General features: G+C 41.1%; 1 protein-coding gene across 2 annotated transcripts; it reads right to left on the reverse strand.

Annotated features, from left to right (window-relative positions):
- Positions 1-27,743: 27,743 nt before the first annotated feature.
- efna5b (ephrin-A5b) lies at positions 27,744-115,059 on the reverse strand. 2 transcript variants are annotated; one of them, XM_026343281.1, is made up of 5 exons: positions 113,893-115,059; positions 46,603-46,895; positions 32,325-32,390; positions 31,027-31,107; positions 27,744-29,525 (listed from the first exon to the last, which is right to left on the reverse strand). In XM_026343281.1, the coding sequence occupies exons 1-5, from the start codon at positions 114,015-114,017 to the stop codon at positions 29,401-29,403; spliced, it is 690 nt and encodes a 229-aa protein (XP_026199066.1). In that variant the 5' UTR covers positions 114,018-115,059; the 3' UTR covers positions 27,744-29,400. The 2 variants fall into 2 exon arrangements, with proteins under 2 accessions (XP_026199066.1, XP_026199067.1); XM_026343282.1 differs by lacking the exon at positions 31,027-31,107.
- Between the last annotated feature and the right edge of the window lie 29,120 nt (positions 115,060-144,179).

Here is a 144,179-nt window from a genome sequence, read left to right on the forward strand (position 1 = left end):
GAAATCAATAGCAACTCTTAACCCAGCCAAATACAATTAGCAATTTTCATTTATGAGAGCTCTGTGTTTGCTGTTGATGGCAGGAGCGCGTGCAAGCGCTTCAAGGTCTGTGCAGCGATGTTGGCAGCACAAGGTCAACATACATCTTTACTGCCCAGAACTCAGCACAAACAAAATGGTGACATTTCTTCATGTCCTACACAACGAAACAACACAGTGCTTCAACCTGGGATGCACAAACAAATCAGTTGCAGAGCCATCATGCTTTTGATGCTGATTAGCATATAAATGCCCTCAAGTTGTACCAGGACAACTGAACACTCTGAAATGGAAACCTTGTGTTATGCTAAAAGGATGGCAGTGTTGTGTTTCAAACAGAAATGCCTAAATTGTCATAGTCTAACATAATTACAGTCACGCCTGCAGTTGCACCAATTTCAAGCCCACACACTAATCTTACTGTACATTTATTGGAAGTAAGCTAGGTTTCCCTTGGGGAGTAAAAGAAAGAATCCTGTGATGGATTTGTAAACTAACCAGATCAGAACTTTGGGGGGGGGGGGGGGGGGGGGGCCTTCAAGGTGTTTCAGATATTCTCTTCTCTCCATGCACATGACAGGACTTTGGTTGGCTTTTACGAGCAAACATAAAATATAAAAACATAGGGAATATAAATGAGTTCAGTAGGAAAATGAATGGGAAGGAGTAGATGGTCAACATAGCACAGAAGGAGGATGCAAGAGAGAAAGGGAGAGAAGCAGAGAATGAGAAACCAATGACGGCGTAAATCTCTCTGTGAGCATGTAGTCTGCTCCATAATGGAAATGGGAAAATGCATTTTCATGATTCATAGTGGGCATTTCCACTTACGGTCTGCAAATCATTAGAGCACCAGACGTCATATTTCTGGGGCCTAAATGGCAGCTGAAATGCTCAAATGCTGGAGAAGAGAAAAAGTACATGAGGGAGAGGGAGAGAGAGAGAAAAAGTGCCAGACAAAGGGAAATACGTAAGCTGGGGATGGATAAATGACACACAACTGACATGTGGGACTGGACGCAAGGTCTGGATTTGCCTGCTGGCTCCTGTCTGGTAAATAGTGAAAACAGCATATTACCACATAACCTCTGGCAACAACACACTCCGGTGGCTTTCAGACAGAGATAGGTATATTTAAAGCTTAGGGTGTGTTTTGGTCTGGTTTAGTGTATCAGAAACAGGCTTTACAGCAAGGACCCTTGTGAGAGCATGGATTTACTGTAGCTGGAGTAATATTCAACACCAACATAGTTTTTGAGGTCGAATTTCTTTTCAGGTTGTAGACTCATACTCTGTGGTTACCTCCTTTGAGTCTGTCTCTCCAAACTGCCATCTCAGCATTATATTTCATTCAAATGCCTGGCAAAGTCTCAGTAACACTAGGAAATGCACAAGTCATAACCACAAGCGAATGGATGAATACCAAAAAAACAGACAAACACTAACTTAATTCCAACAGATGGTCACACACACAGAGAGGGAGAGGGGGATAAAAAAGAGACGTAGAAAAAGGCAATGTAACATTACAGAGTAGTAGAGTGGGTAACAGGGGATTTGTGTGTGTAAAACCGCAATACAAATCAAATGAGGGTTGCGAAATAGTCTTTTATTTTCTTTGATGAAGAAAATAGCTAGCAGAAAAAGTTCTGTGAAATTTTTAAACATAAAAAAAAAAAAAAAATTAACAGCCTTTTTTTTCTCTAATTATTTCTCAAGCTCATGGAGTCAATAAATCGGCTATTTGCTTTGATCTTAAGGTCTTATGGGTTAAATTCAGGCCTGAGCAACTGTGAAATTGTGGTGATCGAAATCATTTTATTATAATGGACCGTGAACATTTTCTGTTTACTCTGGATTCACATGTCCCAATGGACTCTTTATTTAATTTTTCTTTTCTTTTTCTTTTTTTTTTTTAAACGTATTTGTCTTATTGTGCACAGGGTGTTCACGCACATATTGAACTTTATTGACAACCCTGCGGAAAATGGATTTACATTTACAAGAGCTCTCTGACAGGAACAAGTCAATGATCCTTAAAGGTCTTAACACCACTCACGCATACACTCCTACAAACACACATAGGGACAAAGATGAGGAAGGAGAAAGTTACAACTGCACTTTGTTCTGTAGGCCTCTAAACGTTTTGAAATATCAAGGTTAATGATAGTGCAACATCATCAGGTTTATAATAAGAATTTGCATATTTCATTAAAGCCATTTCGTTGTATACTGCAACTTACATGACACCTTCAAAAAGTTGCCCATTAAACTGACGGCCTCTATTGGTTGCCAGCTATTTGGGACAATTTCTATCTGCATGGCTGGGGTTTAATTGAGCTGTGATTGTTCCCCCAGAGTACAGGCGAGAGCAAGGTCAGAATGCTAATTCGTGCGCTCATTCTAGCATATAAAGGGGAACATAAATCATATTTTCTTTAGGAAAAAAATTTTCAAAAACACAACGATAACTCGAAACTTTGAGTTGACACATCAGGATCTTGTTTTTTTTTTATAGCCTCATTCTCTCTGCTCTTGTCTCCTGGCTCTTTAAACTTGTCTAGATAGGAAAACAAATCTGTCCATTCGGCTCCATTTAACGTATTTCTTCATGACCTGACCCTTTACATTTCCTCAGCTCCCATTGGTTGAAAGCAACGTGCAATTTGACATCACACCCCAATCCCAGCAGAAGACCGTTTCCACTGTCTTGAAGATGACAATTAATTGCTCTGACATCTCCCTGACAGTCAGCCTGAAGATGAAAGGAGAAAAGATGCATGTTGCCACGTAACTGACAGAGAAAAAACACATTCATATACTGAAAGATTATCAAAGACGAACACATTGTGCCTGTACAATCACATCATTTTTCCTTTGTTTGTCTAGTCTTGGTAAAAACAAACAAACACAATTCAAGAGGCTCGTGGTCTTGTGGAGATTTTTTTTTTGCTTGCCTTTGATTGGGTGTGAACTTCGGGGACATGCACTGTTAAGTGATGTTTAAAATCCCACTTGTCTGATTGCCTCATCTCTGCTGTACAGTCTCATATTCCCTCTCAACTCTTCAGTCTAAACTGCTGTGCTAGAGGAAAGTCACACCCCTGACACTCCTCACTGTTATGGTCTGGCTCACAGTTTGTCTGCCGCCACACCTATATATGAAATGCAGGTCTGCTCTTCTCAGCCTCTTGTCTCAAGGGGCCCTAATTTCAACGCCTTGGCTGTCTACTCTCTGTGATTGCGATCTCTGTGCCTTTGTTGATGCCCTCCGTATCCCACGCTCTCTTTTTCTGAGTTTTATAACCCACCACACACACACACACACACACACCGTGTCCCTGGACAAATATTCAGGTGGCTGACTTGTTACGGTTTCCCTCAGGATGGTGTCTGTCAGATAGCAATACACAACACATACACACTTGTGCAGTCAAATTCAGACGACACACACTGTTGCCTCCAGAGGAGGATTTGTGTGTGGTGTGTATGTGTGTGTGTGTGTGTGGTCTGTCACAGTGAAACTGGGTGAGATGCAGACAGCCAAATCTAAACAAGTCAATAACCACAGAGAAGAGCTTGTTTAATTCCCTCTTTAATATCCATCTTAGCTTTCATGAGCACATCACAGAAATATCTACCCCTACACACACTGCTCTGCTGACGGCTGTATGAGAAGGCAGAGAATAGAAGTTACAGTATCCCAAAGCAGTATTATAACTAGATTACGGCTACATTGCACTGTTGCATTCATGGCTTTTAAATTCTTTTTGGATCAAACTCCGCAAATAAGTGGACTGTTGAATGCAATTGAAAAACATCACAATAATCAATGGCCAGCGATGGAGAACAGTGGTGATCTGTTTTATTGGAATGCCTACAGTATAGTTAAATTCAAATATGTTCACTAATGCAGCTCCACACTGTAACCACCAACTGACCATTATACTCATTCTCACTGCAGTGACTTCCTTTCAGCTTCCATGATAACATACATTTGCTGGTTTTATTACAGTGTGAAACATTGTAGAGGGCTGGAAACTAATGAATCTGCCCCAAGTATTGCAGAGTTCAGCTGCTTAATAATCAAATCTTGCCATTATCATGATATATCAACAGCCCATTTCAAATCAGCAGTTGAAGCTGCAAATCATTCACTTAGGCTTCATCATAAAGCGGTGTCTTATTTTTTGTGTTTTTAACTCAAATTAGTTAAGGGATTCTGGGATTTTAGCAACAACACGAGGAGTGTATGTACTGTATCTATGCATGTATGGCTGCAACAGAAATGAGAAGCCTGTGCATCTGTGATACAGAGAAAAAGAGCTGATTGATTCTTTGTATATGTTAGCATTTGTGTGTTTGTATATATATATATATATATTTCTGATTGTGTGTGTTTGGAGAGTGTGCGATTGATCCATAACCACACAGCTCTCTCCATCACAGATGGTGCAAATACGGATGCCAGCGTGATGATTCTTCCAACCCCAGTGGGGGCCAGAATGATTGTCTGAGATCTTGGAAGAGCTGGAAAACAGAATGAGGCACAAATTAGACTTGTTAACGAAGGACAATGAGTCTGACATGCAGCTGTCTAATCTCATATCTTTGAAGCACGCAAAGAGCATTCAGAGAGGAGCTGGCTCTCAGATAGAGGCCAAGAACACGTTCTGTCTATAGCAAAAGGCACTTGCCGAGCCATATTCCATCTGAAGATCTGGCATGAGATGTCAGATATTACACAATGGGGAAAAGTACTTTATTCATTCACTCATTTCCTTGTGTTCAGACCATAAATCAGCCACTATGTTACTGCATCTGGTCTCAAACTTATTTGGCTGTGGTAGGAAGCACATTCCTCTAAGAAGCATTGATCCTCTTGGAAATGTCATTGGATTAAGAGATACCACATTTTATGCTGTTACCGAGGAAGAACAAAATGTAAGGTCATGTGCTAAATCAGACTGTCTGTGCTGGTAAAGAGTATCTAACAACTGTGTGTGTGTGTGTGTGTGTGTGTGTGTGTGTGTGTTATCTGGTCCATCAACTCATTCACATGTAGTTATTGCTGCTGTTGGGTGACTTGGCCAATCTATGATAGCTGCCTGCCAAGAACCGGCCACTATCACTTAGCATTTATAGGTAGAATACAAACGCTGTGAGATTCAGCCATATCTCATAGCAAATCAACAATGAAAAGGAACAACAACAGGCAATCATTTTCCACAGGTCTCTTTACCTCTTTTTCTTTTCCTGACACATTCCCACACTGTCCATCATCCACTGAGTAATTCTCATGCAGCTCTATGTATCCTTAATGGACAAATTATATATTGTATGTTATTGTAAGATATTTTACACAAAAATGCAACATTTATCATTTACGTTACATTAAAGCATCTCATAAAGTCAGCAAAACCACAAGGTTGAGTGTGGGGTTTGGATTTCACCACACATTTCTTGGCCCGATGTTTACTTTCTTTGGCATGAGTAGAAGTTGATCTTTAAACCCAGCATTGTCCTAAAAGTTTTTCTGCATTCACAGAACAATCACAGGAGGTGTGGATGTAAGATGGTAAGATGTTAAAATCTCACCACTGTGTGTGTAGCCAAAAGCACTTCAGGTTATTTCTTCGCTTCTGTTGCAGATTACAAGGAGACAAGTTTAAGAAATATAATGTTCTCTTACATGACCTTACAAGACCGTGCTGAATGATTTTAATGTGGCTGTTCATATGAGTTATATTAATTTTCTCCTCCCTCGCAGGGGAATTCATCCCCTCTACCACATCATAGCTGTTGTGGTTAGGGTTAGTGGTTAGACAGCCTTTGTCAACAACACTGTAGGACCATAACTTTAAAGCCTCCTCATCTAAAACCAGAGCGGAAATCGTCATAAAGTATAAATTAGCTGGACTATAATAATGAATGAGGGGCCTAATGAGATGCTACAAATTGCCTTTCATTGTGTTCTCCCCTTTGGATCATTAGCCGCAGTCCCACATGACACAGCAGATCGGGAAACTACATGTAACTGCTGGAATACCACTCAAGCACATTTTAGGGCTCATTTGCGCAGAATGAGAAGAATGTGGATCTAAGAGCTTGCAAGTCTGGTGATTAACACTGGGCTCTAATTTCTTCATTAGAATATATTACATCAAAATAATCCCATTTATGGGATTATGAATATCTTTACTCTGAATTCATTCATCTTGGAAGCTTCAAGTGTTTGTGGCAGGCAAATGTAGCTATTACACATCTGGCGTTACACATTTGCCAAAGATGTGCGCATGTAGGCACGCGTGCACATACACACCTAAGCCCATCACGTTGCTCGTGCTCAAACAATAGCCATTGTTTTAGCATTTGCATCGGAAACTAGGACAGTGTCTCAGCTAGCCAAGTCTTTTTAAAAAGGTGCAAATGGAAGCAGCAGAGGTGTGCGGCTCTGGCAAAGCGCTCAGCCTCTCTCTAATGAGCCTGGGCTTAAACCCTTCTTTTAGACTGGGCTGGGTATCAGAGATGACCCTACTGTCTAGAGTCACGTTTAATTACCATTATGACTCAGCAAGCTGGACAGCCAATCAGTCAACTCGCCTGGCTGCCTGGTCCAACCCGGAGCCGCAGCAGAACAGAGCAGACTTAGAGACCAAAGCTTTGACATTTTGAGAGATAGCAGCCGCACGGCAGTCTGGGGTTTACACCAACTGTCTTTCTTGGCCATGGATACTGGGGCCCGCAATATTCAGCACATTTCTTACACGGCTAATATCTTCTGGACAGTGTCTGAGCCAGTAAAAATACAGTCATTTCCAGGCCTTGAAGCTGGTTTGCATCCAGATCTTCTTGACAATTTATGGAAAAATATGAGAGAAGGAAGGGGGTAAAGGGGAAGTTTCAGTACTTGCATAGGGGGATGTTATTTGACTGCCACAAAGAAAAACCGTAACATGCAGTATAAAGTGCAATAGATCAAGAAACAGAAAAGGAAGAAGTGACTGCTCTTAGATATTTTCTTACTACAGATGTGCAAAATATGTAGAGTGAAAAGAATTAAATAAACAGTGACCATAGAGATCAAAATAATTTGACTACAAATAGTTTGGACTGCAGTTGATGCAGTTTTTACTGCGTCACTGAACACAATTTTACTGCCACATTGTACAAATGAACAACTGTACTACAGCTCTAAACACAGATATCATATCTAGTCTTCATACTGTACAGTCTGAAATATCACTGCTGTCTCACTGTAGGCCTAGCCAATGGTGTGCAATGTTTGCATATATATTCACACGCACATTGATGGACACATGATCAAGTACACATAATTTAACATCAGTTGGCAATACAGTGTCAATGGTTCTCGTTCAAGGATGTTTGCTTTTCCTAATCTAGTGTATTGAACCAGTGTGAACTCTTCTCAGCCTGTTTCCCAGCTCGTAGCCCAACTTGGCTCTTGTTCACACTGTTGTGGTTTGCATTCTTGTGGAAGATTTTGGACATAATCGTGGACAGTTTGAGTTGTACCAACATGGCTCTGTATATTTCCCCAAATCTACTGGTCATCAGAAAACACTTAAAGCGAATTTGTGCAGTTGTTTTTGGACACACTTGATCATCCCACATAAAAGGGGGAAACGTCGCAATGATCAACATCGCCACGTCTGCCTGTCAGCGTGTGATAATCATTGTCATCTGCTGAAATATCAGTTTATGGATTGAAATATAGTTATTGATGGTGTTCTTGCTACGCGCCTCGTGATGTTTTGACATTAGAGAACAGTTGAAGGAAACCAATCTTTTGCCTGCCTTAGGTCAAGATGGATGTGTTGAGAGCCACAGCCTAGACCAGATTCCCCATGGTCGTTGAGCAACTTGGCCGTTCTGGGCTCAGTTCCCCGCTTCCTGCCTTTTCGTTCTCCTCATCTATTCCCTCCACTTAGCCTCCCAGGAACTATTCCTCCTCAGGCTGCTGGAAATCCCCCTGTCTGTTGAAAGGCATCCTTCACTGGCACTCAGCAGCCATTTCAGACAGACGTGATTCAGCCCAGAATGAACACGACAAGCATCTCAATCTTTCAGGCCCTGAGAAATAACTACTGACTGGTCTAGGGAAAGGAAATAGTTTGACAGGAAAAATGTTTATGCCCTGACGAGTCGCGGTGTGTAAGCATGGATTAGGGACAATATTTCAGAGGTTGTGCAGTCACGCTGAACAGGATCATGTTTGCGTATCTTGATGAACTGGAGAAGGCTTGAGCAGCATGTTTTCTATTCAAAAAAGTATCATTTAAAGTTAGTGAGCAGCTATGTTGTTTTATGGACAGTGAACAATGCACTGCAACATGACGGCCAAGGACAAATTAGACTTTGTGAAATTTGTTTACAAAATAAGTGGCAATGACTGTTTTGCACAATTTCACTAATGATGTTGTAGGGTACATTTTAAGTAATTAAGATAGCTTTGGATTGGAAATATGCCAAAGCGTTTAATTAGTTGTAAAAGCAGTTGGTTATTGTCTACACAATTTTAATGTTTTCGTGTTAATATAGTGTTTTTTAAAATCCAGCCTCTCTCTATTTTACTAGGTTCCCTGTTATATGGCTCTAGATGCCTGTCTCCATCCTCTAGGTTCAGGTTTATGATTTTAGTTGTTGTACCCCTGAGGTGTGTTTTGTCTCAGCACCTATCCCTAGCTCACATTTTAACACTCCTTGTCAGAAAGGGGATATGTCATTTCCCTCTGTAAATCTGAGTGGAACGTTAGCTTCCCCTGGAAACACATGTTTTACCTTTACAAACCTGATGGAGGTTATAGCCTCTCAGTCATCATAATATTGTACTCTGTGACATTCAAGCACGTAGAATGAAATTTCCCATACACAGGCTCTAACATGAGACACACTTTTAAAGCCCATACTAGCCTCTGCCTGGCGAGAGTGATATCATGTGACAGTGCTACAGGTCTTAGATGGGGCCCCATAGTGAAAGTGTGAAATGTTGTTATTTAGTTCTGTGCCAGTGGTCTGTGACGCTATGAAGGGCATCCAGAGGAGGGGTCTTAGGACAAACATCTTGTGATAAACACTGCAAAGCTCCAAATAAATACAGTTGTACTTAGTTCAACTGGTGCCCGGTGTTTTAATAACTGATTTACATGATTTTATTCCTCAACTAACTAACTGCAATAAAGTTCATTACACCCTCAGTCACATCTCATACACATCTGATTCTGTTCAGGAGCAAAAATAATACAATTATTTAACAGTTTTTGTTCTATCCAACTTTCAGTACTTTCCCATTATCATTTTAACAGTGACCTCTGTGATAATTGCTTAAATAATTTCCCATTAGCCACAAGTGTTTGCTTGAGTTCAATGCCCTTGACGGACTATTCAAGGTGGAATTTCAGTTCGAGGACAGACTCTGGATGGATAATGTCCGTGGTAGAGCATACTGACACAATTACTTTAAAAATTAAGGGTGGTGGAGGCTTAAACTAGACCAGTGATTAAATCAATGCTCAGAAGAGGAGGGCCTGATGGCCTAACAGCCAATTACACCAAGCCTGAACCACTGGACCGCATTATCTAATGAGCACTTACCCACAAATTACACAACAAAGGAGGAGGTAAGAGGAAGTCACATACTGTAAAAAAAAAAAAAAAAAAATGAACCCCCCACTGCTACAATTTGTGTGAAAACAAGATTCTGTGCAACTTTTTCACATCCTGGTCATCATTCACATGCATGATTGCTTCCTAAGTGTATGAAACCACTTCCCCTTACCTTTTTACTTGGACACATACACACCACATAGGGGAATGTCTAATTGATAAAATGTGGTATTCATTAAACCTAATGGGTCCTCTTTTAAACTGTGCAAATGATATGGAGAGGTAAAATGGCTTCCACTGTGCCCTGCTCCACACAAGAACACAGCTCAGGGTTCACCATAATGGAAGAAGGGCGCTAGTTACAGGAGACATTTTAAGTGCACAATTTTAAAGGTCTGTAACCAGATACGGTACAAGGAAAACATCAGTGCTATTCCACAGAGACCTGCAGTTTTGAAAACTTTTTATATAAGTAAATTGGCAAAGCCTTTTGTTTCCTCTGTAAATGAATTAGGATCGATTTGTGTGAGGCAGATTAAATTCTCTAAACTAAATTGAAAAAATCAGTGTATAGAAATATGTACTATACATGCTTTAATGTAGTGATTTCGATTTGACATAAAAACCTCTTCAGATTTACTTTTTGGATTGAAGCTGAACAGTGCACGCAGACCACCACGTCTCTTGTTATAGTTGGCAGGACAGACGATAAGTGATCATTGAGCTAATGATGTGCAAACCAGCTTTGCTCTCTGTTAGTCTGCTAGCCTGACCTGGCTCAGGGCAATGCAGCGGTGGAGAGAAGCTGTGCCAGAACACCAGTGTTAAGGTTGATGGATAGAATAAAGAATACGGGTGCTGTAAAAATACTAAGTATTATAGTTCAGACTGTAGTGCTCCTTGTATTTGTTGTAGTTTTTTCTGATAATGCTTCTGTGTATGTCATTGGAATTAGTTGAAACAAAATTTTAACATAGTTACAGGATACTCATCATTACACAGAAAGTATAGAATCATCAAGTAATCAACATTAATGTTCTCATTATCATATTTCGTCATGCCACCAGTGTATTTGTCGCGTGAAGGTCATAAAACAGCAGCAGTAACACATGGTTTTATATAGCTGCTGGATGTGTTAATTTCATGTTTATGCAAGTACGAGGGGTGCAGTTCGACCACAGTAGGGCTAATCCACCACATACAGCTGCTGATTTATTTCACACCGTGTCTCATAGATGTATGATGAATGGAGCTAATTTATTTCTAATCTGTTACAGATCTAGCTCGAGAGCAATAATGAAAAGTGATCATGTATACTAGTCCAGCCAACCACATCAGTTAACACTGAGGTCAACAGACTTTCTACCACTGTAAAATGGTTTAATATCCCATTTTGGTTCAAAAGGTGCAAATGCTGAATTACTGCAGTGTATAAGTAATTCCAAGATTTGGATAAATTGTGTCAAAGAAACACTGATAAGAGAGGGGGGAAAAAAATCAATGATCAATCATGCACAACTGCAATGATGATACCTTCTCTGTGTCATTTGATTAATTTAGACCATTAGAAATCAGGATGTGAAACACCAGATTCACCACGATTGAATTGTGTGTGAGGTTGAATGTGTCGAATAATGAGAGGATTGTTATCTTTTATCCTACAGCACAATTAATGATTTTTCAAGCAAGAGACAGGTGTTATACATCAGAGAGTAGACCACCTTATCTCAAACAGACCATGTAGTAAATATAATGTCATTGTATTATAGTGGGGTTGAGGTTGCTCTGCACACTACAGATTGAAGATGAGGAAAAAGTTACATCTCATAAATGAGGACATGTACTATGTGAAAAAGAAAGTCTTTTCCCCTGTCCTGGTAGTGCTCTCATTTTGTGGTGATGTATTCAGCACAGTGATGCGATTGCAAAATCCCATCTCTTCCAGACCCTATAAAAAAAAGTAAGGGTGATGGCGGCAATACTGATGTGTGACTGTATGGCCCTGAGCACACCACCAGGTGAATGTCCCAGAAAACATAGTTTTGCTCTAAACTGGGGATTTTGTGGCCTCTTTCCGAGAAAGGAAGAGAAACCCTACAATTTCATTCATGTCAGTGGAATTTCACACATATTTCCTTTTTGGTAGCAAAAAGAAGGTTGAATCAGTTGGCATTATGAAGCTGTAAATGAAGAATAATGCATGATATTGACCTGTCTGGATGTTTTTTTGAGAAATGAAAAGCTTTCTTTTTACAGTGTTTGACTCTATACTTCTGTTTAGAATTCATTGGGTTTGCTTTTAAAGCAAATGGATACACACGAGGTGAAGGGAAAGAGACGGGATGACAATACTGGTGTGGATCCACAACAAAAAAAATGCTGTGTGACCTTGAGATGAGCTGCTGGCACTCTGTATAGCATGGCCACAGAGGAATGAGGGGAAGATGATAACAACTAAAGAAAATAAGCGCGACATGTCCAGAAGAGAGCCGGAGCAAGGATTCAAATGTGAATGCGTTCATGTGCTGTGTGTGCATGTGTGGAGTGGGAGTTAGAAGAGTGTTGCTGGGCCTGAGAGAGGAAATAAAAAAAAAAACAAAAAAAAACAAAAAAAAACTCACGCACCTCAATTAGTGGTACTTAGCAGGGCTCTAAGAGAACCAGCCTGAAAGCAGTTGAAGTAGTTCAGGCAAGAAGAGACTAGAGGAAATTCAAAGACATTTTTTAAGCAGAAGGAGGCTGTGTATGCTTTTATAGTCAGGCCTAGGGTTTTAGTTATTGGAAGGGCTGTGTAATGCTTGGAGTAAAGCTTGGTACAGGCTCTGAAAGCTTTTCACAATGACATGGAAAGTAGATTCTATCGTATGAGTGTGTTCTAATAGGACCCACATTACTGCCATGGCAACAGAGACACCAAATATAAAGTCACAAAACAATACGAGAGGAATATAATTGAGATCAGGAAAAGGAAAAAATGTTCCCTGGATGAAGTGTATCATCTGAAGTAAAAGACTAGTTTGTGGTCTACAGTGGGAGAGAGTTCTCCCCCAAAGGAGCTTATTATCCACATATAGACACATCACTTTTTTCTGAATGACATAGAAGATTGGGGCTAGCTACAGTGGATCTCATGCTCTCACACACACACCCACAGGCACACATATGAAGACTGGTTTTAAATGCAGACATACTACAGAGTGAGTTTCCACCATGTTTGTCCACCCTGCTAATCTAAGATGATGAAGTGTCAGTAGCTCTCTGCTGTGGAAAACACAAGTATATATATATATATATATATAGTGTGTGTGTGTATATATGTGTGTGTGTATGTGTGTGTTAATCTGTTTAAATCTCATGTGTTTCCTTGTAAATAATTACTTGCCAAGAGAGCTCGGTTTTGGGTTATTTTTCTTTTTCTTTTTTTTTTTGGATCCACTTTTTTATTGGATCAACGGGAATGGCTGTTTAGACACATGATGTTAAATTAAAAAAATCCCCTGTGTCTGGGGATCAACAGGTACTTTCCCACTGTATCACTGGTTACAGACTATTTCCGTGCACACTAAGATCTGTTCTTGACCCAGCAATTCAAGAAGGGTGGTTTTAAGTTGATGCAGCTCGTTACAACTAAAGATGGCGTGGCTTTTGTCAAACGCTGACTGGGTTAGTGTTGCATGCAAAAAATCTCAGTCATCTCAGTTGTGGTTTTTATATTCGGTTCAAGCTCAGACTCAAACAGGGTTACAGGAAAATTTTATTTTCCACAAAACCATAGCCACTTTCTCATGTATATAGTCATTTGTTGCTCAGCTAAGGTTGTGGTTATACCTTTTTATTCTTCGTTCTCAGTCCTCAGTTTATAGACAGGAATATCCGGTTCAATGGATTTATCCAGGGAAACTGGGATGCTGTGGTGAAAGCATCCTTTACTGCTAGAGAATTAAGCTATGTTGCCCTTTTTACATTGCATAACTTTAAACCATCATGATAATCAAATGTCACAAGCAATAGATACAAAAGCGGCTCATGCACAGTTTGAAACGACTGTGGACTGTGGATACCTGTGCAATGTCGATCTCCTGTACTTTTGCAGCAAGGCGGCTAATTGGTTAGCAACATTAGCAGCACCTCACAGCAAGAATGTCCTGTGTCCAAATCTCAGAGTGCAGTTTGTATGTTATCCTCATCTTCACATGGATTTCTTCCAGGTGCTGGACTGACAATCTGTTCACAATATTTCCCAGCCTTTAGCCCAATGAATGCTGGATCTGTTCCATGCCACCTGTGAACCCGAATAAGCAGGTGCATAAAATAGACGATTGAACAATTAAATTCTCTGCACAGCCCTGATGAATGAGCTCCTAGTAAGCAGAATCTGAATGCATTATTTGCTCTTTACTTTTGTTAAAATGACAGCGGCTGTATCCCTTTTTTCTTTAGATGTCTCTTGTCTCTTTTAGTGTAGTTCAGGACACAAAAGTGTCTTGTTGCATACTTAATGGAAATTATTTGAAGACTCAAGGGTTACATTGTTGTAAGTGGCCAAGATAGAAACAAATGAAGTAAAAACACCATTATCTGGAGAAAGAGATTAAAATGTTTATAGGCTGTTAGGCCCAAGATTAAGGAGGAAAAAGACACTCTGTGTGACTTTATTTCTTTCTGTATATATTTAGTAATAGTGCACATAACGTGATTATTTCAGTGTAATCCTTACAGGATTAGAGCTCTTTTAAGACTTGACTGTTTGTGATTATACCCCACAGAGTCAGCTCTGCTTGGCTCAGCTCAAAACATGTGTTTAAACACTTCATTGAGAGTTTCCATGGTTGCTCTGGATTTCAAGATGAACCATGAATCTGGCCTTTTTTTTAATGCCCCCCAATAAAAATTCACAGTAGTCCATTTATCTGAAATGCTGGTGTGTGATGTGCACCACAGGACTGTTCCAGATCCAGAGAGGCTTTTATTTTTTTCCTTAGATTTTGTCACAATATTCTCAGTTACTTAGAGGTGAGGTAGAACTCAAAATGTCTGCTCACACACAAAAACTCGTGCATCCCAAATGGAAGAAACCACACACACAAACACATGCAGTGCACAGGAAGGCAGTTTTCACTGTCTTGTGCCACACTTCCTGCATCACCGTATTCGTGTTCATTGATTTGGGAATATTAACATGACGTTGTAATAGCAAAATCAAAGCTATCTAATAAAACCAGTCCAGTGATGTAAGTCTGATCGATACTGTCGAGACTATGGGATCACAGACAACCCTAAAGCTAAACAGCTTTAATGGTGTTTTGGGAGAAATAACATCTCAGGGCTCTTTGTCTTTGACATATAGATATTATTCCTGGTTGTTATAATATGACATCAAATAATTTCAAGCACTGACAAAATGTTTAGACACGACCCTTTTAAATGGAGAGTACGGTACCTTTTCTCTTGTTAGATTACACAAGTTTAAATGCTGTGTGATGTATGGTTTCTCATTCACTCTCTCACGCAATTAGATGTAACTTGAAGTTGGAATATATGCTTATGAAATTTATGCAATTAAAGTGACACTAAATAGTATTTTGTTTTTATAATGAGTATCAATGTGCAGGATGGAAATAAAGGAAAATTATTGACGTTTTTGTAATACCGGGAAGGAGTATTACTTAGAGGAAGAAATAAATGGAAGTCATCTGTCCTCAGGGACCAAAAGCAAATGACATAATAGTTCACATCAAGCATCAACAATCACCATTATTAAAGAAGGATAAATTGCATTACCGGTTTACTTTGTATAGAGTGTTCCTGTATATACTGTATGAAGGAGACAGTAAACTTGGCAGCAAACAATTTACTAATAAACATCCTTATAAATGACCTTTTTATCATTTGTTTTCATTACGACACCAGCTGAATTCCTTACAATGTTGAATTATTGCCTGTAATAGCACAGAGCTAACCTCAGCGTGTACTGTAGTGTATTCAAGTTGACCAAAACCTAGCAATGGTAGTGTCTTATATAATTTGCATTAAACAGCCTCCTGTAGAACTTACGGCTCATACGATGTCAATAAGCTTGTTCAGTTTCACAGAACATCGAGAACATAGAGGTACTTTAACTACAAGGCAACGCAGTGTCTATTTAAGAGAACATTAGATTGTTTGTCATCTGGTTTCATCAATAAATGTAGGAGATAAATGATTGTATGAAACAGTCCTTTCATATACAGTAGTACTATTATGACTAAAATGATGTAAAATTTTTTTTTAAATGTTACTGTATGGTTTTGCAGAAATTTTACCTTTGTTAATCTCTTGTAGCATGTTGTACAAATCTATTGTTTCTTAAGTATTTTCCTGAGAAGCAAGATAATTATTAATTGGAATTCCAAGAGTGCATTAAAGAGGCCTTTAGTCCAGTATGTGAATTTTATTAGGCAAGCAAACAATTAAACTGATGCAGAGAAGGAAGATTCCTATAATCAATAATGAACTGGCTTAAATGGACCAGTTATTCATTTGGAAATCAAACCATCCACTGCATCATCCTTACAGATTCAAACCGATCGACCTCAGTTTCCCTCAGATCAAGAGAAATACAATTGCAATAGTACTGTTGCTGTCCACGGACTTATTTTCATGTTCAATGTTCACTGTTATCCTTTTTTCTGTCTGTAAATCTGATAAACACAGTGAACTCTTTATACAAAAATATTAGCATGTTGTCTCTCTGACTCCTACTCTTACTTAAAGTAGGTCAAAACTTCTGATACTGTATTTATTTGATAAAAATCTGTCGGGAGATGCCATGGGACCAAAATCACTCAGCAAAATTTATCTTAAGACAAATGTTTAGTAGGAGAGGAAACAGTAAGAAGCTTTAATGTCACTCCCCCAATTTTAGGCTTGACGCCTACAATGGATCAGCATGGATGAGCTGACTTTTTTGTGCTTTTGGCTCCATAGTGGTGTACATCTTAGAGTCCTGGCATGGAAACCTTCAGTGTTTAGTGTGTGCCTCACTGTGCAAAGTTAAATCTCAGTACCTGTTGGCCCCATCACCAAGCCTTACTGCAGGTCTGCTATCACTCTACCCTCCTTCGGAAGAATGGTTGCAGTGTTTGATAGTTTCTTTTTATTGTCACATCTATATACAGCAATGTAGTCACTGTTCCTTTAACTTTTTTGAACTATGCTTTTAACAATGTCTCTAGGAACATTCAGTACTTTTGCTATCTATCTATATCCTTTTCCTTGTTTGTGAAAGGCAATGGTCTCTTCTTAAAAATGATCTTGATTTAGCCATCTTTCAAACATGAAACTGTAGATAATGGATAGACAGATGCTATCTGTCAGCAGTTTTCTATGTTCTCCACACAGTGGTTATGTAAATAAGGAGAATAAATATTATACTACTAAAATGTTTTACCTGTCAAGTTGCAGGTTTGGGGATTTATCCTTGAAACATCATGTCTCTGATCCTCTCATACAGCACTATCCCCTCAGATCCTGGCATGGGTTTGTGGTTTTAGCTTCACATTACCACAGTTCACAGTGCTTTTATTTGGAATTAGTAGCTAAGCCTACCTAAGAGATGCCCACCTGCCTACTCAAAGCATATCACACGGAACACCTTTGCTCTGTCGCCATCCACCTACCCAACAAACCCACAACTATCCCAACACATTCTCAACCACCCACTCAAAAGCTTAACACACACAGGCGTTGAGTGCACAAAATATAGTATACTTGTACACACATACAGACACGAGAGTGTAGATGCACTTCACTCAACAGCTACATTCCAGGTGGGTTGCCTAATTTAATTTTCTGCATCTAGTAGCTTGGGTCTCCTTTGTCCTTGACCCTGCTGGTGCTGGCCACCACCCCTTGCCAGGGGTCTGCCTGTCTGGTTTATTTATATCTGGGCAGGAGAGGGATAACAGCACTCACACAAAGTGCTAAATAAACACATATAACAAATATGAACATGTGCCAGTTGTTGTTCCATTTTCAATAATTACAACAAATCACCACGCACAGGCAAAGCTAGTCACTCTGTCGACAGGCTAATGGAGGGAGGGTGCAGCAGGTTAAACAGAATAAAATGTGGCTTCGGTAAAAATGAGAGTTTTGTGATGTTGACACATTGAAATGTATGAACTCTTCACATGCTGATTTTGCCCAGGTGAGTCACATCATGCTGAAAGCTTGCAAGTGTCACTCCATAAAGCCCCCATCGCGGAGAACAAATGCATTTATAAAAGTATGGAACATTCAACACAACCTGTCAGTGAGTTTGTACCTGGTAAACTAGGTCAGTCAAAGTTGTTCAGATTTAGGTGCCCTTGTTGACATGATCATGGTACATCAGGATTGTGAAACATAGACATGACTAATCCTCCTACGTCCAACCCCAAACTTCTGTATCTGGCCATAAGGTTATAGTCATGACAGGTACTGAAGTGCACAGCATCAGCTCACACAGCGTATGCAAAATCCCTGTCATATTTGCTGCCCACACACCAAGCTGGACCTAGTGCACCTGTCAGATGACATCTGTTCATCTGTCCTCTGTCTTTCTGTCCTCTCTCACTCTTTTTCTCTCTCTCTCACTCTTATAGTGTACAGTATAACTGGATTTAATTTTCATCAGTATAACTTTACATTTTTATTTATTATTATAAAAAACACCAACCAGGCTATTACAATATTTGTTATACGTACTTGGTTTGCTTTTCCCTGCACACACGCCACTCGGCGTGAGTAGGGCTTTCAGTAAACTAAATAATGCAGCATGATGTGATACGATATCATAATTGCCCTGTTTCAACAACCTGCGTGGAAGCTTGCAAGAGCATCCAGATGTAAAATGCTGATAATTAAATCCCCACAACAGCAGGACAGGATCCTATAAAAGCAGCAGTTGCTTTATAAGATTTTTAGCTAAAATTGATCTATTTCTTGTTTCATGCAGACCCACATTATTTTTACTCATTAGGTACATTGCATATCATGCTGTTGCCAGCATATAGACCACTGGTTAAAGTTGTAAAACCAGTTCAGAAGCAGGTACAAGTGGGTCCTCAGAGGCACTCCAGAACTGTTAACGCCACAGACTGGAACATTTTCATTGGAGTACACAGAGACGGTAAGTGCCTATCACCAGGTGTATTGATGATGTAACAGTCACTAAGACCATGATAGTCCAGGCCAGTCAGAAGCCATGGCTGACAAGGAATGTGCACAGAATCCTCAAAGTGTGAAACGCAAAACGCTGCCTTCAGAGCTGGAGATGAGGTGGGCCTAAGGACAACAAGTGTCAACCTGTCTCGCGGCATCAGACAGGCTAAGAGGCAAGAGTCCAGGAGGACAGTGAGAAGATTCCTCATGAGGATCAATGCACAGAAAGTTTCGGGGCATGGCAACACACCTGGTCGAGTACTGAGAGACTGTGCAGGGGAACTCACACAGGTCTTCACAGACAAATTCAACATGTTGCTGAGTCCCCACATGCTTCAAAGCCACCACCTTCATTCCAGTTCTAAAGAGGCCGTCACTCTCCTGTCTCAGTGACTACCATCCGGTTGCACTTGCTCTGATCGTCATGAAGTGCTTTAAACAGCTAGTCATGCAACACATCAAGCCACATCCAGTTTGCGTATCAGTCTAACCTCTCCACTGATGACGCCACCTACACCGCTCTCCACACAGCCCTCACACATCTGGAAAACAAAGACTTCTCTATGTGAGAATGCTGTCCAATCCAACACAATCATCCCCCAGCAGCTCATCCACAAACAGGGCCAGCTGGGGCTCAACACCTCACTGTGCAACTGGGTGTTGGACTTCCCAGCCGGGAGACCACAGGCAGTACAAGTCGTCAGGAGGAAGAAGGCAGTTCTAGAGATTTCTTTTCTTCTGTATGATGAAAAAAAAATAGGTAAATATCCTGGTCAAAAATAAGAAATTCCTCACAGCATTACATGAGACAAATGCTATGCCATCTAAGGTAACAATATGATTAAACATAATGTCTCTGAGGTTTTTAGGACCAAAGAAAATAACCTCTGTCTTGAAAATTAGTGGACATACAGGCCCTTATGTCTTTTAAGTACAACTGACAGACTTTGATTTGACTTTTGACTTTGATTTGATGCAATATGTTATTAAAGCTGCTCTTAAGGCCAATTTTAGGTACATTTAAATACTGTTAACTTCGTAAAGCCTCTCTGGTAAGAGGGGTGTGAATACTGTAGTCTTGCCATTGGTTTCATCAGCCTTACCTTCCCAGTGAAGAAAAAGATTTTCTACACTTCATGAGAAATTGTCAGCATCACATTTAAATTGCTTAAAATATTGCACCCATGTATGCTTGATCTGTCTTGCTCAACATTCAAACAGCCTTCCTATATATATATATATATATATATATATATATATATATATATATATATATATATATATATATATATATTTATTTATGAGTGCCTACAAAGCTGAAAGAACCAGTTTAATATTTTCTTGTCTTTAGTATGAGTCTGAATGTCCATCTAATTTGTTGTCACACTGATCTGTAACCAGTGCATTCGGTTTGCATGTGTATATTTCATGTAACAAAGTATAATATGGGTATGGCCTCTATTAAAACTTTAAGATTATAAATCATTAAATAGATTTAAAGGCTAATATTAGAAAATGTATCACCAACTATACAAAATGTGTGAAAAAGAATAAATATGCCATATGCTTGTGTGTAAATCTGTGTGTGTGTGTAGGTGTAAAGGAGGACAGAAGGGAAGGACAGATAGAGGCGGAAGTTGGAGAGGTCATTTGCATGATCTCTGGAAATATTGCCATAGCCACAGGCTTTAACTGAGCTAGGAGGAAACAGTTATTCTGCATACTGTGTGTTCACTCTGCCAGTTCAAGATAAATAAATGCACTTCCATGGTGCATTAACACAAGTAGTACTGTCACAGTTGGCTTTGCTTTTTCCCTTAATTAATGTTATTCAGTAGCACTTTGGAATACTGACAATGAAAAAGATCCAGTAGTGAATATGATTCCTAATGCATAATATGGACTATATTACCATAACAGATTCATTTAAATATTCATTATACGCTTACAAAAGAGGGATATAGACTGTCCTTGGTGACTTTGGGAATCTAATTATATCATTTCTACTAATGGTGTATAAAGTGAGTTGATTAAATAATGATTATATAAAAGGTCACATTTAAATTTGTAATATGTTTGTTAGGTTTGTTGGTACATTTACAGTGGTACAAATTAACAAGTCTTTGAATTATTTTTATGAGGCTTTCCATGTGTATATGATTGCATTCAATTATTAATTTTAACAGCTAATCTCCTTACTTATTTAAATGTAACAATTTAAATGGTAGTAGTAATGTACTGTATGTATGCAGCTCAGTTCGGTAGCTAACGTGGCCTATCAGTGTGTGCTTGCCAGGTCTGTAAAGGAATGAATGGTTGAATGTGCCCTTTCACATAAATTCTATTATAACATAATTTTTACTACGTGGACATATCCATTAATAGCACACAACACATTACAATAATTGCCCCCCTCAGTCAAAAAAGGTGTAACTAATAAGTTCAATATTCATTAAAGCTAACTTTAGGCTGAAAATGGCATGATGAATAATATTGTACTTCTTGCAAAAATTGTATTTAACAGAAAAAAAGAAATCAGATAATTTTTTTCCTTTGATGTAGGAGGCTACATGTTCACAGCATGACCAGTTTAGCTTCATCCATGAAATATGAAACTAAGTAAATTAATCACTGAATGGTCATTATCTAAATTGTTATTCATTGTATAAATCTTTATGAAACAACATAGCAAAAAGCCATAATTGTAAGATGACTGAAAAGTTAGCTTTTAGTTAGTACACTAAAATGAGTTTGTATGTTTTTGTATGTCTATTTAACAGTTTGATGGTTATTCAAGCTTAAAACCGTGTTGTTCTGTACATTTATACTGACAATTCTGATGAAGTGTCAGATTTTTTATTGTCTTGTTTGAGCCTGAACCCTCAGCGTATACCTGGATTAATGAAAAGCTGGAACACTAAATCGTGCTGTGTGCCTATCTGATCTCAGACATGCTGCCTTCTCATTTGAAATACAATATAATGCTATCAGCAGGAGTGATGATCCACCTGAAGACACATTTGCAGAGATGGAGGCTTCGAAGAAATTGTGAAAGAGTGACGTGATATATTGTCAGAAGAAAAGTCTTGAATTAAGAATCAGATTAAAGTTATGGCGTGCTTCATGAATAATGCAGCCAGCGTTTATTTCCCAGGAAGTCAACTGTAAAACATAGTACTCTCTTGCCAAGATTCCCTGCTCTCAGTACTCTCTACATTTCATCCACACCAGTAATGATGGATGACATTTTAAAGTAAACTAATTAAACCGGAAAAATAAAATGAATTGTGACAATATTTCATCCCATCAACATCATAATGGTGCAAGTGTCAGACTATTTCTTGCCATCAAAAAATTAAAAGCATAAATCAAAGCTTATGGAAGCAAAAGAAGGAGACTAGGTTTGAAAGTTATTGTTTTAACAGGATGACAAAATCATTAGAATCTAATTTATGACCCCCAGGGCAATGACTTTTCTATGATCTAGTGTTGGCTTGTCAGTGTAATATTCCTGTCATCGCTTTTGCCTCATTCATTCAATCAGCACTGGCAGGAAATACTCTCATTTCAATGGTATACTTGCTCTGAGTGGAACGAGCTGCTCAGGAGGTGACCAAGACTCTCTCCCTTCTGGCAAAGCTGGTAAATTGGTGTGCTCTAATTTCACAGCAGTACCCCACAAATATCACTCATCCATTCTGTGCTGGAGGAATATGGTAGAAATGCAGGATGTAATTCTGACTCTGACATCTGATTTCCTCGTAGGAAGATTGCCATTTCTGCAACTGTAAATAAGCTTGACTCAGTGTTTGTGAGTCTTCACCACTAAGGTGCATTTACCAGCACTTTTAAACACTAGAATAAATGTATATCAGCTCCTGGAAAGGTTTTTAACCATCCGATGCATGATGTCCACAATCATTTTATAGTCGGACTTTTGGAAGGCATTATTTTTCCTCACACACTCCCATGAAATTATCTGTCTTAACTCGAAACGAGGAAATCTTCATTTTTGCATGTGTGAATACTTTAGCGTAACACATCAGAATGGTGTGAAATGCTGTGTGAAAACCTGCTGTTTTCGTAGCTCCTCACAGCATCTAACTGCCCACTCACAACACTGAAAACAATCTATTTGAGTTCGCATTTGACAAATAACTGTTTTTTTTTTTTGTTTGTTTAGTTCAGTTTTAAAAAATGATGCTATGATACTACATGATAAAAACAAGCTTTATAAAACTTACACACACGACTCAGCCGTCACCTTTCGCCACCGCCACTTGTTTGTATCTCTGCCTCGCCTGCCTTGAAGTTGATATTTTGTAGTGTTGTCACATCTTCCCATAATCCTCCTCTGGATTGGCTCTAGTCCCTCTCAGCCCTGAAGGCCAACGTGTGAGCAGTAGCACTAAAAGAAAATGACCTGCGTGAAACACATCGCAGTAGCCTCCAGCTGAGCTGACGGTAGCCTACTATACATGAATAGATCCTGAGATCACAGCTGATTACTGTAATGGAGATAGAACAGAAATACTGTACTGTATGTCTGTTTTGCTTCTTCCCTCTGTTGTCATTTCTATTCTTTTTTTCCCCAACATTATGTCATCATAAATCACAAATTCTGACCTTGAATTCAATTCTAGCTTTCCAAGCCAGTAAGATGGAGTCATTGCACAGTGTGACTGAGACTCTAAAATGTATTCAGCTTATCAGTTACTTACCACCCCCAACTCCCTCTCAATAAATATGGGGTTGACTAAGTTGATATGCCTCAGAGGCGTTTTAAATATTCCCCCAAAAATATCTATTCATAAAGCGGCCCTATGTAATTGGGTGATTTATGACCTTTTCACACCACTGGAGCGATTAACTGAAGACATCATTCAGAGCCGTCAATCAAACTGATTGTTCACATGGAAACGAAACGCCATGCACCCGAAAAGAGAGAGCCAGCTGACTTGAGGATGATGCCTTCAAAAGCCTTTCACTAAAGTGGCCTCTTCAGGACTGTCAGTCACATTGTTATTGTGTTAAGATAACATTTCGCCTATCAGAAAAACTACTCTGACAGAAAGAGAAACAGAGTCAAAAGGCGCAGGCAAATCTGTGCACAGTCGTGTTTTCACCTGAAAGGTGACAAAAGCTCCATCTCATTCCAGTGCCCTCTGCTCAGTCACTACTGGTCACAGATCCTGACTATGTTCATAGCTTAATAGTACATCTGGGACACGTCTTCACATAAAGCTATCATTATCCCAGATTTAATGATCAGGCACAGCGATTTGTCTTTATTGGGCTTCATATCCACACACACCTGCATCTCCAGAGCCCTCCTTTGATAATAACACCAGGAAGTACAACTTGACACTAATTGGCTCATCATGTCAAGTGTGTTCATGCATAAAGCATTTCTTCTTCTGATGCTTAAAAAAAAAAAAAAAAAAAGTAGCAGCTTTGGAAAAGCACGAGATTGGAGAGGATTGCATCCTGGATGAGATTTCATGTCCGTGCGTCAACATGTTTTAGTCCAGCCCACGGAGTGATGTCTACTTAATCTTCTGTTAATGCACAGTGGTGCTGAAAAAAGCCGTTAATACGTATTGGCAGCATAATCATCCTCCAAGTATCCAAGTTTTTTTTGGATCATTTGCCTAAATTGCCTTTTAAATGCAACTATTTATATGTACCTCCCATATGGATATAGTGTTTATATTATGTTAGGTCAGATTTCACTGATCTTCATAATATCGCTGGGGTCCAATTGGCTTATCAGGGGCCTTTCCCTCCTCTGGTCCTCAGGGCTTGCTGGCACTCAATTACCAGAGATAATGGAGGGTGAAGCTAAATGGCACTGATGGGGTCCAGCAGAAGGTTATTAGGTGTCCTCATTAGTGCCCGACTGAAGTGAAAGGTGGTGTAAGGTCTTATTCTGATCCTGATGGATGGTGTTGCTCTCAGTGTGTCTTTAGAGAGAGTCGTTCCACTGTGTAGACACTTAGGCAGAGGCAGGGCTATTGAGGAACATAAAGAGGGAAGACTGCGTTGCGTGTGTGTGTGTGTGTGTGTGTGTGTGTGTGTGTGCATATGGTCATAGCATCCAATTTGGCACATGAGCCATGATTCTGATTGAATGTCAGAGAAGTATGTTCTGAATTAGTTACAGTAGCAGTGTTTAATACAGTGAAGATTCCTAATGCGGTGACAAATTTGACAATGCTTCTGATTAACACTGTGATCACAGAGGTGGTATTTGTAAAACGCGATAGGAGGAAAACAACAGAACAATCATCAAAGCAATGTATTTCTGTTTTATTGTATTACTTATAGTTGCTCAGACACGTGTATATACAAATACAGATCGTTTTTTGTCAAAGTTTTTTGTTGTCGTTTATATACTGTAAAAGAGCAAGTTGGAAATAATCCCCACTGATGGCAAAGTGGGAGCGGGGTTCAAAGGTGAGGGAAGAAGGACAGCAGGTGGTGTGGTGCAGGTTATACGTACAAGCACAAGAAGAATGGGACAGGACAGGTGCACAAAAAAGAACAAGTGGCTCATCAGCAAGAGGGGGAGCTGATGAGCACAGGCTTTGCCCATAAGCGCAGAACCTGGATTAATGATAGGCTTTACCCCTCTAACAATCCAGTTTAGGATTTAGTATAGGGGGTGCACTAATCCTTGAACTGTGCCCAGGACTAACATCTACCACAGGGACAAGTGATTCAGGGTTGTTAAAAAGGGGAGAGGAAGTGAAGGGCCCTGTTGTAGCCTCTTCGACGCCAGCAGCCGATCTGTGTAAAAGCACAATGACAGAAAGCATCTTGTACACAGACGTGGCTGCCAGGGTAGGGGCTGAAGGGCTAAGGCATGGGAAACACTCTTTGTTGCCAAAGAGGGTTGCCGCTTCCCATTCACTGCGGCAACAGCAAATGAGATACATACACACACACAAACTCAAAGGTCTCACACATTGTTTTTTTTTTTTTTGTTTTCTTATGTTTTTTTTCTTCACACTCTAAAACGTCCACACATTGATGTATACACTCCCAAATGCCTTCTCTTGGGAGCACAAAAGGAGGATGAACCGTCAGAAGAGACAAACTGCAGCTACGTGGGATAAATTCAGTAGATGGGTACAGAAAGAGTCATTTTTGGGAAATGAAAACTAAAACTTGCTTCTGTACTACAAATTGACCGTCCCCCCGACTGTTAACTTCACAATGGTTTGTGTTATGTACAATTGTTATCTGTAACTACACATTTTAATGACGTCACTCAAATGGGGATGCAAAAACACACATGAAAGTGATCAGAAAATCGAATATGCCTTAAAGGAAACTAAAATAAGAGCAAAAGAAAAGTCTTCTCAAAACCTTTAGATTTTTTTTTTGTTTTTTGTTTTTTTTAAACATGTCATTAAGTTCATGCGCATGCCACATAATGAGACTGGCAAGATCCTTCCATTTAAAAAGCCAACGGTTCACCCATTGCAGATCTTTGAGCTGACCAACATGCTTTGAAACACTGAAGGCAAAAAAGTACAAATAAGCTGTCCGTTAAGTCCCAAATGTTTCTTTCCAAGGCAGGAGGATCCTTATGTGACGGGATGCGAAGGTCAGTGACTGGTTTGAAACATGTAACAGGTGAGCCACTTGTTGGCTAATGTCCAGCCTCCTGTACACCAGTATGTGCACAGCTCTCACAGATTTCCCCTTTCTATTAGCTCAAAGTTTAGGCATTGAGGATCAAAGCGCACAATGCATTGTTCGAGGACAGTACACACTCCGCGAAACCCAGAGATAATACCGTATTCATTTTTTAGAAAAGACATAAGAACCAAATTAATACTTTAATATCAAACACTATTTACATCAAGAAGTTTTCCTAATAATAGTCATAATCATCATCATAACAATAATAATAATTATACAGTTTTAACAACGGTGTATCTCACTTTTTCTTTTGTCCTCCAGAAAGGTACAAAACAGATACTAACCTAACACTAAATGTTTTATGGTTGACTACCTCAGGATACACAGTATCCAGTTTATAAGTTGATCCTCATTTCCCAGATTAAGATGTGTACAGAATAAACCATGGTAATAATAGCAATAATGACGAATAGTAGTATTGGTAGTTATAAGGGAGTACAATTGAAGCTGGTTTCTGGTCTAGTGTTAATCTGCTGACAAGTGTCCATTTTGAGTGTTATGCAGTGCTTATTCCCTGTGGTGTTCTGCAGAAAATTAGTACCTCATTAAATGGCCTTGTCTCCTATTACCCCCCATGGCTGAGCTGCTATTCCTCTGTAATAGCATTGTTACCATAGAATTAAAAAATGACAAAGACGGCATTCCTTTGGGGGAAAACAAACTTAAAAAAAATAACACCAAAATGAAAACAAAGCAAAACAGTGCAAGGCTTTTTGAGACTAAATGGTACAGAACAATATGTTTGTCAGTGATTCAGGTGTTTTTTTTTTTCCAGTTGTGTTTGTGCATGGATGGATTTTTTTGTTGTTTTATCTTGTTTTGTTTTGTTAGGCACTCTAGTCACACTGTCTTCAGCTACCTCCCATATCTTTTTCTGTATGCTTCTGTATGCCTCTCCCTTTCTTCCCGTCTCCTTCCCTCACCAAGTCTTTTAAACTGCAAGGTCATTGGTGCTTTAAACCCCCCCCCCCCCCCCCCTCGCACGGTGGAAATCTACACCCACCTCCCGAGACCCCCCAAGCCTTCCACCATCTATTTTTAAAAGCAGAAATAACTCCCTTTGCCACAACATGGGGTCCACATGCCTGTCATTTTGAACCTCATTAAAGAGTCACTTAACCAGTAACACCAGCAGCAGAAGGTGGACATGCAGTTGATCCTGCAGTCTTTTTCTTGCTTTTTCTTTCTTTCCAACCCAATTGGTGCTCTATTTATTATTTAAAAACCAAGATCTGATAGGACGTCAGCTTTCACAGGGTTAATTTTTCTATCTGCCCTTAATTCATTGGAAACAAAGAAACAGGAAGCAGAATATCATAACACAGTGATTTCCTCTCAATAATAAGTGCCAACATAAACCTGACTCAACAGAAATGTGCATTACTTTTAGTTTCGTACAGCCTATTTGTTGTATTTGTTGTCTTTTATTTCTCTCAGTAATTAACTACTGCACTAAACTGATCATGAGAACTAGCGATCTCTCATTTTAAAAACACGAGTCAAAGCTTTGGTTATGTTTCATGAAAAAGAATGCAAGATGTGCAGGGCAATGTGAAGTTAGGCGTCTCTTTAAGCACTTGTTCCTTGACCTCTTTTATTGTTCGTGTTTGTGGGGATCTCAGTGCAAAACCAAATGTTTGCAGGTTTACAGCGTGTGCACTGTGAAAGTTTAGAGATCCCAACTAAGCTGTGAAGCTTTTTTTTTTAAACCATAACTTTAACAATCAATAGCAAGGAAAAAAACGGTGGATGCAAATGTTAATGGGTGTGTAAATATTGACTAATACTCAAATGGAACAGACACAACAATTGCTACCCATCGTTGTAACCATTGCATGAAATGACAGCGACTGTTGGCGTGAAATTGTGTGATCAACTTTCAAAATCTATCGATCCTCGATCTTAACAGCAATCCACAAAGTGTGTATTGAGAAAGTTTCAATTCAGCCATTTTGTGAGTCAGGGTGGACCAAAAGCTTTGAAATGTGTTTTATCGAGCAGGGCAAGAAGAAGTTACCCCTTGGTTCCATAGATTTTACACTCACTCAAGCTCTGAGTAGCTTATCCACCTATACACACACACACTTTACATTCAAAAGCAAATTGGGCACTATCTTTAAACCAGCACCATCTGAAGATCAGCAGGCTAAAGTGCATGCCTTGTACGTATTTCTCAGTGTTGTGGTTTGCAGGCTCACCTCAGCTTGAAACCATGTCTGACTTTTTTTTTAATTCAACCTTCTGCTGCACCTCCCAGTGAAAGGGGGAAAACATGCAATTCTTGATCCAAATATTATTTGAAAGGCTTCTTGAGAGGTCTCGGGACAACTGTTTATTTGTATATGTACATTTATTACTAAGACCTAGGACTTTCCTACTGTGTAATGCTGCTACTGTATACAACTTTGCAAAAACTCTACTGCTATTGACTGTTAGTGATCGAGGCATTTCTACTTGACTTCGTAAGCTGTGTGTGTGCATGTGTGTGTGTGCATGCGTGTGTGTGTGTGTGTGTGTAAACATCAGTGCTGCAATGACAAACGTGATGTAAAGGGATGTTAAAAGTCACGGGAAAATAAGAATCACTAAGTGTCAAAAAACAAGATTTGGCATCTTAGGGGGGGAACTGTCTCTCCCACTTCCAACATCAACTTTTTTCACTCACAGACGGAGAAAGACCACTTAAATATTTTTTTTTCTGAAAAAATAGAGGGTTCCTTGAGAAGCCTGTTCTGATGCCCCAATCAAGCAAATGTGCTGCACTCGAATCCCACCCCTTCCTGCAGCGCCAGGCAGATTCAGGCCACTCTAGGTGTAAATGCCCTCCAGGACATAAGGGAGGCGCTATAAAGTGAAGAGTGCTGCTAGGCAGACGAGCAACAAAACCAGGAGTGGACTTGTTTTCTGCAGGTGTGACGCAGCATTTGTTTCACCTCGGGAAGGCTCAGCCGTTTCATGGCTGGTATCATCTAAAGGATAGAAAAAGAAACAAGGTGAATTGCTGTTTATGGTACAGACCACTTTTATGCATCAACGCATCACATGAACACAACCTTATACAGTGAATTAATATCAATAAATTGAAGTTTGTTATAAAGCAGAGTTGATAATGTCCCTCATTTACAACAGGGGATAACTGAGAGTTATTTTTTAAACCAGAACGTTTGGGCTTGTGCTGTAACATGATGGATGCTGTAATAGTCTGAGTTGCCATATGAACTTCAGTTGCTATATAATGTTTCTACTCTCATCCTTAGAAACATTTTGAATTCGTCTCCCAGGTGGGGTGCCTCCTGTGTCTGTCTGCAGTGGCATCAGTATCTGAGAGCAGCCATGTGCCTGGTGCACCACAGGAAAGTAGCTGAACCATGCACAGCAAAGGACAGATCGACAGAATAGAGGACCGAATGGTTACATAACTGTTTGTGTGTGTGTGTGTGTGTGTGGTAGGGGGTGGAGGGACAAGGCAAGAGCAGGTGATAGATGAAAATTTTAATTTCCCTCCTTTGGAGGGTTTACTATGCGAATAAGCCAAAAGAAGCATGCAAGTTGACAGACTGCCATCTAAGATGCAGGCGGGACAGCAAGGCAGAATGAGAGGCAGACGGGCATCACAAATGTCTTAGGTTCTGGCCTTGATATGTCTGGCCTTATGTGAGTGTGTCCCATTTAGATAACAGCTGCTAATCTCATTGTCACAGTGAGAAGAGGACAGCTTTCCATACAGATAATTTACTATTTCTCTGTTTTAACTGTAGCAGGTGTTTGTTTGTTTTTTATATTTAGAAAAAAGTGTTTTCATTTACTAATATCCTCTATTGAATGGTTTTATATAAATATAGCTGTATATATATAGAGAGAGATAGATAGAGAGAGAGAGAGCCAGTGAGGAGGTATTTATGTTGTTTTAGACCATGGGGTGATTTTCTTTTTTTCACTTGAGTGACTGGGTTAGACATAAAGACTAAAAAAAACTCCTGTGTGTTCTGAGCACAGAAAATAATAAACACTTCACTTCGAGAGCTAAGCTGCAACTCAGTGAAGAGTAAAAAGGAAACATTCCAACTGTTGTATCGTTGCTGTGTTTATGCATGCATGTCATTACATTTATTTCTTCTTTTTAAATTAGTCATATCGAGTTAAATACTCGAGTGAATGAGTCTGCTGTACAATAATGAGGCTGTTTTTGGTGAAAATGGAAGTGACGCTCAGCGTTGAAGCTGTGAGGAGGTTTGATAACTGTGTGAAACATGCATTTATGAAAAAAAAAATAAAATGAAATTATATTGCAGTACCAGACCACAGTATAATTACAGAGACAGACATTTATAACATGTAGCAGATGTGACAACACTCTAGATAATCTGGCAAAGAATGGAGGGACAGATCCCCTTACAAACAGCATAAAAGGAAAAAGCCAAGAGACATATGTACAGATGGAGAATCAAAGAAGCAGGAAGCCATACTAACCTCGTGGTTCTAATGTATTGTCTACTTTGTCGTTTACATCAAAAACACGGTCATGTACGCCTATAGTTTTCACACAGCTGTCTATAACAGAAAATAGGGAGAATGAGAGATCATTAGAGGTATACAGTATGCCAAATAGGTTAGTGACATTTGAAGCCCCCTTCCCAGTCCTGAAATTAAACATATCAAGCAACCAAGCTCATGGCAACATTCAGATAAGGTGTAAAGTGCCTAGTGGTTGACCGATTGAATTCAGCCGATTAATCGGGCCAAGCTTTGACATTTCAAATTAATCTGCGCTGGTTGATGTCTGCACTCTTGCTGGCGGAATAATAAAAAAAAGTCTGCAGACACATCTGCAGCCTACACTGTGAGCATTTCATGAGTCAATGCGAGTGAAAATTACAGCATATGAATGTGAAAAATTGTTTGGGTGCACCAGTGCAAGTGACTCACTGGGATGCATTTTACTAGCACTTGAGCGAGTGAGATTAGCAGATAGGAAAATACAGTTATGGTGTTTCTGCTGCAGCCACTCCTCTCTGTGACCGTGGGCAGGGCTCAGCTCGCCCCACACAGAACGGACAGAAGGCAGGAGAACAGAGGGAGCCCAGGTGAGACTTTACTAATTCACTGCAGATAACTGCAGGCTACATCATTACACCTGACCTGTTACTGTATGCATAATAAAAGTGAGGAAAAGGCAAATGAAAATGTTCATCAAAACAAGCACAATCAGTTCTCATCCCACAACGTCACATAACGATGCTTCCCACTTGGGTCTCATACCAACGCTAAAGGTACCATTGGGCGTCACTAATTTACAAAATGTGTGCACTCCTCACAGCAACTGCGCTGATGGGGCGTTCAGGAACGCTATGGAGTGTAGGTCATCCGTGGATCAACATATGCGTCTCATTTGTAATTATTAAGTTGTTGTAATTTATCCGATACAGACAAAAAACAACAATAACCTGTTAGCATTAGAAATCAGCCATTGGCCTCCCAAAAAGATCTGCATCGGCCATTAAAAAACCCTCTTCGGTCAACCACTAGAAGTGACTTGGAATCCATTTCGTGTAATAATCTATCATCCTTTTCATGTTTCAAAAACATTTTCTTAGTAAGTAAAGCAGTTCTGTGATAAATGAAAAAGGCATGTTGGGCAGTGAGCAAAAGGTAATTGAGGAGGCAGTGAAGTAACCAGAGAAGTAGACATAAATTGTTTTGATTTTCAATCCAAATGCGTACTTCAACAATCTCTATTACAAAGCCTTGAGTTGCATGCAAACACTTACTTGATGGTCGGACGAAAACTTTGAGCTTCAGGCATGTTTTCCTCCCATTCTCAGCGATGGTGGAGGCTGAAAAAATGCAATACACATAGGAAAGACAGTGTTAATACAATACAACATGTAGTATTACATGCACTAAACAATCAAAAAAATACTTTCCAATTGTATTTTCCCTTCATGAAAAGGTCAGTGTTTAATTAAGACAAAAGTTAAAACTGTGGTAGTTTATCTGGAAAAAAGACAGATAGTTAATGTTGACTCTTAAATGGATTTTGTAGGGTTAGTCATGGTTCTTCTGGAATTATAGCTAGTAAGTATTTACAGATGTGCTAGGGAAGCCTCTCTGGGGAAAGTAGAGTGTTTTGCTCACAATTTAATTGTAGCATTTTAGCAACTGGCAGCAGAAGTCAAAGGATTAGCATAATTTTGTTTTGTTAAAAAACACTAAAAACTGGATGATATCATGTCGTACCAATAAATTCAAAGCACATATTTATATACCTCAGCAGACACACTTCACAAAACTGAGTATGTGTGTGCTGCATGTGTGGATGGCTTGCGGTCGCCGCCAGGAAATGGATCCCTTCCTGTCAAGACCGTGGGGTGTGAATCTCTAAGCATTACCTACTATAGAGGTTGTATCACATCCCCTAAATATATGTCATGTGGACCGTGCGTGTGTGCGTATGTGTGGTTGACCACTAATGGTGCTGTGGTGAGGTACCAGGTGCTGTCTCCTGTAGACAGCGTTAGAGGTCAAACACATGTCAGCTGAAGCATGGTGAGGGTGTACTGTGTGCATCCATCTTGGCAGGAGAACATTTAACTCCTTTAAAAATATATATTGTCTTTTGTTAGGACCTCATATCAAATACAGACTAGTGTGGGTGTTTCCCACGCAGTTGACGTACAGCATAAATGCTATTTATTGTACAGCTTTCCTTTTTCCTTTCCCCTCCAGCTCCAAAGAAACCATATTGTCTGCTAAGCTGTCTTTGAGGCATCATTTTATGTCTTCTGTGGTTCATTCCACAGCCGATGCAATGAAGCCAAGCATTTCCAATGGCTACCATTTGGGATCTGTCAACTCCTCTCTAGTGAACCTTTACCTAACCCCCCTCCCTGCCCTTCCCTCTCTCCCAGCTGTGTCACCTTCTCTTCTCATCTGTCAGCAGGGCCATATCCATTCATCAAAGCTCAACTGACTTGCCTTCATCATATTTACAGCACACACACACACCAACGCATGCGTGTATATACTCAGACCCGATGCAGGTTTCCATGTGTGTCTGGTTGTGCTGCTCTTGTTCATTTAAAAACATCTCTTTGTCTACAGAATGACCCCCCTTTAAAACTGTCTCTGTACATATTGCTATGTCCCAGCATCTATTTCATGTTGATACAGTGAAAAAAGGAGTGAACTGCCTCCGTAGCCGGGGGATGTGTTCATTAAGAGAATTATCAACTAATAACAATGGAAAACGGGTAAGAAAAGATGGAAATCTTTTCCTTTCTTGCATTTTGCATGCTTTCTGCTCTTGATTTAAATTGTGCTCCAGATGCCAGTTTCTTATCAAACACATCCTGCATACTCTTTTAATCATTTTCATTTTGCAAATCCTTCTCTACAGCTCATCAAGCTCTTGTTCTCTTTTGCCTCTTGACCTCGCTTGTAGCATTTTGATGTTGTTGCTTCATCAGCTGTTACCCACGTCTTAGTCATGTGTCAGCGTGCTAGAGAGGTGATTCCAGATCAGATGCTCTTTTTCACAGGCGAGTTCATATTCAGCAGATGCAGAAAGTAGAAGAAGAAGAGAGAGAGGGGGTCTTATTATTTTGGTGTGGAGGCAGCTGATGACATTATAATGAACCTTGGCCTCCGTCGCTCACCCACTCACTCACATACACACACAATTTATGTCATTCTCCTTATTGCTGCACTTCTCTTTACCACCACTACTTTAAGCCCCATCTTCAATGTGTGTAGACACACACACACACACCATTTTGTAGATGGGTTGTCTTCATTATTGTTGTGGGCAGAGCTGAGTCACAGCCATCGACACCAGCCACTTAGCAAAGGCAGCTGATCGTGAGAGAAGTATGGCCCTGATGATAATCGCAAAGAGCATGTGGGAGTCTCTGTAAGGACGGCAGTTTATGAACCTGTTATGATGTTTATATGGTGTCCACATCCTACACAAGAAAAATCGTGGACAAAAGTCACCAGAGTGAACAGATTGTGCAGTGGTGAAAGTAGTATTATGTAGTAACTTTTGTTTCCCTCAAATGTTCGTAACAAAATTTAATAAAGACTTTCACCTAGTGTTACACTACACATACAGTACATACAGTTTATCACATCAACCAGCCACACTTCTGTGGTGCTCTGCTGACGTGAGAAAAGCCTGGATGTGTCCACTCTGTTGACTTTCCGCAGACGACTGAGATATGTTGTTGTACATTCTTTGCTACAAAGGAAAGATTAGGTTTTGGCTCTACATTCCTTTCTTACTAGCAGCTCTACATTCTCTGTGTTTGATGAGGAACCCTCCACCCTAGCTCATACTGTCCACACCAGTGCCTGTTTATTTTGGATTAACATGCTGCCGAGGGCCAACTTATTGTTAATGGAGGCCGTAACATCAACACCTGCTATTCTGGTTCCCATCAGGCCCACAGCCTCAACCATCAATCCAACCGGCCTGATCAAGCGGTTGGTTTGAAAGATAGACGCCCTGAAAAGATGTCCCAGGGATAGTGGGGGTGGAGTGGGGCAACAGTGGCGGTGAGGTCAGGTTACTCCTCCGAGCCTTGTCCCCTGGCTGGTAATGGCTGGTCCCCTCAGTACACTGCATTATGCATCAGCATTAAGGCAAATGGAATGAAGCAGAATCCAATTACGAAAGAACAAACAGGAGGGCTCAGTGTGGCTTAGGTGCAGTATTGTTTGAATCACAGCCCAAGTCAAGCTTTATTCCAAACTGTAATGCTATAGGGAAAACACATTTCCTTTACCTTTCAGTGGAAGATTTAAGAGCATGTTTGAGATATAAGGACATAAAACCACGTTTCCAGTATGATAGAAAGCTGAAAACGAAGTTTATGTCAGCTGAATACAGTACATAATATCATGGCAGGATATTGATTTCTTAGCCATCATTTAGGAGGCAGAATAGCTCAACTGTAAAAGAATATTGCAGCGTGAGCCAGCTGATACAAAAGGCTTGTTTTTAAACATTGAATTCTGTTTCATCTGGGGTCTTCTCATATTTGCGGAACCTTTGCCAACATTTGGCCATTTGGCAGCATCCACACAACCACACAGCTAAATGCAATATTTCAGATGAACAAGTAGAATGTCACACATTGCTTCATAATTGTTTGCAAAGTCAAAGTTTCAAATTCCTTTTTTTTTTTTTTTTTTTTTTTGACCAACATGTTTAAGATTCTCCTGTGCATAGAGCCCCACTACAACATCTCAAAACAATCTACTGAGATCACTTTCCTGAAATGGTCAAAAGCCAAGCCTCACATGGACTTCATGTGAAAATCGAACATTAACAGCATGCCTCTGGTCTGCATTAAGTTTCCAGCTGTCTTTTATAATGTTGTTCTAATACTTTGATCCCTGTTGTCATTTAATGCTGTGTCCACCACAGAGCATTCTTTGCTAGCTCATTCAGTCAGCTCACTGAAAACCAGCCTGATGGCCCTGTCATTGATTCACAGAGTTTGATCATGTCTTTCGCCATAGAAACAAAGTCATAGTTTAGGTCTACAAGTCCAGGGGCCAATTGCATTAAACTCTGTTTATAGGCAATTTTCTCCAACTGCACCAGAGAAGTTGTTGTCACACATGATCTTTGTTCACGTCTGTAGCCAGCTTAAGTCCCTAAACCTCTGATTTATCAATCCCAAGTAATTTTTGACTTGTAGTTCTCATGTTGAAACAGATTTTACTTAGATCCTCATTCACAGTTCACCATACATAGCTTATTTGAAATGAAACCTCAAAATATTTAAGAAGAATATTGACAGAAACCAAACTGTTTGAATATAATTACAAACAGTTCGGTAATTATACCAATTATAATTATGTCTCTCATTTTCTATCTCCTCCTAATCATTTCATTCGTGCTGCCTCTAGAAAAGTGTGTGTATGCATGGTCTGAGGTATGTGTAATGTGTGTACTTTATTCCCACACATTCACTTACCAATTTATGCGTTGGGAAAAAAAGACACATGATTTTTGTGCATACACACTGTTTACACATATGGCCCTAGGAGTTTATACAAACCACTGTCCAAGAGAGGGGACACACATGGACACACTGAGAAATACACGTATGCAGTCTTACTTTATCGAACCTCTGTGTTCTATGTCCATCTAGTTAGACAGTTTGCAGCCAGAAGACTTTTCTTGCATTTCATATATAGACACCCATGCTGGGATTTGTAAAGTTTTGTTTTAAGGTGTAGAATCAGTTAAAGGAGCACAATGTCGAACTAAACCTATGGAAGAAAAACTTAATTCAAGAGGTTTGAGTGAGTTCCAGAGCGAGAGAGAGAATATTTGCATGACCCCTGCAATGGGTAATATAAACTATTGCACTGTCCAGGATAATCCATTTAATGCCTACAATAACACACACACAGTATGAACCCTGTATGCACTGCATGCGGTGACACTTAAAATTACTAGATGGTAGCAAAATGTCCTTGCTACTTTCTACCACTTACAAAGCACCATAGCGTTCTACTAAGACAACTTTAAAATGTGAAAAATATCACAAATAGATTTGAAATTATAGAGCAATAAATAGAGCGTGTGTGTTCGCCTGCCTACACAAAATGTGCGTGTGTATGTGCGTAAGAAGATGGAAGAGGCTATCCACTGAAGAGGCCCATTAACCAGATGCTACTATAGCGAACACACAATGGGGGGGGAATGAGGGAGCTGGGAGGAGCAGTGAAAGAGTAGGACCTTGGATTCATGCAGCACAGGGAACATAAACTCTTCCCCCTGGTGATAGCTGGCCTTTGGCTCCTTTCTGGTATCTTTCTGCTTCAACCAAAAGTGAACATAAGTCATTCCTCATGCCAATTGTGCCAAGGTGACAAGGTCGCAATCCGCGATGAAAGAAGTGAGAGAAGCAATATGTTAAGAGCAAGTGAGTTAAAAATCAATAATGGCTAATTATATGTTGCACTACTTTTCTCACACTATTGTTTACTGATGCAGTAATTTGGGGATAAAATTATTTCCTTTTGCTATTATGTCAATATGCATCAAGCATCATAATTTTATAAAAGACCACATAATAATGGCCTGACAAATTACCCTAGTCTTCTTGAAAATGAAAAGCAAGTGATTGAAAACCCTTGAATTTCTTCAACTCATTCATTTCTTCATACTCAAGTTACAATAAACTTGGTGATTAACTAATCTAAGCGGGAGTTTAGCAGCCACAGGATAATAAATTACTGTAATGTTTCATTACTTCACTTAGTGTATGACACAGAATCATAATATTATTCTTATGGCTAAAGTATACAACCCTGGAATAAGAGTGTGTGTGTGTAGACTAATGTGTTTCAATGAGTAAGATTTAAAAAGAACAAATAAATGAACAATAGCCAATTAAACATAATGACTAATGCACAGAGTTAATAATATGTGTGTTAATGATTTAATGGCCAAGTATAACAAACCCTCCTCTTTGTTATAGTGAATTATAATCAGTTCCTGAGGACAGCTGTTAGATGTATGAATCATTATAGACTGAGATGAATCCTGTGCCTTTTGAATTACAGATCTCTCCAGCCCTACTTTTCATCTGAGCACTTGGAATTTAACAGCCTTTGTAGACAAAGTGGTGACTATTTTATTGGCGGTCTAACTCAAATAACTTTATTAGAAACTTTTCTATCTTGCCTTCCTTTCTCTGGTCTGTCAACAAGTGTGCCTTGACTTAGATTACGGTCTTTTATTAGCCAAGTCTGGCCAAAGGGCTAGCTCACTGGTTGACTGTTTTCAATTTATTTTTAAAAAGGGGACTATTGAAACTCCAATGAGCTTGTCATGGACAGACCTTTAACAGGTTTTCTTCCTATGTTATTGGATCTTCTCAGAAGCCACTGGACCAAACCCGAATTGAATTTGATTTGTTACCATTTCGCAACACATGTTTGATGAAAATATACAGACGAGAGACAGATTTATGAAATGTCAAAATAAAATGTCTTAGTAATGTGGAAGGCCACCACAGGCTGCCAAAATAGCTTCACTGCACCTTGGCAAGATTTTACAAGTTTTGTGAATGCTACAAGCTGGAATAACATTCCTCCAAAAGATATTCCCTCATTTGGTGTTTTGATGATGGTGGTGAAAAATGGTGTGAAATACATTCATAAAATATTTATCACATAGGTGTTCGACTGGGTTGACATCTTGTGCTATCAAATATGATACATACATTTTCATAATCAATAAACTATTAGGTGACCTCCATCGTGCCCTATCTGTATCTGCATTTGTAATGTTTTTCCATTCATAAATTCAGTTTCTTCATTGCCTGTCATTTAACAATGCATACCTTGCAAGTATCTTGAGAGATATGGAGATGAGGGAAGAGTTTGTTAGGAAGTACTATCATAAAATCCAAAAGAGAGATGAGATGAAAAGGAAAAACAAGAAATGATGTAGTAACCAGCAGAGGTGGAGGTGCTGGAATGTCTATTCATCTATCAGGATTATGATAATGCATTCCAGACAGCGTGCATCTGTGTGACTTTTCTGTATGTCTGCCCATGTATGTGTATGAATAATCTTCACTGGTGCATGTGTATTTGTGTGCTTGTGTGTGTCTTCCTGTCACATTACTCCTTGTTGTCGGATCATTTCTGAATGCTGATGACAGGATGGATTTCTCATATGAATGGATGAAAGGAGTGAGTTATGATGGTGTCCATATATGCAGGTTCCCTCCTTGTACCACAAATGGAACAGCACTGGCTCTTTGTCATTATTAGCAACTCTCCCATAGCTCCAACAAAATACAGACTGCATACACTATCCCCTGCCTCTATTTCATTTGTCCATTAATGCCATTTTCTGCTGCTGCCTGCTCTACTATCTCTACTCCTTTCTACTCTCGAGAGCAGCTTGAAGAGGCATGGTGCATCATAGGATTTATGATCAATCACAAGACAGCTACGGTCCATGTTTGGGAGAATCTGTTTGAGCTTTGTGTTCCTGTAGGAGTCCTGCAGTAAAGCTGAATAAGATCTTGAGATTTCATGAAAAAGACATATGAATATTAAAGGGTTCCTTGCATATTAGCATTGTACCAGCATACTCTACTATAATAATCAATGAAATAATCAATAGCTGCAGCCCTTGAATCACAGTCTATCTTATGGGTTTTGTTGACCATTTAGCAAAGATTTTAATTCAAATTTGAAGCTTGAATTCAGAAATATATACCACTTATGAAGAAAAAAAACAAAAACATCATGTCAGGTAAACTTTGGGTATTGTGAATCAGTTTTACTAGTTTTGGTGAGAATAAATGTGAGAGAGTTGCAGGAGAGGCAAAAGCAAGACAAACCCCAAAAAGAGAGACAGTGCTCTCTGCTTATCCTTATTCGTCTTATATTGTATGTTGTGTGTTTTACTAGTGTACTTGTCCCTACTGGTTGCAGTATCTCTGCCCCAATCAGCTTGTTGCTTGTAGGTTGTCCAGTTACTCCAAGATGGCACATCGATATCTCAAGGGCATAGAAGAGATACCAGAAGACCAGATAGTACACCAGCAGAGCTAGACTGGGACTTAGAAGAGGAGCAACCCAGCAGCAGGACCAATACTTGCTTCTTTGTGCATGGAGGAACAGGAGCACTGTAAGAGCATGCATCCATAAGGGTGGCAAGTTCACACTGTGCACATGTGACAGAGTGAAAGAGTCTAGAGACGCTGTAATGAATCTTGGGCTGCCTGTAACTTCATCAAGCATGACCGATTTGGTGGTGGGTCAGTGATCCTCTGGAGAGGCATATCCTTGGAGGGCAACACAGATCCCCATGTTATAGCTTAAAGCTGTGAAGTACCGGGATGAAATCCTCAGAGCGATTGTCAGACTTGATGTTGGTGCAGTGGGACAGTGTCGGGCCTCATGTGGCAAGATTGTGTAGGCAGTTCCTGGATGACAAAGGCACTGATGCCACTGACTTGTCTTCATGTTCCCTTGACCTAAATCCAGTTGAGCACCTATGGGACATAATGCATCACTGCATCTGGTACCACCAAGTACCACCACAGACTGTCCAGTTTGTCACTGATGCCCTGATCCAGGTCTGGGAGGAGATCTCCCAGGACATGGGCTCATAAGGAATATGCCCAGATGTTGTTGGGGGTTCATACAGTTTTTCTTTGAGGAGCCTTCAGACAGCAAGAAAATTACATCTTTTTGTCACAGAGTTTGCCACTGCATAAATCTTATTTGCCACACATCTTACACACCTAAAACAGCATAACTCTACTTACCCATCTCTGTGAGCTGCCACTGATATTGGATTTCTGCCCTTTTCAGATTAGAATCACTCAAATACAAGACTGTGGATTGTCTCCATATTAGAAACGTGCTCACATCAGCATTCGGTGAGATGGACTGCATTTAAACCATGAATGCACTATGAACTCTGACCTGAGAAGTGCCCCCACTGTAATTTTATCACTTCTGACTTTCATAGAGGCATATACAGCACTGTGCTAAACTGCTTGCATATTTTAGCAGTACTACATTTCTCCCTGAATCTCTTAGAATTTGGTCCATTTGTTTAATGTATTCCCTCTGTTAATTCTTTTTCTCTCAGCCTCCCCCCTGTCAGTCTGTCATTTGTTGACCAGCAAGAAAACATAGCTGGGTGTTGTCTAAAAAAGGATCAGGCTCCTGACTGACTCTACTTTTCTTCTTGTCTTCAATTACCTGCCTCAGAAACACAGAAGAGGCTGACGTTAACAAAAATGAAGAATTATGACCTCCATTTGAGTAAATTCCCTCCATCCTGCTAGCTTTGATTAAACTGTTTCTGTTGTTGAAGCAGATGACAGCAGAACCCTGTCTCCTCTCCCTCTAATTTTATCAGAGATGCAACAAATCAACTTTCAACCCGCATTGAACTCACAGGGCGAAAACACCATTAACAGGCATTTTCTCTACAGGAATATGATTTGACATCTTAATTTTCATCTGCACAGAAGAAAGCTAATCAGTTACGTCACTGAGGGCGGATTTTTCATTATTTATTCCCTCAGGTCATTTAACTACAGGAAGTTATTAGAGATGAGGAAAATATTAATATTCTAAATCAGTATATGGGTTTATGCGTGTGCAGTGTAATGTCTCAGCTGTTTTTTATATTAGCAGGCTTCTACAGCAGGCCTGTAAGGCTAAAGAAATAATGTCTTTCATTCATTTCTCTAGATGATTTGGTGTTGTCGGATGAAACAAGTACATGAACCCAATCTCAGTAACTACTGCTAACCTCTGCCTCATGTGTTTATGGATAGAGACCTATGTCTCAGGATACACTGACATTTCTGTCTAGTGCAGGTGTACAGTATAGACAGCTTTAGTGGTTAATGGTGCACACAGTTTTGTCTTTTAGCTATGCTATACTACGCATTGAAGCAATGAATGCAAATGGGGCACAAGGGCAAAGTCCCACCACTGACTTTGTGCTCAACTGCAGATATTGTCAGGCCTTATATAGTAAAAATGTCCCTAAACCTAATTGTAGTCACTGTTTGTGGTGTATGATGATGTCCACAATGATATGCATATTACTTTAAAAAAAGGACCTATTATAGACAATATCAATGAAATTTTGTAATAAAGATATAAAAAATAAAAACAATAACTTATGAACTATTATTTGCAATTCAGTAGACAGACAAGGCCAGTAAGTATTTTCAGCTCCTTTATATTCAAGAGCCTAAATGACAATTATTACTAAAATATTTCCATTTTAATTAAAGGCAAAAGAAATCCTTTCTTTAATTATCACTTTAGTGGAGGTCCAGGTCTTTGTCAACTTGAAGGATTGTTTGAATTGGTAGATTTCATAAAATTGGAATTACAGTGATCAGCATAGTCTGAAAACTAACAACTATGCTAAATTGGCCTATGCACTATAGTGTTGCTATTTATTGATGCAAGAACTAAATCAACTAAAATGTCTTTAAAACGATACAGCCTGAGTCTAGAGCTTAATCAATGTTTACTCATGACTGCACAGCGGTACACATTGATAACTTCAAATCTGACAACAGAGTCTTCACTCTCATTATTCTTGCAAGAATAATGAGAATAGATATCATCACAAGGTAGCTGGCAAACTGCTGTCATAATGACAGTCTTAAGTTAAATATCAGCAAGACTCTTTCATAGTTCAGTAGGCATCCACATCTCAGAAATCAACCTGGATGCATAACATTATGATTATCATTAAAAAGAGCTAAGCAGTGCCTTCACTTCATTAAGCAAGTGTGGTGTTATTAGACACTGACAAACTGCTGGCACTATACTGCTGAAAAGCAGAAGGTTTTGGATTCATTCATGACAACAAGACTAAGTGGAAAGGACTGCACTCACTAACTAATGCACTGTTAAAAAAGTATTTACCCAAACACAATGGTTGCTGCAGAAATAACATGTGTGCAATCAGTCAGGCTTTCTGTTGCTGGACAAAAAACATTTTTACCTTTGTTATAAGCGCCACTTTGAAATGTTACTTATCTCCACACCGAAATGTTATCTGCACACGGTACTTCATGTAAACATTTGTGGAATCTCACAATTAAAATTGTTAGACATAAAGCGTCTTTCTCAAAACCACAGTGACAACGTTTTGCTGAAGCACAGTGGCAAGAAAAGGTATGTGAACCTTTTGGAATTTCATGATTTTCTGCGTTCATTTGTCATAAAATGTGATCTGATCTTCATCTATTTCAAGAGAATTAACAAATATAATGTGCATGAAGTAATAACACGAAAAATTTCAGATATACAGAACAATCATAACAACCTCAAAGTATGTGTACCCTTTGAATAATAACCTCAAAAGAGCTACTTTGGAGTTTGCTCTACAAAAAAAGAAGAATACGCTTATGTGCGTTATGCCTCACCAAAAGGAGCTTTCAGAGGTGTCTGGTGCAGGGACACCTCGACATGTGGCCAGGAGGAATTGGGAGTCAATCCCGTGACCCTGGAGTTCATAGGTGACTGACCCACTGTCCCCCAAACACCTCCTCACTGCCTTAGAGTATCATACAAACTCCAGCTAACCTATCAGTATACTTGATATGTTAGCTTTTACTTTATATTAGTCAAAAGCTATTAATAAGATGATAATTATTACTTACCTAACTTATGGGAGTAAAATAATAAGAAAAAAAGCTCCATTGCTTCATTATGTTCACCAAAAGAGACAAAATATCTCATAAGAAATATTTTCACTTTTGAGTGGGTGAGAATATCAATAACCATAGATTGGATTTAGTCTAAGTACACAAACTGCATTTATGTGTTTAGAGAGAAGTAGAACTTCAGACTGAAAAGTTTTTTTTAACCCAAGTGACCACTGGTTGTTTACCTGCTCCGACCTGGCTGGTGTACAAACAAGATTAGGGAAGATTTTTCCATTACTGTGTTGCAATCATTCATTGCATTCAGTTTTATTCTCTTAAAAAGATTAGCAGTAGAAGATTAGCGATAATCAAGTCTGAGCCAGTGTTCTTAATTAATTTTTCCACCATCTTATCTCCTGAATATTTATAATAATAGTATGTTAAGCCAAAATGTAATCCCTGAGAAAATGACAACAATTAGGTTATACTCTTTTGAAAAATTCCCTGTTGTGATTTAATTTTGAAGGCTGTATTTATCTCAGAAGTCTTAAGATTGAAGCAGAATAAAAATTAAATTTGAGGCAATGTGAAGAGGTGAATGGTCTTGTGCTGGGGCAAGCAGAAGACTCGTGGCAACGATGATTATGATGATGGTAGCAATAGAAACCGGTGCTGCAGATGAATTGGCAGGTGTAGTAATGCAACTACCTCACTCAGTCCTGACATACTGTCCACTAAGGAGACTGCCCGATTCATCAGCAGCCATCCCTCCTGCTTCTTATGGACATTCAGGTTCGACACAATGGCAGTGGGAAATCACTTATCAGATGACTTCATGGTAGATGACTTTAATACCTAGCAAAGTAGTCATGGAGGCTATACGCTAGACTCATTCAATAGCCAATGAAGCCGCGGGCCACTAAACCAATATGGCGTGCTACAGCAGAATGGATGTGTTCCATGGTAGCCATGTCGGTCGCAGTGTAATTTAATCCAGCCCTTAGGACAGGCATCTCTCAACAGAAGTGGAAAAAAAAAATGTTAGAAATAGAGACTTGAGGGAATGGATGAATAGTATAACCCTTTGCTAACCCCCATCTATACTCCCAACTTCGGAGATTTTCATTTTTCCCTTGTCTCATTTAATATGGCTGTCAATGTAAATTGGCAATAAAAGCAAAGGAAAACTGGTGAATTTCTACCAGACAAATGGCCAAACACCTGGCTGTGAAAACCCTGTAGAAAGGATTCCAGACTATTTATTTTGTGAACAAGCTTTGGAAAGTAAACAGCTATTCACCATAGAAACAATGGCACGCATTTAACACTTTTGTTTTTTTTTTACAGATTTTTCTATTCCACTTTAAAGAGTAACTAACGGAGTAGGGAGAGAGAGCGAAACATGTGAAACGACTAAAGGACAGAAGTCTTGGCTGGCTGTCAGCTTAAGTGCTTCATAAAAAGGTGCCAATTTAGAAAACAGATCTCAGTGAGTTGAAAGAGTTGCATTAACACCATAGGCCAACTTTTACAGATACTCAGATATCCAACTACCCCCCCACTGAAAAGAAAGATTCTACCTGCAGAACATTAGATCACAAAGTGCACTTTTTCTTTAACAACTAAAGCATTTTACTCCATGGTATTACAGTAATGCTGCCCAGATGAGTACATAACTGTGCTTCCTATTTTGTAATATCAGCAAATGGCTGTGACAAATGTGTTTTGAGCGTGTGGCGCTGACTGCGCCTGTTGACAGCGACTCCCCCATCTCCCAAGTGCATGTGGTCTGTAGTGGGAGGACAAACTCAACTCAATTCAACTCTATCACCTTGCTTTGATAAAACCTAATTTCCCAGGGGCTTCAACTTCAGATGAACTCGGTTAGGCTCAGTTCCTATGCCAAGAAGCAGACAGCTTAACATCTAATATGAGTTGAAAAGGAGTACAACATGGAGGGCACTCCTTTTTTGAAGGATACAGTATTGTGCAGCAGGAGAAGAGAGCTACAACTCTCAAACTGTCTCAATTTAACTCCCCCATGAATTCCATTGCCATTTTAGGGAAGGGTTTTTGACGAGTGATGAGAGCTGTGTGAAAAGCTCGGCTGAAAGTAGAGCAAGCGGGCGAGCGTCTACTCGGATCACTGTAATGCTACTCTCAAAGCTCTGTAGTGAAGCTGTGAAAACATGGATGAGGGATCGTGTGTGGCTCTGTTGTATTAAAAGAAACCCATTAGGTCAGAGAAGTCTACGGTTCATGTCAAGTCGGGTTATTTGGCTTCATATTTTTCAGTGAATACATGGGTTTCGGTGCAAAATCTGAAATGTATTACACAACAACACCTCTGCACGTCTAACATATATATACACACACACACACACACATATATATATATATATATATATATATATATATATATATATATATATATATATATATATATAGATATATATATAGATATATATAGATATATATAGATATAGATATATATAGATATAGATATATACATACATATATATATGTATATATCTATATATACATATATATATATATATACATACATACATATATATTTTAAACACTTTTACTTTTCAATTTCAGAACAGTTACTGAATTGGTGAATATAAAACTGAAACAACCTTACAGTATGAGATTTTCGAGGTGAGACGTTTCACAGCGAACTCCACCATCTTTAAAACACCAAATGATGGACTGTCTTTTGTAAAAATGGCTCCAGCAAAGCCCAGAGCAGCGAAGCAGCTTTTCTTTCACCTGCTTATGGTGGCACAACACCTCTATTGCTACCACTTAAAGTTGGTATTTCCTGTCACACATTCATAGATGTCTAGTAACAAGTAGGACTTACAGATGTAGTAATATTCTCTGCCCGGTCTGAATTCAAAGCCCAGGGAGAAAGGAGTGAAGAGCTGGAACTTCTCTGAAAACTTGAGTGGCCCATTTGGGGAGTGCGGCCTGTTGCATTCCCAGCGTTTGAAGCCCTTGGCAGTGTGGTCGCATGTGCTGTAGCCGTCATAGTTGACCATGTAGAGGACGTAGCGTTCTGTCCGCTCCTCAGGCACTGTGTCTTCATAGTGAGGACAGTAGACATCAAGGTAGTCATTTATGCACACATCGATGTGGTAGTCCCCACGGTGGAACCTAGTTGGAAAACAGGAGATAAGGGAGACAGGAAAATGTTAAATTTTGGTATTTACATACTTGAAAAAGCTTCTGGTTTTAATACATGTGTGTGTTGACATTTCGAAATTACTTCAGATGGAATTCAGCACAAATGTAGAGAATGCAGGTTTGATCTCATAGCACACTCTCAGTGCCGCACAGAAATTTACAAGCACCTGCACTCTCTGCCTCTGGGTTCAATAAATTTGTGTGGGCTGGTTTATGTATAAATCTATCATTGCAACAGAAATTTACTCACACATAGACACACACACCTGTCTTCTGAATGAGAGCAAAGTGAAGTATCCAACTCTGAGAAAATACGCTCCCAAAATAAGAAGACTTCAGGTGTATTAAAAAAAACTTTGGGAGATTTAGAGAAAAAACTAAACAAAAACAAAGACAGACAACCTCAGGCTGAGGCAACGAAGAAATGATCGTAGGGATACTGGATGGTCTAGACAGTAAATGTCATGACAGGAAAAATACAGAGCTTGGCTGTCCCTGAGGGCTGTGCAGTGAGACATCTTTACGGCTGCAATGGTCTAGAACAGGCCACACAGGGTCACAGAGGTGCAATCCATACAAACAGATTCAGCAAAGGCCACACACACACTTCCACAATTTCTACTCTGTTGCCCACGAAATAAGTTTCTCACCTGTTGAATGTTCACAGGCACCAAAATTAGAGAACAATTGCTGTGATGATTTTCTGTTTGTGTCCAGGATGGTGTGACCCTGGGGTCACCGGGGGGCTTCACAGAGAAAACATTGAACTCCTGTAAACTTGTTAAGGGTGCCCTCAATTTAACACCTGAAGTTTCACATAAAAATACAGCTGACTCATTTCACCCGGACGCAAGGTGGTGTGAGTGGAAAACTGAGACTCTGTCTTTAATGTTGTAAGAGCACAACCTGACAAGAGTTTTGACAAAACTTTTAATTGAAAACTGCCACTGCTGTGTTTAAGAAGGGCTCCTCAAGCCCCAGAATGCTCAGGGGGCAAAGCGTATAACGGGCTAAAATCATTTTATCCTGAGGAGCCTGGAGCTTCAGGATTAACATAGTGAAACAGTTTGCTGACCTCTTTCTGTCGCCATGTAGCATTTTCTGTGCTCTCATGTACAAAATGTCCATTACATCTCAAAAATATATAACAGATCAACCCTGAATGATGAATAGGAGTTACAGGGAACACTATTTTCTGAAACACTTTTTTCAGTGGGCCTAAAAATACCAGTGTAAATAAAATATGCGATTTTCATTAATTGCCACTAAACGTCTCAGACGTCTTTGGATACTGATAAAAATACCTCGGTGGTTGGTTTAAAAATGTCTAGCTTAGTTTCCTTTTCCCCCATATTTGCTTTCACTTTTCAAAGCAGTTACATTTATTCGGATTGTTTTTTCAATGCAATGTTTGAGTTCTGCGTTTAAAGAATGGATTTTCTACGACCAAGTGAATGTGTCAGTGCAAATGTACTGAAACTGTTTATCCTCTTTGGCCGTGTTTCATTTGTCTAGACAAATTACACACAATTACAATCACGGTGCAAACCCAGACCACTTGTTTTGAAGATCAGATGGCAATTTGTGCAGAATCGGGTTTTGGCGCCCTTCCTTGCCGACTAATTCATATTGGTATAATCAAATGATTCACCATAAGCGACCATCCAGTGACAAATCGAACCGCAGTCATTCCTTGTTGTTGTGATCATGTGTGTCCTCTGGCTCTGCTCGGTCTATGCATGTGTATGTGGGCATGAGCTAGCATTAAATGTTGTTCTCCTGTGTTTACCCGTGTGGGGTAAATACCAATGTGAGGGTGTTTACAATCAAGGCATGGAGTAGCTCGTCTGTAACATCTCATTTAAAACATGTCTGTGGAGATCCAGGAAGAGCCATGCATCTCCCTCACTGCTTTAAAATGTCACTGACTTAATGGTCACATCCCCTCATCCTCTCGCCACAGAATGTGTGTGTGTGTGTGTGTGTGTGTGTGTGTGTGTGTGTGTGTGTGTGTGTAATGTTTCAGCTGCCCTTCTCTCCCTGCCTCAGCAGTCAGAATAGTGGCTTGTGGCCCTGACTGCAAATGAAGCAGAGGATGTTTGGGTGAGTGAGCACAAAAAAAAAAAGAAAAAAGAAACGGGACAGGACAGGCATTTGTAACATGTAACACACTCAGTGAGACAGTGAGACACACACACACACACAGACACACATATATGCAACAAAACGCATCCAGTACACATCTCCATGTGCATACACACCCACGCACATACATTAGGTTTGTGTTATCAGTTCAGTGAGCTCCCTGGCACATTGGCAAAGGAACAGCAGTAAGACAGCCAGAAGCTGCTAATGGCACAGAGTGAGAAAGAGAGTGAGGGTGAGAAACAGACAGGGAGAGAGAAAGGACTCGGTTCCAAAAAGAGGGAGAGGGAATACAAAAAAGAGGCAGCAAAACTGAATACTGCAGATAGGATTTCCAGGCTCCCAGTGGATCCAAGTGTTTGCAGGAGTTATTCAGCCACGCATTTATCATTAAAGGAAATACTATCAAAGCTGCATGTTCAGGTACATTTTCTACTCAGTGCAGGATTGCCAACAAAATATATCCTGGAAAACTTTGTATATTTCGTAGAAAGCAGGGTTTATTGTCCTTATAAAAACTCTGTTATTGAGGGACGCGAGCTGGTGTCTCGTTTATAGCGATGGCAGCTTTAATTGGTTGCTTCTGTTCTATAAACAGTCCCCAGTTTTCCGCTGAACGAGGAAAGCATTCTCCACCGCAAAGTGGACATGTGCTGTTCAAACATACATCAGCCTCTGTGTAGGATACACAGAGGATACACAGAGGCAGCACCCTTGCACCAAGAGGTTGCACCAATGGAATGTAAATCAAGGCTGCGCTCTGTGAGAATCCCAACGACTGAAATATAGGCTGGCGAGGCGGTACAGTAACACTGGAGTCAATAGAAGAAAGTAATTGCAAAGAAACTGCAGGGTCAACTAATCCTTGATGCACAAAAGGAAATGTAAATGAAAGCTGCATCAAAATGGGTTGTTTTGTGCATGTGTCTGTCAACGATATAGCGTCTGGAATATGCAACCAGAATAATTATAGATTTTCTTCAGAGTCAATTAATTTATTAATTGTATAAACTTATATAACGATCCATTACATTTCTTTTAAATGCATTAAATGAATAATAATACTGTCCAACTATGTCCTTCACTCTGTCTATATATGTCACTACTGATATTACATTTATGAAATTACCAGCGTCTAAGCTCTGATGTAACAACTCCCACCACCTGTTACTATGGAAAAGAAGGTGGCAGAAATGTGCACCAACCCCTCTGAGGAGTTATTGCTGAGCTATGGACATCATTTTACTTTTCTAGCAACTAGCTTTTTCTGATAATATATGTAAGTAGTGTCCTTTCTCTAAATGTCAAAGCAGGAGGCAGGTTGTTTGTGAGATGACAGACAGTCAAATACATGAATTTAATGGGTTTAAGCTATTATATGATGTAATTAAAACACTAGAAAGTTAAAGTATCCGAGTGGCACAATCCAGAATCTATACTGAGATCGCTCACATAGGGAAAAGATGGTTTCCAGATAGAGTTGGCACAGAGTACCTCTTGTTCCTCCAATGCCACACACATGCACACACTCCACCCAACTGCCTCAATTACCTCCCTGTATTTTACAACATACTTCTGGCAACATCGTGAGCAATCTTTTCCACACTTGTGAGAACAGAGTAGCAGCAGTAGAGAGTGGCAGCGGAGACCTTCGAGCAGTAAAATAGGTAATTAAGGAGCAAAGTTGGATGGTGGGGTAATTGTCAAATGGTGATAATTACATGTCTTTGTTATACCACAGCTGTCCCAGTGAGCTCTGGTTCACAACACAAAGCCAGAGGAATCAGCTGGACACTGAGTGCGTGCATATGTGTGTGTGAGAGTGCGTGTGTGTGTGTGTGTGTGTATATGTGTGTTCGAATGAGTAAGTGAGTGAGAGAGAGGGAGATAATCTTTATTACCAACTGATTACATTTTCACACTGCCTCCTCAGGCCCTCGGGGCTGAAACTGAAGGGCCAAGTATCGTCGGCACAAACACACAGACATATACACACACACAGACACTTGTGCACACACAGACACAGTCAGTCACGAATGGCGAGAGTGAGTTTGGAAGAGCTGCAACAGTGAAGTGAATGCGGGGTAAGGTGGCACACCACTGCAGTTGCTGATTGGCTCATTTCCATTTCAATTACACAGCCCAATGACATTGCTGTGCATATAGTTGGAGCACACATGCGCTTACAGAGAAGCAAACACACACAAAATCCATGCACAGGCCTTGTGCACATGCACACACTGTACGCAATGAACTCCCATCAGCCACTTCTCTGAGCCCTGCACTGTTGGCTGCAGACACAAAGCAAGGAGGACAGGGACAGATAGCTAACCTGAGTGAAAGAGAAAGACAGAAAAAAGGAGGCGAGTAGGAGCTCAGTGGCAGGTAGAAGCAGAGAGCAATCCGAGTCATCTAACCAGCTGAATAAGTAAGATTCAATAGAAAGAGGAACTTTTCAATGTGCTGCCGTAGCACGTTGCACTGCTCTAAATACCACTGCTCAAAGGTGTGACCCAGAAGGAGGGGCAGAGAGTGATTACTAACACGGGATATCAGGGGATTAAATATGTTGTATGAAGTGTTTTTCCTGCTTGGTATAGAAACAGATGCTCTAGAAATGTGTTATTCTTTGGTGATTATCTTGTCCTTTGTGTTGTTGTTTTTCCCCCCAAGACATAAAGGGCAACAAGAATATGAAATCACAACAATACAATGCAAGACAACATGCAGCTCCCAAGGCTAACCCTTAGGTCACCTCAGGATAAAAAAGAAACATACTGGTAGATTGTTTCTTGGTGTCACCAGAATGACACTTTGACTTTGTGTAGACAGACAAATGAATTCACAGTCAAGAATGCAAATCTGATGGACCTTTTTTTTATTTAAGAAAAAGATGCCTGAAACAATTTTGCTTCATGTTTTTTAGTTGCAGAGACTCTGACAAGAACTGTCAACACCGTACCATATGCAAGAAAGTCAAAGCCCCGTCTACCTGAGCATAACAGATTGCTTTTGTTTCTGCCGCTCTCAGTTCTGTTTGTATTTTCTTGCTTCCAACCCCTCGTGTTTCTTGATTTTTCCACATGCCTGAGTTTCTCACTCGGCCCAGTCCTGTACGTGACCCCCAAATCAGATCTATTTACATTATTTCACCTCTCCCTGTTGAAATTCATACATCTGATATATTTTCAATTCAATATCCCCAGGCAATGTTCCGTTGCCTGATAAATCAAATCACAGTAACATAGAAACTAGAAATGCACTAGGACCTTAAAAGGCAAATCTGTGATTGTTTTCTTCTCAACCTTTTTTTTCTGTATCTCAGTGAGTGTGTGTATGTTTATGCAGATGTGTGTGTGTGTGTGTGTGTGTGTGTGTGTGTGTGTGTGTGTGTGTGTGTGTGTGTGTACTGTATAAGTGTGCATGTTCCTAGAGTGAAAGATCATTTGTTGATTTTGGTCCGGAGGGAAAATTTGTTTAGCCAAGAGGAGATGAACTCTGAGTGAACTCTGACTAGAGTACACATGCAAAAGACCTTTGGACACATGCGCCTCAAAGTTCTTGATATAGTTGTGCAGTTGTCTAATTATAGATAATTGGCTTGGGGTCGGAAGATGAAACAGGCCGAGGGTAGAAAGAGGGAACTGAAAGACAGGAGAAGGCAAAAGGAAAGAAGAGGGACTGTTGCAATTGATCGTTCTAGTTCTTAACGAGAGTCAGAAAAGGACTTGGCCTTCTCTCCAGAGAGGTATTCACCTTGTGATTACTGATGGCAAAGGGAGAGTGGGGAGAGGGGTGAGAAACAGATAACTGCATCCAATATTTCCACTCCACAACTGTAAAATTAAATTCCTCACCAGCCCACCATTTCGGCAATTCTCTTTTCTTTGGGACCCGGAGAGGGAAAACATTCTTCTTTTTGTACGACCGACTGGCAAGAAATGACAACACCACCTTCTGGGATACTCATATTGCAGCTCATAATACACATCAGACTATTTCTCTACCAGTATAACAATCACACGAACCACACGGCATCCACCTTGGCTCGAGCGCAACTCAAATAGATTAAATGTCAAATCCAATGGGGTCGAGCAACACAAGTTTTCAGGCAGATCGTGAGCAAACCAGTGGTTTAGTCAGATTATCAAACCCAACTGAAATGTTGGTAATAATCTCACACTGTAGTTAGACTGTGTGTCTGCACAATACAAGAAAACAGCACTGTAGGTAGTAGATGAATCAGAAAGGAGGCCTGTGTGGGCAGTGGGGCAGTGATTTAACAGTTCACCAGCTGTTTTCTTCCGAAACAGCTGACCAGGGGATTTGCACTACAGTGCCCTTACTGATATCTTGTGATTTTTTTCCCATCTATCTGTTGGTTGTAGTGTAGTTGTCATGTTCTTATAGTAGATTTCAACAATTTCCCTTCTCGTCTAGATATCGCCGATATCAATGATGACCAAAATTAAGCACCATGTTTTAATAAGCTGTAGCTATCCTCTAAGGTCTTGTTTCATGTTCTTGCTCGACGCTGATTCTGTTGTAGCACCTTCTGAGATGTTTTACAAATGAAAAGAACATGACACTGGGTAGAGACGTAACGCAACCCCCATAGTACGGAGGTGGAGAGATGGTGAAGGAGAGGGACAGAGCAATGAAATCAGAGGAAGAACACGTGAGAGCGTTGCTCCTTACAGGGGTTGACAGGCACATTCCTTTGCTGGTTAAATGGCTGATAAGTTTACAGCACTGGGAGGGGTTTGGGGGAGACATCAGACTTATAGAGTATCACATATTACTGGTATTGCCTCTGGGTCATGCTGGAAGACTTGAGGAGGGGTTGGGGGTGTGAATGTAGTCATATTTTAAATGTTTTTATATGGGATTTATACTGTATTGGACAAACACATAGCGGCTGGTCATGGTGCATTTTATTGTTTACTGTGTCCATCTGCTGTAGCTTTATGGAGGGTGTACTCCAGGCTGGGAGCAGGTGGTTAGCCCAGTATAAAATACAGAGTGTGAGCAGTGAGGGACACAGGGACGTACCCATGAATTCCTTCACCTCTCCTTCTCACATCTAGGCCCCTACATGTCTTTTCTGCCTTCTATCCCTCTCAGTCATCCACGTCTCTTCACCCCTCTGCTTCCCCACTCTTGTCACACCCCCCCACCCTACCCAACACCACTGCCACCCATGACTGTGATCTTACAATATTCATTTCTGCCATTTATGTCTGTCAGTGCTCGAATTTGCCCCAGGGAGACAGTGAATTAAGAGCAGTGACAGATAAGTTCTTGTTCTGCTCTTGGTGCTGAGTGAAACGGCGAGATGTAGAGCGCCAGCGAGCGTTTGATGTACTCTGCATCAGCATGCTGCAGCAAAAGTCCAAAACAGAGGGGAGGAAAAAGACACAGATACTTCCTCTGAGCTCATCTACTCACTACTCTGCCAAACAACCGTTTTTATGGCTGCAGAACACTGATGTGTGTAGGCAATATGTGTGAGTGAATGTGGATCTGTGTACATCTCTCTGTGTGTAAAAGGCTTTCTTTATGTCTCCGCCCGTCACCAAGGGAGTTATGGAAAAATGACACATCCCCCAACATCCTGTCAGACCCTGGGGCCATTCTCCTGAATCACTGCTGCCCCAAACTCACTTCAGTTCCTCTGTAAATACAGTACACTCTGACATGTTTACCGGGACTATAGTGGGTGTGCGCGCTTGGAGATGCACGTACGTTTATGCACAGTCACACATGGGCAGTTAGTGTCAATTAATAGCAATACATCATTGAGTGGGAAGACATGTTTGCCATTAATCATAAGTCATTGTTTTATAGTGACAAGGTATTTGGCAGGTGACACAGAACAGCAGCAATGAAATGGCTCTGAGTCGTATAACGACATGTCTTCCTATTTCATGTGTGTGTGTGTGTGTGTGTGTGTGTGTGTGTGTGTGTGTGTGTAGAGAAAGGTGGGACATATATAGCATATAGATAGGGACAGAGACTGGGGCAGAGCTAAAACCTTGGATCTGTTTACTCAATTACCTGCACTCCCCTCCCTGAATGGCCAACAAGCTGTGAATAGGTTTCAGAAGGTTAGAAAAACAAAAACAGTCCACAAGGCTGCTAAATGTTGACATGTACATATGAATAAGTGACATAACGGAACACTTTAATGGGCGGGGTAACGTGCACATGGAAACACATATGAGAAAACATCCAAGGTGCAAGTTTGCATTTACGGTACATGCTGTAGATGACATTGGATAATGTCCCTGGTGCAACCTTTAAATGGAACACCTTCTTCAAAGCTGGTGAAGCAGTCATTGCACTGGAAAAAACCCTTTGTCAGTGAAGTGTCTGTCGGTTGTTGAAATTAAAATCAATCAGCATCATTTCCATCACTTTCTTCTTCTCACACGTTTCAGCTGCATTCTGTAGACCTTAGATGGAACCAAAACAGTCTTTTTAGATGGAATGAAACTATATCTGGAGTAAATCATGCTTTTGGGAGGATCATTTCCCTCAGGAGACACTTGCCACCTTCTCCCTGACTTAGGCTTGACCGAGACTGGTTGTAATTCTGCTTTTGTGAACATGCATTTCTATCAACAATGAAAATATTATTTGTTGTTGACAGAAACAGAGAGTGCATGTTCATGATCTCTCTCTACATGTTCATGCATTAAAGTGCTGCTTCATAAACTCCTCTCTCCTGCCTTCTTTTAAGCTTTAACCTCAACTTGTAGTCCACCTGTATTTGGCACATTATGGATCCCCAGCCCAATTTTCCTCTGTTGTTGCTATGTAAGCCCCTCTCATTCCCTGTCTCACTCCGTCTCTCAGGACAAATGATCAGCAGATGGATGGAGGAGTGAAGCGAGTAGGAAAACTGGCAACAAGGGCAGAAATGGATAAAAAATAATAATAATAAAAAATAAAGGAAGCATACCATGTGGGATAGGCAGGAGGGACACAGAGTGGGAGGAGAGAAAAAGAAGAAGGGCATGTATGAAGCATAAAAGGAAAGAGCACACGTGGGTAGAAGAACTCACAGAAGCAAGGGCAAAAAGAGAGAAAAGCAGCGATGAATAGATGACATAGTCGTGTGTATCACGCTTGTTTCATCTCAGCATGACTGTATTTACACTCATCGCAGTGATCATTAAGACTCGTGATGGCCTTTCATACACACACGCGCTCACATACCGACATCCTCGTATACCGTCGATCCATACACTAAGTACACGTGGGAAAGCACACACTGACCTTCAAGGTGGGTTGCCATGGAGCTGTGTCAGGATGTTATAATGTCACCACCTTAATAAAACCCTTGGACCTTTCATAGTTCACAAACCACTGACTGCATACTGTTGTGCTGTGAGTGTTAATGTGTGTGTAAATCAGACTTGCTGTGTGACCACGTTGGGTATGCAACACTTACAGAGATCGTCACGATAAGCCAAATGGTAGCAGTTATGTTTATCTGTGGGATATAACTGCACTGCTGACAGATTGCAGCTATAGTTGTGCATGTTTATAAATCACTGTTGTCATGTGAAAAACCCTCCATCCTTAAGGGGTTCCTACAGCTGAAATAACCCTTTCCAATTCCTTCAGATAACATCAACAAGGTATTGTCATCGCGCGAGGCGATTTTACTCCATTTTGCTGAAAGATCTCAAATCATTTCAAGACGCAAATGTTACGCAGACTGAGCTGAAATGTGTGTTTGCTGTCCGTTTAGCGTTCACAAAGTATTTCTTCTTCCAAACATGTTTGGAACACTTTTTCAAACGTCACTATTTAACTTATCATTCAAGTTATTTTATAAGCTAATCACTTCGTTTGCAATTGTTTAGAGTATGTATCTAGCTTTATGCCACTTTACAGTATTTATGTAGTGTATTGATCTGCTGTATATGCAATCATATAGCTTCTTACAGCATATGTGAGTAAGTGCAGCTGGGACTCTCTTGCAGCCTGATTAAGTGAGAAGTCTCTGCATTGGTTAACTCGTGGTATAACTCTCATATGTCCAGGGTCACATAAATTCCAGTCTTGATTGCTCCTAGATCGTTTCATATTGTACGAGATTCCCCAGATGGGTTCAGATAAAATCATGTTTGGAAATGTTTTGTTAGGTTTCAAGCGCCCATCCCTCTGAGTTAAAAGTATGTGACACGGCTTGTTGGGATTTCTATCGCAAATGTTTGCTCTAGGCAGATTTTCCCACTGTTTTCCACTAGAGTCTGTGTCATCTCACTGCTTCTTCACCCTCATAAAAGTTATAAAGTTGTTCATTTAATAGGTTTAACAAGTCCACATAGTGAGATTAGACATCAACCATTCCTTTCCATTGGCAGCCCACATGAGGGAAAATTGCCCATGTCCATGAGTCTATGATCCAAACTTAACCCAGATAACGTAAGAAGAGTCTAATTCACTCGCTGTGTGTTGCTTAATACACAAAGAAAGACTTGAACTCTGCCAGTTTTTTTTTTTCCCAGGAACACTCATAAAAGAAAAAGTGTATTACATCACTAGAGAGAAAGATTATTTGAATAAATACTTGTAGCAACAGCTTACATGATGTGATGACATGTTGTCTCGCATCTCGTCGTGTTTTGCCCCTGCTATTATCTGCATCAGTCTAGACAGTGTACACCTGACTTAGTCATAGCGTAGTCTACACAATACAGCCTCGGGAGACAGTGCTGAGACATCCATCAGATAACGGTCTCTCATAGCCATCATCCTGGCAGCTGTCCCAATCAAGTTGAAAATTTAAAACTAGGCTTTATAAAGAGCTAATAATGACTTTGATCGTAACAGTGAAAACCTATCACAGTGATCACAGTCAGATTAAAAGGCGGCTTCACGGTCATGCTTTCTCACCAGTCAGATTTTTTAAAAAAAAAGAAACTTTTAAGTTCAAACATAACTTTTAAGAACAATCGAAATGCACAAACATCCTCAGTGTTATGGATTTGTTATTGAACTGGAGATCTGGCAGAGAGGAGATGTGGTTGATGTGGCAGAAGAGCGACAGAGGAGGTAATTTCCAGAGCATCTGCCGATTATGAAAAGCAGTGTTTTAAGAGCAGATGGTTATGGGGAGATGATGGAAGTCCTTCATAACAGCCAATGCAAAGCAGCAAGATGTTTTCTAACAAGGGGGTTCTCTTTCTATACACGAGGAAGTTTTATCTGCCCGTTTGTTTGTTTGCAACACGTATTTGAGAAACTAGAATGAGAGTGTTTGAGATTTTTGCTGGATAAAAGTATTTCTAGTTCCACACATGTGTTATTAAGCACGTACTGTATGTGTAGGCAGTCAGTATTACAGAGCAACAGTTGTAACTCTGGGGAGATCAGCGCTTCTTGTCAGTGGGAGGCTGACACATGGGCCTCTCCACTAATTCTTCATGCCTGTTTAAAAACTATATGGTCCTTAAGCTCTTCATCTTTACATGCGTGTACGGAGTTTAAGTCTTTATTAATGCAGCTAGTTTGGGGGGTGTGTGTTGGTTTGGTATGAACAAAGCATTTGCCAGGACCTTCAGGGTCAGCCTCCCATGGAGAAGCTGTCAAGGTCCTAGGCGGGGGGTTAAGTGAAGTGTCGGGGTACTTGGGCTGTGCGTCTTTTTGCAGGCAATGCCTCTGTTTTAAAAGAGCAACAAAGTTTACACTACGATATAGACGTTAGGGCCAGTTTGCAGTTATCCTTGTGTAGCTCTCTTAAGATAAGGCTTCAATTTGTGAGCTCTTCTTGCATTGGCTACATTTTTTGTGTGCACTGTGGACAAACCTTGTTCTGTGTTAAGGAGCAGACAGTTTGCATACAAGTATATAGTGTATTTGGCAACATGAAATTAAATCACAAAAAAAGAAACGCCTAACTGGTTAATTAGGTTGTTGGGATGATTACAATTTGCATTTGAATACAGCTAGAGTGAAGGACCTCCATGTGAAACTGCTCCTAGGGTTTCTGTCTTCTCTCTTAGTTGCAGTAGGACTTGCTTATGAATACTCTGCACGGACTGCAGAAATTTCCTTCACTTGCGCGTTTCCCTCTGAAGAGTCTAAGTCTGGTTCTCTTTGGGAAGAGCTGCAAAACAGGATCAAACTGTGCAAAGTGGAGGCAGTCAGTCCCGGCCTTGCCTTTGATCGCAACTCAGCCCTGTTTAAAAGGCCGAGTTTGACGGAGCAGGAACTCTGTCAGTTTAGTGGAGCTTTGTGTCATGTCAAACAAACTGAAAGATGCTCAGTGTGCCTTTGTTCTGCTGTCCTGCAGAGTGGGCCTTGGGCGATTAGTGCTACAGTCATGCTGCGTGTGTGTGTGTGTGGGGGGTGACCTTACTGTATGTATGTCTACGCATCTGTGGTTGTCTGTTAATGACCATCTTTTTTTTTTTTTTGCCTGATTCTCCTATTTGTACCCACTAAGCAGCACTAAAAGTCCACGTTAGTACTAGGCACACACAACCCAAGACCTTATATTCCCACTTCTCCAAATGCACACACCCACCCACACAAATCACCTCCCAAATGACTTCTCTGATAATAGAAATTCTGATTGATTCTTGTTGAACCAAAACTAGCTCTGTGTTCAGACTAATTGGCCTAGTTGAGTTTCCCCTATGGAGGGAGTCAGAAGGTTCTGACACTAAAACAAGGTCTTTAGGTCACGTCTTGCTGGGTACAAACTATATTCTGCTCACCCTTCCAACTGTGAGTTCATGAACTTTTGAACCTACTTTCATTGCAGGAAGCTGAAACAATAAGCTTCTGAAAAAATATCTACACAGAGACAGAATTTGTTTTACTAGCAGAGGCTTTGGCCCCTTTGTGTTGTTTATTTATGCACTCTAGTTAGGGAAAATAGAGAAATTCTCTCCAACGTGCGCACCCACAAAATGTGAGAATACACACTCATGCACACACAAAGGGGTTTTTATGGAAGCAAGTGGTGACGCGCTGTGGACAGGTTTTTGGAGATTTACCAGCATGTGTGGTCTAAAGTTAGAACAGTTGGAGAATGCCTTCCATCCTTGCATCCATCCATCCCTGAACACACACACTCCTCCCCAGCTGTCTCCTTCTCATCCTCTGACCTGAGCTGGCTGTCAGGGCCTCCTGCTTCAACACAGCATACTGCACGTTCACCACATACCACGGCTGGGTACTGCAAGACCCAATAAAATAAAATTATATCAGTCTGTATTAAGAGGTTCCAATTGTTATTTAACAACCAAAACCATGACCATATGTTACACTGCATACATTACATATGGTGTAACATTACAATGATCTGAATTAAATTGATTTCATTTTCTTTGGTAACAACAGGAAGATAATGTAACCTGTCTGTCAAAATGTATTTTTCATTGTTTTCAGATGTTTGTTGCAGCAACATGATTTTTTTGCTCATATTTACCAGTACACTTGTAACACAATCATCAGTCTGTCCAATATTATCCCTTCTGCCAGTCCTCCATTTTGTGTCTGCCTTGCCCCACCTGCTGCTCTCTCTCCACACTCTGATGCTAGTGTGTCGAAAGTCTAAACCGCCTGGTATTGATGTCCCCATCAGGGCACAGCAGGGGCCCCTTCATCACGAACACACACGCAGACACAGATGCCTGGGTGAGATGTCCCAGTTGAAGCATTAGTCCAGTGTGTATGTGTGTGTGTAAGATAGAGAGAGAGAGAGAGAGACTGAGTATGTACGTGAAGCGATGGCGCACATCAGGTCAACAGTGCAGGCTTAGTAGGGTTGGCTGAAACTTCCCACAGGTGTTAGGGATCAATTCTAACACAAATCATTTCATATACTAATCCCTACTCACACCCTCACCTGCATATTTTACAGTTTCGGATATTACCCAGCTGTTAACAAGTCCAGCCATATCTCCTCCTTGTTTTTCCACTGAGAAGTCAGTTTTTTTTTTTTTTTTTCAAGCAGAGAGACAAAAAAAATATGAGTTCCCATAAATACTGCTGACCTTTTGTTTCTATTACAGGAAAAGAAACATCAGGCACATATTTGGGGAGTGAGCAAAAAGACAGATCAAGATAAAGAAAAGAAAAAAAAAAGATGGCATGATCCAAGACTAACTTCTTTATTTCTGTCATGAACACAATGTAATATTTCAAAGAATATCAGGGACGCAAGAGAAAGAAATATGATTATGAAAGCGTGAGAGTGGCAACAGACAAAAGAAGAGAAGGGAAGGGGATTACGGTATCAATATATTAGAATGAAGAGTTATATATTGCTATTTAATTGACTATTTTTGAAGCTCAGCACATCAGCATGCAGTATGAGGCATACAGTATAGTCGACTGTCAGACTCTGGCTTCGTGCTGTTTGAGTGAAACAGGCTCGTGAGAAATACCAACTTATGGAGACAGAGGAAGAGCGAGGCAGTGAGAGGAGCGCAGAGACTACAGGGAGCACTTGCACATCTCATTTAAGCAAATTTGACAGATGACTATGGATCACAGCAATACCAGAAATAATCAGTGTTTTAAACAAAACACTACAAAAGTTGAGACTGCTGTGCAACTCATTGGCTGCTGTAACAAATCATTCCTGAGGCGCGCAGATATACAAATAGATGAGCAACATCGCGGAGACTTTCATAATTCATCAGCCCCGACTTAATACACTTCCCAATGAACAGTAAAATATACAAAGTAGCTGCATCATGAATAAACAGCAGAGGAAATGATTGGTTGAAAAAGCTTATTTATCAAGAGGATGTGTTAGTGGGGAGGTGATGGGGGCAGTGAAGGGAAGAAAACCCGGGACTTAGTGAAAGGGATTGTGGGTAATATTTCCACAAGCTTTCTGGTCACACTCGATTGGCCTTAAATTAAAATGGCACACGGGATGGCGAGCAACACATTTGGACACGTATGTACACAAGCACACACACAAGCACGAAACTAAGATGCTTACACTGTGCAAATAATTGTACAGACAAGCAAGAGACCGAGCGAGTCAACAGAAACTGTGTTTACTGTATATACCTACATCCAAATGAGCTGTTCCGATTTTCATCACCGGCATCTTCAATAAACAAATACATCCTTGCATTAAAAACAAAGCAATGGCCAACCACCGATGAGCACTGGAATGCATTCACTTACACAACACTGAAATGTAACAGACATACACTTCTGAAGCTGAGTGCGCTCTTGCATAAAACATCATGTGTTGAGCATTTTAAGTGCTTCTATTGTAATCAGGCCAAAGCCATAACAGCTCCCATAAAGGCCTGGTAAGAGTGGCTGAAGGTCCATTTAGGCGTCCAGAACAAAGACCATCACTTGATCAATATACAGCCTTGTTAGTGCAATAAGCTGCGGCAGGCTTATTCTGAGGCAGAAGGGAGTGATGGGAGGTGGGTGTGACAGAGGCGGGGGTGTATAGAAGATGGTCTCTGTGGTGCTCCACTATACACATGGGTTTGAGCGGAAAAGCAACAGTGTGCAAAACGACAATACAGACTAGAGCTAACACACATGAAAGGCCGGCCAACAATCACCAACGTGCTTGTGAAAAACTCTAATGAGGCCTGTGTGTGTTTGTGTGTATGCATGTGTGTCTGATCGAAAGCCACTAAAAGCTCTTTAGGGGCACCTCGGGGAGCTATCCTTTATGACTTATCAACTAGGCAGACAGGCAAAAGTGTGCATACGCTTACACACGCGGACGCACACTTACATGCACTTATACACACAAAGTGGATCCTTAATGAACCCTTGTCAGTTTGAAGGGAACAAAGGTTAGAGAGAAAGAAAGGCGGGAAGAGGAGCAGAGGAGAGTGGGGTGGAAAAAAAAAAAGAATAGAGTGGAGGAGTGGAGGCTGAGGGGTGGTGGGGGGTGGGTCGGGAGATCTATCCTGGGCTGTTTGGCCTTGAGATCGATCGCTTATCACTGTCACCTAATCTGTCCATCTCTCCCTCTATCCCTCTGATTCTTTCTCCCTCCCTCCCTCCATCTCACTCTGGCGCAGAAAGGTGTAGAGAAAATGAAGGGCAGACAGATATATAGGGAGACAGAATGATGGAGTGTGCACCTCTCATGAATAGAATTAGAGAGGAGAAAGAGGGAGAGGAAGTCGGTGCAGAGATGGAGTAAAAAACAAAGGCGAATAAAGACCAACGGAAAGTGAGGTAGAATGACAGTAAGCACCAAGTGACAAAGAAACAGAGTGAGGGAAGGGATGCTGTTCAGCCTACCAATACATCCACGGTAAATCTGTGCAGCTGCACAGCTGGTATATGAACAAAACTAAAAGACTAAAGCTACAGTCTGATATTTGTTTAGCAATCACACAAAACCACTGTTGATCATCATAAGAATGGCCACCGATTAGTGTGTAGCACTAATTACTTTCATAAAGTAATTAAGTTACGAGTTTTTTTGTTGTTGTTTTGTCAGTAAGGTCCTATTGAACAAGAAGCCAGTTGAATGGAGAACAACTGGAGAAAACCATAAAGGACAATATGTAGAGAACAGAGTGTCTGGCCAGCCCCACTGGCAGTTTTACCTAAACATAGTCTGAGTCTGGGTTCTGCTTGACCAGTGTCCTCCCACAGTTCATCTTGCAGGTTCGGTTACCTGGTGGCTCTAAATTGCCAATAGATGAGGGAAACCTGATTTTTGCATGCAGATTTCTCCTGCACAGTGCCAAATTCTCAATTTACATTTATATTGTTACTGTGTTTCAGCTTTTTACAAGGGCGTATGTGCATGAAAAAAGGCTGCAGACAGGAATAGAGGAGGCTGCGTGAAATAGATTACATGGAGCAATGCTGTCTTTACTCATTTGACTAAAAACTGACTAAACTAAAGAAGCCACCACATTTGTTTTAATTCAGACAGTTTGCAGTGTAAAAAACAACTCCATTGTGTCTGTGTTTTAGTTTGCTGTCAGTTCTCTTGACACACACACACACACACACACACAAACACACACACACACACACACACACACACACACACACACACACACCGCAAAAACAAGAAGTTACTGTACAATTAAAATCTGGGTGCAACTCTTCCAAAATAAGTCCAAGGTAGATGAGTAATCAGATTACTCTGCTGCATGTATAGACAGATTTACAGGAACAGGTTGCTTAAGTGCATGTAAACACATGCACTTACAGTATGTAGACACTGAATGACCAGGTGAAAACCGTCACGTTGCTCTTTTCTCAGCTCCCCTCTATTGCACAATTACTACATACTGCTTCCTCTTTCCTCTCCCTATCTTACTTTCTATCCTCCTTCCTTCCTTTGTTCCCTGTTATTACCCCGCTCCTATTCCCTGCCTCCTGGCTGTCTTTTGGCAGCACATGAGGGATGACAGATGAGAGGGGGGATAAACAAGAGAGGCAGACATCAAGAAGAGAAAGAATGGGCTGTTGTGTGTTGTTGCACCTCAAACGTCTTACAGTAAGCTGTGAAGATTTTACTGTAGTGCTCGCATTCAAAGTAAACAACATAATGAAACAGCTCTGTGTGTGTCATTTTGAATATTTCCCACATATTCAGCAGCTTTAGAAAACTGTATATCACAGAAAAATGTGCCCGTAACCTTGTGAATGAGAGAGAGAGAGTGAGACAGGCGCAGACAGAGATGTGAAGTGGCCCACTGTGTTTCCCAAAGGGTCGCTTGGAAACAATAGAGGACAGATGATGGCGTAAGAGAAAGAATGAAGGACATTAAGGATGGTGCAAAAATTCCCTCTTTAGCTGCAGTGGGGGCTCCACTTAAGGCTGCAATTAACCTGAACACTTAACCTCCATCAGGGAGCGAAAGACAGAGAGTTGGAGGCAGCGAGAGAAAGACGAGTCCAAAACTAGGGAAAAGCAAAAAGTTCCAAATTTTCTCAAATGGAACATGATAAATGGAAACTTTATGCACGCTTATCACATGCAATCACATTGAAGAAAAAAAAAAAAAGGAGGCACTGAATGTCATGATTACACAAGCTACATCCACACTGAGCAAGCACTTTTGTCTCTCAAATGCGCTGTTTTTCTGCACGCTGTATAAAAAGGCACACTTTGCCAACTGCCAAGCCCACGGCATGTCTCCACTCCAACTGATTTCTATTCTGTGGCTGAATTTGTTATGACTCTGACACGGTTTATTAGACATCTTCCTTTTACTTCTCCTCTCTCACCGAGAGGATTTGTTACTTTTTTTAGTTATATGTTTTTAAAATCCTCACATTGATCCCAGCCAAAAACTCTAAGAATAAATTCCTCTGGCAGGGTGATAAGCAGCTGAAGTATTGCCATGACAGCAAGAAAAGAAGCAGAGTTGGAGTCTCTCCTTTTGTTTTCAGTTCTGTTGCACTGAGTGAAGCTTTACTGGCATGACCATTGATAAAAACAGACTGCCAAAATGCATGGCGCAGGGGAGTGCAGGCAGAACAAAGATGTACAACAGAAAATTAAACTGTAAGCAGGCTTTGAGTAGAATTTCAAATTACACATTTGAAAAATAGTAAAGACAGAGACTATTACAGTGTATTTGTTCGCTGCCTATGACAAGCATACAACCCCCATGTTTACACACTTGCACGCCTATTATTCAGCATCTTTCAGTGCATTCTTCCTCCTCTGTCCTTCACCCCTTCAAAAACATCACTGTACATCTACACTTCCATTCTCTCTGTCTGTTCAAATCAGACTAAATGTGTATCTCCACTTCACAGACAGCCTTGCCACTCCGTCACACTTTCCCCCTGTCATTATATCACAGTTATCCATCCTCCAACGATGCTTCGCACAGTGCGAAGACAAATGCACACACGTACACACAGTTGGAAACCTTCCTAGATGTGGTTACTAAAGAGATTTGCAGTAGACAGTAACAGAGGGCAATGTTGGAGAAAACAATTTGTTAAGGATTATTACTCATAATTGTACAAATGCACATTTAGCCCAAAGGTAATGAGAGGTTTATTTTAGTCTCAGTATGCAGTAAATGTCTATCCCCTTGTTTAAGTGCCAGCTAGACACTGCTGTGATAGGACAGACGCGCCCCAACTTTAATTGCCTTTCCATGCTCCTGAACTCGTCTGGGACGTTTCAATCATTAACAAACATGGCTGACATTTTCATCACTGGTCTTTTGTATTGTCAGCAGAATAAGGCGCGTTATCACTCAGCCAAGCTCATCACCTCGTCAAGGTGGAAATTATGCTGGACGATTTGAGATTTCCCCCCAATGAAATAACAAAGTGAATATCGGGATCAAAACAATTGGCACACTGATCCATAGGACACTAATTCATTCCATTAATTATTATAATTATGTGAAACTTTACACAGTATACAACTAATACTAGTATTTTATACTACTATACTATGTTTTTGCTACTCTGCAGGCACTACCACAGGCTCTGAGTGTAACTGAAGAAAAGTTTTAAATGCTCGATGACGTGAGCTAAAAAGAATGGTGACAATAACTGACGGACATGCTATAAAATAAAGCTCTAAGCTACTGTAATATAGGAGAAGCTGTAAAACCAGAAAAGAATTTCAGGTAAAATCTAAGGGGAAAACTAAAGAGAAATATGGAGTACTTCAGGATAATCTGAATGAAAGCTGCAGGACCATTTTCCTAATCTGGTATGAATTCATTGTGTAGTAAAGAGTAATCTGAGAAAGCTCATCGTGGAGATATATTACCAAATACCATCTGGCAGGGAGGACCACAGTTAAATGTTGACAGTAATGACAATTTAGATCACCGGCCTTATTAAATAAAGAGCTCATTTGTGCAGACATATGGCCAATCAACTCATTGCCTGGCACTTCATCATGTGCACACACACACACAGACGTACGTGCATGTTCATACACCTACAAAGACAAAGACACTAGAAACATTAAATGAATGCACGTGCACGCACATGTACGATACGTGCAGATGACCAAACACTTACTGCACTAGCATTTCATCTGAAGCCAAGTCTTGTTTATTGAACATAATTTACACAATCTACACAAAACAGTAGGCACACTAGAAGATTAGTTGAAGACTTACAGAAGGCCAGCACATGTAAACATGCAGACTATGGGTTCATGTACTAGCATGTAGACTTAGTGTAATCTAAAACTACTACGTATTAAACTTCCTTCAACACATAGATCATGGATTTCCCACCTGAACGCACGATGACAACATTGCTTTTAAAAAACAGAACCGAATTTGTGGAGGAATATTGTCAAAAGCCCAAGAGGGCAACATGTTTTATAGCACACAGATGCATCACTCATGTTAGTCCTTTTCAAATCGATGCAAGACTGGCGTGGGACATAGATGGAGGGCAGAAAGACAGCTGGGACTACTTTTAATGGATTCCACATAAACACTCTAAATGTTCGAGTGAGAGCGGGTGTCTGTCTGTCTGACTTCCACGTGCTTTGCTTTGTGGGGTGAGCGCAGGTGCTGCTCTTTGTAAAAATCTCCTGTACATGCATGTGCTATGATTCGGGAATGAGTGAAAGAACATGAGAGCAACATGAGAAGGCCGAGGGAGGGAGACAAAACAGACTTTGTATTCTCTCCAACACGACCATCTGCATCATCCAACTAATCTCCTGCCTCTCCTTCCATTCTTCTCTCCATCCCCTTGCTCCTCTTCAGCTTTCCGTCGCCTCCAAGAACACAGTTATCGCTTGTTGTGTGTGTGTGTGTGTGTGACAGGAGGGAGCAGGTTAGCACTTTGAATGGAACAACAATACAACACACAACAGCGAAGCCCGACGTGCTCGTTCAGATCTCGCTGAAAAACATCAATAACGTTGTCAAAGATTTCCACACCACACCCTCTGTTTAAGCTAACGTGACTGCTTCCGCGTTTGACTGAAGCCTTATCACAGCCGCTGAGAGAATCCCACATCATAGCATCACTCAAAAGAAAATGTTTCACTTAACTGGTTCAAAAAATTGGCAAGAAATCTTGCAATGTTTACTCAGCTTGCTTTTCTCATCTTGTTCTACATAGTGACTCGCATTTTTTATTCTGTTGATTTACAGGAATAAAACTTGTTCGGTTCTGTGTTATCATTCTTTGTCAGCAGTTCTTGGAAGTACTCGATGTTCTAGCATTAGGTAAGCGACAGCATGAGCCAATTTGAAAGGTTGAAGGTCAGCGTTTAGGAGTATTAAGCCCCATTTGATAAATTGTAGAAAACTGTGACAATAAAGAATCACTTTTGCTTCCTTGAGGTCCATATATCTGTATGGACACCAATTAGAAGTAGTGTCTTTAAACCCTCATGGCCTAAAGGTTCTATCTAAACTTTGTCCATTCATGACAGTCAGAAACTAAACTAAACTTTCACTGAGGAACTTTTATACTTTTGTCTTCACACCTCTTCCATCTTGTCTATCAAGTCATCAACCATCTTTTCCTGTACACATCTCTTCTCATCTAAACGTCTTATCTTGGTCATAACTATTCTCTTTCTTTGTCAGTTCACGCCTCTCACCTTGCTTTCTTTCCCCCTCTCCTTGGCTCTCAGGTGTAGTTTAGATAAGGCTAGAGGAGGGATTAGTGAGAGCTCTCTGCCGTGTTTGCCTTTGGCACAAGAGGACAAAAGGACTGGGACGTTTGCACTGCTCCATCTCCATTCACCTGCCTGTGTGGAGAAAAAAAAAAAAAAAAAAAAAAAACTGCCCTGCAAGGACACACACACACACACACACACACACACACACACACACACTCACACACATTCACACTCACCTGTGTAATGACTGTGTCACCGTGCCCCAGTTATGAACTGAATCAGCATAATCCCTTCACACTCCATTAATCAAGAAAAGGCAGGGTGTAGTCTCACAAAAATGCACACACACACACACACACACACACAAATGCAGAGCTGAAACATATCCTCACCCTGTGTGGTCTGCCAATTTTAACTGGTCCCGTGGGCTGATATGACTGGTCTAGTGAACCAAGTCAGACACAACAGTATGTACTGTCTGCAGGTGTGTATGTGAGAGTGTGTCTTTCAAAAGAATATGATCAAGGCGACGTACTGTGCAGGGATATTATAGTATGATTGGCCTTGTTTTCGCCACAGGGCCTAGCAAACCTTAGCAGGTGGCTTTCGTTATTGTAACATGCAAAATCTCCAAACATTCTCTTTTCGGCGCACTTCCTGCATGAGATAATTAGTCGCTCCACCCTTCAGTCTTTAACGAAGACATCTGACTTTTGATTATGTGCTGTAAACATCTCACTCACATAGCATCGGCACACGTGCCTTACGACCAGTGCAGAGAAGAACGGCCATGTTCAGAGACACAGACCCTTCACAGTACCTAACGTCTGTATCGCTCTTCACTCTGCTTTTTTCACCACAAATACTGCAGTTGCTCAAACTTGTGCATGTGCCAGCTGCTGTCTGGGTGTGCTTGCACACTCAAGTATTAGAGTTTGTGGTAAGTTTTTAGATCAGTTATTATCTGGGTTGTCACAAGAATCACACAAACAAACCAAGTCATCATATTGGATTGATGTAGGAATGCTTAATAGAGTGTTAGACTTCTGAAACCACAATACACTGGTACTGCAGGCAGGTGAAAAGCAGCTAATTATCATGTCTTAACATAATAACTCCTTTGTTATGACTACAGACTTCTCTTCGTTTGCAGCACTTTCCATTTCTACTCATCCATGTCTAAAAAAGGAAAGAAAAAAAAACTACTGAACCAGTGTCGCACAATTCTCTAGTGCAGACGAGTCAGGACTAATTCTTTGCCTGTGACTACCGGGAGAGCACCTTTCTTAGCAGGCCAACTGAATCATGTGGCTAAAGCCAGCGATGATGCCTACGCTCTTAACTATGTACTACCTGTCCATCTATCCATCAGTCTGTCAGTCCCAGCTGGGCAGAGCCCCAGGGCTGAATTGGTTGATGGTCCAGAGCCGACTGTAATCTGGAGCTCGCACCATCAGGGATCTGCTCGCCCGCCTGCGCGACCAGGCAGAAGGAGTGCTGAGCATTTGATCAGTCAGATACCGCGCCCAGTGGGCGTTGGGCCACCGCAGAGAGACATGACAATCAGCGATTCATATACACAAGACATCAGACGCATACCATAAGTAAAGACTTAAACACACACACATGCGCAGGCCATCAGAAATATACATAAAAATAGACTGATCCAATGAGTGGGCACAAAATACATTGATTTAGTGAGGGGAATAACAGAAAATAAGCAAGGGAGGAGAACGAATGTGTGCCCGAGTGCTTGTATGTGTGTGTGTGTGTGTTAGTGTGTGTGTGTCTGTGGGAGAGACAAAAGCCTTCTATCAGGTGAGAGTGTGTGTGTTGTTTTTCTAGCACCCACCTATCAGTCAGGGCCTGCAGGCACGGAGCAGAGCAGTGTGGGTTGGAGAGGTGTCAGCTAATCTGCCGTGATTGATGCGCGAGTCCAAAACTGATGAAACTTTACTGTACACTGCAAAGGTCCGTGAAGCATTATATATACACACACACACACACACACACTTCCGTACACACATATTTACACAATGCAAACAGTGAATTACTATTCCTTAGGGACGCACAGAGTCATGCATACATGATAATGGCACAACCACCCTGATCTACTACACTCACAGCTCATCTGTAAACCTCTGCCTGCATCCTGTAAAGCCCGAGATTTCCTGCCATATCCGAGGTTTCAATGAGACATGCTCTCTTTTCACCTAATTGGCCATGAAAAATGGAAAAGCACAAACAGTGACTGTCATTATGTGTGTGCATGACCTGCGTATATTTGTGTGGTGTGACCAAGATGGAAGGGTTTTGTTCATGCCTGCATTGGCATTTATTTAAGGAGAGCGGCAAGCATAAACCAAAGATATTCTATTTGTTTTTAAGCCTAATTGCTGAAATAACAGTGTACTGTCAAACAGTGCCCAGATGTTGTGAGCTGGCTTGACTATCAGAACACCCACACAGATCTGAGAGAGAGGAGTGAAAAGACACACGGAAATAAACAGAGTGAGAGGGAGAATGTGAAATTTTCACTTTTTGTCAGAAGACAGTCTTTAAACAATAATCACTGGAAATGAACAAAGAAATATCGAAGATACAGTTACATCAACCTCTTTCGTAAACTTTGTCTTTAAAATCCTATTCTACATGAGGTGACACACAACATACACACATCATTTCCATAGAAAAGTCACACCAAAGTAGTGAAAGCATCTAAGTGTGTGCGTTTTGAAGCAGAAAACCAGCTTGACCGAGTAAATAAATATCCTTAAATATAAGCCTTTAATTATTTACATAATGACCCTTTTGTCGTTTTCTAAAGACCACTTCAAAATCACTGCTGTGGTCTTCTGCAACACTGGATTTCTTGTTAGTTCCACTTCCCTGGAGGCTTTGAATCATATCCAGACTTTGTGCTGGATTGTGGTCAACCACTGTGCTATACAGATACAGTGTCCTCTATTCAAACACACACACACAGCCACAGTATATACAGCGGTGTACCGTAGGTGTAGGTGTTGCTATCTGAACTCAATCTGTGTAGGTCAAACAGGGATTAAGTGTTCTGTACAGTACAAATGCAGGCAAACACACTGACAGTAGCTGAGCAGGTTTGTCAGGGAGGAGGACGGTGTAGGTCATTATTTCCTAAAAACAAAGCATGATGCCTGTGTTTGTGAACATAATGAGCACGCCTCGAGAGGCACTTAGGGTTTCTATTTGTCCTTTTTGCATTTTGTCTTTGAAGTTCCTGTTGTTGGCCATGGAAAGGTTGTTTAATGAAAAGAAACTAACAGGTCTTTATAGGCTAATGGCAAAATTGCCTACTGTATATAACAATCACTGAAATAATTTGTGACTATTTCCTGATCTGCCACCTAGAGGGTCTATTTAGGGTAGCCTAAACTATAGTGAGGATAAGATCTTCAATCATTCATTCATCAGGAGTTACTGTATGTCCACATCGCTCACACAGACTAATCAGCATGTTGTCTTTATAATCAAAGAGAAAACGAATTTCAAAACAGAAATTGTTTTGAAATTCATGGCATTTCCACTTTTCGTGCATAATGTGAAAATATGAATATAAAAGCTGGTTGACAGGAATCCTCCTATAATCACGCATTCATTTGAATAAAAGGGGAAACTATATACATGTACGCACACACAGTGAAACAGCGCAGAGCTTCTCTCTTTCTTTCCTCCTTAATTAAAACTTGAACAGCAGGATAGAACAAAAAAAACAAGCAGCCAAATGTAAAGGGCCTGCACATTTCAAAAGCCTCCCAAACAATTCTTTAGCAGGCCTCCAGAGTGAAGGGGCCTGGGTTAGGATTAGAATCCGAATCAGTAGTAAGGGACATTGACATTCTACACAAGGTCTGGTGATGGGAAACTTTGGCAGGCTTGTTCAGCCGTGCCAGGCTGGAATTCCTGATGAGTTGATGTTTATCTTATCTGGGAACGATACAAATTACAATAAAGAAAGCACAAAAGTGTTTTACAGCATTCCAACTGACTCAGAAAAGGGCTTTGTACAAACAGCAGTTCTGCATTCAATCAGAGGCAATCTTGTCACAACACACTCATATGCACACTGCTACACGCCCTTAGTGGTCGGAGCCGAGTAAGTTGTGTTCCCACCTCCAGTGAGACGTAGAGTGAGAGCAGTAACAGTGGTCCTGCTGCAGGACAGGAAATGAGAAGAAAGTGTCCTCCTTTAGCAGTGAATCTCTTGAGGGCCAATTAGTTAGAGAAGCGACGGTTAATGTTACACAAGCCTCTTCTCGGCTTTATTTGCTTTGATGGCTCCTTTAGCGACTGCTAAAACTACAACAAAGCCCGGCAAATTGGGACAGACAGTCATTCAGAAACGGGCAAATTTAAGGATTTCACACATGGAGAAACATGTAACAATTCCGAAAATGTCTTAGAGATCGTCTGGATGTTATACAAATGACCACTATTCATCTGAATAACGATGCTACTCCAATCTGGATAGTCTACCTTTCGAGCTGTGCATATTGATGCATCTGAAGAAGCTTTAATCAGAGGCCTAACACCTGGTTGGTTCTTGCTGGCTTCCTCCCTGCACTGTACCAGCATTCTTTCTTGGTGCAAAAGTAATTACCAGAGACCTCTACCTCGCCCTAGGGACAGAGAGGAGAGCATATGCTACACACACACACACACACACACACACACATTCAGACTAATACTGTCCAATACATGCTCACCATTTCCAGCACCCAGGCCAGTGAATGACAGCCTAGCTAATTAGAATCTGATTTACCCATTTAATGAAAAAAGGAATAATTAGATAGCTAGATAGCAGCCAGGAGACATTTATTCGGTATGCGTTTAGAGTCGCCGTGCGTGTGCGCGTGTGTGTGACCTGGGGGGGATAAGAGTTTTGAAATGGGATGCCTGATTGCGCCTCCCATCTAACTGCCTTCTAAATGAAATTACTGTTCATTAGCTTCACATGTGTACATGCTCACGGTCCTAAGCACTCACTCGCTCCCGAAAGCACGATACAGTGCGATATATATGCACAGTTTAAAATACCAGAACACTAAATATGTAACGATTTCCCTTTACAAAGCAGTAACACAGACTAGATGTCACCTCCTTTATTTTCCGTTTCTTATTTTCACATGGCTCTCTCTTCAAATTGGGCTATATTTCCAAATCAGGTTGTGATTGGACACAGGCTAATTTGATTTAGACGATGCAAATTCATTTTGTCTTGCCACAAATCCTGGTAGAAGTGAGGAAGCTTTATTCCATTTGCAGTTTGCTGTGTCATACACTGAGAGCTTCTGTAATACCTACAATATAGTGTGTGAGGCTTTTGTCATTACAAGTAGGGACTCCTTAAATTCATAGCTTGGTTTTAATATCTCTAAAGGAAATGACACGTTGGCTTTTTTAGGGAAAAGAACACCGACATTATTGCCTTAAATTCAGTAGAGAATGACAGATGAAATGGAGCCAGTGTGGAGAATACAGTGAACTCAGCAACATATGAAACATACCTGTCACAGCTGATAGTTGAAATATACTGATATCTGGAATGTACTGTGTAGCTTCAAGGCATTAAACTAGGACTTTTTTTCCATTATCAAATTGCACCTCGTAAGAAATCACTGGATCACACTGGATATTATATGAATTTAGTGCGTTCCCTTGCCTCACTGCAAACGATATCCAAGAAGAGCGAGCTGCAACAAAATCATTACATTCATATGCTATGTCAGATAATCAACAAAACATGCAAAGATGGTGTGAAAAGGATAATAACAATTTGGATGTTTCTTGCATGGAAGACTGCTGTTAAAAGAATCTGAAGAAAAACAAATGGTATCTTGAAAACAGTCTACTTACAACTGTGCCTTCCATAGTTTGTAACCGTATAAACTAAAACATGGTCTGTGGTAAATGTACATGTAAGTGTATGTATGCGTCTTCTTGACGTGAACTATGCATGATTTGTATAATTACCTAACATATGCAAAATAGAACCCTATAAAGTGACTGAATCCATGAACTGTTTGACGGATGAGTACATAAACAAATCCATGCAAATGATTTAACTACAAAAATCTGCACACGGGCGACTGAGAGCCGTGCGCTTAGGTAAACACACCTAATGGGCAGCCTCCAGGTGGGAGTGTCTGAAAGTGTCTAATCCTCCCTCCCACTGCAACCCTTTTTCTTGCCTTTTGCTGTACATAATAATGTGCTCTTAATGAACTCACCTGCAGAAATAACAGGTAAGATTTAAAATGTAATTTCAGTGAGAAAGGTCAAAACCACCCGAAATCCCTTCTGGCTCCAAACTCTGAAAGCAGACATTTAGTAAGAAGATGGCACCGTTACAGTTTCTTAAGTTATAGGCCTCTTTTTAAGTGCCAGTCAATGTGTGCACATTCTAGGTTCTGCTTAGTATTTATTTAATCTCAGTTTTTATTGTGGAGAGCGCACTGGACAGTGATTGAAAGGGCGACATAAGTCCACTGGCCTACATTAAAATATCAAAAAAAGCTTTCCTATCCAAAGGACCACTTTCTGTGCTGGAAGTTTGAGTAAGCTGCTCTGGAGGCAGAAACGACTGCCCATCCTCAGAGAGTTGATGGAGCATTCACCTTATGCCTCATTGAGCTGACTCACTGTAGCATTGCAGAGAATACAGCATATGGGAGGAAATAAATAAACAAATGCCCCAAGTGTCCTCTCTCCATCTTGGCTCTGTGTCGGTTCACAGCCGGGGGCTGTTTCCCCTCCTTTCACTCAGCTCTAGTGAGAGCAGCCTCAAGGGCTACTGGGCCCTGTGTTGAGCCATCATGGTTCATCATCATGCTGGATCAACCACCATCCTGATGCCTGAAGAGCAGCGTGCGTCACAGAGAAATCTGTCACCCTCTTCTTTCTACTTCTCTTTAACTCTTACAGCCTTCTCTCTCGCTTTGTTTTTCTCCCTCACACACACACACACACACACACACACACGCACACACGCACACACGCACATACATCTGGTCAAACAATGCATCCCTTCTTTGCCATGCCCTCCAGCGTGCTTGGTCTACCTGTCAGGAAACTGTCTCACACTTCCAAGGTAGCACACCAACACCTTGAAAATATCCAAATACACACAGAGGAACTGCTGTGCCAGCTGGTAAACAGGTTGATACTTTGGTACATGGCAGGACAGGTACACAGACGGTTATGTCCTCAGGGCCGCTGATTAGGTGACTTACTGCCGGCAAGGATTGCGGCATATAGATATGGTGTCACAGTTCAGATCCTAGGATCTTCCTTGTTCCTGCTTCGACTTCAAAAACCAGTTGGCACGGGATTTAAAAGAGAACCTTTAACATGGATGTGTGTGAACATACATGTAGTGCTGCTTATGAAACGTGCCTGCATGCATACATCATCAAATGTTCCTGCACGTTGAGGGAAAGCTTCAACGCCAATTTTGAAACTTGCCCAGGGCACCACAGAGGAAAAGAGAGATGGAGTGATTGACATGAGGGTGTTTACAGTAAACAAGAACAAGGGCTGGCAGGCTGGCTAGCTATTACGCAGGAATGTACCCAGCTCTCATCTACATTCTTATTTCTCTATCCACCCCCTAAAATACCAACACAAGAGCATACTGACATAACATAGTGCCTACGCTTGACAAGGCTAACCACAACAGTGTGTGTGGCAGGGTTTTGAATATGGAGTATGTGTTTAATTGGGAGGTTTATGAGAAAGTAAGGTTGGACTGCCTACTGTATGTTCAGTACAACGAAAACTCAACACGCTGATCTGAAAGCTTTTTGTATGTTTAGGGTCAAATGACTTGACCTATCTCTTAATTAGATAGTGTGAATAGAAAGTGTACTACCCCAGAGAATTGCTCTGCATGTGTTATCTGTATCTGTATATTTATAAAATATAGGAAGCATAAAACACATAACCATTATTAATAGATGATAAGTTGCCTTTTTCTATATGTGACATATACTGTAGGTGGTACCGCTGTCATTTGAAATTGTTGGCTCTTCTTTGACAAGCTCTCAATCAAGCCAATTCACACATATAGGTATGTGTCCACAAGCAGTGACTGTCTTTCATCCGGCTTCCTCGTATTCATCTGCCAAGTCACTGTTGTGTCTCTGTCTGCAGGTAGGGATGTTAATTATCTTCAAGGGTGGTACCACCGAGTCAATTTAGAGATATGATTTAATCTCTTCCACTTTGATCCCCACCCCCCCCCCTTCTCTTCCTGTCTACTTGTGTTCCACGCCAACTGCGTTCACCATCTTCATCAACACGGGGCATACTGTTGTTAGACAATGACTCGGGTCGTCATTGATATTAAGTGTTATTTATAGTTTGCTGTATTTGCCATGTAATTTTGCACTTTCTGTACTTGTAATTATTCCGAAAACGATCTTGTGTTTATTAACTGCTGTTTACTGTATGTTTCTGATCCTATAATCTTTTGTTCTCCCTGGAAACAGTCCATCACTTATCTACATTATTCCCTCTCGCTGGATGAGATGGATTCTTAAATACACAAAGCGATTACACATAAGCTTACTCATATATACAGATGGTTTTCCTCTGATCTCTGAGCTCGCGTTGTCCCAGATGAGTTCCTTCCTTCACAGTTTGTATTACAGAAATTGCTCTTGTAACAAAACTTAACACGTCTGCATGTACACATTGCATATAGTGCAAATACAAAGGCATGCAACAAAAAAAACAAACAAAAACTGCAGACATATGCACATGCAAGCGCAGCCATTTATCCTCATTTTCCTCGCTGGACACACTGTGGTTTTGTCAACATGGCAAAAACAACAGGAAGACAAAAGATTTTCTTTTGCTGAGAACAGATTGATGGAGGTTGTTTTGGGTGAAGCCACAGCAGCACGATGGCTAGTTTTTCCCCGTCGCCGTCCCATTTTACCTAAATGTGTGCAACATGTGCCTGTGGGTGGTACAATTCAGGAAAGGCACAGATAAGGGAAGCTGCTGCACGATCACTTGCTTCCGAATTTATTTCAGTTTCTTTTTCTTCCCTTTTTTTTTTTTTGCCTCACTCCCTCGTTTTTTCCTACCTGCTTCGCACTCTTCCCTCCACCTCTTTTCTCCTTGTTGGTGTTATCTGCTACCAATGGCCTGGCATTGTCTTTGGGGGGCTTCAGGCTCAATTATATCACACAAAGATCATCAGATGACATTTCTCGCTCTCCTCCTACCACCACTCCCACCCTCCACCCGTTTTCTCATCGTCCCCTCGTTCCAAAATGTCTGTTCGAGTTAACTGTCTGGCCTACAGCTCTCACATCATCCTAAGACAGGTCCAACTCCTTTTCTCATAACAGGGTGTGTCCTCGTGTCCTGGTTTCGGGGAAAACCTTTTCTTCACTTTTCTATACTTCCAGTGTCCTCCCTCTCTTCCGCTCATCCCCTATAGCCCCAACTGAAGAAGTATACCAAACCCTTGTTGTAGACAACAATCCACAGTGCCTTTCTCCTAATCAAAGTGTATTTTCCCTGTCAGTCTTTTAAAGGAAATCAAACAACGAGAGAAGAAATGCATCGCTAGTCCCGGTTGCTAGGAGACCCTGTGACCACGTTTCAAGCAGCTATTCACAAGCTTTTATTTACTCCTCTCTCGCCCCCTCTCCATTTCTCTCTCTGTTCTTCTTCTTTCCATTTTCCTCTGATTCACTGTATGTTTATTGTCCTATTACTTTATTTTCCACTATCTCAGAGAATAAGACAGGACCAAAAAGAAGAGAGACAAATGTAGGTACAATGAGAGTTAGAAAGAGGAAGAGCTCTACATGGGTTTCCCCTGTATGTTGTGGAAAGATGAAGGGAAACTTAAAGAGGAGGAAAAGAAAGTCAGACTATTGATTTTTCTCTCTTCTTCCATCTAACACAAGGGAGTAGTTGTGAAATCAAAAGGCCCCATAAAAGGTCTCTTTTTCTTTCATATTTTTCACCCTTTACTTTCTTTTCTTTCCAACATAATCCTGCTTTTCCCTCTTCGTCTACTCTATCCAATATCAATATCATTTTCATCTGCCAGATTTCTATCCTCATTTGTCTCCACCCTCCTCCCCTCTGGTCCCCTGCAGCCCCTCCTCTCTCTATATTTTCTGTCTGACAGCAGCGCCGGGGGCGTGGGGCAGTTGAAGGGAGGAGTGGTAGCCATTAGCCAAGCACCTCAAGTTTTGCTACAGGATAGGAGGATGGAGCAAGAGAGGAGGAGGAGGAGGAGGAGGATGTAGTGAGGCTGTTCCAAGATGAGTTTTGTGGCATGTTTCCTCCCCTGTTCTGTTCCGTTTTATTTTGTCCTTCCCCTGCATGCTCCTAATGGCTTCCTAATGACAGCTTGCAGGCACCACACACCCATCCATTTATAACCATCTAGACAAAGAGACTGAGTGTGTGTGGAGTATGTAGAAGGGGGGACATTAAAAAGCAGATGCACCTCATCCACACTGGACATACGAGCATTTGTATGCCTTTGCCGTCCATGAGTAAACAACAGTAGCCTGAGGTGACTCTGCACGAACCTGGAGGTGACAGAAAAGAGTTTTAGAATCTTACTAGGAATCATTCGCGCCACATGGTTTGTGGAAGCCATTAACAAAGGCTAGTTTGTCTAAATACCTACAGGCTATTTTTACATGCAATTCACAGTCGAGCACTCTCTTTTCTTTCTCCACATTCAACTCGCACAGAGGTGCAAACAAATCAACAACTTGGCACCAAACTGTCAGGTTTGTTACTGCTTATTCTTAATGTTGACCTCTCACTGATAAAGCAGAGTTTAAAAAAAAAAAAAAAAAGAGGTTTGAAACAGCTCTGATTTTTTTACTCTCTCTCTCTCTGGAGAAGTGTTCATATCTACAGTTTACCGTCTTTCTGACAGTTCAGTCAAGGAGACTGTTTATTAGGCTTAAATGTGATGGGACAGGCTCTGCTGTGTAGAGTACAGACTGCATTAATCCAGCAGCATGCAAAAGATTTAACTCACCACCCCGGGGTAAGAGAAGACAACACAGCAAACACTTATTATTGACATATAGATTACATAACTTCCAGAGACGAGCCTTGCCATGGCAAGTATAGTGTTTCATTAGGAAATGGATTAGAGAAAGCTAGGGTAGTGGAGACTGTCAGCAACAAGAGTGTATGTCAAGTAGCAAACACAAGGATGAATAAAGACCTGGGAGATTCAGTGGAGCTTAAAGTGGCGAAAAACATTATTTCTTTCCACAATCAGCTGATTAGTGTGCAGGAAATCTGTACCTACACTCATGTCAGGCTTTGACTTTGACACTTCACTCAGACTTTGCTTTCTCCTCTATATCTATATAAATTTATTTATATCTGTGTGTAAGCTGTGACCATGTTGGGGGGTGTGGGGTCAAATCAACACCGTCTCACAGGCTTTCTCTGTTGTCTCAGCACATGTTGAAAAGGTATGCACCTTTTACACAACAGATATCTGCTAGCAGAGTGATGAGGAATTTTACCTTAAATCTATACATTGTACAGCTATTTTTCTGTTATCCTCTAGTATCAACAGTTAATGTTGTGGGGGATTTCAACAAATGTCATTCTACTACACCCATTTTTCAGTCTACACTGCGAATGTTTCAATGAGGTATTAAATATGGATAGGAGCAACACAATGCTTTATATGTTATTAGTTAAAACAGATTGTGTTTGTGTTCTAATAGTAACTCAGATGAGGATCATCATAATATAAATACAGATCATTCCAGACGACTGACTTACTCTCTTTTACCACAGTTGCTCTCATCTCCTGTCCATCTGTATGCCTGTCTTTATTTTCAGCAAATTTGTCTCTCAATTTTCTCCCGAGCCCGTGATTCTCCTGAGATTACAAAACACAGAGTTGCTATTGGAAGCACATCCTCAGCTGTTAGCAGAGACGGTAGCAGCCATATGATCACAGTGTTGACAGCTCTCCATGACCTCATCCATTTAAGTCCATTTTCGGCTCAGAGGCAGAAAAGGGAAGAAAGGCAGGAGTGAATAGAGGAGCTGAAAAATGAAGGAAAGGGTAGCAAGACAAATGGGGAGACAGAAAAGGTAAGGAGAGTCAGAGAGATACATGGAGAAAAGAATGCAGATAGGGAACAAAGGGGAGAGAGAATGAAGACGAGAAGGAGGAGGAGAGACAAGAAAGGGGGGGAAAGAGAGCACCTGGCTCCCAGTCACAATGCAAATACACTTCAAAGCGTTGCTGCAAAAGGTGGGATCACATAGTGTATGCTGCAAAGAGATGGGGTTCTATGGGGTCACTTGGAAACTTAACCTGCATCTTCAAAACACATGCAAACAGTGGTGTGCACCTAAACGAGCCCCAAGCGCACAGATATATCAGAAGGAAAGGAGAAGGAGAGCAAGTCCGGGTTTGTGCACGCTGTGTGTGTCGGTGTGTGTGTGTGTGTGTGTGTGTGTGTGTGTGTGATGAAGTCGTGAGGGTTCGAGCGAGGTAATAAAATCTGACACACGGATCAAGTGTATGATTGTTATTATTTTGTGGACGTTCGATAAACACTGTCTTAATGCTCTCTTTAACGTTGTGTCAGCTTCTCACACTGGCTGTCTAATCAGCCTCTTCTCTTTCAGTTCTAATTCACTTAACATGGCCGAGATGAGAAAAAAGAAAAGAGCTGATGGGCGAGATAATGGAGCTGACTCACAAGCTGTCTATATACCAGTGTGTACTTGAGGCCCACACACACACACACACACTTGCATGCACTTGTGTTCAAAGATGCACATACACTCAGGCATATACAGTACCTGCATACACACAAGACAGAGATCAGAATAGAGTGGATAATGAAACTGCTTCTGACCCTATCCACTTATGATCCTCTGTCCATTACCCAAATGGACACCACTCTCTCCTATTGATCACAGCCCCTTCTCTTTCACTTCCCCGTTTCTCCTGTCGTTTTTCATCTCATTACCTCTCCGCTCATCTGCATCGCTTCGCTGATGGTTTCCGTGGCCGTTGATGGAACTATAAATCAGAGGTAGCACCTAGCGATTATCACCACGGAGACCAACTGAGCACACACTCCTCGACCCTGAAAGGCCCAAATGTCTTCGCTGGGAATGATACACACCATGTACGACATGTACAATGGGTGTCCAATGAGCAGGTGTCCTGTAGCCCAAGTCTACCTTAGTAGATGGTAGGGAGTGTGTGTGCGCGTGTGTGTGTGTGAGTTACGAGAGCAGTAATGGATCCCCATCCTTGATGCGAGGTGCTTGGCCCATTCCAACTCCCGTCAGCCATGAAAATGTCAGCCATGATGTAGAGGGACTGGAGCAGGTTTATGACATCATCAGTGTGCTGCCACAGCAGAGATATGGCACAGAGAGCCCTGACAGTCTGATCTATCCACAAGGTCTCAATCCGTGCAAACAGTCACAAAATCTTGGAGCAGGATGTGTTTATAAGTGCTTTATTCTTCCCCAAACAGAATGAGACACCACAGACAGTGATGCAGCACAAAGAGCGGTTTGAACCCAATCAAAAAGGTACACATTGAAAGCCACACAGGAAACCTGCAAATGTGTTGTGGGTGAGGCTGAGGGGCACTAGATATGGGCATTTTAGACTAGTATTTAGTCTGTGGTAGGGGGCTTTGGTGTCTGTCTGTGCCACTTTTGGTGCCAATCCAAGCAAACTAGCAACGCTGTAATCAAAACAGGACAGGGTTAATACACCCTTCACCACATATGCACACAAAGACACTTAGAAATATTCTATGTACATGCATACAATTGGGCATACACACCAGTGGGCACTCTAACCTATGGTTGTTTCCATTATGCTTGTGGAAATGTGAGAGGCTGAGCTTATGGAAATGATGCTTCACTCACTGCCACGAGATGAACGTAAATAAATGTTCTAACAACAAGCCCTTGCTCCCACAGTAAGTTTGAATTAAACATGCAGAAAGCATTCCTTAACAGCGTGTCTTGGACAGACAAATGATGTCGGTTGCTATTCAAGGCCCGACTCGATTGTTGTTTACCAAATTCCTTTGTAACGCCGAGTCCACACTGCCATTAGTGTCAAAGTTCACGGTCATACATCTTTTCAACACAGTGAAATGAACACCAACTGGTCTGTTCGCAGGCTGGAATATGAGTTTCTTCACATGTAAAAATATGTGGACTACTTAGAAATTAAGAAAAAATAAATTTTATTACACCGAGGACACTCACAAGCATGAAGCATAACACTAAAGACATCAGCAGAACAACAGGTGGAGAAATGGGAAAGCATAAATTAGAACAAAAAAACGAGAACAAAAACAGACAGGAGAAAAAATGCAAGGGCAGGGGAAGAAAGAGCACAAATGAGCTGGACAGAGAGGAAGAGTAAAACGAGCGCTGTGTGGATAGTGGTAAATGATAGGGTACAACTAAATGAGGGTATGTAATTTGGGGTGTTTGGTAATTACGCTGGTTTGACAGAGCCATGTCAAACCATCCCTTTCTTGATCCCCCACTACTTGACTGCATGCTTGTCTGCCAGCACTCTCATGTTTTCCACATTTAGCTCTTCTCACTCTCTCTTTCCTGCTCTCCATCCCACTTGCTATATCTTTAAATCCTCCACTCTAGTGAGCAAGCATCGGTCAAAAAGTTTTACCAGCTGTATATCCCGTATACCCCCCATTCATTTGACAGGCTTGAAATATAGAGGAAAATGTTAATATATGTTTTCTAGTCGCTGGCCAAGTCTATGAAATTCATTTATATTGGTGGATACTGTGCCAAGGAGTTGACGGCGGCTGCATGTGATCTTGTAGTGATTTATTTTATCCCAAAAGCATATTATTCTATGTGAATGTGGTGTGAGTGTGTGTGTGTGTCTATGTGTGTCTGAAAGAGAGAGAGAGGCAGTGTTTATGTGTTTATATTATACAGGATTTAAGAATATATTCCTAAGGCTTGAGCACCAACTGTGTCATAGAGGCTTTGGTTGAAAATGTTACTTTTTCCTCTCAAACATCTATATCCACATGCTGAGTTGATAAAATCCACATTAGCGAGGCAGGAAACCAGCAATAAAACCCAACACATGGAAACAGTCAAGCTCCTGTGATTTCGCAGTAGTATAAGGGCTCTCCAATGAATATAAACTATGATATACCAATGATGAAAGACTAAACAAAATAAAGTGGGGTGCAGAGGGCTGAAGAAATAAAGAATGAGAAATATTTCGTGAATGTGTCTGATTAACAGTAGCAGTTGATATCACTAAGTACTGCAGTAATAATACAAACCCTTCTCAGTCGTTATTGAAGATTCAAGTGAGTCTTTTCAAATGAAAGTTTCCAATTCTCATGTAAAGTTGGTCTGCAATCATAAACTTAAACCAGAGGACAAATAATATTGTGCCCCGCAGCAATCTGGAACATAATAACCATACACACACAGGTAGAGGAGGACTGAAAGAGTGTTGAAATGACCATAAAGCAGGCATTAGTTTAACCACGCTAAAATCCTGGGAGAGCTGTTCTTTTTAACCCACCCCCTTATTACATTACATGACCACAGATTTTTACCAACTGCTCACACAAGCACGAAAACACATATCCAAGCGCACACACACACACACACACACACACGCCCTACGCTGTTTCCCAGTTCTATTTGACTGCCCTGGGCCCAAGACAGTGTTTGAACCCTGACCTTGTCACATGCGAGTGGGTCCGGGGGGGGAAGGGGGGATTCTAGGGGTTCGATTTTACATGGGGAAGGTCACAGGGAGCTCGATCCTCAGACAAAAACCCCAGTTGTGACGAGTGTCTATGGGTCAGGGTAGGTCACGGGTCAGCCCCGCACCCTAACCCTCTTTCTGTCTCTTGCCTTCTTCTCTTCCTCTCTTCCATCCATCTCTCTGTTCAATAGAAAAGAAGATCCAAGAGGAACAATGGTCTTCTTCTGCCCCCACTATCATCCCAACAGAGGGGATGCATACTGAACAGGGGCCATGGTGAGCCAAGGGGTTCCTCTTACTGCTTAGCCTATTTTCTCTCCCCTTACCCATTAAACTCTCCCCCCTCCACTTCCACCACCCGCCCTTCTTGCCTCCCACTTTACCGTCATTCTGCCCCAGGTTGTTACTATCTCTCAGTTTAAGGAAAAAACTAAAAGGTGCCATCAGGCATGTATGGGTTGTGAGGGGACAACAGCCAGATAGCACATCTGTAAGCAACCTGGCACTGCAACATTTCCTACATCCCACTTGGACCTTTCATCAACACCATCTCCACCCACCTTTCATTCATGCTCTCACCCTTCTCTTTCCAATTTGGCCTATCCAGTGGGCCTCACAGGCCTCTCTCCAGCTGGCACTACAAGCTGACCTTTGCCACAACAAAACAACTAGAACGCTCTCCGTCTCTGCCGACATGCACGCAAATACACACACTCGAGCAAATACACAAAGACTCACGGACCTGCAGCAGGAATGCCAGCAGGAGCATGAAAGAGGCCATGCTAGAATACAAAATGACAGCCTTGTTCTTCATTCAACTGAGGGTTAAACTAAAGAGCTCCCCCTGTTCGTCCCTCAGTCCTCCATTTTGTGCTTGTCTGACCCTACTAGTCCTAGAAGTTTCACCTTAGCAAGGGGGCTCACACTGAGAAGTGGCAGCCAATCCGGGTCCAAATGTGATTAATTTGCTGCATTCACCAGGGTTGTTCTCCCCTCACAATAGAAATGGACTGTCTAGGAGTCCATTAAAAAGCCTCACAAGCCAGAGGGCCCCAGTCCCAGGCACTTGGCAACAGCCAGGAGGTCACACACTGAAGTCAAGAAGTTTTTAAAGATGTGAGTGAGAGAGTGTACACGGCAGGGTGGGCAGGTGTGTGTACTTAATGTTTCTTTAACAGGAAAAATAATATTTTGATAGCCTGGCACGTCGCAGTCTGACAATCTGACAATAATTCAGCGTAACAAGAGGTGCTTCAACTGTGTGATGGGAACTCATTAAAAGGAATTCCTGAAGTAATCAATCACGAAGGGCACGTAACGTGACAGCCGTTAAAAATTAACCACCATATTTGAGAGAAAAACCCTAGCAAGCATTTGTTAAGCTACTTTTTAATGTGCGCTTTGCATTTTGTTGGCTTGAATGTTATTGGACCTCCTGCTAAGATGATCTCTCTTTTTGAAAGCGGCGCATTTAATGCCAATTTCCATCCTAGAGACAAAGCACCAGAAAGACGAGACACAAAAAGTTCAATTCAAAATAATGCTACGCTGATTATTACACAGGAATTCCTCTGAGGCTACACAGAGAACTACTGATCACAGATACACACTGCGCATTTTATGCATACTGCACAGCTTCACTTGCATTTGTATTTGAGTTCTGTTCTGCTTATGGAGCAGCTCTCCATCTCTCTCCCTCGCTCACTCACTCAGTCTTGTTTGCTAAAACAACGCTGAGTGCTGAAACAATGCCATAATTAGTCCTGATTGATGTAGCATATTAAGCAGGAAACAATTAGCATACAGTACATTGCTACTCTGGCCATCTGAGAATGACTGATGTGACTGACCCACACTAAGCACAGGCTCAATAACACAGTGAGAGTTGGAGAGAGTCTTTAAAATAAAAATAAAAATCAAGTAGATCAGGTTGGAAACTTTTTTCTTGTGCTATTTTTCTCACAAACAAATCAATTCAATTTGTAAAAGGTAGATAAAAGGTTGAAACCTCTTATGAATAATTTGTGTTGAATACTAAACAAGTTGTTTTTCCCCCCTCGGTATGTTAGATAGGTGGTATCAGATTTTTCTTCTCTCTTTAAGGTTCAAATGGTGACTGGAGAGAAAAAGCTTCAGATTTTACTCATGAAAGCAAATGTTCACAATTCATTAGGCCCCGGCAGTATATTGTACACACAGAGAACAAAGGGATTTAAAAGTCAAAGATTAAGATTATGAGCAACAAAGTATATTTCAACTCCAAGAAAGCACGTTTACGATTTTTCATTGTTCTCTCCCAGTTAAGTGATCTATCACTAAGCGCCAAGAGTACTCTATTCACACAGAGAGAGGTGGAAAAAGCCTGCCTATTGTAAAGTTGTCCATCACACAGCTGAAAGTTTACACCTAGGCTGTAAAACAAAGCAGAAAAGATTACAGGGTGTGTGTGTGCTCAGCTACCGAAAGACACTCAGATCGGTGACAACGTAGGCAAAGACACGGAAATGACACACAGCTTACATTTACGCACACACTGTTTTCAGTTCCATTATGAACTAAACGAGCATGGAACTGTGGGAGACGTTTTGTTTGCCTTTCTATCCGAGTGTGAGCGTGATGATGCTCGTCGGCGCATTCGTGTGTACACATGTGTGCACGGGAAGCTGCCTGTGTCCAACCGGCCACATGAGCCATGCTATTGCCACTGAAGGGGGTCAATTATCCAGCTTTGTTCTTGGCATGGGACATCATCTTATCCCTGGGCCGAGCAAGACGGAGCCTTTGAAACGACTGCGACCAATTGTTCTGTCTGTCAGACAACAGGGAGGCAGGGGTTCATATGTAGGAGGTGTTTACAGCTTTTACAGCCTTTCCATTCCAGAAATGTACATTTAAGACAAGTCTTAAATATGATCCTCCATGTGCACTAGAAAACTATTTTATTCCCTGAATTTCCTTTCTCTTCTTTTCTCTCTGTCTTGCACTTTGTGTACGCCCACTCTCCTGCTTTTCTCTCCGGTAAAACAGAAAACCTTGTGCAACTACTACATGGTCTCCAGAGCTTGCAAATCCCTGCAAGGGCTCCCACGGCAGCTACAAGCCCAGCCTGGGGCTCCCTACCTGGGGCTCTGTGCTTTGGATTTTTCCTTGGGGACCTGGAGACATGGGGGAGGCAGACTGTAGGGGTAAACACAAATTTAATACTACTGGGAGGATTTAAGAGGTGAGAGTATGGGAGAGAGCGAAAGGAGCCTATGAAAGCAGATGCAGTCAGAGAGTAAGTGAGTCAGGAACGTGGAGAAATGCAAGGATGAGTAAGTAGTTAGAAGCAAGGCAGTCTTTTCTGTGATATCAAAGTATGCAGCGATTTCCCCTGGGCAAAGTCAGGTACGACTGGGCAGGTTTCCCACATGCAAATGAAACAGGCAACAGCAGGTGAATAAGGTGTCTTTCTTTAACAGAATAATGACTTGCGTCAAACACCCAGCAAGTTTGTTTCTGCTTTTTTTCCCCCCCTCTCTCACCTTTGAAGTCTATAGAGCCATCAATCCTATTTCTCTATTAAACTAAACAAATCTTTCCATCTATGTATAGCATATATTGATATGCAGGTGCAGGACACGCAGTCTTATATACATAATGCATTTACTGAATCACTGTTCCTGTTTCTGCTGTGCATTTGGCATTTGACACTTAAAAAAAACGCTGCATATTTGAATCTACGCATGCATATGTGTGAGTGTTTGTGTGCACGTCTGTGAAGCGCCATAGTGTTGAAGGTTGCCCGCATAAACCCACAGGGGATGGAGGGCACTCCTCATTTCCCGCCAACAGAAAAGGTCAAACTCTTCAATATTAACTCTGGTTCAGGTCACCACGCTGATTACGCTACAATAACCATTTTACACACTGCATCGATAGACCACCTCCACCCCCGCACACCCCAACCTCCACGCTTTTCGCCCCTTCCTGTCCTCGCACGTCCATTTGGAATTAAAACCTACTCTGGGAGAGGGCCCTGTTGGCGCCCCATGCAGACATACATAAACACGTTCTCACACTATCGTCCACAATCACAGTCTTTTATGAGGGTCTTAAACTCAGAGCTCTCAGAGACCCCCACTCCCTCTGGTACAACACACAGTGGAAATACAAGTTAATGTGATCGAAGTGTGAAAATGCACATGGGCACACATGTATGTATGCACACGCGCACACACTAACACACACAGGAGGAGGCACGAATGCAATACACCTTTAGAGCTTGAAGAATGTTGTGGGTTTACATTGGGGACTTGACCTAACCTCCAGCCACTGCCTGCTTTCAGCATTTCTTCACACATCGCTAGATTGGAGGTAGATTAAGCTAAAACCTAACCCCTTGCACCCCTCTTACACCTCCCATCCTTTCCCAGGGGAACTGCTCCCCAAGTCCCCAACCACAAAAATGACTTTTTCTACACCAAACTTCAACAGAGAGTAGCGTGGGGTGAGAAAAACGATGTTTTCTGTCGTCCTGAGAATCTGGATTGTGCTGAACTATGGCGTGCTGCAGCGTTCGTGACATACGATGAAAAGCTGTTTTGAATTCATCACTCAACTGTGTGTTGACAAATTATTCAGTATGCTTCCGGGTCTGACCAGTTATGACATGTGGCCACTGCTTGCACATGTAAACTATCCACCATGAAGTAAACTGTCTATATGATAGTAAATCATGTCACAGTTTCTTGGCAAACCTCACTTGACAGAGCAAGTTCCTACAAGCTTCAAAGAAATCTGTAATGGGCATGTGTGAGTATTTCAAACACACCCTCTCCCTCCTCTCATGTCAATAATTACAGAGATGAAATGGACAAATTTTCTTGCAAATTGGTGGCATTCTGATTGCTGCCACATTGGAAAGAAAGACTGGAATAAAATAAATCCATTAAAACTGTGAGGAATGCAGAAAAGAGACAGGGGGAACAAATGCATCAAGGGTAAATATATAAATAAAGAAAATGAAAAGAGCATAAGTCATCACGAGTGAATTAATTTCTGCTCAGCAGTGGAGCTGTATTAAATGACACCTAGTGAAACGTGTGGCTAAAGCTGTCATCTCCGGCGCCTGCTTTCTACACTGAATCATCCTAATCCTGTCTAATACTGTACTGCTAAATGTCTGTCTTTGCTGCCTACAATGTCTTGTATTAGACTAGTGCTGTGTTAAATTATGTGGCTAAGCTTTTCCTCCCATTATAGTTCCCAAGAATAGAAATGCAGTGGTGTGGACACAAATAGAGAATGATTCTATTTAATACTATTTTACCAGCATGGTAATAAGGTGTCCTAGGGTGTAACATTGTCAAGTTGATATCTTTCTTCAATTTTTCATTAGTATTCTAGTCATAACAACAAAAATTCTCCATAAAATGTTGCAGGCAATGACTATTTGTTATTTTACATTAGGTATTTGACAATTTTAATTTCTATCCAAAACCAAAACATGCACATACGGAGAAGCATAAATTGGCTTTAACATTAAATACTCGATCTGTGTTTGACCAGAAGCGTCTTCATATTTGTCGCTGTGGAGTCAGAGTCTAACAGTCGAGTTAGGAGATAAATCAGTGTTAATTGTGAGTCTGGCTGCTCTTCTAGCCACGTTGGCCACCACCAAGCAACGGCTTAGTGGATAAATCACATTTACCACTAAGAGATGCCACACACTCGCCTATCCAGGAGCTGAAAAATGAGCCCCACGTACAAAGGGGAGTTGTGACGGATCTCCTCCCTGGTCTTATATCTGCTCCTACTGTGATCTGGGCCATCCGCGGTTGAGGGATGAGACTATGGGAGCACAGAAGAAACACTTTGTCATCTCTGACGATGAGAAGGAGGAACTGTCAGGTATAATCAGCAGGATAACAGGGGCAGAAGAAGAGAGGGGCACAATTTGAGGATAGATGAGAGGAGGCTGGTATCTCTCTTGTTAACACAAATTATAAATCCTGCTGTGTTGGCTGCAGAGTCTAGCGTAAAACAAGAAGAGAGGCAATAATTTATCTGTCATAATTCCTTTTAGGGTTTTTTAAGAAAATGCCCACTGGGTGGAATCACTGTGTCTTTTGTGACACAGCATTTCCACAATCTTGTGGCTGATATTCGTTCATTTGACTAGATGTTCACGTTAAGCAAATGCATGGTCAGGTCTTACTTGAAATCAGTTGCATAAAGAACACATTATACAAAGCAGTGGAAGAAACTGCACATGGACAATTGGCCTCTGTGTGTTTGACTAACTATCTTGTTTTCCTTTCAAATTAATTGCAGTCCATGCCATCATTAGGGTGAGCAGAAAGTCTCAGGATAAATACGTTTGTCCCAAAAATGATACAAGAAATCTACACCCCCTAGCATAATTTGATGGTTTTTGATATGATAGTAAAACATAACATTTTGGATTTAAGGCTTTTTTTTGGCCTTAAGTTAATTATTGTAGAATGATAATAGCTAATCTCTACCAGTAAACATGTTCCAGCTATAGTGCATACACACATGTGCAGCAAGCAGTGAAAAAAGAAGGAATTTGATCATTTTAAGCAATCAATTACCTCATTTGATTCACTGGCTGTAACACAGACAGTGTAAGCCAGATAGTCCCACGGCTGACTACAGTGTAATTCATACTGGTACAAAAAAAAAAGAAACAAACATGTGATCACTACTACTGAGCAGTAACTGAATATGTAAATACAAGACAAACAAAACCCTATATGCATTACTGTGTCTCGGCTAGATCGTCAAATTCACTGAGCTTTAAAGGTTTCCACTTTTGTTTTATACCCAGCACATAATATTCTAATACATTCTCAATTATATACCTTTTATTCTTTAACCCCCCCACAAGTCTCCTGCACTTTAATTCAGTTGTGCACACGCTCGTGTTCACAAAAATGAAAAAACCTTCTGTTCTGACCACAAGGGAATTAATTCCTTTTCGCAGTAGATAAGGAGGGAGCTGAAACTGTTAGCTATACTTATCAACCCTGGAACAAAAAGACACAGGCAGACAACTACAAACATCAGGGCATGCACATGTTCCCATTGTCACGAGTCTCTAACTTGCTTATTTAGAAATGTGTCTACATTTACAGAACAAGATGTGTTGAGTCATTCATTAAAAGAAGAGCTCATGATCCAACTAAATGAATTTGCAAAGCAATCCCGCCTTAGATCTTGTCACATTTTTTTTAATGCTGTTGCAAAGCACGTTTCTTAATTTCTATTGATTGGGGAAGATTGACGATGAGGAGCTCTGCAGTACACAGGTTTTACCTTTCTGTCAGGCTTAATGCCTTAAAAAAATAGTGCACCATGGTTTAGTTTAATATGTGAAAAAAGTAAGAGAGAGAGAGAGAGAGAGATCTCTATCTCTTTCCAACTCTCTGGCCTCCAGATGGAATCAGGGAGCAGTCATGAAGCACAGTGCCCAAAAAGGGCAGAGGTTCCGAGGCTACCTTTTCACCGTGGGGACCCTACAACCAGAGTCCCCTCATGAGAATGAAAGAGGAGAGACAGATGAAAGCAGCATAGAGGGGATGACTTCCCTGATCCCCTCCTGTCTTCTCCATCACCCACCCGGAGGAAAATTTAATAAAGTCCACATACCAAGAGCCACACAAGAGAGAGAGAGAGAGAGAGGAGAACACATGAAAGGAAAGATGGAGAGATGGGGAGATGGAGCGATGGAGAGAGGTGGAGATGGAGGGGTGGCAGTGATGACTGACCTCTCTCCCAGTGTCATCTCTGACCTTCAGAACAGCCAGAGAGCACTGAACCCAAGGAGGAGGGATGAAACACATATGCCGCACACATCCCCGCAAACACACACACACACACACACACACACAAGCAAAACATAAACAATGCTGACACAAAAACAGAGTTTGTGCAGTGACTCACTTATGAAAAATACACACACAGGTACTCACACACTCACAGGCACACACACACACACTCACAGGCAGACACACACACACACACACACACACACACACACACACACACACAAGTTTACACATATTTATTTAAGTTCAGCATCAATTCCTGTGAAATTGGTTTGCGGATTATGTGCCAATTTCAAAAATGGGATTTGGAAAATATGTCTGTGATTCAGCAGAGAATGAGCTCTATTCATAAAGGTACAAGAAAGCAAGAGTCATGGGATCAGCAACAGACTGAGACACACACACACACACACACACACACACACACAAGCAGGCAGAAAAAGAGTCTGGTCTGGGTGACTGTGACCTTGAGGGAGGATTTGGTGAGTGTAGGAGGGGAGGAGTGCTGGGTAAAATAAAGTGGGCCATGTTGGCATCATGGGCCACTCAAACTGCGACACACACACACACATACACAGAGCCAACAGTGTTAGCTGTGGTAACATTAATGTGTCCTCTTTCATAGATGATTACTCCCAGCAGGAGAGGGGGGCATATCTTTAATGACAGTCTTTCACACCCAAACACCAGACAGGAGGAGGAGAAGGAGGGAGATATTTGGGGAGGGACGAAAGCAAAAGTTGGAGATAAACAGCATTTTTGGAGCGAGATGACTTAAGAAAGTAAAAGAAGGATAAATGAAAGGAAGAAAAAGATGGAAGAGAGATGAAAAACAGGAAAAAAGACAAAATAAAATGTTTAGACAGGGAAGAAGAAGATGAAGAATTGATAGTTAGACTGGAAATCAAAGAAAGGCTAGACAACGTATACACAAAGTATAAAAGGAGCTACAGATGTGTAGGTTGTGTGCAAGGTTGTCTAAGTGTTTGTGGTTGTGCAAGAAAGAATGTGTTTGTCAAGTGCCAGCCAACAGATGGTGTCTAATCTATGGAGGGCTCCCCCACCCCTGACGGCACAGCAGGAGCTAAGGACCCTAAGTGGTGCTCATACACTCATCAACCACCAATGGATCAGCTCTCTAAAAAGAGCAACACACACACAAACACACACACACACACACACACACACACGACTCATGCATTCAGACTTGGAAAACGCAGTCGCACACACTCAGTATTTAAAAACACATCAATGTATAACACAGCATGGACGTAGCGATTAAAGGGTCAGCGTAGCCTCTAGCACCACCCTCTAGTGGTATGTAGCCAAGCAGATAGTTTTGGTTTTCTTGAATGTCTTTGTGGTGCTTACAGTAGTGAAAATGTTAAAGAGAAAAATACAATGTCAACATATTTATTGGAACTTCTTTTACTTTTACCTCTAAATTATGGGTTTAGGAATTATCCAGGGACTGCATTTAAAAGAGGATGACGTTACTCTTGACTTTCACAGAGATATTTTTTCATGAGAGCAAAACAGAGGCAGGAAACAACTACAGCTTAAAGTTTCTGTATGAGTAGATACAACTAGAGGAAAGTGAGAAAATGTGTTTTGTTTTTTTGTAATTGCGGTGAACTGACCCTTTAAATGTGAGGGTTAACTCATTTTTTTCCTTCTAATTTAATTCTAGAAGTCAAATTTCTGCACAAACACATAACTGAAAAACATTTTGAAATAGCTGTCATATGAAATGTGTCAGAAAATTAGTTATTTTGTCTGATGCTTTTATCCAGGGCAAATTACAATGAATGAGCACGTTGGGGTGCAACAACGAGAGCACTCAATGCTAAACACTGGCTGTCAGACCTGCAACTTCTTGTTTATGGCATCATCTCTCTAACCGCAGCCTGTCTACCCTTGTGAAAAAAAGCATAAAAGAATGCAGTGAAATCATATATGTTGGTTGAAAACAATATAAAGTAGGATTAACAAAACCCATTGATGCCCGCTCTGACACGTATGCACATTTGCCGTCACGTGTATGTGGCTTTGCATGTTTTTCTGTCTGGCGTAGGGCCCCCAGAGCTGATGCAGCTGTGACAGCAGTCTGAATCAGCAGGATCAAACACTGACCAACTCACTGGGGAAGGTACAGCCACGCAGGATCCCAGGAGGTAACGCTGTATGTACGCGTACACATGTAAATGTGTGTCTTTGTGTCTGCTCTGGCTCTGGGTGTGTGCAGGTACAGTCTGCAACACGTATGTCTGGATGTGAAAATGATTTTCTTTAAAAAAGGGGGCAAAATAAGAGAAGGAATAAGGGACCATGTGGGATGAATTAGTCATTTCTGTTTAAAAAAAAAAAAAAAAAAATGAAACGGTCTTTAAATCCTGATGAAAACCTTGGTGTGAACAAAGAGGAACTGTTAGTCACACTGGCCCCTGTTGGGTCGCCCCATCCTGTGACAAGCAGTGAATCAGAGGCCATTTACTCAGTAATACACAGAAATAATAGCAACTCTAATCAGCAGCTATTCTAATAGGCCTAAATTTACTCAGCAATACCACCCTGTCGATTTTGGAGTTATTTTTCCTTGAGCCGCTGAACGTCTAGCGGGAACCTATTGTAGTCTTTGTCACGAATATCCAAAAGAACTCTGTTAAATTGCAAGAGCACATTCAAGCAAGCAGGAACGTTCTCTGAGCACTGTGCCCTGATGAGCTTCATTGTGTTCATTAGGTGTGTGTGTGTTTAACGTGTGTACGGCACACAGATATGGGTGCCTCCGTCTACAAGTGTTGCTCCACAAATGACTACATGTTTGTTCAATTGGGAATGCAGCCGATGTTTTAACTATGTAATTTGTGGTTTTAAAAACAAAAAAAACACACACACACACACACACACACACACACACACTCAGATTGCATTTTATAATAAAACATAAATCTGAGACAATGAACAGAGAGGTGAATGATGTCCTCATCACTCCAGAGGGTCCATTTCTCATAGATATGGGTCATTCTATCTCTCGCTGCTCTTTTTTTTTTTTGCCTTCCACCAGTACCTTTTTTAAATTCACTCCATATAACCGGGCACTTTACACTATTAAACCCTCCCTCACCCCGCCCCCACAGTGGCTCCCTGTGTCTGATCTAGAGACACAGGTCATTTGTCATCAGAGAGGGGAGCTCATGGAAACAGCAAGCTCCACACTGGGCCTGACAGCTCTCAATGCTGCCCTACAGAACTGCTGAATATAGTCAAGTAGTGAAGCAGCAGTCAGAGAGGAAGAGAGACAAGTGCGGAGAAAGTGTGTCAGTGTGTTTACAACTGTGTGTCAGTCCGTCCCGTTACTGTTTTTCTGTGAATGCGTGTGTGTGTGTGTGTGTTTGGACCAGCACGTGCTTGCCAGTTTCTGTATCTCTCAGGACGGAGCTCGAATGCAGACAAAGGGAAGGTAAAAGCGAAGACAGAGGACGGCAGATACAGCTCAGCACACACTAGTACAGTATTGTGTTCTCTACATGCACATGAACATACACAACCCACACACACACTAAACGCACATGGTAAGGGGTTATTATGGCAAGTGTCCTGCTCTTTTGGGAGTGTTGACTCTCACTGACCCCATAAGACATGCAATCAGACTCCCATTTACTAGACATGGCAGGAAGGATGAGGCACGCAGGAGAAGAGAGACACTGTAAATGCATCTCAATCTCTTAACATTCTCACCTTTCTGCATTACACCCTCTCTCTCTCCCTCTCTCTATCTGCAAAAAGAGAGGGAGGATGCGAGGAAGGAGAGGAGGCATGTAGACTCAATAAAATAATCAAGTACGCGGACTAGAAGAAGGGGTTGAGAAAAGGTGCACGGTAGTAAGAGAAAACAGGCGCGAGAAGGAACCAACGCCGAATGAACGAGGACGCTGGCTTGCGAATTGCCGACCCCCACCGTGACACTGTGTCTTGTATTTTATCCAGTGTACATGCAGATGCTGTATTGATTTAGGCTGTGGCAAATGAGCAATGGCAGAGAGGGGTATTACATAGAAGAAAAGGGGGAATAAAGGATGATAAAATCAATTCCCTCTGCTTTAATGGCAGGCAGCCTTCTGACAAAAGAGGAGAGGAAAATACACAGAGGAAGAAAGAAAGAAGAAAAGAGAGGAGGAGAAGAAGAAGGGAAATGAAATAGAGGGGTGTTGGTCAGCAAACATTTGAGCCAGACTGTGTCTGGTACTGTATACATACACTTTCTCTGCACCCTTGCCTCAGCCCACACTCCTCACTTGCTTTGTCGCTGGATGCTCTGGTCAGCACATTCTGCTCCTTTGTCTGCAGTGCCCTCACCTTTACATCTGTTGTCAATAACTGTATTGCTACCAAGAGTGGGTGGAAAGGCACTGAGCCACCGTTTGGATGCACATACAGGTCGGAAACACACCACAGCACACACATGACATTCACACAGGCAGCAGGTGCACTACACAGCTCCCATACGCCCACCGCAATCAGGTTGGAAGCCATTAAAATACTGGTTTCCGGTGCCACCAAATGTGAAAGGCGTGTGTGTGTGTGTGTGTGTGTACAGTAAGATTCACACGCAAATTCTGTGCGAGTGTGTTAAGCTCAAAACATTGCGTGCCAAGAAACATTCAGGGAGATCTTTTTGTGGGTCCACCACATGACCCAACCTACATCGACAGCGTAAGGCAGACATCGACCACTTATCTACCAGCCACCACCCTCCATCCCCCCCCCCCCCCCCCCCCCCCCCCACCCGCACCCTCCTCACTCCACCCTCCACCCAAACCCCATCAACGACACGGGACCAGCCAAGCGTGAGAGAAGGGGCCGGCGATAGACACGAAATGTGGCACGAAATGCAGAAACGGAGCCCCTCACACACATAGAGTGAAGCACACAGACTTCTCAGCCTCCCAGCCAAGCCTACAATGTGGTTAAGTCCTGACGTGCCATACAGGAACCAGAGGCAGCTGTTCTTAAGAGAGACGCCATGACTGGATGGGGAGAAAAAAAAAATCTATCTGGCGTCAAAGCAAACGAAAGGAATATCTCACTTATGCCCACAAATTTCACAGTAGCACAGTATGTATCTACAAAACAGTATTGAACGGGATCTTACTTAATAAAACTCATGTAATGAAATTACTGCATTTTTAGTCATGGAACTTTCTGAAAGGACAAATTATTTTATATGATGTAATTGAAATGATACTTTCAGACTAGTTTTAAAACGCACTTGTTTAATCAGTTCATCGTGCTATATTCTTAATAAAGAAAGGCTAATATAATAAGAGGAGAATTACATCTTCATGTCTGCGGGTGGGTTTGGATAACCTTTAAATCTGCAGTACGCAGGTGATCTCCTGCTACTCTGAAACACGTCCCCCTGACCTTCCAATTAGAGCTCACTATCCAACAGCGGCAACACTCTAAATCTTCCCCAGGCTGCAGGTTTGGACAGTGGTATAAAACAGCCTGCTATAAAATCATTACTAGGCTGTAAAACACATGAAATTTTCACAATTAAAAGACCAGCAGAGACACAGAGAAAACAAAGCCAGAGGGATCGGTATTATTTTGTGCCCAGATATGTGGAAGTAAAACATTTGCGACACGACGGACACAATAACATAAAAGCCCACTGGGGAATCTGCTCGGACCAAAGTAGTTTGTTTTTGCCTAAGGACACAAACAAAACAAAAAAAGTAATTACTAATGAGATATACACAACTCATATTCTAATAGTGTAAGTGTTTATACAAGAAGCCATATGATTGAGCATGACAAGCAAATAACACCACATCAATCACACGTCAATTGCCTTTTCTCGAATTCTCATCGCATCACAATATGTCCTGTGAGCAAAAAAACATATGGCTAATCTGAGCTTTGCTGAGGCATTTAATTAATTGACTGTTTATGTTAAATAAATAACTCTTGTTCAGACAAATGTATCAAAAAGACAGCAGCTTATCCTCCATCAGTCATGTGGATATTTAAACTAAATACCATTTGTGGGAATTAACACAAATCTGATGAGAACTTTTCTTCATAATACACTAATTAGGTCTAGAAGACTGTTTGGGTTCACTACACTACACATATATATTTGCTGTTAAATGTAAATAAGCCAAAGCAGAACCATTAGTGAAACAATCAGTGATAGAGTAGGATGATAACCCATCTAATTACTGACACCATCCATAATAAGTCATTATATCATATTAATGACATTAAATCAGTGGTGATAGCGGGTTGGGCTTGTAAATGTAAAAGGTTACAGAAAAATAATTCGTCAGATCCCATCTCATCAGGCTGGAGTCAGAAATCATCAACTCAAATTAAAAGTGAAACTAAAGTGCTTTCTAAACTGAGTATGAATGCAAAACTGAGACAGCCCCCAGTCCAGTGCAGGAGGAGGATTCCCTCAATTAACTTCACAGTGAGACAGAAAAGGGTCTAATCCATACCTGCTAGTGTCAATAGCATTTCAGTACTGGCACGCTGAGCCAAGCTGTAAATAAATAAGCATATGAGTTCATCTTGGCCCAATCACATATCCCACTGCTTGATGACGGACTGTATTTCACAGAAGGTTGCTACTATTGTTTTCATGCACCGTTAAGTAATGTTGAAATGTCGATTATTGGTGTTTCCATTCATTACGGTTATTTTCTCGTAAGGTTTGTTTAAAAATACTATATATATATATATTTAGCATGAATAGAATATTATATTATTGTCTTCTTTGAAGATAAAAGTAAGTATCAGCAATATCAGTAACAATTTATATACCATAAAAAGATTAAAAAACATTGTTTTAGAGGACTAGTGCGAAAACATCTCAACGTTGGAATCAATGGTGAGCTTATAAATGCTGCAATTTTAATTTGAAAAGGAGAGTCTAAATTGGAAAAAACTGGGTAAGTCTGAGATTAACAGGCCCCCCTATCGCTTATTGATCCACATTTATTACTTTTAAATGTGGGTAATTGAGGAGGGTTTGGTGCAATCTCTGTCTGCATCTTTATAGAAAGGCTCCAGTAGGTGTATGGACCTTAAGTGCACTCGTAAATCGGTTTTATGAGTTTCTCAGACATATCGCTGCTAATGTTTCCACTCGACGTCTTTATGACCACATTGTACCAACCCCAATATTATATATATATATATATATATATATATATATATATATATATATATATATATATATATATATATATATATATATATATATATATATATATATATATATATATAGTAGAGATTTTGTTGAAATGCTAACAGTGTGTTTGTCACCTCTTCTCCTGTTCTTCATAGGATAAAGAAAGAGAACAACAAAAAGCAAGAAAGAAATTCAGTTCATGTTAGTAAGCAACTATTTATTTATTTCTTAGTGACCAAGCATTGAAGGTATACTTGAATAAAAGCCATAATTGTAGAAATTGATTATCTATTAGTTATCTACTATCTATATCACAATCCGCAGAATCAAGAAACAGCTTGTAATACTGCTGTGATACTGTCATACATGTGTGCCTGTTTGAATGAGCATTAGCGCTCATTGTGTACAACTCCCTGCATTATTCTCCAGATGTTCTCTTTCAGTGCTTCATAAAAAAAACTACCAGCATTCAGCCGCCTTCCTATTTTCATCATCCTCATTCCTCCTACTCACACCATCCGATCCCTCCATCAAAGCGGGCCACTTTGCCAAACATGATCCCTGCCTGTTGTGTGTTGGTTTGGTTTCGAGAAGCGGATTAAACAGTTCCCACCGACTCTCTGATGTGGACCTTATCTCAGGTTTCTCTTGACACTGGCAGTGCTGTAGTGTTATTAGCAGCTAAAGGGCTTTGTTAAGGAACACAAAAGGCAAAGCTAGGCAGCGGTTAGTACGGCTTTGTTAAGGGTCAGAGAGGTGTTAAATAGACTACACCTGGGGCTGTGTTAACACCTTCACCTGAGACGTTTCAACATCCATGGAAAGGTGTTGCATTCAATTCACGAAAGTGAAAGAGTAGACAGGACGGTGGCTGTGACAAGTCAAAAAACAAAAAAATCGGACAGAAATATCCCACTATACGAGTATCTAGCTCGAGAAAATAATGTAGGGACACATTATGGAGGAGGACATTTGGTAACAATGAAGATATGTAGCAGCACGATAATCGAAATAAAATATCAAATCAAATATCAAACAAATGGCATTTTTCCGTATTTCCAAGTGGATTCTCGTCTGGAAACGTTATCAGTTTCTCAATAAACGCCTGTTCTTCACTATTGGAATGCAGCCAATCATTAGTCTTCTCTGGAGGTTTCTGTTTATTGATTATCATATCAGATGCTTGTCCTGTGATGTCAGTGCCTCTTTTACTGAGCAGGCAGGTGGTGAAAAAACTTGCTGGATTAGGTCCAAACCAACGATGAAAAATAAAGAGCAGTAATATTACTTGTGCTCGGTCCTTTAAGAGACTTGAAAAGAATTTTGTTATTACATTCACTTCGATTTAAAAATATGTTTGACCGTAGTGCAGCACCAGAGGAACTTTGGGGGGGAACAGACGACATTCTGGGACGGCTCAGCGTCAGGCCTTGTTATGCCGGATCCCCATCTCGTCTCCCTCCCACCTTCTTTCAGCCCTCTCTTATCCCCCTCTCTTCTGCCCCCCCCACCCAGACAAGTCTGGCTGGCCTACACACGCGATCCTCACGCTAGCTCGGCCTAAGCCCCGTAAAGGCTAACACAAGCTCAGTGTAAAAACTCCTATAGGGGCCCACCTCCAACCCCCGGTCCCCCTCACAACCCCACCAATTCCCGCCTTTCCTTCTTGTGCTGCCTGACTACACTTTCGCTTCGCATTACTTCTGCTATTCTAACTTTTCCACTTCTGAGCACTATCAATTATGCACTAGAATAACAGTGGGGCCAGGCTTGGCAGCAGGACATAAAGGCCGATTATGAGTGTGAATAATTCAGCCATCTTCGTGCCATGTTCCTCTTACCAGTGATACAGGCAGGAAGCCTTTGCTACTAATGTACGACGGCAGACACAATCTAACCTGGCCTTAATGTAAGGACAGCTCTCAAGAAAAGAGGGGATGGAGAGCTGGAGGGGATATAAAAAAGGGCAGTCACACTGCATTATTAAAAAACTCTGAACCTGATGTTACTTAACAATTGACAAGTCTCACAAACCTATAGTGACGACACCTGTCAATTTGTTAAGAGGAAATCTGTGAATCTAGGCCCAGAGTTTAAACAAAGTCAACATGATATGTATGATATTCAATTACTTGAATCAATTACTTAAACAATTTATGCAAAGCAAAAAAGAGTATATTTTTAAAAAACATTGACAAATTAGACAAAGAACATTAACTCACATACAGGAAATGTGTGCAGTCTTACCAGCCATCATGGATTTTTTTGACTAAGGTCATAGAAATCAGACAAGCAGACAATCTCTCATCACCTTCATGTGCAAAACACGTCTACCTTGACTTCATTTTTCATGAATGGCATGCAAAGATTTGCAACTGCTACTATCACAAACACTAATGAATATTTCATCGCTCTACCCAAAGCCAAGCACACACTCGAATCCATTGAAGAAAAAAAACAAACAACTATCATGCATATCTTTTCTCACAGGCTAATAATCTACTTTGAGGTCAGTCATAAAAAATTTTACAGGGTGAAACGTCCGCAAATTGTCAGACTTTTCCATAAAAGGTGTAATAAACAGAAGTCTAGAATTTTAACAGTGGAAACGCTCAAATCCTGATTTTGTTCATTAATTTGTGGTTCTTATTAGCATTTCAGCATAGAAAATGTGAATTTTGAATCCATTTGATGTAAAAAAAAAAAGTTACATTAATTTCAAGGTTTTCCAAAAAAAATTTTATTTAAAAAAGAATTATTATAAAAAGTAGCAGTTGTTATTCTAAAATTAAATACTTGTCTATTCACATTTAAATTTATTTAGCTTTTACTTGAAATATATATATGAAGGGTAACAAGATAACTATAATATAATATAATAAAAAAATGCAAATATTCAACTTTTATCCTTGCATTTGTATTTTATGGTAAAATGTTATTTTGTTAACTGCTATACCTAGAAATAAAAAATAATAAATGTACATACAGAATTATTTAATTGTATAACTTTTTTTTTGTATAACTTTTTTTTTATTTACAGTAAAAAAAAATCTTTTTAAATATACATTGACATAAAAAATGTTATAATAAATGTTTTTCAAATGTGGTTTTTAATACAAAAAAGCTAAGACGGACTACAAATGAATGAACTGAATAAACTAATTAGGAATAAACTGTAAAAAAGTCAAAGTCTATCCCATCTATGAAAAAAAAAGCTCCTTCACTGGCTCCTATTTGTGCTTCCGTTTACCAGCCATGCTCTAATCCTGGCTGGAATGTCTCCGGTCTTGGAGTCCTGCGGCCCTGAGGAACAGAACAGCAGGTGAAACTCAACTCTCAGAGGACTTGTCTCGTCTCACAGCTACTCCAGTAGTTCTACTGTAAAGTTCCAGACCGTCTGTCCGGGGGAAAAACTTGTTTTATGTTTTCGTTTAACTAAGAACATATTTTTAACCAAATGGGTTAACAGCTTCATTGTTCCCATCCCAACTGAACCCTGACTTCTCTAACCGGTAAATAATGAGCAGATTACAGATTATTTAATGTGCCTAATAAGGTTATCTATGCCTATAACTTTAATCAAAGTTGTACAATTAATGCATTTTTAATGTACATCTCACTCTAAACATTTAGAAACAGTCTTTCATATATCTCTGCCATATTTCCTGCTTTGTTTCTGGCTGGTGCCACATTTGCACTCTGCTTGGTCTGGCCGCCATGTTTTATCACACACATGGTAGGTTTTTCGATTCTTGAGTTGAGAGCATAAGTAGAAATGGAGAGGGGTTCAGGCTAGTTCATATTTTGTTTTAAAAAAGGTAAGAAAAACAGACAGAGAGAAAGAGAGTTTAGACAACTGTCAGTCAAGTGCTGCAGCCACAACAGAGCCTAATGCTGACAGTGGGCATGCTGGGTCAACTCAGCAGGACCCCTTTAGCCAAGGACAAGGACAGTACAGTGAAAGATTCAGTATTCAGAGACTGGAGACAGGCAGGAAGGAGAAATGGAAAGAGAAAGAGGCAACAAAATACGGCAAATGCAGGGGAGTAGGAGGAAACTGACTGGCCTATATTCCAGAGATGTTTGGTGGGATAAGGAACCGAGGGCATGAGCTGGGTGGAGGGGGGGGATTAGGACAAAGGAGAGGGAAAGGCATGACATTAGTCAAATTCAGAGGTGCAATAGCTTCTCAACCCCTTAACAAGCCCCAAACTAAACCAAGTTTGTGAAATCATTTCATCATCACCTCACCATTTGCAAGGCAAGCTGACGATAGCCTCTTCAATAAATCTAGTTTAGTGATGTTTTGGTGCTCAAAGCTCAACGGTGAGATTAAAGGCATTAGAAACTTTTGTATGCATGACTATGCTGGAGGAAAACACACACTCCCAAGGATGTAGCCATAGGCAGCGCTCATCACCTCTGTTTATCCAGAGGGCTTAGGCCACTTTGGGGACTCCCCTTAAGTCTCACTTATCTCATTAGACCCTTAAAACTGATTAATATGAATGCCAGCAGAGGCCAGCTCAAGGCATTCTTAAGAAAGGAGGGAAGGGGAAGAAGAGAAGAGAAGGATGGGGGGGATTTTAGAGGAAGGGGGTTTTTGTGTCTCTGGACAATGAGCTGATGGCTTTTTAAGCCTCTCAGTGGCTCTGGGTTAATACCCAAGGCTGCAGTCATGGGATAGGCCGCGGTTCAAAGGCTGCTGCTCTCCAAGACTCACCATTTGCTGATTTAGAGGAAGAAAATAAACAAGTAGAATAAATACCAGATCTCCTGCAACTTGAACTCACTGGAAATAATGAACTGCCCCTCCGAGCGAGAGTGGTGTTGTGAAGTGTGAGTAAAGCATGGACTGTATGTCCGCGTGTGCTTTTCCATCTAGGTTGCGTTTGGTTTTGTAAGGTAATGTTCTGAGCGAGCCAGGTCAGCCGAAGCTGGGCTCTGATGAGAGCAGAGGTTGAAGATGGGATTTATCACACATTCCAGGATCAATCATTTTCCCCTTCAGGGAAGAAAAACACACTCACTACAATTTGGTATAGAAATACAAGCCACTGCGCTTAAACAAAGACTGACATTCACGTGCACACACACACACACACACAAACACAATGCAACTTCACAAAATGGGAAAACTATCAAGCAGCTCTCAGAGGAACAGGCTCAGAGAATTGGGTCAGGAATAGTGCTGTGCTTGACTATAGTAAAGGGTGTGCGTTTCTGCTGCTTCATTACTGTGGGGCTCGATGCTGAGGTCGGCTCAGGATAACCGTGTTGTTTCTCACACCGGCAAATAACTACACGTTCGTATGTGCACGCTCTACCAACGAACCCCACAAGACATGCCCACATGAAGGCAAAGGTACCACTCGCTCACTTTAATATTAAACCCACGTTCAACTGAAGATGTCAGAGTTAGTTCTATGTTATACATTTTTAAAGAGGATTTATTATGTGCTTAATTCTATATTCTTCTTAGAGCTCAGATCAGACAAGCATCTGTTGCCTAATAAAAAAAAGGCCTGGAGCCAGGAGAGTAGATCTGAAAACAAGCGTTTCATGTAGTAGTTTTTGAAATTCAGTTTAGATAATTTTAAATGTTAACGTGACATTTTTTTTTATTTACAGTATGATAGATCTATACACAATTTCAAATTGATATTTCATTTTTCCTTGTGTAGCCTCATTAGACCCTAAACCTTCGAAGTGATGCAGCCAGAGAGACGAGCTGAGTCAAAGACAAATATGAAGAGATTTTTTGCAATATGAGATATCCGCCATTGGAATTACAATCATGCATAATTATCCACATTTTTCATCACAATGAAAGGAACGCATCATTTTATGACCTTCGCTTGCAAAGTAAATCTACTTTGCAAGTTGGTTCTTATTGTACCAATTCCTCTCCACAGCAAATACTATTTAACTGCTATGTTACGCACCTCCACTAGCATTCCAACTGTGTGTGACATGCAGTTGAGTGGAAAATGCACATTCAAGGGCACGGCGTGCAACGTGGCACCATAGTTAAGACCAAGATGCAACTTAGTACCGCAGCTTCCCCCCCCCCCCACCCCCCGGGGTAAACACAACGCTGTGTGTGGGAGTCTTCAGTGTCATAGGAAACAAAGCAGGAGTCTAAACCTGAGCAGGATTAATCCTGTCTCTGTAGAAAATAAACACAGTGTCACTGAACCCGGACGGCAAAGACGACACCTCCTCAGGGTGAAGACCCAGAGCCTTTCCCTTTGAGAATCCCTGCCAACCAATGAAAGCACAGAGAGACAGCAAGCCACATGCATCTTTAAACCATCACTAGGACAGACGAGGAGGGGAGGTGGGGGGGGGGCTGATGAGCTGGATGGTGTGGAGGAAGACCAAATGAGAGAGCATGGATAAGGCTAGTTGGAAATGAGGCAAGCTGTCACCTCTTCTTTTCCACATTGTGTATCACTCCTAGTTGCTACATGCCTCCCTCCTTGTGTCTGGCGCTTGCATTATACTTTATTATACAGCCCTCCTCACTTTTTCTGTCTCTTTCCAACAGCATACAATAACTTCAGCTGTGCACACTCCCATTCACACCATTCTCCTTCACTCCTCTCCTTTGCTCTCACTTTTTTTTTTTTTTTCTCCCTGCGTTTAAAGCGCATGCATTACTTTTCAGTCCTGGCTATGTGGAGTGGTTAGACAGGGCAGAACAATGGCTGCCTTTCACTCTCATGGGCCAGCTTTCAAGGGGGCTGCGAGTATTTTTGTCTACTGTCAATTCAAACAGCCTAATGCAGCTAGCTTATTATTGGCACATTGGGCCACGATGGTGGACTGAAGTTTATTTATATTTATGCCCGTGTGACAAAGGTGTTCATATCAAAAATGAGGCCAAGGAAATCAATTATTCCTTTCAGACCAATGCACTTCACCTCTTCATGACTGTGCAAATGCAAACAAGGCCATGTACGCCATCCAAGGATACTGACCACACACTGGTAGGTTTCTCTGTCTAAAAGCCACTCTTTATAACATCTAAAAATTGCTATTTTGAGATATAACATTTTGGAATCAAACCAAATACATTGCCTCAATGTCAAAGGGAAAGCAGACCATACAACAGTTGAGTCCCTCTGTGTGTTTCTCAGTCTGTCCATGAAGACGAATGACCTCATGAGTCATTTACAACTGGCTACAACCCGTCAATTAGGTCTTTATTCACGACCTGGAGATGTGTTCTCTTCTGGGATCTATTCTCCACACTGCTGCCCAGCTAGAAAAACATCCAGTCACTCCCCCGCAGCCCCCCAAGTTAAATAAGGAAAACGGCAGTGCAAGGTCCGAAGCCAGTCTACCATGAGAGGAATTATCTGTGGAAAATGTGTATGGTAAAAAAAAAAAAACACGACAGTCTCAATCATTCCCGTCACATTTTCCAGTAGATTGTGAAAGAAAAAGAAAAAAAAATTTGAAAGCCATCAGTCGCTTTGGCCTCACATGCTGGTGTAGTTCCTGTAAATACCGTGCGACTTGGACAGTAAATGAGTTTAACGAGGTCAAATCAGCCGGGGCAGAAAGAGCGGATTGAAACGTAGCTGCTCCGACTGTACATTTCCAATGCTTTTATTATGAAAAGAGAGGCAACAAGAGGCTATCAGACCTCTCTCAGTAGCGCCCCTTTCTGGTCAGGGGTGAAAGATTAACCAAGTGTTACTACAGTAACAGCTGCTTCTAAGCCTCCATTTTACAGAAGAGAGCAGATGAGCTGAAGCAGGATATGGTAGCGCCATTTTCAGGCACAAACCAGGACCTATGATACTGTATGATACTGTATGATAGTATGATTTCTGGCCTAGTGTTTCGACCCCCATTGGACCTGCATTAATGCGAGTCACAAGCTTCTCTGGGGTAGGAACCAATTTAACTTGACAGCAAAACATTTTCTCTGTCTCTGCTACAAATCTACTGAGGTGTTCGCAGTAAAAATACAACTTTAGACTGTCAGATCTGTTCCGACAGCCGCACAGAGTAACTTTAGGAAAAATAAAGAAACAGTTGGGGAGAAACTTTCCACAACTTGGAAATTTTACGTGAAACCGAGACGGTGAGAGCACGGATACAGAAAGAAAACACGTTTCCTGAATAAATAAACGCAATCGTCTGGTAAAAAAAAAAAAAAGGGGGAAACGTTTTTTATCACTTCCGGGGTAAAATATAAGTCTCACATTAAGCTATGCACATGTGGGTGTTGCATAAGCCTGTTAATACTTTATTGTTTCCTAGCAGAGCAGAGAGTGTTCTCCTGAAAGCCACGGGCTCAGCTGATAGCAGTGTTTCAGCACTCACTCCATCTGACCTTGGAGTGATTACTCTGAAAACAAAAACCTGGACATTAAAATCTGGTTCCCTAGGCAAGAGAGGGAACCGTACTGAAAGGAAGCTGCAATTCAATATTTAGCATTTCTGTCAGTATAATAGACAGAACTAACATTTACTTTAATGGTGGTGTGTTTAAGGCTTTCGGGATCAACTTAATCCGCTAACCCTGGTCAGACCATTTTTCTAATCATGTGCAAACACATGGTTTCTTATGTTGTGTTCGCGTGAATAAATCACCAAATGAAGGTCAAAAAGCCGAATTAATTGTTCCAAATTAAGCAGATTAAGGCATATTTTAAAAATAGTTGAATGTAGTTCATCTAAAAGCAAATTAATAATCACTTTTGCGGGGACATAGTATTTTATAAAAATATTTTCATACATTTAAATAACTAATAAGCCATATATATGTGTTCCATACATTTATTTATTCAGTTGTAGGTTAGCCTTTATTTCAGTAGGATTAACATACTCAAGACTTCAGCCTCACCACCAGGCACCCCCAGCGACAGGGCTGCTTCTGTCCGCCACATAGCACCTCCGCAAGGGTCACAGCCAAGAGTCCTCCCCCTCTTCCTACAAACGCTGAAAAACAGCTGCTCTGCCAAGCACATTGACTAAGCATTGACTACTGCCTGCTGGGCTCATTTTCTACTTAATAGAGAAAAAAATCTAATTTAAATGGAAAGTGCATTTACAGGTCTGGTGAGAAAATACAGAGCGCTGTTTAAGCCTAATAAAAGTATAACATCGCACAACACTACAGCTTGCCGTTTTTTCATCAGGTCCCGTGTTTATTTATTTATTTATTTTCTATATCCTCTGCCCGCTGTCTTTGTGTCCCCTACCCTTGCTGTCCCCGCAGCTCAGTTGGTGCTTGCGCTTGCCAATGCCACAGGCATAAAAGAATGACAGAGCAAGGGGTCATTAACGAGAACTAATCAGCCCTCAGACAGGGAGACGGCGGGAGAGGACGAGAGCTAGAGGAGTGGAGGGAGTAAAACACAGCTCTGAGCCAGTCAGTATAAAAGTGATAAGGACAGGAGAGACTAGCGTGGGGTCAAAAACTATACACTTTAGCAATCAAAGGTAATATAAAGGTGATTTTAAAAATTACAGGTTTCCAAAAACTTAATTATAAAGAAAAGTTCATATCTGTTAGAGATAGATGGGTGTATGGGCTAACTTTCCACCTCCAGGCATGAGTGTCTTTGGTACTGTACCGCCAGCTTTTGCAAACACACACACACACAGTACATACAAGCACAGACTGACAAGACCTCTCTTCCTGTCCCACTGGTGCGTAACAACTAATAAGTTGATGAGTAGTTATTCTTGATCTAAGAATCTGAAAAAGACTGAACTAATTTTGGACCGACAAATACAGACATGCATGCTCAAACACAAAAACAAGCACAGACAAAGACGAGACAGACATGACGGCAACACGAGAAAGTGATACCACCAACAAAACTGTTGTGTGCTTTCCTCCAGTTACTGAATACTATCAGAATAAAAATGTGAAACCTACAAATCAAGGTAGCATGTTAGAAAAACGCTTCCCCGGCTGTTTGTTGAGCTACAAATTATGCAGAAAAATACAAATCACCTTGAGCAATTTGCATGACCACAACCGCATCAAACTGTTTATGTTAATAACACCCTACACTTCAAGGAGAATTCTAGTCACTAGTTTGTCATTCACAGCCCAACTTTCTGCTTCGTTATTCCTCGCCGTATGTGTGTGACCTCTCCCTGAGCTCCTCTCAGAGTGTGCCTGACCTCTGCGCGTCTTTCTCCACCATCAACCGTGGAGGGACTTCTGAAATATCTAATTGTATTCTTTCATTTTCTGTGACCAGCAAGGAGAGGCAGAGAGAGAGAGCGAGAGTGAGCGAGGGAGAGAGAGAGAAACAGACGAGGAGAGACAGCGCGCCGAGAGGGAACACGGGACACGGGGCAAGGAGGGATATGGGAAGAAGAAAGGGCAGAGGGGGAGAAAGGAAGGGAAGGACGGTCTCCGGTATTACAGCTGAGACATCATTAGAGCCACAGTCTGTCCCCTCATTAGAATAAATACTCACAAGCAAAGACAGTCAGTGAGAAAGCAGAGGGCAGAATCCACCGAGAGAAAAGTCCCAGTATTTGAAGTTATTTCAAGTTCAAGGAACTCTCTAAGGGCATATACAACTCTACGATTTCTTCCACTTCTCCAAGCAGCTGGCATTCAAAATAACTTTTGATGGATAAAACACTAAATGTAAATCTAAATGAAGGTAATTTGAGAAAAAGCGCTGAGGAAATCGAACCATGAGGCAGAAAAATGAAAGAGGATGTGAGGATTTGAAGATTGAGATAAGGGCGTTATTCAGAATATTAAAAAAAAAAGTATCAGTTTCATGCTGGAGTTTAGAGACAGAACGAAGCCAACAAAACAGCAAGGAAATCCCCGTCAGCTCGTTCCCAAATCAGCAAGACAACAAACTAAGATACATTACATTACTCTAAACCAATTCCACACATATCTACGAATTTCTCTTAATTCTGACCCTTGGAGAAACCAACTTAAGGAAATTCTAACCCACAAAAAACATCTTTTGCCATCGAAAAGTTGAATTTCAAACTTAAGAAGCACTTATATGAGATCCTCCATTTATTAAAGCTGCCAGTCTAAGCTATAAAACTGTCCACACCACCACGTTGCGTCCATCAGTGACTGAAACAGCAGAAGTGAGTCCTTCCTGCGTCATTGTGCATTCCATGCCTATCTTCAGTTTCAAACTTCTAATTAATTGCAACTCCCAAAACGGAGACAGGTGCGACAACATGTAAGCATACTGTTTTTAGTCAATTATTTCTATATCAAAGCTTGCATTTCTCTTCTAAAGCACCATACTACTAAAACTTCTTTGAAACACCAGGACTGAATAGATTTTGCCAATAAATCAAACTCGAACTACAGTTTCAGTGTTTATTATGTAGCTTGGGTAATTTGTCTGTTGTTGCTGCACTTTAATAAGGTAAAAAAAAAGTAATGAATGGCTTCTTCTGGAGGTAGTAAAATGTCTGAATGTGTTCAGACATCAAAAAGAAAGAGTGAGGGGAAACTAGAAGAAAAAAAAAACACCACACTAAATGCTGCCATCATTACTATCAACTTACATTATCAGTTTATGTTTATTGCTGTCATAAAGTACCACGCAACTTTCGCTCTGATATGTTTGTGCGCGTGCGTGGGGCGTTGACGGGCTGCTCCTGAAGCCATCTGAACAAAGGCGGACGCAGGGAAAAGTTGCGTTACAGAAACGAACCGGCTCTCCACAGCAATGCGTGGAGGAACGGGGCTAAATATTTATGAACCGAGTCATCAATAAGATGAGTTTGCTACCTCTCCCTCTCGCCGTCTCCTCGCTGCCTGTTATGTTACCTTTCTGGCTTCCTGCCTGAGCCCTGCAGGGGTGAGAGTCAAACAAACTCTGTTTAGAGTAAGTAGAACGAACTGACTGGTGTTAGCAGCATTGCAGCCCCTGTGAAAACCTGTTTCCTTTCCTCGGGCAAGTCAGAGCTGCAGAAACAGACGAGGCTCAGGAAACTATCTATTTCTCTGATTTTACTGGAAGATCCAAATGTGCAGCATGCATACAGACTAGTGGATATCAAAGCCCCCGTTTTCTCTCTCTCTCTCTCTCCCTCTCTCTTCCAGCGTTTGTGAGCTCGATCTAAGATTAACAGTAGATTTACTTAAATGTCCCCTTTTTTTTTTTTTTTTCTAACTGCACTTTTTTTTTTTCCCTTCACTGAAACTGAGAAAACTTGTCAGCACATCTGGAAGATATCAAGTTAACTGAGCAGCCAGTCAAGTCGAAACTTTTTTTGTTGAAGAAGAAGAAAAAAAAAAAAAAAGTCCAGTCTAATGAAAGTATGCCTATCAACAGCAGAAATCAAGATTTAACTGAAAATTGTGTTTGCCTCCATTGAAGGAAGCGGTCCACAAATAAACAGCCACGGTAAGTCGGAGTAGAGACCAAGACCACAACAGTCATGGTCTACTGTATATCGGGCTGAGAATCTACGCGCCCCACTAGACTGGCCCCGACTTCAGGAGAGAGCTTACAGTCAGCCCTCCTGTTTGTATCCCTGACCACTAATTGCTTCAAGCAATAAATCATGTTTTCCCAAACTTCAGACTGAATATAAATAGTTGTGTAACAAATTCAGCATGTGCTATTAATGGCTTTGTGCACACGTTGGAGGGTAAGCGGAGGGTTTTATTCAACAAATACTAAATGCTGTTAACAGTCGACTGAAAGATCTCTGTAAACTCCGGCACCAGTGTTTAGACGTAACAAGCCCGAGACAAGGCTGTACAGTCTAACTCCATAAGGTGCTTGGAGTGAGAGACGCTGTCTCGACAAACATGTACGCTGAACGCTGAGGGTTGACTCAAAGCTGTCCAAGCCGAAAGGCGTCTCACTGCAGGAGCGCAGCACATCTAAGAAACTTTTACATTGACTTTTCCTGCCCTTGCTCATCTGAGTACAGCACAGAACGTCCTCACTTCACAAGCAAAAGATTTTATTTTTTCCATTTTTAAAAGAAAAGAAAACAAAGTGAAAAGTCTGCACTTTTTACTCCAACAACATTTACCTGAATGAACTGGCTGAATATAAATATTTTGGAAGGAAACAAGTTTTCGAAAGTTAGGAAAGGTTAAGTTACTGGCTCTCAAACTGCACATCCATCACTACAATTTGTGGATTTAATTCACTCACAGTTTTTTTATAATTGCTGTTTTTTAAATTTTTTACTCCAAAAATAACATTAATCATGTTTTATTTTATTAAATTATTGTCTAACTTTACTATGGAGTATCTACAATGCATTATAATGCTGCACAATTACAAGAAAAACTTACTGTGTTGTACTGGCTGGAAAAAAAAAATCTGAACTTAATCAACAATAATAAAAAAACCTCTTCATACAAAAATCTGAATAATATCTATTTTAAAGACTCTAACTTAATCACAAAAATAATAAAAGTGGCATAAACACTCAAAATTCACCATAATATTTACCTTGGACTCAAACCTACTGTGTCTTTGTCACTCTAAAATGACTTTGTCACTTTATATCATTCCTCTGCCTCAGAGCCTCAGTAATATTCATGAAACTCTCCTTTAGGTACTTTCAGAAGTGCTGAGGCCGCTGTATGGCCATAAATTGCATTATGGAAACTGGACTGAATTTCGCGAAGGAGCTGTTTAGTATTGACTGATACCTTATCCTCTTATTGGCTACATTTAATATCGCCAGTCTCTGGTGATGAAGCCACACAGTAAATACCCGAAACACCGAGACGCACTTGCTGCCCTCTTCACACACACACACACACACACACACACACGCGCGCGCGCTTTGGCCTGTGAACAACCGAACTTATCCGATTGGAGTCAACGACTCTGTGCGCAAAAAGTGAGGAAATGGTTTGGCACATTTATAAAGTAAATGGAGCTGTTGGATTTGTGCTGACTTTTTACTTGTTCAGTCTTTATCTGAGATTATTTGGGTCCTAGGATGAGTGGGGCCAGTGGGGGTCGTGTAAAATACCCAGCCTGAGTCCGCCGGACAGAGAAACCACAAGCTCCAGGTTGGTTCGTCCTTTAACAGTGAAGTCCCCTCGACAGCTGAATAATTTACAATAAAACTTTAACTCGACTTTTCTGAGCAACAGCCTACTGACACTGAGAAAAACGAAGCAACACCACGCGATCCACGCTGTGTCCGGGCCTTTATTTGTCTGCGTTTTGATCTAGAGGGTCCTCGGGGTGGCCTCGTATTAAAGAATGAGACACAGTCGCCTGTTACACTATTATTCCTGCTCTTGGATTTATCCTGTGCCTACAGGTACTGGCATTATGCCCTCACTGCGGAAAATAAACACCGGTGTGCTTCCAGCAAACCTGCGAACCCCGCGGCTCATGCAGATGCGAGCAGCATCGCCGACTCTCCGCGGCGCAACCGCCCGGTGTGAGGCCACTTACTTGGTGTTGGTCCGGTTCCAGAAGACGGCGTAGCGGTCGGCCACCACTTTGGAGTTGGGCTCCTGGCTAAAAACACACATCAACAGCACCAGGCAGACAAAGAGGACCATTTCCACTTGCAGCATCACTACAGCAAAACTTCGGCACGTATTCCTCTTCAATCAAGTCAAGTCGTGTTTCTGCGGGCGCTTCGAGCGGGACAGGTGACGAGTCTCATTCACATGTGGCCGCGTCGCTCTGGCGCAGTTAGTGAATGCCAAACAAATAGAAATGCGCACAACATAGGAAAGTCGGAGGGGAGAAGCAAAACTGGGACCATTCGAGGAGCCACTTGTTCAGGCAGAAATGTAAAGTTACAAAACCAGGGGGCCACTGGGGTGTCTCTCCGATGCACAAGGATGGTCCAGATGAACCATATAGGCTTTATTTCATGCAGGATGTCAGGTCTGGTGGGAAAATCCTGGCAAAATATATCTCTCTGTAATGCACACACAGTGAGATCAGCACATACAAATGCGCAACACAGCAGGCAGCGTCTTCTGTCGTGTGGTAAATGCTCCCCACCAGCGAGGTCCTACTGCATTTAGCTTGTGCCAGGGCAAATGACAACTGCAGCACACTTTCTACTACAAACCCAAAGCACAGGGGGATTAGTCGGTCCAAGATGTGATGGAGAGAAGAGAGAGAGAGAGAGAGAGAGGCTCCGTGTGTCCAATGACGCCGTGTGGCGCACGTCAGATGTCCATGTTCTCCAGGCAACTTTTTAAAGCCATGCACTCAGTCAGTCCCCTGGCAGACGAATGGAAATGTTACACAGGTTCTTCTGACTCCGGCGTGAGAAATAAAAAGACTGCTATCCTTTCTCAGCGATTTCCCGGGGGTGTCACGGCCGAGGTGGGGAGGAGTCCTTCTCGGTGTCGGAGAGGACGGACAGCGTTGTTTTCTCATGCGCTTCTCTTCGTGGAGACGCCTGTATATGTCCGTATCCCAAAGTGCCCTCCTCATATATAAGCCATCGTGCAACGTGCAGGACAGAAAAAAATCTTGCGCTCTTCCATGTGCGTGCGGTGTAGGTCTTCCTCCTTCTGGTGTTTTTTTTGGGGGGGGATTTTAAAACGCCGGGACGCGCAGGAAGGTGAGGGCAAAGACAGGCAGCTTCAGACGCCGACTGAGAGAGTGGGTTTGGTTACGGAGGAGCGGGGGATAGTCCCATTGGTTTGAAATGATTTGAATGGGCGTCACTTTAACAAAGCCAAGCCCCTCCCCCGCCTAAAACCCAGCTAATTCAATTACAGAGAGGTAGAAGTGGAAAGGGACGGAGAAGAGGTGCACAGGACAGGGACCGCTTTCACATATTCCACTGTCAGATCCGTCTGATAAGTGCGCGCAGCGCTATTTAATTACATGCAAACGGACGCAGCGAACCAAAGAAGACCATGGGCTCCAGTTACTGTCTCTGTCAGTTCAACTTAGCTCAATGTAAATGTGCTCTATTCTAATAACAGGAAAGAGGCCTGCATTAAGGTAATATAGGCTAGGCAGCTGCATAGTAATAATAATAATATACATCCAAATAGAATTTGACGCAAAAGAAAATATTTTTTCAGCTAATCTGCTAAGATTGCTCACTGTTTATTTAAATATTGCACCTTTTAGGGGGAAAAGCATCTTTTTTTTTTTTTTTTTTGCATTTAATGTTTAATTGTAAGGAATTCCACTCCAGAAAAGGTCACATCTATCCCACAGTTGTGGAGGGCGGTGATGTTGGACAGCCCTGTGTGATAGCGTAATGCTGAGAGATGATGGCCATGCAGGCTCCGGATAAATGAGACAGGGCCGCCTGTTGCCGGGGGGGGCTGAAGAGGGTTCAAGGCGCCGCTCCAGCGCCCAGACGCCCCGCAGTGGCGAGCAGGCGGGATAGCTGACACAGCCGGGGACAAAATCCAAGTTCGAGTGCGCCACGGGAACCGGGTCTGTCGTCGCCTTAAATCAGACAAGTGCTCCCAAGGAGGATTTAGGAAATTTTAGAAAATGAGCAGCAGGCCCTAAATTCAGGTGGGAGATCCCTAAAGATAATAATGTAATATGAATTCATGTGGATGTAGGGTGCAAATGCGCCTGAGAGTGAATTTCTAGTAGTCTGGTCATATATCTTGTGCTATTTCTCCCTATTTAGGCCTCTTAGGTATGTGTCTATGTTTTAAAGTAAGGGGTAGTGATGGTTGGACAGTGTCTTCTGCGCCATGTAGAGCAATAACACTGTCTGAAGGAGGCACAAAGTGGTGGGAGATGAAGGGGCAACCTAAAAAGAACATCATATGTAATATAAATGTATAAAAGCAGAAAAATACAGACAAAAAAAATCTAAAAGCTGCTAAAACCAAAGAGGAAAGTGAAGGTTTTCTTTGGTATGTTCTTTCATCTCTTACTTTCTCTGTCAGCCAATATGTAACAGACACCTGAACTAGTACAATATATAAATCAACACATTCAGTGAGAAAGACGTCAACCGTTACATCAATGTTTCTATCGTTGGGAAGTCAAGGAAATCAGGTGCCGTTATTCAGCTGCGGTAAGTGTGCGCAGCAGGTGCGATTTGAACTCAAGGATGCAGGAGGAGAGTGGAAAGGGAGAGGGAAGGCAGAACGAGGGGAGTCAGGGGCTGGAAGGCAACTAATGTATTAAGATAATCCTCTTCTTTTGGACTAGTGTTAACTCAGGGTCATTATCTTACACCAGTCAGGGCACATACACAAGTACAGAAGGACACTTTTGATGCAAACACAAATTCAGGCTCTGTTTTAGCATATACACACAAAATCTCAATTATTTGTTTAGGTTTTTTTCTTTCGCAGCTTCAACTGCATTTCTCAACAAGCATTTTTGACTGACTGGGGTGCACACATCATATATCCTCAGCTGCTTTCATTTTCTCCAGCATGGATACAGAGCCTTCCCCCTTTCCTAGCCCCCTTCTTAACCTGCCGTCACGATCACAGTGGGCTGTGTTGATTTTCTCCCTCGCCGCCGCCCTCATGTTCCAGCAGAGTCGCGCAAAGACTGCCTTGAACTCTATTTCCAAAAAGCTGTGTTTATTTTTCTATTTGATTGATTAGGGAGGAGGAAAACAATACTAGCGTGCACTGTCAACGATGAGGCGGTGGGTTTTTTTTTTTTCAGAGGGATGAATATCTTGACTGTCTTGCACAACCGTTGGCTCCTCTCTCCTTCTTCTGTCCCTTAACCTTAACTACTCCCCCTTAACATTCATATCAAATGCACATTAATGAACTAATGTGATTGCAGTCTCATCATTCCTTAAAAAACGATTTCACTTTCAGCTTTTATTGTCCAGTTCAGTCCTGCCTGTGGCTATAGTAATACCTTTTTGATACAGAATAACTGGTTTCATCAAGAGCTTCAATTTAATCTATAGAAGTCGTTCTGGCCACAATAATAAGCGTCTGGCTTCAAGTTCAACACTTTCCTTCTCTTACACGGAGTCGTCTTTACATTCACACCGTCGGGGTCACAGCAGGGTGAAAAGAGATGGCTGACTGACTGATGGCTGCGTAGGTCACACCTTTTTTCTTTTTTTTTAAATTTAATATTATTGTTCTTTTGCCAACAGGACAATTAAAGACTGCATCATAACACAGACTCATTAAAAAGATGTGAGAATGTAGCTCAGTGTGTCTGGTGTCAACATGGCAGGTCAGGCATGCCAACAGGCAATTACGGACATGAAAAGCAAAAACGCTCCTTTGAACAATTCTCTTGGAACATATCTGTCAATTAGAGGTGTGTGACGGCCACAAAAAAGCACATCTCACTGTTTGGCGAAGCATTAATTAAAACTGTGTACGATCTAATCGCATTTTTGGGAATCTGGACCGATGGCCTCCACATATGTGAACATCATTAAAGATTTATGTTGTGCCCTTCCATTAAAGGACTTATAAAACTAAACCACTAAAAAGATACAGACGCAGTGGCACCTTACAGGTATAATGGCTAGGCTTTAATACCATAAACTATATAAAGGAAACATTAAATCTGCTCTCAAGACACCTTTAAAATCATCCTCCTTTATCATCAGATTTCTATAAAGTATCCTTATACTTCAGCAGCCTTTTACAACGCATTGTAAGCTATAGCATTTCCCTAATGGTTCAGAGATACAGAGCCGCATTGGGATACAGTGGATCGGCAAGCATCCTGAAGATCTGTGTAATGATCCATTTAGACAGCGTAGCTCCAAATATCACTGATGTACAGCTCAAACATCCATAAATATGATGCTCTCTCACAAGACCAGGCATCGGCATCCTTGAGCACAGCGCGAACACAGGTCAGGCTGAGCTACATATGAGGAGAAAATAGGATTTCACCTCTTTGGAGCGCAGGTGAGAATCTTTTGTGGCTGTATTAGAGGATAATGATCAGAATTCTCCTTTAGGCTGAAGGACACATAAGCACTTGGTATCTGTGTATATTTATAATGTGACTGTGAACTAACTACACTATACAAACCACATCTCACACCTTAAAATCACACGTTTGTAGTATTTAGAATTGTAGCGCGTAGCTCGGGGAGGACGTTACCTCTCTTCTCTGTCTTGTTCTCTCACTCAGTCTTTATTCTCCACCATCTCCCTCGTTTTGATGCATATTAGATTAAAGATTTTATTGTCACACTCAATGCACTTAGAGCGTTGGCAAACGAAATCACAGGGAGACAGCATATCATAGACGAGACACCTTGGGTTGACTAAGTCATGACGAGCCAGCACAAATCGATGCGGGGGACTAATCGGATGTATCTGCTGGAACAGGCCCTGCCCTGAATCCAAATGATGGACACCAGATGGGGACTGATGTTTGCCATTAGTACACCATCAGTGCAGTAGACAGAGCGATGTAAGGACAAGGGCTTTCTATTCAGTGAGGAATCAGGATTTCAGTAGGGACAGCCAAGGTCCTTCTATTCATCGAGGAAAAGCAGGAGCATACAGTGGTGATGGCTTGTCTGTATTTGTGCGGGTGCAAGAGAAAAATAGAGAAAGGAAAGAAGTCGTCTGTGTGCCTATTTGTTCTCGCTTGGTTGCACTTGCAAGAAGCACGTCTTCACACAGGCAGAAAAAGTAAAGAAAATGTTGTCAATCTACAAAGGACTCTGTTAAGACGTCAAGCATGTATACCATAAAAACAAAATATATCAGCTTTTAGTCTTAACCTACACCAAACATCTAGACTGGCTCTGCTGAAAAATAACCAAATCCACAAAACAGCTTCTTGTATTAGGAATAACCTGGTCCTCCACTATATTCAGGTAATCAGCTGACCTCATTCTTTGGGAACACAACATTGCTAAACTCACTCCACCCAACTCTCTTCTTACCCTGATGCACCCATCACCCTGGAAAATGGTAAATCTGGACTCATCAGACCAGATGACCATCTTCCATTGGACAGCTCTACTTAACCCAGTTTTAGTAGTTTCACCAGTCTCCTTAGACGTTTTCTTTGTTTGATTCGTGTTAATGTAAGTGTAAAAGCAACTCATTTTATTTTAGCTGGGGGATTTTATGCATTTCTTAAGATTCAGTTCACTCTGACCAGGCTAGCTGATTCCCCTTGTTTCCAGTCTTTGTGCTAAGATAATCCAACCAGCTGCCACAATGTTGACTGTATAAATATGTGCAGGAACATGCAGAGAGTTTCTCTGAGGCTCAAATCTAAAATGTGGCATCAGAGTGGAGTTACTCTGAACTGTTCTCCAATATTACACTTATTAGTAATAGATGCAAATACCTTTTCCTATTACTCAAATGGTCTCACATGTTGTCCGTCGAGCTATAGGTATAACAAACATGTATGTAATTTTCTCTTTGTTTGAATTATTATACAAAAGCAGCTTTGCTTAACGTTTCACCTGGCTTCCTAGGCTATACATACGACATAAAAATGTGCCCATAGTGTTAAAATGATTAATAATAAAATGTAAAAACTTGATTTATAATTATTTAGCGACATCATGACAGCAAACAAGTACATATTATTTTTATATTTGTAATATTTATGTACATTCAGTACATGCATGTCATGTATTTGTTATACATGTCTGAGAAGGAGTTTTTGCCTCTTAAGTTTTGAGTCTTATCTTGTATCACAAAGTAAATATTCCAAAAACAGTTAAACTTTCTTAGGTGATTGAAAATGTCAACACAGGCTTGTTTCTCCAGGGTTTTGGGACATACCATCAGCTGATAGAGAATTAATAAGAACATTCTTCATTCTTTAGCTGGACATTATCAGCCAACACGGGTGTGAAAACAGCTGTTTTATGTCTGACCTACACCCAGTTTTTCAGCGGCCTCACAGTAATGCTGTCTGTTTTTTTTTTTTTACTCCCTCTGTCCACACTTTAAAGAGGGAAAGCTTGCTCACAGATAGCAACAAAAACCACAAACAGGCCCCTGCCCTATTGGTGCTAATGTTTATTTGGCTAGCGAAAAAGGTGATTTGTGTCTGTATTTATGTTTGATGCATTATGTTGTGAGCAGATTTTATTACACATGCACTAATGCCATCAGCTTCAGCTGCAAGTGTTGGACTCAAAGTGTATAATTCTGTTTGTGTGCACATACATGAGACATATCCACTATCTGTACGTGTGTACTTCGTTCGAGGATTCGATTATCTCCAGCTGTATCGAGTTACTTTTCCTTGTTGCTGTTTTAAAGCAAACTCTTTCCATTTATAACTCCTAAGTGTGTTGCATCCAGTGGGCAAATACAGGGTTAATGATAAAGAATACATAGCATGGAGGCTTTTTTATCCAAAGATTTAATTCAGAGAAGTCAAACTTCTCCTGATTACAGGGACCTGTAGAGGAGCAAATGACAAATCACAGCATGTGATAATAAAGGTGACACTGTGAAAATCCCTTGGCTGGGATCCATCTCATCATTATGAGAGCATTATGAATGGATGTAATAAAAGTGAATTAAGACAGGACACCGCTGATATAGATATTATGAGCACATTGTCCCTTCCCTAATGCGAATGGTGCTTCAGCTGGCTTCTGCAATAAGGGGTTCAATTTGGAGAGGCTATCCTCAAGTCTGGGTAATACTTATATACAATCATGACCAAAACGCTGGGAGGAGAGAGGGTGGGCAACTATCGAGTCCTTTTTGTACTCTTTTGGCTCTTTCATTACAGCAATGAATGTAAAAAAAGCCTTTGATATCCCTTGCTACAGTGTGCAACACAGCAGTCATCTGCCTCTATGGGGCCTCACATCTCTCTTTGAAGTCCCAGGAAGAAATTGATGTTCCACTGTCCCTTTATGACTCTTCTGTCGAAAGGAAATATAGATTCATAGGCCCAGGACAAAGCTAATAGCCAGACTTGTTCAAAGCAAAGGAGCAGAATAATAGTGCCGCGTGTCAGTTCAAGCCAAAGAACATTAATCTCATATTAATACCAGTTGATTTTCTTTTCAAACTGTACTTTCCCTGCTCTACTCTCTCCTCTGTCTTTCGTTCTTTCTCACTCTCTGGTGAGTGTTGCTCTGTGGAAAAGGCCACCGCTGACGAGTTCAGCTATACATCATTGATGAGGGTACAATAGCATTAGTGTATGCTTAGCCTACTAATTCTCATTGCCACTATAGAAAGTTTTCTAATCGGGCCATTTGTAATTCTGCACATAAAAGGATAAGCTAAGATCCAAGCTTGCAAGAGGGCTTATGACGCTGATCAAATTAAGATCATTTTCTCCCAACAGGAATACCTGATAATGAGAAATACAATTGCCATGGAGAGTATCACTGACAGGCCATTATCAAAGAGATTTGCCCTGTGGTATTTATGAGTAGGTATTTGTTACGCACAATGCATATGCAAGTATATTCTTCAGCTACAGGCCAACCATTTTCATTCAGTGTGTTTTCTTTCCAGAAACCATCAAACTTCAACTAAATTATGTCATTTTATGTGTATTTATTAGTGAATTTTCAGTCATAAATGAGTCATATGTGAATGTGAAAATGTTTCATATCCCCCTGACGCCACAATAATCGTTCCTAGACCATTTTCTTCTCACGTTCTTAATTTGATGGGGTTTGTTTTCTTTTGTTTTGTTTTTGTTTTTTTTTTCTGGAAGGAATGAAAGACACATAAGAGCTCAGGATAAACTCACATCTGATTTCCTGTCCGTTTGCACACATTCGCGCAACTGGCAAAAGACGCTCACCCAGTTGTACACACAACAAACCCATCACAATGCCGCACAGATTCGTGTTTGAATGCTTGTGCACACCTAAACACATGTAGAAGCTGAAGGCTCGCATTTTCACATGCATAATCATAGACACAGGGACATGAAAATATAGCCTCTGGAAATTATGGGTTGGAATCCTTCAGGGTGTGTTTCCCTTCAGGGAAAATGTTTAGTGTAATCACATTTGATAGGAAAGTGAGAAAGCACATTCTTTGGTGTTGGCACACACAGTTTGGAATTATGAAGATACAGCGTTGTGAGCAAATGTGACTCCTTTCGGCTCACAGATTTCATACATACACACCCACGCTCAGCTCTGGCCTCTTGCTGTGACTTATGACTTCCCTGGTTCGGGAGCAACGCCTATCACACCTGTGTTGTGATGTCATCAATTTTCTCTTCAGTTCATCGTGAAATATGATGTCATCATTCAGAGCACAGTACAGCGTTATGATCCAGGGAAATGTGAGGTCACCCCGGTATTCCCCAAATGTAACATCAATCACAGTGACGTCCAGAAAACTGAAGTTCTGTCCAAGCAAGTGGATCAACACCTCCAAAACCCATGGATGGGGAAAATAATGTCACTGGTATTTGGATTTAATCATAGAGTAGACTTTATATTACTGCACTGTGACACTTTAATTACAATGATTAGTACCAGTGGAACATACGCATTTGTTGTCCTCAAGCTTCATGGCAGCAAAATGGAGCTAGCAGAACAGTTGGGACAACTCGCACATTCACTGCAAATATTTTTAAAGTATGAGTTGAATGTTTTTATGACTGAGCCTTAGGTGTAATTTCATGTGCCCAGATTTTGACATCTCGTGTGGCAAAGTTGTAGTTTATCCCAAGTGAAGAGGACAATGTTTTGGAAAGGAAGGTTTGTTGTTGTTTATTCTTACCTAATATTTTCAGTGCAGTGGTCATCATGAACAATAAAATTGATTGGTGGCAAAAAAAAAAATTCTCCAAAACAAAAAGTACTCCCTTGGCTACATATCACAATAGGCAAGTGAAAAAATATGTTTTCATTGGGCTGAACCAAGCCTTTATAGACTTCTGACTAGTTTTCTCAAGGATTATGTCTTTGACAGATTCAGAATTTTGCTCAAGATTCGCTCCCAGAGGACGAGTAAGACACACAAACCAAGAGTCCTATTACAAAACCTGATTACCCCTGTGTGATGTAGAGTATCAATGTTACACATCCACCCACCAGACTCCCACACCTGTTGGCCAGAAGGCCAGCAGAACACAGAGCGGTCCTCTGAACCATCGTGTTTGACTAATACAAAGTTGTCAGCACTATGTATCCCTGCAGCTCAGGATATTGGAGCAATTACCTTCATGCAGCACCCCCTAGGAGCGCAGGGGTCGTTGGAGCCCAATTCATCTCTAGGACCCAGTCAAACACACCTAACAGCACCAACACTGACTTGTTAAGGAACAAGGATCTTGTCATAATTAGCAGTGACATTTGCTGACAGAGAGGCCAAGCCAGTCTGGCCTCCACTGAGATGTTTTAGCATAGAGAAGGAGAGAGAGAGAGAGATCTATCAGATAGAGAGAGAGAGGGCTTTCACTCGCCTCTTAAATTGATGCCATTGCCTAAGGGGCCACTGTGCCAATCAGCAACTTTCCCACCAAATCATTTGCATCATAAACAGTCTCTCATGATGCACTTTGAATTAATTTGTTGTTCGTTTAAACACTGGAATGAAAAAGAAGTGGTAAGAGTTTGCTGCAAAAATTATTCAAAATCAGACATTATTGTTGTAATTACAGGGTTTTAAGACAATTTCGCAAATGCAGTGAGAAACCCCCAAACATGTAGCACTCTTTCTTCTTCTAGAACTTTTACTTAGAATAACTTTTGTTCGTCTTATTCATTTGACTCCCACAGCGCCAAAAACAAAAATAGCATGTTTGCTTTCTAACCCTTCTGACTCCTTTGACTCCTTTAGTTAAAAGTGATGATTCAAGTGTTGCTGCAGCTGGTAACTCCAGCGACAGTTATCAAGAGTTGCGGTGCCTGCTAATTACCAACCCCTGGGGGAAAAGAGATGATAATTCAACCCTGCTCCTCTCTGCTTTAAATATTTACCTTTCTCCCCTGCCTCATCAAGTGTTACTATCACCACGGGGTGGACTAGTACGAGGGTAGTGTTTAAGAGGAAACTTAGTGTTGTGATTGATAATACCCTGATGAGCATGCCTGTATAGTTACCGTAGCCTGCATTACCTTCCGTGTCTCTGCATGAGACCAGTACATAGCACCACTAGGGGAGAGAGGGATGACAGTGCAAAGAGAGCATGGGAGATAGCTTTAAAAAAAAAAACAGCATAGGAAAGAGGGTAAATGTAGACTTCTTTATGTATCACACTGTGCTCTGCATGCACATAAAGGCTGAAATGCTTCCATGACAACACATCTGGAGTCCATCAGAAACTTATGCTCGTTCCACAGGATACTTAACGTTTCCATCAAAGAATCCAGATGACAAGGCCATGTCTTGGACGGAGACAAAGGCTTATTAAGTACATGTATCAATCTTGTCTGTTATGATCCATAGAAAAAAATGACAGTGTTTAATTTTTAAGGCTATGAAACACTCTCGGAGTCCAGATGATACATTTCCATGTTCAAGTTTTTCATGTAGTAAGTTCGTGCAGGAAAAATTGGGAAACATTTTTTGTAACCCCTCACGTTTGCCTCAAGGTAGAAATGTAACGTGCATTACGCTAAATATATGTTGAGTAAAGCACCAACACATCACACATTTCTGTGGTATGTGTCATGTCTGAGCAGCACTAAAACAAAAGAGATTTCCCTTCATGTCAATCATCCTCCCATCTTAAAGAAACACTAATGAAAGGAGACAGATAAATCATTTCCAAAGATAAAAGGCCGCACGTTGCTTTGCTAACTCTCAGCTACCCATTACTGTGCACACTTATCTCAGCAGTATCTCACCGGCCTCCCTCTTACACTTCCTTGCCCCGGGGCGGGACATGGGACCACCTGCCACTGGTGAGGCAGGAACACAGGCAACAATGACAGCTCTCCAATGGATCTGCACACCACTGTAGGCCTTGAGGCCCTGTGGTGAAGGGAAGACGGGGGAGAGAAGAAGAGCAACAGAAAGGAGAGAGAACAAGCCAATTAATTATGCAAATCACACGATGACTTTTTAACGTTTGCAGCAGAAGTACGTGGTGCGTGGTAATTGGTAATTTACAGCAACATATATGATACAGTAATGAGGTCACTAGTCAGTTCAGTTTTGACACATGCTCATGTACATTCATTTCTGCTATTACAAAAAAACTAAATCAATCTTCCTGAACAGAACTAATCTGAGACCCCTTCTCCGCCAGAAATCCTCATCTCGTCGCACGTTATAGCTAGAGAGAAAGGGCTGTGATTTGAAGTATAGTTTAATTCCTACCCTCCTGTTCCTACTTGAGACATTCAGTCTTTACTGAATGCTTTGCAGTCTTGTTGGGTCTGTGCTGAGTTACTGCTAATGGAAACCAAAAATGTTATGCTGGGCTTGTTCAATTGAAGTTTTCCACCATAAAAGCAGGAGGCTTTTATTGTGAAGCAGCTTCAGGAAATGCAGTGTGTTTGACAGAACCTCATTAGAGGGGGTTACTTGGGGTTATCAGTAACATGATATGGACGTATTTGGAGCTTTTTGACGAGACAACAGAAAAGAACATGTTTTACCTTTGCCTTGACGTCCAATGGGAAACAAAACAAAAAAACAAAGCTCAGCCCGGTTTGGTTGCTTGAGGCTCAGCTCACCGGCATTAGCTGGCTTAACCTTATCAACGCGTGAACCGTAGAAGTGGAAAAAGTTCATATGAAACATTTTTGCTATGATCATATGCATTTTGGTATCAGAAAAGGCGCACAGCTCGGGGTAACAATGATAAACAGTCTTTTATTATTGAATTCTTGGGGCTTGCTCCACACACAAGGAACGTGTTGACCTCTATTTTACTCAGTTACAGCTACGATTAGGGATTTTATTAAAACTCATACATTTTCATTATTGCTCAACACTAATCCCCAGCTGCAATATTACCACTATCTATTACAATTGGTTATCGGTTGTTTTACAAATTGTCAGCTCGTCTTTTACGATTCCCTGACCGGGCCCATGTAGACAGATCTTGGGCTGACAAACCTGAGAGAGATTTATTGCCTGCTCTATTACAGACTTGACACAGAATACATTTCAAAAAGGAATTCTGTGTCTGGGAAACAATGGCTTATCAGACGTGTCAAGTCTAATGTTGTTTTTGTGGTATTAACTGGAATCAGCTGGGGATTTTTCTGGTGCTCCGAGGGTCCTGCAGCCTTTGTGTGACTGTTTAGTTCCCAACTGCTGCTGTAGAGTTGTGTGTGTTGTGTGTGTTGTGTGTGTTGTGTGTTAGTGTGCATGTGGGTATTCTCTGTTCTAGGGTCTACCATGTAGGCATGACGGGACTAGTGAGATAAAGGGGATAAGAAAATGCAGAGAGACAGAGAATGAGGCAAGATATATGGAAGATACGGACAAAGCTTGATGCAGAGCCAACGGATCTTCTTTGAAAGTCTCTGATCATAAATTAAACATATGTATCTTAATACATGTAACACAGCACTGGGAAAAGAACACCAATGGGCTCTCCGGTGCTTTCTGCAGTCATAGTGAATCAGATGCCTGCCTCCTACAAGAGCAGAATGTATGAATACCCCAACAAGGGCTGCATCCGCATCACAGGGCTATGGATGAATAGGAGAGGACAGATTGAGGAGAGTTTGACGGCAATGGGGGAGCGGAGGGGTAGAGAGGTCATTGTTTTGGCAGGCCAACAAATAATGGTGAAAGGTTAGACAATGAGGGAGGGTCATTAAAGGGAAAAACACCAAGTCACAAGGAAGGATGTGATGTAAGTTCTTAAAAATGTCATTAAATTCTGATTTTTTACAAACTTGTCTCACAATGCAAGCAACTGTGTTGTTCTGGGAGATTCTGATGTTTACCGAGCTTCCTGCAATCATAGGAAACATACAAACCGGCAATTTATTCACACAAATGCATGCTGATGTTTTTCTTTTGAGCCCACGCAATCCTACGTGAAAAAACCCTGTTCGCCTCCAACAGTATCTGTACACCTGTTGGGGTACGTGCGTATGTCAGAGGAATATACTGTTTGTGTGTACTCAGTGTAGCTGGTGCAAAAGCTGCAGGAGCAGACAGATCGGAGCTCTCTGCACAGTGGTGCCTGAGGCAAACCATTAATTAAGCAAAGAGATAGAAATTGACCCAGCTGGTGGTACAACCTATACAAATGAAATACTCAGAGCGCACACCCACATACAATCTGCAAGTGCACGCCCATTCACACGCACTCACTATCCCCCAACTCTCCAGAACCTGCACAAATGTAGACACAAGCAAACGGCGAACGCACACACTCCCGCATGCAAATGCACACAAACAGAATCTACAGCGAGGAAAGTGCGGCTGCAGCCAGCGAGCGAGGAAACACTTTCACATAACGATTTTCCCTTCATTGTCTGACTGTATCTGCTTTTGTTGCGTGTGAATGGCTTTTGCTGCATGTAGATGACTTTAAACCAGCTCCTCCCTCCCCTCCCCCAGTTCCACAATCGAACCTGCTGTTAAAATATATGTTTGTGGCTGCATAGACAGTCCTGCATGTACGCAGCTAACGACTAGTTGTGAAAAGAGAGGGGACTTTTATGGCTTTGGCTGTGAGACTCCCAGGGAGCCGCTGGGGCTTTGGTTTATCTCTGACTTTACATCTTTGTCTCATTCATCATGTCAAATACTAATAGTGAAAAGCTTGACTCACGTACACATAGACGGCTCTGTCACATTTCCTACCTCTGTGTGTCTCTCCTTCTCCTTCCCTTGCACACACACACAGTAATACTGACGAAGAGAAGTTAAATCACTTTGTTTGGATTGGCTGTCTCAGACTAAATCCTCAGTCCTGGACCCTGTGGAGTGAGGTCGAGAAGAGGAGAGGAGAGAATTTAGTGCTTTGATTTTGACTGTAATACATTAAAGTGAAGCTAAAGCCAAACACAATACAATAAATAGCAGTAGTGATAAAGCAGCAACATGCATGTACATATACACGGTTACTACACCTGCACACATAATAGAAAAACAAGTCGTGACAACACAATGAGTTTGTCACACTTATCTCTTTACTCTAATACCTGGACACACTTATGCACAGACACCTGCACTTACACAGACACCTCCAAACAAGTCTGCACACACACGCTTGATTAAAACAATATGCACATTATAAACGCAGCTCAACACAGTCATTAGCTTACAAAGACAGAAAAAAAACCCCACTGTTTCTTATTATCCGAGCACCGCAAGACATTTTTTTGGATGACAGTTCCAAAAAGCTGTCATTCTTAACTCTTTCAACTCCCCCTCTAAGATTGGGAGCATTTTTAAAAGTGATGCCCCCGCTGTCTTTCCTTCACACATTCACAAAGATCCATAATGGTAATTACTCTTCACGTCATGATTAGAACATATACAGGCCGTGAATGGCCAACAGATGTGGCCTGATAATCCTGCGTTTGGGGATGAAGATAATTTGAACCCAGCCTTGAGTACACAATCACCATCTCTTGAGAAATTCTGCACTTCTGCTTTCACGTTCCTGTTGTGGTATTTACTGGGAAAGACGCAACCAAGAATTTATCTGCACTTTCGATTAAGAGGAATCAGGTAGAGCGATGCCGCTTGCGCTTTCGAAATAAGATATTTATACAGTTTTCTCACACAAACATCACTGCAGTTTCTAGAGGCAAAATAATGAAAGCTGTCTGACCTTATCTTGTCCACATCTCTGCTCATTTTGCCCATTTATCTGAGTATCTTGCAGTGCTGATCTAGCTTGTTTGTCTTGGCCAGTGCCGCCGCGTACAGTTATTTCCTTATGGTTCCTGTTATTTTTGCCAGTTTTCCCATATCTCTTACCCAGATTAAACCCACAGAACTTTCAAATTTATACAGGTCTGGAAAATCTGAGGTTTACTCAGTGCGACCCACATGTTTTCCACATTTAGTCAATGACAAGAAATAAATTACATTCTGCCAGTGATGAGTACCTAAACATAACCGGTAAAGGTTAATGAAGCTGTAGTCACTACTGCAGGATCTGTTAATAGAAAATGTAATCTGTTATTGCAGATGTACAGGAGGAAGGTTGTAGATAAATAATTAAATAAATAAAATAAATATAAAAAGTTTGATGAATACAAAAAAACAAGCAATGGCTTTGTGTACAAAAACATGTTGTTGTGTTTTTTTCCATTCACTCACTGGTTGTCCAGGGCAGATGGACAAGTTCCCCCACTCAGACACAGGGGAAAGATCAAATGGTTCTCACCAAATCCGAACAATTAAAGGATCACATCCTGAACTGGTCCTCTATCAGCATGTGACTGACTTTGTGCCACAATCTTCAGGAAGGGCCTTGGGCTTGACAGAGTAATATCCATTACCCATCAACCACCATGTCAGCCCTGGGCTGCCCATCACAAATGAAACCATCTGCCTCTACCATCTGCACTTATTTTGTTCATTATTCTTAGGCCAAAGACATTTCTTACCTTCATCTTCTCCCCCACGCTCCTTACAACATCTTACGGTTTCTCTTACGCTTTGTTTTTTCTTTAAAGGCCTGTTGTGTACAATCATTTTGTCCTTGTGTCTTGTTCTGTTGTCACAGCCTTTAAATCCTATCATCAGTTCTCATTCTGGCATTTGTGTGAGGTCATTCATAAAGCGAAGTCCCCGTGCCAGGCCCGTCTCTACTGTATGTGTAACTGAGAGCGTGTGTGGCTTAACGTCTTTCAGCGTCTTAATAAAGATTGAGATTCCATCGCATCCCAACTTATTAATCAGCTATTCCCGCTGCATCACTCAGCACGTCTGCATGTGAATGTGTATGTCTCCATATATTAAACTTCATAAAGCACAGTCTCTTATCTGATTAAGTGATTAACATCTGTTTAAGCAGTAAGTAGCCTTAGGTGGTTCACATTCATTGATACTGGCATCTTAGGAGTACTGTGGTCTTTTACCTTGCCTTCAATTAGTTAATTATTGAAAAGTCATTTTTAATGAACTAGTTATTTGTTTAGCATTATTTTACTTAACTTAAGCCATTGTAAATTGTACATAAAAGTTAGAATATAATTTAAGTACTATTGAATTACATTTCTTTTTTTTTCCTTTTCAACAAAAACACCACTTCTCCATGAAACACCATTGGAACTTAGCTCAATGTGCAAATAGATCATGCTTGGACTAAATTACGGAAATTACAGCATGAACTGTGGATAAACAGGAAAATATAAATTATCAGGGTGTGTGAATGTGTGTATTCAGGGGAAAATTTGGAGATATACAGGAGGAGTGCAGCTGCCCAGAATTCGATGCAGGAGTTTTACTGCCTGGGGCATTGACTGGGGGAGTGTTTTATTAAAGTTAACGAGAGAAGGCCGCGCCCCTTCCACTGCCCATGACCAAGCTTAAGTGCTTGTTACACTGTTACTCTACAGATGTATAAATCTCCCTCCCTCTCTTTCACGCTGTCTGTCTCTCTTCTTCTCACCCTCACACACACTCTAAGATGAGAAAGTGCAAATAAGAGAGATGACTGTCCAATAAAACCTTGTGTTGAGTGGGGTGTTCTGGGATCCACAAGGCATTAGTGTCGTCTGTTATGTTTACGATAGCCGCAATGTCCAACTTTAAACAGCTCAGATGTTACATTCACACACGTGTTCACACACACACACGCGCGCCAAATTGTTGTGATTGACTTCTGTGACCTCTCCCCGTCAAACTTGACATGTAAAAGTTGCCATCCAATTTGTGAGCGTGTGATGAGACGAAATAAAGAAAAGGAGCAAAAGGGCAAAGATTGTATAAATCGGCTGTAAAAATGATCCTATATATGTCAGGGGGAGATGCTTTTAGCCTCCTTTTCTGAGTTTACAAGTTGCCTTAAGTTGTCTGTGCCTCTGTGTGGTGTCAGAAGGAGGAGGAGGACTGAGAGGCTGCAGGAGAGCGAGGGAGATGAGAAATCAATAAGGCAGAAAATGAGACTGTAAAAAATGATAAGGGACAAAGACTAATACGCCTATTGTCGTTGATGCATATTCCCCTTTCTCAATAATGTGCGCACATAACTTGCTGATGAATAATGACAGTGAGCAAAGGAACTTGAGGAGATTTTTGATGAAAAACAGTCAGTTCATCCAAGTTGAAAGACTCAAGTATCGTAAAACGTTCCAGAGTATTTGCATGTGCATTCACACGCAAAGAGGTGTAGTGTAAGTCGCTGAAGCTCCCATCACACAATTGAGATTTTTATCTGTTGTGGCTAAGAAAGCACGCCAGTTTAATACGTGTTAATATCTGACAAGTTGTAACGACAGCGCAGTGCTGCTGCGAAGTTTTGATGGTGGTTTTACAGCCACGTTCAAAGCCAGCATTTAAACACATACCAAGAGGAATTAGATACTTTTATTTATTTTTAATTAACAGAGTACACCACTGACTGTAAAAATAAATGGCATTGCATTCATTGTAATCACGCTCCCATTTGGATGGGACTCCAAAAGTATTGGAACAGCAAAATTAATCCATTTGTTTTCGGTGTGCACTGAAGACATTTGGGTTTAAATCAAAAGATTATTATTAAACAAATGTCCTCTGCTCCTTCAGTTGCTGTATGTTCTGGGGATTTTCCCCAGTCTCCACCTCAACACTCCATTTACATTTGGGTTAGGATCTGGTGCAGGCCTTGGCCAGTCTAAAGCTTTCCACTTCTACCCACTGATGAATATCTTTGCAGGGTTGGTTTGTGTTTTTTGGATCATTGTCTCGCTGTATGACGAAGCTCCTCCCAATTAGTTTCTCTGCAAATTGGCAGACAAGATGTTTATGTAAACCTCTGCTGCTATCACCGTGAGTTATACCATCAATCAAGATCAGTGCGCCTTTTTCCAGAAGAGCACAAATGAACTTATATGAATTAGATCATGAGCAGAACTGTCCACCTCTACGTTGGCCTTACCATCACTTTGTTAGAGGTGGTCTTGGTCTCTCACCGGACCATAAAACTTTGTTACCATAACGTTTGTGACTCATCTCTGTCCTTTTTTTTAACATTATAGCTGATAAAGGGTTTGCATCTTCTTATATAGATGAAGTTTTCATTAAATGGTGAATGGTGAAACCTTTACCCATGTTTTATGGAAGGTGTTGCTGTTCTGGTTGTTGTCTTAACATAAATACTGTGTATGTTGCTCAGCACACCAGTGGTTTCTTCCTTTTTCAGGACATGCCAAATCAGATTGACTTTACTCAATGCCTTTGATGTCTTTCATCTTTTCTAAGATTCAAAATGTTTGGTGACCAGATTCTCTGACACAAAATTCATGGTCCACTCTCTTTGTCTAATACAATAAGGCAGCATATACAATATTGATATTGGTAAATGCACGAATGCAGTGTTCAAAATGCTTCTTTGTCACTGATTTTAGGGTACACCTGAGCAAAGCCTGGGGACCCACCGGTGTTCCTCACCATGTCAGTTCAGAAGCATTGATTTACAGTCTCGTCTACTGGGACTCCACTCAGAGTGGAGCAAAATCAAGCATGGCATGAACTACAAAACACTAAAGAAGGCAGGCTACCACGACGTTTTGATAGTACAGGACAGCATGCCTGCAATGTGAAATACTTTATTTTGTATACTAGTCACACAATTCGATATTTGTGCAGACATGGCTTGAAATATTTCTGTTTTGAGGTTATTGTATCTAAATGTCTGACTTTTTTTGACTAGTATGAGAACAGACCACTCTACACCTTCCCAGTCAGCATCCAAACTTCCAGCTGGCACTGTTTGCATTCATTAAGGGTACTTTTTTTCACTCTTTCTACCTCTGTTTGTGTGTGTGTGTGTGTGTGTGTGCCACTGTTAGTCAGTGTTAGTACACTATATGTTGCAAGAATGCAGACATACAGTATGTGTGTGGATATATGTCTGGCTATTGATAAACTGCCACATACTGAGTGAGAGTGGGAGACTACAGGAGGCAGACCAGGGTTAGATGGAAAAGAATTTTTTTGTTTCGTGAGAAGTCCACTAGACAGAGAAAAGGAAAGAGGTTGAGCATTTTAGCTCTCTGCTCTTTGCTTCCCCTATACTTTGAGAAAGGCAAAGGGCAAACCAGAGGAAGAAGGAAGCAGTGGAATTAAAAACAAGAACAGCAAACCCCTGCAAGAACACGATGGAAAAAAGAAGAGATAAGATAATCAAAAGAGGCCTGATGAAATAATACAAAACAGACGGCAAAATACGATGTAAGAGAAGAGTTTTTGAAACCAGATAAGATCAGATTTGTGTATACAGGAGATGGGTGAGGAGAAATGATGAAGAAATGGAAAGAAAAAAAGGGTGGGAAGTGCAGTCAGTAGGGTGGAGTATAAATACAGCAGGGATTATAAAGTCACCCTGTTCTGCTTTCTGCTCCCCATCTCTTCTGACAGAACACAGAAAGAGGCTTACTACCAAGTTATGCATTGCAAACAGGGTGTGTGTGTGTCTGTGTGTGTCTGTGTGTGTTTTGTGTGTGCCCATGGCCATTAATAACATCTTTAAGGGATCCAGTCAGGCCTCACCTTGTCCTCTGTGCCCCGTTCCAGACTGCATACCACTGACCTCATAGGCTCCCATTCTGTTTATCCAACCAAGCAGAAAGATAACAAATGGACATTAATGCCATCTTTTTTTTCTCCGATTCACACTTATATACACAGACGTACCCACACAAGCCTGAGAGTGCACGTGCTTTGGCCTACTCAACCATAGCCCACTGGATAATAGCAGCATGGCCCGTCTCCAAAATTTGATTTCACTTATCAAAATAAATGATAAAACACCGTAACAGTCGATAACAAGCTATTGAGATGCTATTTCATATCAGCAGGTTGGTGGCTGTCTAAAATGCTTAGATGAATGACTCTCCATCAGAGCTTTTAAACACTCACAGACCCAACTCAACAACGCAACAAACAGCCGGCCGAGTCGAAACACTACTCAGGTTTATTTAGAAGATATTGATTATGTGCCACTGCAGGAGAAATATCATAGCCGTAAAGTAAATATCATAAACATATATTCAGATGTAAACTAAACAACAATAAATTATTTTTAAATTCAACTGAGCTGATGTAGCAACCTGGCTGCTGAGTCTCGCCAGCCGAGCCAGACTGTAATGGGATAGTCTGTTGATTCCTAAATGCTGGTGAAATATACAGGTGTCTACGCTATATATGATATATGACTAATGATTTCAGCAACTAACTAAGCTTTTGGATTGATAGTAAGTTTAGGTGTAGACAATTTGCATAAAAGCAAATTCAATAGAATCACTGTGATTTTACATTTAACTTTAACCCTGATGATTTCAGAAGTGGACCGTCCCAATCTTGTTATCCTCATTAAGTTAAACTATCACATTCTGTAGCTGTGAAAAACACAGTGTGCACTCCTCCAGACCTGACTTTCACGATTTTAATTTGTACATTCCTGTGTTTGTCATGTGTTTAAATCACAGGAGGGCACGTGTCATCTGACTGCACACACCAGACAAATCACAAGTTGCTCCGGGGAAACTAATTTAACCTGGAATACAAAGAATTTTATTGATAAGTGTCACATTTTCTCATCTTTTCTGACATACTCTGGTGAAATCCCACAGTGTGGATGAGGACAGCCTTTGCACATAAAGCGATATCTGAAACCCTCATTTTTTGACATTCTTTTTGTTCATTTTATTGTCTACCACGTTTGTAAGAATAAGAATAGTTCTTCTGCTTTTGTGACTCTGGTCCTTGAGTTTAACCACAGCATAAAACTGCTGGACGTCATAACTTGTTATTAAAGAGAAAAGAATGACAGCTTTCAAATGGTTTGAGACTCCAAAGACCCTTGTGGTGAAAATGCGACTAGAAAAATCTCCAGTCTGTGCAATAATAACAAGCATCTCAGTGATTATCGTAAAGGTTAAACATATATTGTATATGCTGAAACCATGGGCCATCAAACCTTGTGCTTATGGCACTACGTAAAAACTAACTGTCCTTGCTTTAGGTTCAGTAGCATTTGTTAAGGATTTTATTTTTCTATTACAACACCCAAGTGGCCAAGATACAGGTATCAATGTCCCAGAGACACTTCTCCTCATTTATGGCCCTGGCGGCGATGCTCTCAGTCAATAGCCCATACTGTCAATGATGAGGTTAGCTAATCAGACCGAGTGCATTGACAAGGCGATTTTCTCAGGTCAATAAAAATGTCATTGATTTGCATACGTAGCACTTCTTTCTGTCCCATCTTATCTGCTCTGGACACAAGCTGTGTGTCAGGGAGAGAGTGGAGGTTTATTGGACCCATCACACAGTCACACGGACACGTCTGTGCTTGCGGTCAGAGTTGTCTGCTTGTGCCGTTTTAAGCTGTTTGCTGCAGCCTCGGTCTTCACCACTTTGATTTGCAAATCTGAATGACCTCTCCTGTCATGAGCAAAATGCAATGAATGGATGAATGTCTGTGAGCCCAAGCAAAAAAAATAACGATTGTAACCTCCTGACCTCTTAAACTTAACCACGGCTGTGACCTCCGACCCTGATTCAAGATCAACACATAGTCTATATACTGATTAGCATTCGTGCCACATAAATACTCTTTCTGTCACAACTTTTTAGTTACTGACCTTCATAGACCTCAGCAGTCAACACAGGCTGTCAAGGAGACCCCAAGAGGTTATTAAAGGTTCAGGTCACTACAAAATTAAAATTAAGTCAAAGCAGCCTGTGTGATTAGTGTGTACTTTTCATTTTCAGCCCTGCCCTTTAGCCTACAGGATGTACATGTTCAAAAGGTAAATAAAATATAAACAGACTTGTCCAAACAGCTACCAGCAGCACAGGGAGTCAAAATGTCAATGTATTAGCAGCATATGATGCACAAACTGTATTTACAGCCTATCTACTTAACTCTACAAGCATTCTAGAGAGCACTTCCTGGACCAATATAATTAGATTGAACTACTAGGGCTAATTTAATCTCTTTTTATTTGGTTTTGGAGCTAACCTATTTAGTGGTGAAACTAATGTTTGGGGTCAGTAATCAACAGATAAGTTTTTATTATGGTAGGAAATATGTAGGAGACTTAAAACAATGGCACGTGTACGTGGAAGTCTGCGTGAAAAAGTTAGCCAGCCATCTGAGACCCAAATTCATCTTTGTCATCACCATCCTCTCACAGACTCAGACAGGTTCAAAAAAGTATGACACATCAGTAATAGAACTGTCTCAGAATCAACTGTAGGAAACCCACTTAGGTACCTTGGTGGTTGTTCAACCCACACAATCCCAAACTAACCCAGAGGAATAACACTTGTCAATCAGAAACAATAGATTGGTCACAGTCCGTCAAAAATGTTTCTTTACCTCTTTTCTTTTCCCTTCTTCTGCTCTAAAAGTGTAAGATTTTATTTTACAGGAGTCTTTGCAAGTGATAGTTGTTAGCTCTCTACTTCAGTGATGGGCTTCTTTAGAACAAAATGTCATATTGAAATATTGTTATTTTGACGCACCAGAATGAACAGTTTCTTCTCCTTGTCAGCCACATCCATTGTCTATTCCCAATACACTCTGAGTGTAAATTCTTTGTTTAGTATGATGCACATCCAGAAGTATTCTTTCCTTCATAGGAAATAAATGTTTTAGTAGATTTTCCTGCATTTTTTTCTCTTGGTAATTATCATTACATCAACATTTTATTCGTAAACACAAACATATGACGCATGTGTAAATAAAAATTCTGATCATGAACAAGACACAAAAAAAAATAAACAAGCAAACACAAACATGCACATACACACACAGTCCACACCACACTTTCCACCTCACATTGCCCTGTTTTATAGGATTGCTGTAAGCACCAGGAATCATATGCATATCCAATATTCCTGCCTCAACACTGATGTTTGTTCTTTTTTTTTTCTTTTTTTTTTGCCTCAGTGAAGAAAGAGAACAAGCGTGAGGGGAATTTGACAGTGATCGCATATCGAGGTGGGGGCAGGACAATATGCACCTCCAGTCACCTTGTGTGCACTGTGCATTCTGGTCAGGACTTAATGCTGATGAGAAGTGGAAGTCGACTTTACATATCAAGGTGTAAGGGAAAATTCTGCCTATTGAGATGCAAAAATACCATCACTCCTTCGAATACTCTATCTCTGACTGTGTGCGCGTGTCCCAAGTGTGCGCACTCATCTGTCTGTGTTTTGTTGTAGAGAATATATGCATGCATGTGCATGTGTGATGATTTGTTTGGGTTTGTAGTGATAGCTGGCTCACTTTGTGTATTCATGTGTGTTCAGCAGCATCCCAGGTCTGCCTCCATAGGGATAGCGCCTCTATTCCTCACTGTCTGCTTGGACACGGTGTATCTGTGTTCGGACTGTCGCTCCCAGTCAGGGCTATGTGCCCTGATGTACTCGTCATGCAGCTTTAGTTTACCTCTCCTCCCCTCCCCTACTGCTCTCTCTTTCTTTCTCTCTCTCTCTCTCCATCTCTCTCTTTCACCGTCTCTGAGTCCCAAAGCAGCCAGACACACAAACACTCACAGCACACAGAGGTATACAAGCACCAGAGCATTCATGCGCACATTCAAGTACACGCACATGCATTACTCATTCAGCTGCACTCAGGGATATATGACTGACAATATCTCAGACACCTACTATCTGCCAGAGGTGTGGCAAAGTCATGAGTCAACTCTCAAGTCAAGTGCAGTACTAAAGAAACCGTGATGCATTCTTTGCTATACTTTAACACAGTGACGTGTTGTAAACAGCACCTGTGCCACTCTGGACTTAACTGGCGTGCAGCTAATGAAGAGGATAATTGAAATTTTGACAGACATTGCCTTCGTTTCCGACAGCTACACGTGTAAATGCCTGTCTTCAGAGATGCTGTTACCTCGGGCTCAATAACAAAACTGTCAGATACGCTCAAGAATGGACTGCCACATCCTACAAATGTATAGATTTGTTTTCATCAACACCCCAGGGATTAAACCAAGCCAAACAAAACAATGTGAGCGAAGACAAATATTGTATAATGAAGGCACCGTGCTGAAAAGCCCTCTATAGAGACTACCTGACAGTTGTTTACATATTGCTTGCACTGGTTTAGGTAATATTGTGATCAAATTAAGACATTGAAATTTTCCCTTTGGAAGCTTGGCAAACCACACTTTGACAATTGTGTTATTGAGCCTGGGACTGGCAGATGTTTCTAGGAGATACCTATCAATGTGGTAATATCCTCTGAGGCATAAATGCATGAGCAGATGTCTGCAGTATAGACGCACCCAGTAGGTATAAGTCTCTCTTTCTCTCACACATACGTCTTCTAACACACATAAAACTCCCTTATTTTCTCTTTCTTTCTCTGTGGATTTAAGGTATACACTATATGGGTACTCATTTTTATTTTTTAGTATGCCTTTAGGTTTTATTAAAGATATCACCAGCTTGTGTTATTACATGCTCCTCCACCTACTAGAGTGTCTTTCACCATCGTGTGGTTAAATGAGGTGTTTCAAATCATGAAAATACTTTTTTTTTTTTAATCACAGAAAATAGAGGGTCCATCTTATCAAATGGAAAATCCAGCTTTCCTGCGTCATTTGATCAAATTGAGCTTAATGGGGAAAACTATTATTATTATCTTGTGACCTAAAAAGACAACATAGTGAGAATACACAATATCAATTCTATAACTTATATATAGAAGTATTTTTTATTTAGTGTCAGTGACCTAAAAAAGGGAGTTGATTAATGCTACATATTTGCTGTCTATATACTCAACACTGAAATTTATTTTAAAGCTGACATGACATGAATCTGACGTTTTCAAATTACTCCGGGAGGGTTTTATATCTGGAAATGCTATTACAATGAGATCTCATGCATCACTATCAAGACCTAGAGTATAAGGGGATTTAAACGTATGCTAACTAGTTTATCATGAGGCCGTTCTAGACATTTGACTCCAGGTGTGTCCTTATGATCCATTTGCTAAATCAATCCTGCCACAAACTTGTTCCCCGGCAAAAAGTCAGAAAGACGAGGTGGGACAGATTGAGAAGTTGCGCTCCGGCTCTCTCTGTCTCTCTTTCCTCATTTGTAGCCTTGAAAAACAGCGGTTAACACGGAAATGGAACCAAAGTAGCGTTTCATTCCACCCGTTCCTTTCCTTTAGGCAGTGATTGAATTTTCCCGTTGCCTGCACAAAGCCAGTCCCCACAGGAGCATTGGCATAAATGCTGTTGGAAGCCTGCCTGTTAATCCGTTAAGGAGAAGCATGTGATGAGAAGTATCATGTTTGTCATGCCTGTCGCATCAGACACACACAGACACTCATACGCCTGTCCGTCGATTGGCGGAGGCCCGGGGAACGGGAAGGCTCATAACAGTGGAGAGAAAGCATCAGATGACCAATGGGAAATAAAGAGGGCTCTGCCTCTAACCCCAATCTCTGTTAGGAAGGGTAGCTCCAATGTGGGAAAACTAGGAAAGATGACTAATGGAGGACACTACTATGGAGATGGGGCAATGAGTCTTTAGGTGCTACAGGGAGAAAGACAGCATGTCTTTGACCTTCAGATAGAGACAGACTGTAGCAGTTAAATACTATAAATGTATACTTCTGCCTCCTTTGTCATTGATAGTGTCTGCATTTAGTCGACTCTTACAGAGTTCAGGTACAGCCTAGAGATACTGCTGACAAGCACACCGTCTCCAGTAGATATTTCACATTCCTCTGAAAAAGGCACAGATAAGTTCCTCTCCACATCAGGACACTGATCAAACCACGAAAGCTTTAGGAAAAATATGCGCCAGTGCGCCAATGTGTAAGTATGCGCGCATCATGTGTGCCAGTCCTCACACTACACAGCAGGTCTTTGATGTGATTGATGTGATTGGACTTGATCCACTCTCTCATCAAGATGAAATAAAAAAAGGGAAAGAATAAACACAGCCCACCTCGAGCACTACCTAATGACTTAGGTGGACTATACTGAGAATCAGTCAGTCACTTAATGCAGTATGATGTCATTTAAAAAAGCCTGTTGTTCTGTTTTGCTAATCTTACGCAACCACGTCCCCTAAAAACATGTGATGTGTGAGAAATGCATTTGAATTTAGTGTGCTTTTCGTGCCTTCACTTGATCCCAGGATTATCAAGTATGTCTCAGATCCTGGCAGTCCTGGTGTAGTGACTGTGTCATTGTTCCGCACAAACAGGTCTTTTAAAAACGCTGACCGCTGACCCTGAGAGGATTAACATAGTTACGTTGCATTACACAGTCACACCCCGCTGTTTACCAAATGTCTTGAGTCTGACACAGTTTCTCATTCCAGCAGTTTAACACTTAAACTCCCATCTGAAGGGGAGATAAGTGCCAGTGAATAGTTTCCATGCCATTTGAGTCATTACTGCCCTACAAGGTCTCATAATTGAGCAGTGCAAACGCACTCGCCTCTGTGTGAACATAAGCACGTTCGCATAAAGTACACCGAATGCTATACAGTAGCTTTCAGGTCCTCTTGTATATGTGTTGGAGGAAATATCCTCTGCCAGTGTTATTAGGTATCCTGTGTGTTTGTTCCTAGTAGAATAAACACTATAGCTTCCGTGATAAACCACGAAGCCTTCATTTCACTTTGTATATCTTTGCTCCAGCCGAAAACTCATCCGCAAGAAATTTGCAGTGCCGTTCTCGGGGAGATTGGTTTGGCCGCGTTGCTTTTTGAAAGGACCGGAGTTAAACACTGGGCCTGCATGTTAAATGCCAGCACTGTTTCCTCCAGGGAGATCTCTTAGCTCCTAATAGGCGTTTTGTTTCGAATTTCAATTTACCGGATAAAAAAAAAAGCTTTAGTCTTTTGAATAATATGAACAGAGACAGAGTGAGGTCCCTCCTGGCCTCAGTTACTCTCTCAGTGCACCACTGGCCCCAGGGTGAAAACACGTGCTGTGTTTGTGATACACGTGGCTGTATGTGAGTGATGTACGTGTCCGCAAGCTTTCTATGGGTTTGAAATTACATTCCCAGCACTGAAACAAAAAGGCAAAGCACTTTATTTGGACCTCTGTTCAGCTGAGCTTAGACATATTCTCCACTGCTTAATGACTCACAGTAATTGTTGTACTGTTATTAGAACTATTCAGTGTTTCTATTAATCTATTAGTACTAATAACAAAAGTGAACTAACGACACATGAATGCACATTTCAGCCGTCTGGTGAGTGTTCTAACATGTGTGTGTGTGTGTGTGTGCGTGTGTGTATGTGTGTGAAGACAAGAGCATGCATATGTGTGTGTGTGTTTATTAACCTTTTGCCCCTGTCTCTGCCTTATTTCTCTAAGGTCCCAGGAGCCACTTCAGACATGCAAGCACTGACATCACAGGACATGGCACCAAATACACACAAAGTCACACACACAAGCAACAATGTTAAATAATGAAGATTAAGTAGCATTTTAGCTATAATATAGCTGACAAACAAACATCAACGTCAAACATTTGGCACGCAGATACAGAGGTCAGGAAATCTTTCCACTTTTCAAAATGTGACGAAGTTTGGTGAAGAAGCAAAGAACACAAACACAGGTTTTCATCGTTTGTTTTTTGCCTCAAATACACATCTGTGTGCTCAGTAAGATAGGCTCAGGTATACATCCATGGGTGTGTCTTCCAAAAATCAAAAACGATTACAAGTTTGCTACAAGCAGAGAAATCCAGGAGAGAAACAATCCGAGCAGATGGAGCCATCTCCCCAACAAGACCCCTGCACAAACACATCCACAGACACAGGCACTGCACACAGATGTCCATACTTTCAAAGGTTGCTATCAAAGCATCTACTGGCACCACGTACCTCCATTAACAAGGCAGATGGTCTTAAATGGTTTTGTTTGTTAGACTGACACCCACCCACAGACAAACTACAACACATCTGTACACCCACACACATTTGCATCAGGTACTCTAGCCTAGTATCCATATGCCATACTTCCTCTCCAGTGAAAGAGAGCAGTGTCACTTCTGTGGAAGAGGCTGTTTTTCTAATTAAAGGCAGAGGCTGTTTCCATCTAACTGCAACAAAAACCCTGATGAAAACCGCTGTGCGCAGCCAAGTTCTAGGACAACTAGAGAACCATTGTTGGATGTATGTACACCGCTGCATTGCAACATTCATCTGTTCTGTAAATAAAAGTTATGTGCTACGTCTCTTTACACCTCTTCTCCAGATTGTGGCTGTAATATTTGCATAATAATACATTTAAGGAAAACATCATCTAACACAGTCAACACAGGAAGGAGCTGTTGAGAGGATGAGTATCTTTAAGAGAGACAGCAAGCAAGTGATAAAAAGTTACATGTCAATAGATTTATGCTGCAGATCATGCAAAGGATTGAGCTCATGTTTCCAAGAAACTCTGCGTGTCTCTATCTCTCAGTTTTCAATATCAGAGTTGTATCACTCTACCCCTGCCTGATGAGTCCCAACACTGTGTCAGATTTCAGGTCAGGGTCTCGATTTGTTTTTCCTTCTTTCAGTTTTTGGGCTACTGCCAGATTATTAAAGTGAATTTTTTAGAAGAAGAAATTGGCCTCTCGGTCTCTGTCACTGTGCACGGTGTCATGCTGTGAGCAATACTGGGACGAAAAACATCAATTTACTTCCAAACAAAGTGTCTTCCCCTGTACGTCGAGTTACAAGCCAGAGAGGACGGTATGTCAGCCCTTAACGGAAGCAAGAATGTCTATTTCAACTTAAAAATATGATGTCAAGTTGAATATATGTTTCATTTGTGCCATGCAGTTGTGTAGTTGGAAATAGATTTCAATCTCACAAGATCACACCCCAGTTAGGTAGAGGTCAGAAATCTTAAATGAAAAATATGGCAGTAATGTTTCAGTTGATTTTTGTGGGCACTAAAAGTTGAAGACATCCATCTCAGTAACTGCCTGTCACATATTTGGTTTATATTGGATTATTATTTTTCTGCTTTGTATATTTAGTTAGACAGAAAGTAAGAGTAAGTGACACGCTGGCGGATGGAGACAAACATTTTAAATCTTGAATTAATGTTTAAAAATGTTATTATTAACTTAAATTTAGTGAATTGAATCATCCAGTGTGAATATTATGTCTGGTGACATGATTGTGAAGGAGTTCCCCCACTAAAAAAACAATCCAATAGGTTGTCCATGCAGACATGTTGTTGATAAGCACTCTGCAGAGGTCATACTAATTATGATAAGAGAAATGGATGAAGGTGTCAGGTGTCATAGAATAAAGTCTGATAGGGTTTGCAATACAAAGAAAGTCAGAATACAAGGGCTTTTGATCCTTATTGATATTCTGTACCACACAGTTAAGAGGTGAGCAGTAACTTTGCAGCTGCAGTTTGTCCAAGAGCATCTGAACCCTGGACAATAAGGTCGGGTCAATGTGTGCCAAACTCTCCAGCAGACAGGTTTGTTGTGAGCTTGGGAGTGTCAAGACCGACTCGCATTCTGATCGAGAGCTCGTGTACCCTATTTCTCCCTCACACTCAGTGGCTCTCTGTGCCTCTATATGTATCCCAGTAGCAGTCAAGTGGAGTGTTGTAAGGGGTGATGCAGGGTGGTTGGGGTGAAACAGCGCAGAGGGAAGAAGGACAACGGAGCTGACTGAGAAGAGGTTTCAGTCACTTCGTTTGGCAGATGCTCTTCAGCAGTTAAATGCCAGGTCGTCGCTCCTCTTTTTGTTCCCGGGTAGTTTATT

This window comes from Anabas testudineus, chromosome 9, assembly GCF_900324465.2.
Source record: "Anabas testudineus chromosome 9, fAnaTes1.2, whole genome shotgun sequence".
NCBI lineage: Eukaryota > Metazoa > Chordata > Actinopteri > Anabantiformes > Anabantidae > Anabas > Anabas testudineus.

What these genes read in the sequence shown, in the direction of transcription:
- efna5b (XM_026343281.1), bottom strand. Translation starts at nt 114,017, where the DNA reads ATGCTGCAAGTGGAAATGGTCCTCTTTGTCTGCCTGGTGCTGTTGATG. An exon ending in TGGAACCGGACCAACACCAA is followed by an intron (nt 46,896 to 113,892) that starts GTAAGTGGCCTC and finishes TTTTCCAACTAG; the next exon opens with GTTCCACCGTGGGGACTACC. An exon ending in AGTTTTCGTCCGACCATCAA is followed by an intron (nt 31,108 to 32,324) that starts GTAAGTGTTTGC and finishes TTTCTGTTATAG; the next exon opens with ACAGCTGTGTGAAAACTATA.